At 39.5% G+C, this 130,298-nt stretch overlaps 18 protein-coding genes across 33 annotated transcripts; 7 read left to right on the forward strand and 11 right to left on the reverse strand.

Annotated features, from left to right (window-relative positions):
* Positions 1 to 12,922: 12,922 nt before the first annotated feature.
* Positions 12,923 to 15,270, reverse strand: CCT4 (chaperonin containing TCP1 subunit 4). Its single transcript, XM_064681250.1, has 4 exons — positions 15,035 to 15,270; positions 13,972 to 14,764; positions 13,234 to 13,918; positions 12,923 to 13,176 (listed from the first exon to the last, which is right to left on the reverse strand). Exons 1-4 carry the CDS (start codon positions 15,138 to 15,140, stop codon positions 13,159 to 13,161), a joined length of 1,602 nt encoding a protein of 533 aa, XP_064537320.1. The 5' UTR covers positions 15,141 to 15,270; the 3' UTR covers positions 12,923 to 13,158.
* Positions 15,271 to 15,384: 114 nt separating this feature from the next.
* IFT43 (intraflagellar transport 43) lies at positions 15,385 to 16,480 on the reverse strand. The gene is made up of 5 exons (XM_064681225.1): positions 16,343 to 16,480; positions 16,024 to 16,292; positions 15,941 to 15,964; positions 15,765 to 15,887; positions 15,385 to 15,708 (listed from the first exon to the last, which is right to left on the reverse strand). The coding sequence occupies exons 1-5, from the start codon at positions 16,382 to 16,384 to the stop codon at positions 15,435 to 15,437; spliced, it is 732 nt and encodes a 243-aa protein (XP_064537295.1). The 5' UTR covers positions 16,385 to 16,480; the 3' UTR covers positions 15,385 to 15,434.
* Positions 16,470 to 21,315, forward strand: PICK1 (protein interacting with PRKCA 1). 3 transcript variants are annotated; one of them, XM_064681222.1, is made up of 3 exons: positions 16,470 to 16,622; positions 18,113 to 18,224; positions 19,942 to 21,315. In XM_064681222.1, exons 1-3 carry the CDS (start codon positions 16,582 to 16,584, stop codon positions 21,283 to 21,285), a joined length of 1,497 nt encoding a protein of 498 aa, XP_064537292.1. In that variant the 5' UTR covers positions 16,470 to 16,581; the 3' UTR covers positions 21,286 to 21,315. The 3 variants fall into 3 exon arrangements, with proteins under 3 accessions (XP_064537292.1, XP_064537293.1, XP_064537291.1); XM_064681223.1 differs by lacking the exon at positions 16,470 to 16,622 and adding an exon at positions 16,862 to 16,880; XM_064681221.1 differs by lacking the exon at positions 16,470 to 16,622 and adding an exon at positions 17,072 to 17,090.
* LOC135427651 (uncharacterized) lies at positions 18,939 to 19,852 on the reverse strand. Its single transcript, XM_064681224.1, has one exon. It carries the CDS (start codon positions 19,755 to 19,757, stop codon positions 18,972 to 18,974), a length of 786 nt encoding a protein of 261 aa, XP_064537294.1. The 5' UTR covers positions 19,758 to 19,852; the 3' UTR covers positions 18,939 to 18,971.
* A 696-nt stretch (positions 21,316 to 22,011) lies between the features above and the next one.
* Positions 22,012 to 24,712, forward strand: LOC135427649 (ATPase family gene 2 protein homolog A). Its single transcript, XM_064681220.1, has 3 exons — positions 22,012 to 22,479; positions 22,536 to 23,027; positions 23,084 to 24,712. The coding sequence occupies exons 1-3, from the start codon at positions 22,071 to 22,073 to the stop codon at positions 24,583 to 24,585; spliced, it is 2,403 nt and encodes an 800-aa protein (XP_064537290.1). The 5' UTR covers positions 22,012 to 22,070; the 3' UTR covers positions 24,586 to 24,712.
* Positions 24,713 to 26,716: 2,004 nt separating this feature from the next.
* On the forward strand, positions 26,717 to 28,412 carry LOC135427688 (thiamine transporter 1). Its single transcript, XM_064681279.1, has 2 exons — positions 26,717 to 28,107; positions 28,161 to 28,412. The coding sequence occupies exons 1-2, from the start codon at positions 26,940 to 26,942 to the stop codon at positions 28,289 to 28,291; spliced, it is 1,299 nt and encodes a 432-aa protein (XP_064537349.1). The 5' UTR covers positions 26,717 to 26,939; the 3' UTR covers positions 28,292 to 28,412.
* Positions 28,413 to 28,846: 434 nt separating this feature from the next.
* spict (magnesium transporter spict) lies at positions 28,847 to 30,446 on the forward strand. Its single transcript, XM_064681278.1, has 3 exons — positions 28,847 to 28,863; positions 28,950 to 29,254; positions 29,328 to 30,446. The coding sequence occupies exons 2-3, from the start codon at positions 28,984 to 28,986 to the stop codon at positions 30,182 to 30,184; spliced, it is 1,128 nt and encodes a 375-aa protein (XP_064537348.1). The 5' UTR covers positions 28,847 to 28,863; positions 28,950 to 28,983; the 3' UTR covers positions 30,185 to 30,446.
* Positions 30,447 to 30,924: 478 nt separating this feature from the next.
* Positions 30,925 to 32,039, forward strand: LOC135427686 (protein D3). Its single transcript, XM_064681277.1, has one exon. It carries the CDS (start codon positions 31,114 to 31,116, stop codon positions 31,879 to 31,881), a length of 768 nt encoding a protein of 255 aa, XP_064537347.1. The 5' UTR covers positions 30,925 to 31,113; the 3' UTR covers positions 31,882 to 32,039.
* A 377-nt stretch (positions 32,040 to 32,416) lies between these two features.
* On the reverse strand, positions 32,417 to 35,197 carry LOC135427684 (putative uncharacterized protein DDB_G0286901). Its single transcript, XM_064681275.1, has 3 exons — positions 33,616 to 35,197; positions 32,681 to 33,510; positions 32,417 to 32,619 (listed from the first exon to the last, which is right to left on the reverse strand). Exons 1-3 carry the CDS (start codon positions 35,195 to 35,197, stop codon positions 32,545 to 32,547), a joined length of 2,487 nt encoding a protein of 828 aa, XP_064537345.1. The 3' UTR covers positions 32,417 to 32,544.
* Positions 35,198 to 36,164: 967 nt separating this feature from the next.
* Pih1D1 (PIH1 domain containing 1) lies at positions 36,165 to 45,352 on the reverse strand. The gene is made up of 5 exons (XM_064681276.1): positions 45,146 to 45,352; positions 44,963 to 45,077; positions 36,571 to 37,199; positions 36,367 to 36,510; positions 36,165 to 36,303 (listed from the first exon to the last, which is right to left on the reverse strand). Exons 1-5 carry the CDS (start codon positions 45,212 to 45,214, stop codon positions 36,268 to 36,270), a joined length of 993 nt encoding a protein of 330 aa, XP_064537346.1. The 5' UTR covers positions 45,215 to 45,352; the 3' UTR covers positions 36,165 to 36,267.
* Positions 37,678 to 44,008, reverse strand: LOC135427661 (homeobox protein 5-like). Its single transcript, XM_064681232.1, has 4 exons — positions 43,999 to 44,008; positions 39,535 to 41,301; positions 37,949 to 38,817; positions 37,678 to 37,880 (listed from the first exon to the last, which is right to left on the reverse strand). Exons 1-4 carry the CDS (start codon positions 44,006 to 44,008, stop codon positions 37,818 to 37,820), a joined length of 2,709 nt encoding a protein of 902 aa, XP_064537302.1. The 3' UTR covers positions 37,678 to 37,817.
* On the forward strand, positions 42,240 to 64,556 carry MRP (Multidrug-Resistance like Protein 1). Of its 13 annotated transcripts, none has more exons than XM_064681274.1 (14): positions 42,240 to 42,368; positions 46,011 to 46,136; positions 46,198 to 46,506; positions 46,562 to 47,767; positions 47,830 to 47,967; positions 48,137 to 48,283; positions 49,500 to 49,584; positions 49,646 to 50,465; positions 50,537 to 50,901; positions 59,477 to 59,697; positions 61,776 to 61,993; positions 62,078 to 62,584; positions 62,950 to 63,331; positions 63,608 to 64,556. In XM_064681274.1, exons 2-14 carry the CDS (start codon positions 46,080 to 46,082, stop codon positions 63,797 to 63,799), a joined length of 4,647 nt encoding a protein of 1,548 aa, XP_064537344.1. In that variant the 5' UTR covers positions 42,240 to 42,368; positions 46,011 to 46,079; the 3' UTR covers positions 63,800 to 64,556. The 13 variants fall into 13 exon arrangements, 12 of the variants coding, with proteins under 12 accessions (XP_064537344.1, XP_064537334.1, XP_064537335.1 ...); XM_064681264.1 differs by lacking the exons at positions 48,137 to 48,283; positions 59,477 to 59,697 and adding exons at positions 48,438 to 48,584; positions 52,568 to 52,788; XM_064681265.1 differs by lacking the exons at positions 48,137 to 48,283; positions 59,477 to 59,697 and adding exons at positions 48,438 to 48,584; positions 53,393 to 53,613.
* A 573-nt stretch (positions 64,557 to 65,129) lies between these two features.
* Brd7-9 (Bromodomain containing 7/9) lies at positions 65,130 to 68,249 on the reverse strand. Its single transcript, XM_064681217.1, has 4 exons — positions 68,107 to 68,249; positions 67,329 to 68,020; positions 65,577 to 67,263; positions 65,130 to 65,513 (listed from the first exon to the last, which is right to left on the reverse strand). The coding sequence occupies exons 1-4, from the start codon at positions 68,162 to 68,164 to the stop codon at positions 65,260 to 65,262; spliced, it is 2,691 nt and encodes an 896-aa protein (XP_064537287.1). The 5' UTR covers positions 68,165 to 68,249; the 3' UTR covers positions 65,130 to 65,259.
* A 6-nt stretch (positions 68,250 to 68,255) lies between these two features.
* Positions 68,256 to 69,621, reverse strand: LOC135427646 (uncharacterized). The gene is made up of 2 exons (XM_064681216.1): positions 69,231 to 69,621; positions 68,256 to 69,160 (listed from the first exon to the last, which is right to left on the reverse strand). The coding sequence occupies exons 1-2, from the start codon at positions 69,442 to 69,444 to the stop codon at positions 68,538 to 68,540; spliced, it is 837 nt and encodes a 278-aa protein (XP_064537286.1). The 5' UTR covers positions 69,445 to 69,621; the 3' UTR covers positions 68,256 to 68,537.
* Positions 69,622 to 72,488: 2,867 nt separating this feature from the next.
* On the forward strand, positions 72,489 to 74,873 carry LOC135427665 (uncharacterized). Its single transcript, XM_064681236.1, has 2 exons — positions 72,489 to 73,276; positions 73,307 to 74,873. The coding sequence occupies exons 1-2, from the start codon at positions 72,542 to 72,544 to the stop codon at positions 74,798 to 74,800; spliced, it is 2,229 nt and encodes a 742-aa protein (XP_064537306.1). The 5' UTR covers positions 72,489 to 72,541; the 3' UTR covers positions 74,801 to 74,873.
* A 3,254-nt stretch (positions 74,874 to 78,127) lies between these two features.
* LOC135427671 (uncharacterized) lies at positions 78,128 to 83,667 on the reverse strand. 2 transcript variants are annotated; one of them, XM_064681247.1, is made up of 4 exons: positions 83,265 to 83,667; positions 79,783 to 80,033; positions 79,535 to 79,722; positions 78,128 to 78,946 (listed from the first exon to the last, which is right to left on the reverse strand). In XM_064681247.1, exons 1-4 carry the CDS (start codon positions 83,569 to 83,571, stop codon positions 78,775 to 78,777), a joined length of 918 nt encoding a protein of 305 aa, XP_064537317.1. In that variant the 5' UTR covers positions 83,572 to 83,667; the 3' UTR covers positions 78,128 to 78,774. The 2 variants fall into 2 exon arrangements, with proteins under 2 accessions (XP_064537317.1, XP_064537316.1); XM_064681246.1 differs by having other exon boundaries at positions 78,128 to 78,970.
* An 11,405-nt stretch (positions 83,668 to 95,072) lies between these two features.
* Positions 95,073 to 100,712, reverse strand: LOC135427699 (probable DNA double-strand break repair Rad50 ATPase). Its single transcript, XM_064681295.1, has 6 exons — positions 100,561 to 100,712; positions 97,775 to 97,909; positions 97,515 to 97,705; positions 96,101 to 96,247; positions 95,640 to 96,033; positions 95,073 to 95,574 (listed from the first exon to the last, which is right to left on the reverse strand). Exons 1-6 carry the CDS (start codon positions 100,669 to 100,671, stop codon positions 95,446 to 95,448), a joined length of 1,107 nt encoding a protein of 368 aa, XP_064537365.1. The 5' UTR covers positions 100,672 to 100,712; the 3' UTR covers positions 95,073 to 95,445.
* Positions 100,713 to 111,096: 10,384 nt separating this feature from the next.
* LOC135427666 (uncharacterized) lies at positions 111,097 to 111,768 on the reverse strand. The gene has a single exon (XM_064681238.1). It carries the CDS (start codon positions 111,688 to 111,690, stop codon positions 111,097 to 111,099), a length of 594 nt encoding a protein of 197 aa, XP_064537308.1. The 5' UTR covers positions 111,691 to 111,768.
* Positions 111,769 to 130,298: the final 18,530 nt, after the last annotated feature.

The following is a 130,298-nucleotide window of genomic DNA, read 5'->3' on the forward strand; positions in this document are numbered from 1 at the left end:
ATGTATGTATGTATGTATGTATGTCTGTATGTATGTATATATGTATGTATGTATGTATGTATGTATGTATGTATGTATGTATGTATGTATGTATGTATGTATGTATGTATGTATGTATGTATGTATGTATGTATGTATGTATGTATGTATGTTTGCATGTATGTATGTATGTATGTATGTATGTATGTTTGCATGTATGTATGTATGTATGTATGTATGTATGTATGTATGTATGTATGTATGTATATATGTACGGTATAGTTATATTTATAAAGCGGGCACAAAATATATTTTCTGTTGACTGTGAAATTTAAATGAAAAAGTACTGCCCTACTATGCGGTTCTCAAGAATTCAAGTAAGTCCCACGGGTTATTGTGCTTTGCATATAAGTGTTATATTAACAAGTGACTTATTAACTTAATCTCTGCGTATAATCGTTACTGTGCACTTTCTCTCGCTCTCTCTCTCTCACACCTTCTCTTTCTCTCTTCCTCTCTTATTTTTAGTGCTATCTCTATAGACTGCTCTCTACTGCTTGCGTGCATATAAAAAGATGGTGAATGTATTAAGTTATGGGTAGGTACATTTATACATATGCACATATTTGTATGTTAACAAGAAGAGATATTCCGCTGTTCCTCGTGAGCGCATATCACAAGACAAAGCAGAGCTGGGCACAAGTGTTCTTCTGATATTCCCAGTATTAATACAAATATATTAATTCAAAATTTGTTGACTGTTTATAAACAGATATGCAAGCTCTTGAGCTTTTGTTTATTGAAAATTAAGTATATACGTTTTTGAGTATTCAGCTAGAAAGGATTATAAAACATTAAAAATTGTTTGCCAGAAAAGGTTTCTTATTGCAGATTAAAGCCACATTAATGAGAGGCCCTAAAAAACCATCAAAGCCTACCTCTTGGCACCATTCGAAACAAGCTAAGCCTTGGATTTGATTTATAATTCAATTAGGTGCCATTTCGCAGGGCAACCCTTGATCCTAAGTACACTTGAATCTCATTAGAAGCTCCCTAAATAAATATTTAACAACATATTTAGTTAACTGATTTCTGGGCCCAAGAAAAAAAAAAGAAGGGAATCCCATCCGCCAGGACACGCGCCAAGCGCAAACACACCATTTTTTAATAAACTTCCTTTAGACACACACATAAACACACACACACACACACACACAGCCAAACAAAGGGAGCGACCCGCACCAACCCCTTTACTTTTGTTGGAAACCTGGTGGCAAAATCTCGGGAGTGGATTTGTTGGATAAGAAATCACTTCATCTTTGCCGTGCGACACTCAATATGGAAGCGAACTGCGCCGCATGAAACCCTTATTTGTATATCGAGGCAAGCGTGTAAATCCCATTGACCATCCGCAACCCCAACCCCAACCCCAACCCTTGCCAAGGAAAAGTTTCAGACTTGGAGTGAGGGTGGGTTCGGCTTGGTGCCACTCGCTGATTCGTTTAGGGCAACAAAAAACAAAAAAAAAGGGTTTATGCCATAAATTCACACATAGTTATGTCATATGGTCTACTAGAAGGGCGGCGATTGTTGTCCTTCTTGTTGTTTTTTTTTCTATTGCTGAGAGTCCTTTGGCTACTGACAGTAAAGGCATTTACGGTTGAGGCCCAGTTGTGGCCCATTTTTAAATTGTTTTATTTAAGACATGAGTACTGCTGCTAGATTTATATGCCAAATCGAGCTAGAGGACAAGCCATGACGAAAACGCCAAACCTCGCGAAAGTCGGATGAGATTTGACCGAGTTATGGGGTTGGGAAATTTTGTCCTATGTCTATATAGGATATGTGAAGGTACCATTTTCACATGAATTTTGACCCGGAATGATGTTGTCAGATTAAGATGCCAAATTGATCTAGAGGCCAAACCATAAAGAAAAAGCCAAACCTCGCGAAAATCGGATGAGATTTGACCGAGTTATGGGGTTGGGAAATTTTGACCTATGTCTATATAGGATATTTGAGTGTACCATTTTCACATGAATTTTGACCCGGAATGATGTCAAATTTAGATGCCAAATTGATCAAGAGGCCAAGCCATGAAGAAAAAGCCAATCATTATGAAAATCTGATGAGATTTGACCGAGTTATGGGGTTGGGAAATTTTGTCCTATGTCTATATAGGATATTTGAGGGTCCCATTTTCACATGAATTTTGACCCGGAATGATGTTGTCAGATTTAGATTCCAAATTGATCTAGAGGCCAAGCCATGACGAAAAAGCCAAACCTCGCGAAAATCGGATGAGGTTTGGCTGAGTTATGAGGGTAAGAAATTTTACATATGTCTATATAGGATATTTGAGGGTACCATTTTCACATGAATTTTGACCCAGAAAGATGTTGTCAGATTTAGATGCCAAATTGATCTAGAGGCCAAGCCATGACGAAAACGCCAATCATTATGAAAATCTGATGAGATTTGACCGAGTTATGGGGTTGGGAAATTTTGTCCTATGTCTATATAGGATATTTGAGGGTACATTTTCACATGAATTTTGACCCGGAATGATGTTGTCAGAATTGGATGCAAAATTGTTCTAGAGGCCAAACCATGAACAAAAAGCCAAACATTATGAAAATCTGATGAGGTTTGACCGAGTTATGGGGGTGGGAAATTTTGTCCTATGTCTATATAGGATATTTGAGGGTACATTTTCACATGAATTTTGACCCGGAATGATGTTGTCAGATTAAGATGCCAAATTGATCAAGAGGCCAAACCATAAAGAAAAAGCCAAACCTCGCGAAAATCGTATGAGATTTGACCGAGTTATGGGGTTGGGATATTTTGACCTATGTCTATATACGATATTTGAGGGTACCATTTTCACATGAATTTTGACCCGGAATGATGTTGTCAGATTTAGATGCCAAATTGATCTAGAGGCCAAGCCATGAAGAAAATGCCAAACCTCGCGAAAATCGGATGATATTTGACCGAGTTATGGGGTTGGGAAATTTTGACCTATGTCTATATAGGATATTTGGGGGTACGATTTTCACATGAATTTTGACCCGGAATGATGTTGTCAGATTTAGATGCCAATTTGATCTAGAGGTCCAACCATGAACAAAAAGCCAATCAATATGAAAATCGGATGAGGTTTGGCTGAGTTATGAGGGTGGGAAATTTTGACATATGTCTATATACGATATTTGAGGGTACCATTTTGACATGAATTTTGACCCGGAATGATATTGTCATATTTAGATGCCAAATTGATCTAGAGGCCAAGCCATGAAGAAAAAGCCAAACCTCGCGAAAATCGGTTGAATTTTGACCGAGTTATGAGGGTGGGAAATTTTCACATGAATTTTGACCCGGAATGACGTTGTCAGATTTAGATGCCAATTGGATCTAGAGGGCAAGCCATGAAGAAAAAGCCAAACCTCGCGAAAATCGGATGAGAATTGACCGAGTTATGGGGGTGGGAAATGTTCAGCTATGTCTATATAGGATATTTGAGTGTACCATTTTCACATGAATTTCGACCCGGAATGATGTTGTAGATTTAGATGCCAAATTAATTTTGTATGTATGAATGTATAGATGTGTATATGTATGCCTGCATCTATGAATGTAGGAATAGATGATTGTATGAATGAATGAATGCATGCATGAATGAATGAGTGTTTGTAATTATGTATGTATGTGTGTGTGTAATTATGTATGTATGTGTGTTTGTGTGTTTGTGTGTATGTGTGTGCGTGTGTGTATGTATGTATGTGCGTACATATGTATGTAAGTTGTCTTCTATACCAATTGCAGACCAATTTGACTTTTTGTACGGCAAATTTTAATAAAAAAACGTACTTATTGAAGCAGCCCTCCTCCTCGATTCTCAAAAATTTAAGTAAGGCTGGCATGCTTCCCCTATGAATTAGGCGCAGGCGGCTTCACCGATGGAAGCTGAGGAGCCGGAGAAGCATGGCTGTGGAGCACCAAGGGGCGGAGCAGAAGGCGTAGGTATTTAAGTATGAAGGTATGTATGTTGGTATATAGGTATGTACGTATGTAGGTAAATAGGCGGCCTTAACGTGGGAGGAGACTTCGGCTTTGGAGGTGGCAACAGTTAGAGGTCAGTCAGTCAGTACAAACAGTTTTATATATAAAAATAAAAGATTTATTGAGATTAAGTTATCTAAATATATACATCAAGGCTATGAATCGGTTTTGATTGCGAACCTGAAATTCAAACTTTTAAAAATTGAACTTAACCTTCAACTAAAGTCAGAAACACAATCCAATCAAAACCAACAAGAATTGTTTGTTAACAGGCTTAAAAATCAAATTTCCTTAATTTTAAATTGATAATAATGCGTCGTATCACGCTAGAGAGCCAAGTTCACGAATCAAAGACCTTAGTTCGCACAGTGAATCGAACCACAGACAATATTTATTATGTTTGCAGCCCTGGTAAATAAATTAATATATGTATATGTATAAATAAGAAGCGCACGCTTACTTGTTACGTCATATTTCTTTCTCTCCTCTCTCTCGCTCTCTGAACATGGATGCAGCTCAAATGCGCGTCACTTTGTTGTTGGTAAAAAAGCTCTGCACCGAAAATTAAATGCATTTTAACTTTTACCAAAACGGTTGAATTACTGATATAAAACACATAAACAAGCAAAAAAAAAAGAGACACACACACAAGCGAACGAACTATTCGCGATTAACAGCCGTTAGCTAATTATTATTCGCAAAAAAAAAACACTTTTATACACACTCACGAGCACACGAACGAACAACAGGGCAGAAGCGCACGAACTAAATTTGCATACACATAGAGCGCGTGCCTACGCTAAGCCAGCCCTTGCACTAATACTACAACAAAGCTGCGCTCACACATGGCTCGCTCCTTGCCCACGCGAACCAACGGGATCAAAAGCCGCTGCTCATGCAGCAACAACAATTTTGGAGCTCTCTTGCCCGCAATCTGTTTTAGCTGCTGCTTTGCAGGCAAATATGTAACGGGATTAAAAGCAATGCCGCGGCAATAGTAAACGAATTAATTATTTCCCAACATATAGAATGTCGCAGCTCAAAACGCGCGCTAATTTATTGCTGTTGAAAAGGCTCAGCACAGAAAACTAAATGCATTTTAACAATTATCAAATGCACGGAAAACGGTCGAGTTACTGATATAAAACACATTAACAAACAGAAAAAAAAGGACACACACACACGCGAACGAACTATTCGCGTTTAAGATCCGCTATTTAAATATGATTCGCAAAAAAAAAACACTTTTATACACACACACGCTCATACAGGGCAGAAGCGCCCAAACTAAATTTGCATACACATAGAGCGCGCGCCTACGCCAAGCTAGCCTTTGCACTAATACCACGACAAAGCTGCGTTCACACAATGCTAGCTCCTTGCACATGCAACCAACGGGACCTCTCTCTCGCGGTCTCTGAATGTGAATGCAGCTCAAATGCGCGCCAATTTGTTGCTGGTGAAAAAGCTCTGCACCGAAAACTATATATATTTTAACATTTACCAAACGCGGGGAAAACGGTTGAACCACAGATATTAAACACCTTACAAACAAAACAAAAAACACACACACACATACACACGAGCGCACTAGTCGCGTTTAACAGCCGCTCGTCAATTATGATGCGCAAAAAAAAAACACTTACACACACTCACGAGCATACGACCGATCAACAGGGCAGAAGCGCACGAACTAAATTTGCATATAAGGCGCGCGCCTACGCTAAGTCAGCCTTTGCACTAATACAATAACAATGTTTCACACGCAACCAACGGGATCAAAAGCCGCTGCTCATGCAGCAACGAAAATGTTCGCGCTCCCTTGCTCGCTCGTTGCTTTAGCTGCTGCTGCGCAGGCAAATATGTAACGGGTTCAAAAGCAAAGTCAAAAAGGGCGACAATAATAAGAGAATAATTTATTTCTCTATATAGGTAAATTCCCCCCCCCCCTCCCCCACACTCTCTTCCACGCATGCAATTGCCGCCATGCTAAAAATGAACCTGAACTGGTACTTTTTTCATGCATTGGTACATTTTACTACTTTTATTACAAAAAGGTACTTATTATAACCTGCAACTATGGGAAATAGGGGTTTTTATGTTAATTTTATGCAAATATGCAAGCAAAAATTAGAAAACATCTTAAAATCATGAATAATTTCGAGCTAAAAGCTTCATTCTTGGGACTACATATATAAAAAATGGATAATAGCTTTTAATTGTTTATGCTGCTCCTTCAAAAAAAAAAGGGAAATTTGAGAGAGAAATTTAGCTGCTTGCTTTTTGTACAGATCAAAAGCGTTTTAATGGCGTCTTGAAGCACTCGCTTATCAACTGCAGGGTACAGCCCCCCCCCCGCCCCTCGGCTGGACAAGGGGTAATAGCTCCGGGCCTTTGCAGGGAGCAGCTCCAGAAACTGGGACTCGGCACTCACACGTAATTGGTACACTCGAGAGCATCGCTCTTTGAATGTTATCAGTCCGTTGCAGACGGTCGTTCAAAGGGAACCCAAAATCGCTTTCAGTTTTTCAGTCCATATTCAAAGTGCCGCAACCCCCTCCTGTCCCTGCCCCTGCCTCTGCCCTGTTCAGCCCTCTGGTCATTTAACTGGTCAAATAGAAAGTCGTGTGGGTCGATTGGAATTGGGATTAGGACTTGGCTACAGCTGGAGGCTATTATTTGTGTGTGTGCGTGTGTGTGTGTGCGTGTGTGTGTGTGTGTGTGTGTGGCATGTGGCATGCGGCATGTGTGGCCTACGCTCAGATCGGCTGCCTCAGATTTGATTTCGAGCTCTTTGATAGATTTCGCTTTGGCCGCTGCATTTGCAAATTGAATTCCCCATTTTGAGAAATGTTTCCTTTGGCCAACCCGCCGCCTCCATTTATAACAATTTAATGAAATTTTCGAATGCGTTTTCATAACATTTTTATGGACTATTTCGTTCCGTTGATATCATTAATCACTCGACTGCTCGACAGGACTAACGAAAATTAAGTTTTCTGCTGCAAATGAAAAAAAAAACTCTTCAAATTGTTTTCTCTTCAACTGAAATACTTTTATGCGCTCTCACTTAAGTGCCACGCCTTTTTTTGTGGGCTAAAAGATGTGTCGGCAACTCTGGTAAATATTTAGTCTATTTTATTTCGATTTACAAGTCGTAAAAGCTCAAATTTCCCTTTCGAAAAAACAAATCACATTTAAAAATACCACAAAAACGTAAATGTTTAAAGTCCAAATAAAAAATTTGATTAAAAACAACAAAGAAATGGCATTAAACATGAAAATTGCTTCAGTTTTTTAAATGTTATGGGAGTGTGAAGAAAAGGAAGCGCATCTTTTATGAAACTCGAGAACTTTTCATGTTATAAAATGTTCAATTTTTGAATTGTTAACATAATTTTTGACTGAATAATGTATATTATATTATTTTCTAAAGTAGCTTTTTATATTTATTTTTATGTAGATAATTTTATAAAATTAAAATTTAAAGTTTCTAAATTTTCAGAAAAAGGATTGAGAGTAAGGGGAAGAAAAGGATTTTTTCGTGTACATTTTTTTTTTTCAAAATTTCTTAAAATATAAATGCAAAAATAATCTAGAGATCGAACTCTGACCAAAATCATTAAAATCGCTTCAATTTTGACTAAGTTATGCGGAATTGAATTGTCTATGAAGAAGGAAGGTTATTTTCTAGGTACTTGGGAAATTTTCATTTCAACATTTTTGTCATTTTTCACGTTTCTTGACAAAAAAACTTGCCAAAATATTAAGACTTGGCGGGCGGGAGGGCATTTACCAGGGAATTGGAATATTAACAAGTTAAATTTTGGTGATTTTTTTACAACATTTTTGACAGAAAAATGAACCAAAAATTTAAGACTGCGGGAGGTAGGGCAAAATTCTATGGTCTTGGGAAATTTGCATTGTAATTTCTTACAATATTTAAACAAAATAATTAAACACCACAATATTGTTTTAGACTAATTTTGACACCCAAAAGCGATAGAATTTCAGATTTCGATAAAAGTTTGTTCAAAAATGAATAGGGAAGTTGTAGAGGAAAATATCCCAAAAATGTCAAAAATTCTTCAATTTAGCTCAGCTTTGACAAACGTTTGGAAAGGAAAAGGAATACGACAGAAAATTTGGAATGAAACTGGGAAGCTGAACAAGTCAATATTTGGAATGTTGAGAGCATGCAAGGCATACAAAAATATTTATAAAAATAAACTCAACATGTTTGAAATTGAAGAGAATTAACCACTGAAGCGATTGATTCTAATTTGTGGAGATGGATAAAAAGAAGAAGAAGAAGATGTCTTTGTCAACTGGGAAAGTGCTCGAAAATTATATGGATAGCATATGTTCAGTTTCTGGATGATTGCATGTCAATTTAATGCTTTGAATTTCAATTCGCAAATGTGTGTGTGTGTGTGTGTGTGTGGGTGTGTGGATGTGTGTGTGGGTGTGTGAGGGGGGCGGGGGCGGGGGACACACCCCTTTCATACCATCTCTCGAATATATGCTGCCTTTGTTGTCAAGTGAAGACAAACATTTAGCCAAAAGAAAAAAAAGCAAGAAAAACAAGAGTGCAAGAGACGGGAGTGCACGACTAGAAGATACCCTTTACACAGACGCACATTATGCTGCGGCTTTTCTATATCTTCTTCTTCCCTTTCTCATCACTAAGTGTGACAAAAAACTGCGTTATTTGGCGTTCGATTTTTTGGAAATTCTCAAATCCGGAATAGAGCATCAAAATGTCTGTACAAAATACCAAAGCACATGGTTTTAGTAAAATATTCCAGATCTGTATAAGCTCTCAAATGTCCCACATAACGAATTTGGTGTCTCCAGCTGTTATAAACTCTGAGATGTAAACAAAAAACCTAAAGTCGATATCAATTTGTTATCGATTACATGAGAAGCTATCGATAAGCTGATTTGAATAAAAGTATCAAGTCTTTAGGTTTTATAATCCCTGAGATCGAAGCTTTCGGATAGATAGACAGACAGACAGTCGAACTTGACTGGAAGATATATATATACGTAAAGGGAATGCTTTGCTCTTTCTCAAACCAACATACCCCATTTACCCATTTACAGGGCATACAACTAAGAAAAAGCTGCGAACACAATTGAATTACAATGAAAATATGAAATGAGCGACAAAAGCAAAGTTTTATCTCATTTTCTTTTTTTTCTTCTTTCATTTTTTGGTTTTTGTCCTTCGCGCAGCAAAAAATTAGGCAAACAAATGCGAGAAGCGACAAAGAAACAAAGGGAAAATAAGTGAAACACATGGAAAATTGAAAAAAACTCCAAAGTGTGAGCGCAGCAAACAAATATAACTAGTAGCTGGCCCCCCACCAAAAAAAAAAAAAAAAAATGGGAAAAAATCGCAAATTCAATATTTGCGCATACAAACAAATGCGAGTCCCTAGACGAGGTTCCCCCGCCCTGCCCCGCCCCGCCCCGCCCCGCCCCACCCCTCCTCATTCCTGATGAGGTCAGTGCAAACAAGCCAAGAAAATGTGGCAAAGTGCTCAACGCTGTGGGCTAAAGGAAAAGTAAGCAAAAGTCTGCACGACTAGCAGATACCCTGTCATAATCAATAATCGATCTTTCTTCGCACTTCGAACTTCCTTTGACAGATAAAAACACACACACACATTCGCACACATACACACACATTCACACACATTCATACACATACACACACAAACACGCACACGCCCTGGCTATGCTTCTTCTTTCCCTCAGCGATATACCATAAAAAAGCTAACCTTTAATAACTTTGCTGTTTGTATTCCGATTCTTATGAAATTTTCAGAGCTTAGAAATGACATTCAACTGTCTTTGCCTACCAAAAATCAGAGCTACAAATCATGCATTCCTCCAGTTATGCGGGGAGTGGTACAAAAGGTAAAGTGTGCATGATCTGCACTATATACAAAAGTTGGGAATTGCTATAAAATGACAGAAAATGCATACTTCCAGAAATTTGCTAAGTTTAGTTCTTAAAACCTAAGAGATTTGCTCATAAAACAGGATTTCGATATCGATTTTTATCGATTGCTTGGAAACGGGGCAAATTATGGCAAAATATATCGGAAATAAACTCATACTGTCCGGGAACTAGGAGGACTTACGTTCAAAATTTAAAGTCTCCAGCTCTTACAGGTTCTGAGATCCTTGCGTTCATACATACGGACGGACGGATAGACAGACGGACGGACAGACAAACATATATATCTAGATGCTGATCAAGAATATATATACTTTATGGGTTCGTAGACGCTTGCTTCCGCCTGTTACATAAATTTTGCACAAAAACATTATACCCTATTTAAACATTTTTAATGGGTATACAAAATGAGCTGTCTTTAACTTTTGTGAGCAAATATATATGCTCAAAAATTGATATATGCTAAGGTACTTCTATTTATCGATTTCACGGAAACGGGTGGAACTAACGATATATCAAATCTTTTTTTAAAGATTAAATGAATTTTATTAAGCGCTTTTAGCACCTTCTGATCCCTACCAAGACTGTGAAATAGGGGTATATATAGTTACAATTCTGTAGCTTATAGGAATGGAGGGATATTTACAACGGAGGCATATTTACAATTGGGGATATTTACATGGAGGGATATTTACAATGGAGGTAAATTTACAATGGAGGTAAATTTACAATGTAGGGATATTTACAATGTAGGAATGTTTACAATGGAGGGATATTTATAATGGGGAATATTAACAATGAAGGGAATTGAGTACTAAGGATTGAGGACATGGCCTAATACTGTAGGGAGTTAAGATGATTCGCCTCAAAGGTAAGTCGCAGGAGTAGAACCCTTGGAGGCGTCTCTCTGTGATGGAGTCAGCCAGAAACAGGAACAGCAAGCTTATGGGCGTAAAGGCTACTGAAAAATTTGATCTAAACTCCTACCTTAAATATGATATACAAAATTTGGCTCTAATAGCTTCTCATATCTCATAGACAGACGAATATCGTTAGATCTCATCATAAATATATATACTCTTTAAATTTCAGACCTCTATGAAATGATCATACCCACCTTTGCACATCTCTAAAGGGTATAAGAATGAAATGCCGCAAATTGAAGCTAAAATCTCGACTTCTCTCTCTTTTTCCCAGCAACCCGCAAGGTCCGCCCAAAAGTATGCCACAAAGTAGGCAAAGCCCATTCAAAAATGGTTGATTTTAAAACATGGCTGGACACGAAAATTTGCATGCAACCCCCTTGAATAAAAACGAGAAGGTATCCAACCCCCGCTGAAGCTCAAATCGCCAGCCAATTAGCTGGAAAAGTTGATGTGCTCAAAAATCAAAGCAACAGGAATTCCCATCCGGGATTGACCCACCCCCAACAATGGGACAATGGCATCTTTGATTTTTTCTGGGCGTGAACTGAAACTGAAATCAACACCAGGCCGAAAGTTCAGCCTTTCCTCTTTTTTCGACATGTTTACACATTTAATTAACTAACTAACGCGCCCAAAACTTCCGGGAATTCCAACGAAAAGTAAACGAAGGGAAAATGAGGCTCGGGCTCAAATTTTCCTCGTCCTCTTGTCTTTTTTCTTGACAATTTGAAACCATTTCAAGTGGTTTAATCATTTAACGCACATCATAAAAATCGCATCAAGTGATTTTTATTTACACGCACAACAAAAGGAATTTCAGCCCAAAAAAAAAAAAAAGGGCCGCCAAAATATATACGGGCATGGAGTTGGGGTGCGCGGACACCCAAAAGGATAGCAAATCCTTTGAAATTTTAGCAGTACCCAAAAAAGGGGCGTGAACTAATCTCACAGTCCACAGATGAGCCAAAGGTGATAGAAATATTGGCGCGAAATTGAACGAGAAGTCGCAGATCTAATAACAATCATGTTCTGAAGTCAAGTCAAGTTTGTTCGCAAATTAATCAAATTGCTAGCTAGTGTTAACCGGCGTTGCACGGCTAAAGTATTTGTAAACAAATTTAAAATGAATTTTGAACTTTTGGCTATGCAACTTGGGATGACCATTAAAAAACCCAATAACCAAAATTATTCATCGATTAGAGTCGATTTTGGGAATCGTGAGAAGCAGCTAAACAATTCCAACTAACTTTGTTCCGCACATTTTCCACTCTTGGAAAAGCATTATATAAAATTGATTGAAGTTTTTACGGAGTTTAGAAGGTGATCGGACGAAAATTTAACATTAGATCTTTATAAATGAGTTCTAAGCCCAACGGGAAACATATGTAAATATTTAAACATTTTTTTTCCAAATAAGTTTTTCAGTTTTGCAGCTAAAAATTCGAATACCTCGACTTAAACGAACAAAAGGTAATTATTGTAATAAATAGAATTTTCTAGCTCTAACAGATTAGTTGATCTTCAATCAGCGAACCAATTTAGCAGTCAATCAGCGAATCAGTCAATCAGCGAATCAATCAATACAAACAGTTTTATATATAATTGTTAATTATATATTCATATATATATATATATATATATATACATTTCTATGGCATACATATTATTTATGTACGTTAATTAAATGCCTTGCGTAATTGAAATAAATTCCTTTATTTATTCATACTTTTTAGTAACAAGAAAATGACATATTTCAATGTAGCGCCAACAAAATTTGAATTTGCCGCCAAATGCAAACTGTTTGACACAATTTCGCCAAACGTGGCAACGCCATGGCCAAAACGCGCGCACGCCTGTGAATGGCAAGTTTTCAAATGTGCGCCAATTTCAAAATTGCGCACAACTCAAAAAATGAAAATAAAATAAAAATTAAAATAAAAACGAAAATAAAAACGAAAATAAAAACAAAACATACTCGACAATATTCAGTTCCTTGTTAATACAAAGCGAAATACATAATTTTTTATTAAACGTTAAATAGTTATTACCTTGCGTGGTGTATTATAAGGTGAATTTAATTCAATTGGATGCGGCCGAAGCAGCCGCAATACGTTATGAGTGTGTGTTTGTGTGTGTGTTAAGGGTTTTTTTAGGTGTTTTATGAAAATGCAAATAAGTAAAGATCCTGCAGTACAGTAGGAGACCTGGAGGCGAACATGTTTAGCTCATGGTATTGATCTATAAGAAAAAACCAGAGATAAATAAAAGAATAAGAAAACTTTTCCAGCTACTCACAATATCATCGATCTTTAGAATGGAGCGTATGGTCTCTGTGGCCAGTGTGATGGCCGAGGTGCTGACCAGCAGCGGCTGGACAACGTTCTCCGCCAATATATCGGTAATGGCGCCCTTGCGCACATTGATGCCCGCTGTCTTCTCGCCCTGGGCATGACGATTGCGCAGCTCCGTGACGGTGGCAATCGGATTGAGGCCCGCATTCTCGGCCAGAGTTGATGGAATGACCTCCAGTGCATCGGCAAAGGCGCGATAACAATAGGCATCGACACCTTCGACAGTCTGAGCCAATGCGGCCAGCTGCAGTGACATCTCGATTTCCGGCGCACCGCCGCCCACAATCTGGGCGCGCTTCTTCACCAGACAACGGACCACGCAGAGCGCATCGTGCAGCGAACGGGCTGCCTCCTCGAGCACCAGCTTGTTGGAGCCGCGACAAATGATCGAAACGGTGCGTCCCTGATTCTGTATGCCCGTGATCTTGACAAACTTGTTAGTGCCGCTGGCCACCTCCTCGACGAGGTCAGCGCTGGACAAGTTCTCGGTTGTGAAATGATCCAGCGAGGCAATGGGACGGCAATGCAGAGACTTGCATACGAACTCAATGTCCTCGCGCTCCACATCCTTGACAACCAGACACTTGATCTTGTCCAGGAAATGCTGAGCCAGATCCGAAACGGCATCGCTAGAGAAATCTTTTAGTATTTTGTAATTCAGAATGAACTTTGATTAACTCACCGCAATATGGACTTCTGCACGAGCAGGACATTGCAGCCGGCCTTCTTGATTTGTTTGACAATATTGAGAATGTAGGAACGTTCCTCCTTGAGCACACGATCCATGGCCGCATAATCGCTGACAATCACATTGTGATCCATATCGGTTTTTGGTGCCGAAATGCAGAACTGAATCAGACCAATTTTGGCCTTCTCGATGCGCTTGGGCGCATTGGTGCCTGCCGAGCGGCTGGTGAAGACCAAGCCCTGCACCAGCTCCGTATCCTCCACGGTGCCGCCCAGACTCTGGATAACCTTGATGTTCTTAAGGTCCACAGATGATTCCCTGCCCGGCTCGGTGACCTTCAGCACGGCGTCGACAGCAATCGGAGCCAGCAGGCTGCTCTGCTGCGAGACGACCTTGGAGTTGAGTGATGTCGAGGCGCTCTTGATCAAAGTTTCGCGATCTTTGAGCTCAATGGGCGTGGACATTTGGGTGAGTATCTCGACCGCCTTGTTCGAGCAACGCTGGAACGAGTCCGAAATGGCAGTCGGGTGCAGACCCTTCTGCAGCAGCTTCTCGCAGGCCTCGAGCAGGGCGCCAGCAATAACCACCACAGATGTGGTGCCATCGCCGGCCTCCACGTCCTGGGCACGGGACAGCTCGACCAGCATCTTGGCAGCCGGATGCAAGACGTTCATCTGCTTCAAAATGGTGGCGCCATCGTTGGTTATGGACACCTCCCCATTGCCCGCCTGGATCATCTTGTCCATGCCGCGCGGACCCAGACTGGTGCGAATCGCATCGGAAACAGCTGCAAAAAGCATCGATTAATAAAATTCTCTAATTCGCACGCTTTGCCGCAGCACATGAGTCATATTTGCAGCAAGTGTCATCACTAAGAAGCTTCGAGACGGCGCAGCGCAGCCGGCAACTGCTTTTGTTTAATGCATTTTTTCACAGTAGTTCGCCTCAACAATAACTAATATGCAGCGCAATTTGTTGATTGCAACATAAATGCGCCTGTTGCATACACTTTTTGTGATAGCTTGCATATTTTCGCAAATATTATAAATTTTCTTACCCTTTGCCGCCTGTATGTTGGACAGCCGCACATCGGTTGGTTTCGACTTATCTTTGAAGGTCTGTGCTTTCGGTTTGATACCAACTGTTCTTGCTTTCGGCGCCATTGTTCTTTTAATGATGCAGTTTTTAACAATAGGTAATTTTTAAGCACAATTTTCAACGCGATTAACACAGATTAAAAAGTGTCTAAAACTATGCTTTTCGCTGCCCCGTGACGTATAGTGACGGGAAAAACTCTGATAGTACTATCGATTGTTTTCGATTGCTCAAACGATGTTTTTGGTATTATTTAGCACCATTTGTGGGTGTTTACTATTGAATGGCAATTTGAATTTAAAAACAAGTGCGTTAGCCTAAATATTGCATTTATTTTTGATTTTTTGATTACAAATGTATGCCTAATTATATTTTGCCGTAGGTGGTATTTCGTCGGGACCGATTTCAATCTTTTCCGGCATACCCTTCAATGTCTTATCCGAATTTATTTGAGCCGTGACCTCCGTGAAGAGTTTATCCCATTCCCAAACTTCGTCCGGTTCATCCAGAGTTTCTTGATCATACAAGCAACGCGTCAAAATAGACAAGTCGACGTCTTCAATAGCCGAGAAAGCATTCTGCGAGAGCAGATCGGAGCTCAACTCCTTGAATGTGGCTTCGTGGCTGTAAGGGGCACTGAAAAATTGAGACATTATTAACTTCTATAATATATATAAAGATAAAGATCTTACGGGGGAGGATCGGCTATTTCATTTAGCAAGAAGTCGTCCCTGACATCATCCAAGTCTGGTATAATGGGTATATCATCGGTGGGAATCGTGCTCGTGGCCGACTTTGTCACCTGAAAACGCTCGCTAAATATTTGGAATTCGTTATTAATGCTTTTATTGAAAGTGTTCCAGCTTACTCATCAAATGAATTCTTCTTCGATCTGTGAATGTTGAAATGTTTATTAATAACAAATAGAAACAGCTAGCAAATATAACTTACTTGTGGCCTTTTGATCCAGAGTCCGCCCAGCCACCCGAAACGCGTCTTATGGGCGGTCGACTTGATTCGAATTCATTATTATATGTTGTCGGCGTTGTGGCCGCTGTAGTCGTGGGACTACTGCTCTCATTGTGTATATCCAGGGTTATATCTATAGATATATCCTTGTTCAGCTTTTGTGTGGACGCGGCACTCGAGGATCCTCCCGCCTGCGGTTGCTCGTTGAGCACATCGCGACTCTTTGAACGGCGGCCCTTGCGCGCCGTAGTCTATAAATATGCATAAATTATGCACTTTTTTATTATATATTTGATTTTACCTTTCTTATAGTCATTTTCAGCTCTTCAGCCCAGTCCATCATTATGAAAATAATTGTTTATATTTGTCGCGTTGCCTAGGCAACAAGTTGTCGTGACAGTGCTGTAAAATACCCAACAGCACGATATCGATACTATTCGATAGCAGCTGTTATTGCGTCGCAGCCAACTTCACGTCACGCTTGAGGAGGGAGCTTCACAGACTGGTTGGTTCAAAACAAAAAATTAATAAGCTGCCAAAATGCTGACCGACGACGATGACTTCTTCTACGAGGACAAAATGTGAGTAAGATAAACGTAAACAGCGTGTACATTCGCATTTTCTTTCGATTTCATAAAACAACGCATCTCATTCGAGAGCCTTTGCCAAGTGGTTTGTCACAAATCAATAATTGGGTCAACATATTGTTTTGATTATTTTGATTTATTTTTTTGCGTTGCATTTAAATAACAAAATTAAAATTTGGTCAGACAACGAGCATGCGAGGCACCGCCAGTGCTCATACAGTTAAATGAGGATTCCATGGCCGACTTTGAGGCGTAAGTATCGGGGCATATGGGAAGTACTTCTTCGAGAAAAAAAAAAGTACTCTATGTACGTCACAAATTTCCGATTCCAAAAAGTGAAAAACCCAAAATGGAGGATTTGAAACCGTCTGACGCCGAAATTGCGGTGCTCTGCACTGGCCTCGACTTGGCGCCCGACAACTTTGGACTGTATAATAAACAGAAATATGAGTTAGATCGCCTGTAAGTCAATTTCTTGACTCAATTAGCTTGTTATAGATCGTTTATAACTCATGTACTTTCGTGTAGTGTCTCAAAAGCTACCCAAATAGACGGAGACTGAGCTACAATATTGTTGTACATCTAGTTTTTGTGTGGGAATTCGATTTTGAACACCAAATAGAGTATCATTTCGTAAAATCTTAAGTTATTATTAAGTTTTTATTGTATAACCTAAAAAGAAGAGATAATTAAAGAGATAATGCCCTATTTTAATGTTGAAGCACCGATCTAGACTGTAGGGCTTATATATAGTAGCTATATGATATTATTTTCGACTTTTTATTGTTTCTATAGCAGCTATAAGACTTGGTAGTGCGATATTAGAAGGCTAAAAAATCGAAGTTTTGTTAATTATTATTATAATTTAATTTATAAGTGATTGTGATATATATAAGATATAGTGTTCCGATCCAGCACAAAAAAGATTCTATGCGAAGTTTTTCAAAGATAGTTTCGAAACTAATCAAGAGATTTTATGAGATCGGACCTAACCTAGTTTATAGTACGCTCTTGAGGGATGTACAATAAATTCTATTTTTTTTTCCCTACTTAGACCTAGTATTATCCCAACTCATATTAAAAATATGTTATAAACTTAGTGATATAGACTTTTTCAGTTTATTCCGAATATATCAGAAGAAACAGAAAGAAGCCTCTTAAAGCTCAAGATTGTAAATACTCATAAGATAGAAGTTATTATTCGTATAATATTTAGTCTAGGCAATCTTATAGTTTATCAATATCTGAACAAGAGATCATGTACAAGTATATTTAATATAGGTTTTTATTAGCTAACTATAAAAATCGTATTGCTAAAGCCAAAAGATAAGATTGCTAGATTTAATTTCTTGGCTACTTAGAAAATTGCACCCATTAATGTGAGTATGGCACGCTTCAGTTTTCTTTCCAAAAGCTTCAACTTTGTTCTAGACTATACTCCAAATGAGTCCGAATTAAAATTAATGCGTTTAATCAATTTACAGGGGCATGACCGTGACGACCAGCTCAGTTGTGATAACCAAGGATCAGAGCAATCTAATTGGCATCAGCATCGGCGGCGGAGCCCCAATGTGTCCCTGTCTCTACATAGTCCAGGTGAGAAGGTCTAAGTGGTTAATAAGAGATCAAAATATGGGTTAAAGTCGGAGCTTGAAGCCTCTTTTAACGATAAACTTAAGTAGCTCATAAAAACAGCCGAGCCTTAACCAGAACCTGAAAAAAAGGTTTTCGTTAAAATAATATATTTTAGATAGACACAAGCTGCTCACCTTAGATGAACTATGCAGATTTATAGCTAGCTTCAAGATCCTTCTGGTTCCATCATCAACAGACTTTGCTTTCGATTTTACTTTTGCAAGTCTTTTGCCCTTTGTCATAACTTATTGAGAATTACAAGCGTCAAGTAATATTTGTTGGACATTTGCAACTATTTTTTAAAAAGAAACAATAAAACTTACAAAATTATTGTTAAACTAAAAAAGAAAAGACTAAACAATGATTCAAGCCATAAATCTAGGTAAATATAAAATAAGCAAAATTATTGATAAACTAAAAAAGAAAAGACGAAGAAATAATTCCAACTTAAATCTAGGTAAATAGAAAATTAACAAAACTATTGATAAACTAAGAAAGAAACGACGAAATAATAATCTGAGCCATAAATCTAGGTAAATATAAAATTAACGAAATTATTGATAAACTAAAAAAGAAAAGACGAAGCAATAAAACGAACCTTAAACCTAGGAAAAAGCGAGTAAACTCTGAGAATCTTAAAGCGATTCATTCGTGAATGATTAAACTCCAATCAAATATGAACTGTTTGCGAAGTATATTTGAAATTGGTTACAATTTGGCTTTGGTGCGCTTCCATGGATTCGGTCTGGCCTTGAAGTTGGTCAATTGGCGCGCCTGCTGGTACTCCTCCTGGCAACGACGCGACGCGGCGATCGCCTTCGCTTGGCAGCGCGCCTCCTGCTTGCGCTGGTTACACTCATCGAACTCCTTGCGGAGCTTGCCACGTTTCAAGCACTGCAACTTGAATGGCTTCGTCTTGACGGTGCTCGACCAGATGGATGGCACATACGGAGGCTTGCGCCATGAATCGGCCGATTTTGTCATCAGACTGGGCCGCAGCGTGAACTCCTTCATGTTGGACTCCTGTATGGACAGCATTTCGGATTCCCAGCGTTTGTTCGCCTTCATCGAGTTGATCAGCGTGCGCGGCGTTTGCGGTTCGGTGATCTTCTGCAGCGATTTTAATTGCCGCGTCCTGTTGCGATTCTCCCAGCGCTTGTGCAGCGCGTTGAAGTTCGGCACCGGAATACTGCGAAACTGCCGGAACTGCTGTTGCGACTGAATAACGCTGCGCGCCCTTTCCTTGCGATTGCTATCGTACCCCTGCTGAAATTTATAGACCATTGGCACCGCGGACGCCCTGCGGCACTTGCTCGCCTTCGATCTGGAGCCGTCCAGGCCCGCCTGCTGCCGCAGCGGCTTGTTGCTCGCGTAGCGCTCCAATAAAATGGATCTCATGCGTTGATCCAATTGACTGGCGCGCGACATGTTCTTCGCTTTGGCAGTCGGCTGCGGCGTGTCTGTCTGTTCCCTGTACCAATGCGAGAGCGTCATGGTGCTTGGCCAATTTGAAATCTAAAATATGTCCAGAAATAGAAACCGAAAATTTAAAATTTGTACAACTGAATTTTGAAGCTGCTTTGAAAGAGCCTAGACTTTACTTAGCAGCAGCTCGGCTCCAGGTATCCCAGACTTTGGTCCAGCATAGAATATATCCTATCCTCTCTTCTCTTTCCAGGTATTCGATGGCACTCCGGCCGCTCGGGAGGGCTCCCTGCAGTCGGGTGACGAGCTGCTGGCCGTCAATTCGGTGAGCGTGAAGGGCAAAACCAAGGTGGAGGTCGCCAAGATGATACAAACGGCCACCGAGGAGGTGACCGTGCACTATAACAAGCTGCACGCGGATCCGGAGCAGGGCAAAACCGTGGACATAATCCTCAAGAAACTAAAACATCGCATTGTCGACAATTTGTCGAGCAATACGGCGGATACGTTGGGCCTATCACGGGCCATACTCTGCAACGATTCGCTGGTGAAGCGACTCGAGGAGCTCGAGGGCACAGAACTGATGTACAAGGGCCTGGTGGAGCATGCCCGTCGCATGCTGAAGGCCTACTACGATCTGCTGCAAACGTACAAATCCTTTGGCGATTGCTTCACACAGATCTCGGCACATGAGCCGCAGCAGCGTGCCTCCGAGGCATTTCGCACCTTTGGCGAATTCCACCGATCGCTGGAGAAGGATGGCCTGGCCATCATCAAGCAGATCAAGCCCGTGCTGGCCGATCTGGGCACATATCTGAACAAGGCCATCCCGGACACCAAGCTGACCGTGCGACGCTATGCGGACGCGAAGTTCACGTATCTCTCCTACTGTCTGAAGGTCAAGGAAATGGATGATGAGGAGCATGGGTTTGCGGCGCTGCAGGAGCCGCTCTATCGCGTGGAGACGGGCAACTATGAGTACCGTCTGATCTTGCGCTGTCGCCAGGATGCGCGCAGCAAGTTTGCCAAGCTGCGCACGGATGTGCTCGAGAAAATGGAGCTGCTGGAGTGCAAGCATGCCATGGATCTGAACAAACAGCTGCGCAGCCTGCTCGAGAGTCTCGCGGAGCTGCACAAAAGTCTGGTGGAGCGTCTGGACACGCTGCCGCCGCTGTTCCCCATCGAGGTGGACTTCAAGGAAACTGATTTTCAGTACAAATCCAGCACACTCAAGCCCCAGGAGCTGGACGAGGAAGAGCTCGAAGCCAATGCGCAACGCCGCAGCCACAAAGTCATCTATGGCCGGGAGGCCGTGGAGCAGCCGGCGCCCATTGTCAATGTGGCGCCGTCCAGTTGTCCGGCGGCCGCCGCCGAGTCCAATGCCAGTGAGAATGAGACGCTGCTGAAGGAACTGGGCCTGCACGATGTGGATTTGCTGTCCAATCCGCAAACGATCAGCAATCAAAAGGATTCCATATCCGCGCAGAACGATGGCTACGATTTCGATTTGTTCCTGAATCAGGCAAATGCCACCACAAGCCTCGAGCGGGACCTGATGTCGGCAAATGCTAGCGAAACTGATTTGCTGCTGCAATAAACTTTTATTAGTATTTGTGTACAAATATAAGATGTGTTTAAAAACCAATTCATTTTTAAAGCTGCGCTTAACGGCTGAGGCTTGTATGCTGTTCAAGCCAATTGCTGGCAAATAGACTATGCAAATTGTGTGTATATATGTTATCCTGTAATTAAATCAATACTAATTAGTTAATTAAACTTGAGAAGAGAAAACAAACTATTTTTAAGCATCGATACTTTATTTTAAAAGTCAATTACCGCGTACTCTTCTAAATTAGACATTCACAATGCACGCTCACACATGCACAAATGCATGAACAATGCTTTGATTGCCGACATGCTGCCAAATTAAGCGACATAAATGTAAACTAGTTTGTCGCCCGTGGTTTCTATTCTATTCCATTGTGGCAGCTTCCTTGTTCTCATTTTCACAGTTTACTTATTTTTATCCTTTAAAAATACATACAATGTGCATTTTGCAAGCAATTGCACTTACCAGCTTTTGGCATTCACAATGGCCGCACACAGTTGACTGGGTAGTGCAACAGGCAAGCAATGAAAAGATGACCACATAAAACACAGAAGTTTGTTTTGTATAACATCCTATTCCTGGCACGACGACCTATTATCTCTATTTCAATAATCTTTTTGTGTCAGCTTCTTAATTCAATGCCAAAAAAAAATATATTTTGCGCATTCGGTTCAAATGTGCCTCTCCAGCCAATTTTTGCCATTCACAATGCACGCACACACACAGCTGATTGGCATTGCAAAAGGTAAACAAAACGTGGTTCGTTTGCCGACATGCCGCCAAAATCGAGCAATAAAAAGAACCAAGCAACTTGGTACCACTGCGACAAATGTGGCGTGCACATAACATCCAAATCCCGGGACACACACGAGCGAGTGTGTCCCATTGCCGATGATGAAAGTGCCTCAGTGGATGCCGAGTTTGTGCGGAATGGAGCGCTTTACACGAGCAGCGCGCAGCAGCGCAACTTTGAGGTGGAATCACTAAAGGATCTGCCGCCCAAATATGCCAACATGCTGATATTTGTATCCGAAGGCGCCATGCAGCTAGCTGAATTGCACATAGGACAACAGGTTGTCATAAGGCCGGCGAATCAAGACCAGGAGACGCAGCCAACGCTCGTGCGCCTGGTTTGGCCCGTTTCGGAGCAGTTTCTCACAACGGTGTTTGCCTCGGCAGAGGGTAGGTTTGTGTGTTCCCAAGTAGTGACAACTCCCTAATCGATTTCCCATTTTAAGATTATAAACAAAATTGGACGGCGCTGCGAGGCAAATTGCTGCGCATTTCGGCACTGGACAGCAGTCAGCTCTACGCCGCCGCGAGCGTCTCCTTGCGGCAGCTGAACAGCAGTGAATCCAGCCTGGAGCAGCAGCAGCTGCCGGATGTGGCTGCTGTGCTCAAGCAGGACATAGTCAATCACATCTACTGCAAGCACAGCGAGCTGCATTTGAATTTCTTCAACAAGCCTCTGTCGTTTCGCTTGGAGAGCTGGCAGGGCGTCGAGGAGTGCGCCGTGGAGGATGCCCTGGCGCGTCTGAGTTTGGCAAAGTCACAGCAATTTGTGCAGATAACAAGCGCCACGCGCCTGGAGCTGTTGCTCAGCGAGGGGCTGGCCAAACCGGAGCCGGAGCAACAACCGACTAAAGCCAAAATTGGCGGACTGGACAAGGAAATCCAATTGGTGGAGGAGAGCATGGACTATGCGCTGGGCTACAGGGCAATGCCCAAGGGTAAGCAGCGGAATTACTGAAGGAACATAAACCCCCTGAATATCTTCTCCCTGCAGGCATCAAGGTCTCGCGTGGACTGCTGCTGTACGGCGCCAGCGGCTGCGGCAAGTCCCTGATCTGCGAGGCCATGTGCGCAGCGGCCCGGACACGCGATAGCAAGGTGCAGCTCATCCACATCAACAGCGGCGAGATCTACAGCAAGTTTCTGGGCGAAACGGAGCAAAAGCTGGCGGCTTACTTCGAACGCGCCTATGCGCATTATCCGCATCCGACGCTGCTGCTGCTGGAGGATGTGCACACGCTGTGTCCCAAGCAGGACGCCGGCAGCGATCTGGTCAAGCGCGTATCGCTGGCATTTCTCACGCTCCTCGATCAGCTCAGCAGCGGCAGTCGGCCGGCGGCGAGTCGTACATTTTTGCTGGCGACCAGCTCGCAAATTGATGCACTGCATCCGAGCATACGGCGTGCCGGGCGTCTGGACTGCGAACTGGAGCTAAGCGCGCCCACGCCAGCCGCACGCCAAGAGATTCTGCACTGTCTGCTGCAGCCGCTGCAGCATAACATCCAGGAGTCGGAACTGGAGCAGATTGCGAGCATAACGCACGGCTATGTGGGCGCTGATCTGGCCAACTTGGTGTATACCGCGACGCTGGCCACACTCAAGACTGAGGCGCGCGCGCTGGAGCTGCGGGATTTGCAGTCGGCGCTGACACAGGTCAAGCCCTCGGCTATGCGCGAGGTGCTCATCGAAAATCCCAATGTCCGGTGGTCGGACATTGGCGGCCAGGCGGCGATCCGGCTGACGCTGCAGCAGGCCATCGAATGGCCGCTGCTGCATGCGGATAAGTTCCAGCGCTTGGGCATCAAGCCGCCGCGTGGCGTGCTCATGTTCGGTCCGCCCGGCTGTTCCAAGACAATGATTGCCAAGGCCCTCGCAACCGAAAGCAAATTGAACTTTCTGTCCATCAAGGGCCCCGAGCTGTTCTCCATGTGGGTGGGCGAATCGGAGCGTGCCGTTCGCGAGGTGTTCCGCAAGGCGCGTCAAGTGGCGCCCGCGATTGTCTTCTTCGACGAAATCGATGCCATTGGCGGCGAACGCTCGGAGGGATCGACCAGCGGCGCCTCCGTTAAGGAACGCGTGCTCACCCAGCTGCTGACCGAAATGGACGGCGTGGAGGCGCTGCATAATGTGACCATTGTTGCGGCCACCAATCGACCGGACATGATAGACAAGGCGCTGCTGCGTCCCGGCCGCATCGATCGCGTCTGCTACGTGGGCCTGCCCGAGCCGGAGGCACGCCTCGAAATCCTCCACATCAAGCTGCGCGCCATGCCCCTGGCCGAGGATGTCGACGTGGATCGCCTAGTCACGCTCACAGCGGGCTATTCGGGCGCCGAGATTCAGGCCGTCTGCCATGAGGCGGCGCTCAGCGCTCTGGAGCAGAGCTTTGAGGCCGAGTCCGTGCATTGGCGGCACTTCGAGGCCGCCCTCCAAATGGTCCAGCCACGCACAAGTCCCGAGCTGTTGCGTCTTTATCAGGAGTACATTAAAAAGTAGACAATAAGCTGTCCATTCGCATTTTGCGGGTGTGTTCCCGAAAACTCTTTCTGCGCAATTTCGCCTTGATTTACTTGAGGCGTGTTCCATAACGAAGTCAACAATTAAAACCAATTGTGACTTTTGAGAATAGGTATTTTTTGTTATTGGAATTTAATTTAAGACCTTTTTTTCGCCCGAAAGATTACGTTTCTCGGAATGGTAAAAAATGTCATTTCCAGTGCCCTAAAATCGTCAAAAAAAAATATCATAAATCTCCAATCTAAAATTAAATCAAAATAGTTGTGACTTTTTTTTATTCTTTCTTATATTTTCATTATTTCGCTGAGCATCGATTTTGTTTTTGTTAAATTTAAACCAATTTTCGCCCGTTACGTTCTTCGGAATGGTAAAAAATGTCATTTCCAGTGCCCTAAAATCGTCAAAAAATATCATAAATCTCTAATCTAACTGATATAGATAAGGGAAATGACAAGAGATGATAATATTAATAACAATCTTATCAGTCTGACAGATCATAAATCTACAAGAATTGAAATTGAGGAGCTTGCAGTCGAAACGACGGCGTAATGCTCTGTAACAGTGTTGTAAAATTAAGTAAAAATTTGGCTTGTGAATGTAAACTGTAATTATTGGGAATGTGAATTTAAAACTGTAAAAGATTTATAAATGGGAAAAGATATATATATTAAAGACATATATATTAAAGATATATATATATATATACGATATATATATAAAAGACAGTTATATAAAAGATATTTAGTGAGCGTAAAACTGTTATTTTGGGAATGTGAATTTAAAACTGTAAGAAATATAAATTAAATCGATTTGCTTGGGCTAAAATTGAATGAAACTTTGGAGTATTTCGCATTTTCTTTTTCAAATTTCAAATATTTAAACAATTAACAAACAGACAGTCAAAACCAATATGCCTTTTGATCACTTCGCGTACAGAGTATTAACTGTTACATGCCTAATGACAAAACTAGTTATGCCCGAAAAAAAACAAATAATCAATTCGATACCCAATTGAATCAGTTCAACAATGCGCTGACAACAGATTTGTACAATTTTTTTGTGTATAGACTAGAAAATACCCTGTGCGTCCGAGTGAAATTTGAAAATATTTGAAATATTTTCCTCATATTTACTGTTGGTTTTGACGAGCTTACCATTTTTAATTATTTTCTTAATATTCTATAAATAGTTTTTATTGAGTTTATTTGTTTTGGTATTTCGAAAATAAAGCTATAAAAAATCAAATGTAATATAAATAGAACAGTTTCAGTTAAATATACTCAATTTTTTTTTATAGCTCTTGGCTATTTATACTTTTTAGTGCTGCCGATTTCTAAAAAAATAAGCTGAATACATAGTAAAAAAATAGCTAAAATGGCTTAAAAAAAGTTTTTTAGGCCATAAATAGGTAAATTAGTTGCATTTTTCACATTTGACATCTTAAACTAGCTACATTTAGCTCTAAAATAGCTGTATTGGCAACACAGTTGTAAATTAGCTTTAAAAAACAGCGTTATTACCTATAAATTGTTGTATTAGTTTAAATTATTATTTTTTACCCTCTGCTGCTCTCTAAAACTAGCTATATTTAGCTATAAAATAGTTCTAATGGCAACATAGTTGCCTTAAAATTAGCTAAGATAGCTTTAAACAACAACTTTCCAGGCCATAAAAGACTGAATTAGTCTTGATTTTCAAATTTTTCTCTCTGCTGCTCTCTAAAAATAGCTAAATTTGGCTATTAAATGCCTCGAATGTCAGAACAGTTGCCAAAAAATAGCTAAACAAACTTTAAAAGAGAGCTTGATATGCCATAAAAAGCTGAATTAATTAACACTTTTACTTTTGCCCTCTAAAAATAGCTTCATTTAACTTTAAAATAGCTATTATGGCAACACAGTTACCTAAAACTAGCTTTAAACAACAACTTTCTTGGCCATAAATAGCTGAATTAGCTTCAATTTTCAGCTTTTGCCCTCTGCTGCCCTCCAAAAAGTTTACAACCATGTATACATAATATTTAAATGTGTTTAGTACAGGGTATAAGAAGAACACACATATACATATATGTACATATATATTTTAGGAGAAGTGTTTTCTCGTGCTTGAAATCTCACAAATTGTCAGACTTTTTGGGGGAGAGAAAGCAACAGGTTGCTTCAGAATTCGTGCGAGAGAGTCGCCGGGATCGGCTCGGCTGGGCTCAGGGAACAGTTGTTGTCGGACTGTCGCGACGATTACGACACACAATCAATTTAGCCGCACGCTGCTAAAAACTCGCGAGAGAGAGGGAACGTCTGTTCTGTTTAATTGCGAGAGAATTTCCAGTCAAGATGCAGTTGTGGCTGAGGATTTCCATGCTGCTCTGCTCGTTCGGTTTCCTGCGGGAGCTGCGACCCTCGGAGCCGTTCGTGACCGAATATTTGGCCGGCGATTGGCGCAATCTGACATCCGAACAGATCTACCAGGACGTCTATCCCTTTGGCACCTACTCCGTGCTGGCGCTGCTGGTGATCGTGTTCCTCATCACGGATCTGTTGCGCTACAAGCCAATCATTGTGCTGTCCTCCGTGGCGGGCATTGTGCTCTTTGTCATGCTGCTGTGGACGCGCAGCCTGCTGGAGCTGCAGATTGCCCAGGTGTTCTTCGGCTTCTTCATGGCCGCCGAGGTGGCCTACTATACGTACATCTATGCCAAGGTCGACCGGGAACGATATCAGATCGTCACCGGGCACACGCGAGCCGCAATTTTGGCTGGCAAATTTCTGGGCGGCGTCGTCGCCCAGGTGCTCGTCTCCACGGACTGCATGAACTTTCGCCAGCTGCACTACATCTCGCTGGCCACACAGATTATATCGCTGCCCATTGCCCTATCTTTGCCGACTGTTCCACGCAGCGTCTACTTCTATGCGGTCAAGTCGTACAAGGACAAGAATTCACCGGCGGAAGTGGAAAATGCAGATGCAAAAATGGCGGCGCCAAAGTTTTCATTGCGGAATGCCGGCAGCCTGCTCTGGTATCATCTGGTCTCCTCCTATACGAATCCCATTGTGCTCATGTGGAGCATCTGGTGGGCGTTGGCCATCTGCGGCCAGGTGCAGGTCATCTCGTACATACAGTTCCTGTGGAAGGAGCAGGCGCCGGAGCATCAGAGCAACTATAACGGCGGCGTCGAGGCGGTGGCCACGCTTCTGGGCGCCATTGGCGCCATTCTCGCCGGCATGCTGAACAGCAATAGTCGCCGTAGCTTCTATATGCTGCTCAATTCGGTTTGTGTGGCCATTCTGGGCGCGCTCCTGCTGCTGGCGGCCTGCTGCGAGTCCGTCTGGGTGGCGTACGCCGGCTATGCCCTCTTCTGCGCGATATTCTTCTTTATTATCACCGTGGCCGCGGCCATTGTGGCCGAGAATCTGGTGGACGACAGCTTCGGCCTGGTGTTTGGCATCAATACGCTGGTGGCGCTCGTCTTGCAGTCTATTTTAACTGTTGTTGTGCTGACGGGTAAGTCGAATATCCTTTTGATTATAAACGAAAGTCAATCCCTTCCGTTGCAGACACGGGCTTTGGCCTGCCGCCGAAGAAGCAATATATTGTTTATGGTAGCTACTTTTTGGTTTTATCGGCAGTCTACCTGCTGCTGCAGCTGATACTAAAGATCTTTGCAAGAAAGTCTCCTGTGGCGTGATGGAATAAAAAACCACTCGAATATCCTTAATACAATTTTTATTAATGTTTACCTTTTTTACAGCACATTTGTTTTAATTAAACAGAAACTTAACAGGTCTCCGGACTGTTAACAACAGCGAGCGGTTGTTTTACTTGAGAAAATTAGCTTGTGCGCTTACAAACTGGCCGGTGTTAAATTCTGCATAATGTAAATCATTAAAAAAAAATAGTTGTAGGTTTTTAGGAAAAAATAAACTCTTAATTGTGCGGCAATTAGCATTTAACAGTTGAAAAAATACACAACAGAGCACAGCTGTTATTTAACATTACCGATCGCGGCAAAGGTGTGCACAATAATCGGTACTTTCGATATATATTTATGCAGCCCTGGCAAAACGCAATCGAGCTGGAAATTGCAATCGCACAAACAAACAAAACAAAGTTTCTGTGCGTGCAGTTCTTATATTTGCATGGCTGCTAAATAAACAAGTAAGTTGATTAAAATTCTATAAATAATGCACGCAGCTCAAACAAAGTGCTTAGTTGTATGTGTTTATGTGTACGTATTAAGTGCAAGCCTCGAGGGCAAATGTGAGTCATGCAGACAACAACTTTCAGCTGATTACGAGGCGTGCGTGTGTGTGTGTGTGTATTTATTATTCTCAACTTTCTTTTAGAGTTGCGGTTACCAACAACACGAATAGCCGACAAATGAATAGCGAAGCCTCATTACTGCCGCCGGCCCAAGCTGTGTCCGTCGCATCTGTAGTCTCGGACACGCCCCCCTTGACTGAGCCCTATTCGGATACGGATTTTTACATTGGCGTCGGTTTGGCCATTTCATCATGTTTCTTCATCGGCTCCAGCTTCATCATAAAGAAGAAGGCCCTGCTGCGCCTGAGCCGTTATGGCGAGGTGCGCGCCGCGGCTGGCGGATTTGGCTATTTGCGTGAATGGATCTGGTGGGCGGGGCTGCTGACAAGTGAGTTTTTCTGTGTGACCGGAAGACCTTGTCAAATGGTGACTCATTCGTGATTGTTTTGGTGCCTTTGCAGTGGGTCTGGGCGAAGCGGCCAATTTTGCCGCGTATGCGTTTGCGCCCGCCTCCCTGGTCACGCCCCTGGGCGCGCTGAGTGTTATCATCTCGGCGGTGATGGCTTCCCGTTTCCTCAACGAGAAGCTCAATTTGTTGGGCAAAATTGGCTGCTTTCTGTGCATCTTGGGCTCGACAATTGTGGTCATACACTCGCCCAAGGAGAAGGAAATTGAGGATTTGCAAGTGCTCTTCGAAATGCTGCAGGATCCCGTCTTTATACTCTATGTCATCTGCATCTTTGGCTCGAGCGCATTTGTCGCCTGCTTTGTGGCGCCGCAACATGGACACACCAATGTCTGCGTGTACCTGTTCCTGTGCTCCGGCATTGGCTCCCTGACGGTGATGTCCTGCAAGGCCCTGGGCCTGGCCATACGCAGCACAATTGCCAATGGCTCGAATGTGTTCAGCACGTGGATGCCGTGGTTCCTGATCGTGGTGACGGTCACCTTTATTGCCATACAAATGAACTATTTGAACAAGGCGCTGGACATATTCAATACGAGCATTGTGACGCCCGTTTACTATGTGATGTTCACCACGTTGGTGATCACCGCATCCGCCATACTCCTCAAGGAGTTCCAGCACATGCGCTTCGAGAATATACTTGGCGATGTGTGCGGCTTTCTAATTGTCATCATTGCCGTCTTTCTGCTCAATGCCTTCAAGGATATCGACATCACGCTGATGGATGTGCGCGGCCTGATGCGGCCCAAGATGCAGCGCGTCTCCCAGTACGACGAGGAGGTGCTGGTCAGCACCAACCTGAAGGAGCGTCGCTACTCGTACGGCTCCAGCGACGTCTTCCGCAAGGCATGACACAAGCAGCGCTATCAAGTTTAGTTATTCCCCATGGCCCAAACTTGACTCCAACGAACAACATTCAAACTGCAATCCAAAAAAAACCATATCATACGCATCATACCATTGATTGTTCCTTCATTTTGTTTTTTGTTAATCACCTTCTTTAAGTCCTAGCAATTTAAGTGTATTGTAAAGCTAAAAGATCGACCAGTTATTATTTGCCTTAAGGATTACGTGAAAATTTGTATATAATATAAGCATAGCCCTTGCCAATTTAGGATGTGTTTAAATTAATTATTGTTTTAGCAAATGTGTAACACCTTCTACGAGATCCTGATCCAATCTTCTAGCCACACGAGGGACATATTTCAGAGTTGGTTGGATCGGAACAATCAGTTATAAATTAACTATTTGTTTAAAGATATCGAACAGAATGTTAAAAAACAGCTAAAAATAGCTATTGTATACTCATTAAGATGCCAAAAATAGCTAAGTCAGTTGATTTGAACTGTTTCCGGCTGTCTACCTCTAAAAACAGCTATATTTAGCTGGAAAATAGCTGAATTGTCAACGCTGTTAAAAAACCCACCAAATCTTATTGGCATCCATTATATCCAATTGGAACACTAAGTGGGAAATTAAGTAAGTCGCTATGAAACTTTGCTGACTAAGTAAACAAATAAATCTCATATTTGCTATTTGACTGCTAGGCTATTTAATCTTCGTCAAAGTTTATAAATCAACACAAATCAAAATTGTTACCATATTTAACAAAGTTAATTTTCCAGCTTTAAAATTTCGGAAAGCATCGATAACGATAACAAGCGAACGCGTTTACCTGTGATTGGCAGGGCTGCCAACTGTGAAATAATTGCAATTAACTAAATATTAAAAACTAATTAAACGATCGGTTTTGCTAAAGTGCACATTGAATTTGGCCAAAAATGAATATTGTACGCTTGGGCTGCACGCGTAGCATGCTGAAAAATCCATTGTCCACGCAATGGAATCACATAATCAGGGCTACCGCAATGACAGCTGTCAATTGGAATGCCCTCAACACCTTTAGAACGGCAACAGCGACGGGCACTCGAGAAAATTTCGCCATTTTGCAGCGTTTCATTCCAGTTACTAACTCGATACGCAACTATTCGTGCAAATCAATCGGCAGCAGCATGGAAGAGCATTGTATTGTGCCCGATGTAATAGCCAAGGCGCCCAAGGGCACGGCTTCCGTTGAATATGCCGGCGGCATTAGCGTGCAGGCCGGCAATGTGCTGACCCCCACCCAGGTCAAGGATCAGCCGTGTGTCAAATGGGAGGCGGATTCCTCGAAACTTTACACGCTCTGCATGACCGATCCGGATGCGCCCAGTCGCAAGGATCCCAAGTTCCGGGAATGGCATCACTGGCTGGTCGGCAACATACCCGGCAGCGATGTGGCCAAGGGCGAGGTGCTCTCCGCCTACGTTGGCTCCGGTCCGCCGCCAGACACCGGCCTGCATCGCTACATCTTTCTGGTCTTCGAGCAGAAATGCAAGCTGACCTTCGACGAGAAGCGTCTGCCCAACACCAGCGGCGACGGACGCGGCGGCTTCAAGACAGCCAAGTTCGCCGAGAAATATGATCTGGGCAATCCCGTGGCCGGCAACTTCTACCAGGCCGAGTACGATGACTATGTGCCCATCCTGTACAAGCAGCTGGGCGCCTAAGCGCAACAGATTCCCATTTCCGCGACTTTTGTATAGATTACATAATCTGAGGCGAGGAATTGATTGTTTTTTTTTTATTAATTTGTAATTGGAGAAATATTCGGATCATAAACAGAAGTCTGATTGGCAATAAAATTGCGGCAGCTGCATTTAAATAAGTTTATTGTTTATTTTTCCTGATTTTCAAGGTAAAACGAGTGCAGGTGCACCCAATTATTTTCCAATCGATATTTAAGGTATTTATTACCCCTCTAAAGTTTGTTATCTTTTGCTATGTAATGGGGAGGCATTTCCAGACCCAACTGGCGATTCATTATAGCCAAGTCATGCTTAAAGCTAATCAGTTTTAATGAAAGAACATTCTTCGGCACGAAGAATTTCAATCTTCACAATTCTCCCGAACCAAGTCTTGATGGGTTTGTGAGACTCCAAATTTCTAGCTTAAGTAACGAGAAGAATTTCTAGAAGATTTAGCCACAGTCTTCTCGAGAGTCTTCATCCTGGTATTGCCCCACAATAGATAAACCGTGCGTCCTTATGATGTATGCATTTATTTGTTTACTCGCAATCTACAATCTTGTGTGTTTTGTTTTTTAATGTATTTATCAATTTATAATAAAATTTGGGATGAAAATGCATACAGGACAAGCGCGCTGGGCTGCCTTAAGATGCTGGAGCAGATGATTCCAAGCTGGCGTACTTCTGTTTATGCTCCGGCCACTCCACCTCGCTGATAGCCTGTGCAAAGAAATTGGAATATAAATCAATAATTCAATTAAATCAAATAAATTATGCCTACCTTGAGTTCGTCGATGGCCTGCTTGGCTATCCAATGGAATACGGGGTTCTTCCAGTCGCGGGCAATGGCCTGCAGCTCCTTGACGCCAGTTTCCGTGGCCGGCGATGAGGTCTTTGAGATTTTTAGATACTGAGCCCACAAGAAGACCATGCTGCGCATTTTGTATGTCCAGAAATCGTTGGGCACGCTGCGTATCATGTCCTGAACCTTCTCGGTGTTCGGCATCTTAAGGTTCTCCAAAAAGGTTACATTCATCAATGTAAATATGGACTTCATGTTATTGTAATAATTATCGGAATTCTTCTCCAGCGCAAATTGGCCCTGACTGACAATCACATCGACCACCTGATCGGTGGTTAAACGTGGAAAGTCCGGTATAAAGCAATTGCGCAAATTGATGCTGCCAAATGGCTGCAGCTGCTCCTTAATGGCCGCCTCGCACCACTTGTAGTCCGTCCACCAGGCTGTCCAGGATGAGTACTTCTTCGACTCCTCCTTGATGGCCCACTCGTAGTGCAAGCGCTTGCGAATGCGCTTGACCAGTGTCCGTCCCGCATTCTTGCCGTCCTGCTCGACACTGGGCATCTCCTCCGCCAGGGCCTCATCGTCGAGTTCCTCGCCGCTTGTACTGTAATTCGGCGCCTGCTCAAAGAACATGATCGCATACGACTTGTCCTCCGGCTGCGGCAGAGCCACCTTCTGATTGTTGATATACGGCAGCTTGAAGCCGCCCAGCAAAAAGCCACGCTTGACCGCGAGCTTGCGACGCTTGATGTCGGCCTTGGTGAGCGGCACGGGAACTGCCTCGGCTACGCGTTTCTGGCCGGGAACTGGAAAAGGAAGGCGTTAATAAAATGTTTGACTGAATCATGCGAAGTTTCTGTTAGGTTTATCGAGATATCTATCAAGATAGTGTACTTAACCCTCGGCTTTACCTTTAGCATTAGTTTTGGGAGCTTCTTTCTTGACTTCCTGTGGCTTGTTGCTGTTGTTGTTGTTGCCGTTGTTGGCTTTGTTTTTCGCTTGAGTATTTGGAGCAGGTGCTGCGGCCGGATTCTTTTTGACCGGCACCTGAGCTGGCTTCGGCTTGCCGCCGTTAACGGCCACATTCTTGACCGCAGCTGGTTGATTTTTAGCGTTCAATGGATTTTTAATAATTTGCTTCTGTTGCTGATTTTGCGGCCTGTTGACAACAACTGGCGGCCTACGTGCGGCAACGGGCAGCTGCGGCTTGTTGCTGTTGTTGTTGTTGATAATTTGCCTGGGAGCTGGCGGTTTGCCTTGATTGGGCATCTGCGGTCTGTTGCCAACTGGCGTGGGATTGGGCTTGGGGCCAGCATTGTTGTCGAAATTCCATTTACTGTTGCGATTGCCGCCGACATTCGGTTTGCCCTGGCCGAAGCCAAAGTTGTTGTTGCCCACCTGCCAGTTGGATTGGTTCTTCATCAGAGCGTTCACCGTCTCCATCACTGCGTAAGCCTCGCCAGCGGGCCTAGCATTGTTCTGGCCGCGATAATTCTGGACATTCGAGTTGCCAGCCCCAATCGGTGCTTGGCTATTGTTGTTGTAAAATGGTTGATTATTGTTGTTGCCGTTGTTGTTGTTGTTGACCTTGTTGTCAAAGCCTATGGGGAAATCGTTGGGCTGCGGCCTGCGGAAGTCGTCATTGAAACCGCGATCGTTAAAGTTGCCAAAGTTGCCCGTATTAAAAGGCGCAGTGCGTTCATTGTTGAACTTAAAATTGGAGCCAGTGCGGCTCAAATTACTCGATTCCTGCCCGCGCAAATTGTCATTGAAATGATCGGCACGTCGATAAGTATCGATATTGCGATCGTTGTTGTAAAAGCGTTGATTGTCAGTGTTGTTAATGTTGCTGTTGTTGTTGTTGTTGTTGTTGTTGTAGCCAAGATCACTAACAGAGCGACTCATGCCCGAATTTGTTGGCAGCTGCTGTTGTTGTTGTTGTTGCTGCTGCTGAGAGCCACGGTAATTGTCGGAACTAGACATATAACCGTTATTGCTCGCATTTCGACTGTTGTCGCCGCTTATATTGAAGCGCTGGTCGAAAGTGCGTCCCAGAAAATTTGACTGCGGCTGCTGCGACGGTCCACGACGGTCGTCAAAGTTGCTTTTAATCGGCGCAGCACTCACATGGTCTGCTCCACGGCCGTTGTTGCCGAACCGTTGGTTGTTGTTGTTGTTCTGATTGTTGTTAAAGTTAGAGAAGCCAATGTCGCCGCCGGAGCGTCCATAATTGTTTGATTGCATACCGCCAAACTTGTTGTTATCAATATCTGCATATCGTTGATTGTTGTAACCGTTGTCAATATTGTTCATTGACCTGCGAAAATTATCTTCGAATGGACCACAACCACCACCACCGCCGCCGCTATTGCCACCACCGCCGCCGCCGCCGCCACCACCGCTGCCAACACCACTGCGAATTGGCGCAAAAGACGATGTATCATTGGGCTGTCGACGCTGCCCAATGCCGTAGGCGCTGAATCTATGGTCCATACTGCCCGACTAACTGCTCTCTAAATCGATTTAACTAATTATATGTGACGACAAGGTAAGATTTTAACGGCTTTTGCAGCGATTTCTTAAATTTTTTTTTACAATACGCTAGCTGCTTGATGCCGTTCTAAATTGTAATATTTTCACATTTGACAGACACGCACACACGCGCACACACACATACATGCAGAACAGTGCTGTAAAGCGTCAAAGTGAACAGCGGAGAACTGAACTGAACTGAACTAATTCAGAAACTGCTCCACAGATTTGAACAGGTAAATCATGTTTTTTCTTTTTTATTCCTTAGCCACAATTAAATATAATTGTAGAAAGTCTGTGAATTTCTTTAATTTAACTGCCATTTTTAATTTCGTAATTTTAGGTGTAACTTTACATTTGCTTGAATGGTTCTTGAGTGGAACTAAAATGGTGATTTAAGCCAAGTGTAACCAGGGCTACGCTATATTGACTGCCGGTTGCTGGACAAATATGTTATACAAACACACACCCAGTGTTATACAGCTATACATATGGTAAATAATTAAACGTATGTAACATTTCGCCTTCGAAAAAATGTAGTTTTAGTAGTCTAGGGTTGAGCAAAATAATAGCAATGCAATTAAGATATATAGGCCCATAAAAATATGTCCCTGACATCCGCTTTTTGCCGACAGTTTTGAACGATAACTCAATTCCTCATATCAGACCATTATTATCTCGGTTTCTGCATTCCCAGATGTCTCTGGGAATTGTGTACATATATGATCTCGCCTGTATTTAGCCCAATGCCAGATTTTCGCCTCTTCTCTCTAGCTAATCACCTGATTATATTTTGATGAGGTTTTAATTTTTGTAAAGATTTTTATTTTGCTTTCAAAAAAATGAACCCAAGCAAAATCCCACCAAAATAGCTCCTTAAAACAAAGATTTTTGCATAGACTATAATTAAAACAAATGCAATATAAAATATGTTCTATTCAGCATTTGATTATCAATGCTCTTTATTATTTTAGATTTAATATTTAAGAATTTGAAATTAAGCGTGTTTTATGTCCATGATTGAGATGCATTCACATGCTCAGAACCGGAATGCGAACTTGAAGCATCTGTAAAAGTTATCCAATAATTAATCAAGTTAAACTTGGAAGATGTATAAACTCGATATTAACCTTGCTGGTTTTATCGAAGAGCGCCTGGGCGCGTTCCTGGTTCAGGCGATAGTTGACGAATTTATCAAAGACATAGCCGTGTTTCGGGGACTCGATCAATATGCGATCCTCGCCAATGTCCAAGCTGAACTCCTGCGACGAGACCTGGTAGGAAAGAAATGTTAGGGTATTATCCATAAAGATATACAGATTAAATAGACTCACGCAATTGGGCAAATAGAGTTCGGCGTGGATTTCATCGACGATCTCATCGCGAACGCGGGCGCGTAGCTTGTAGATGGGCTCACGGTTCTTGGCCCAGTTAGTCCGGATACTGGCCGCATGCTCCTCGTCGATTTCCTGCACCAATGCGCCCGGTTTCGATGCGGATGGCTCGCCCAGCACCTGGGACTCGTTGTTGGGCTGCTTTGGGCCACCCGCCCGCTGCACATCATCGTTGCGGACACGATGCGGCGCCAGGGTTCCGATAAACTTGCGATTGCTCAGGATGATTGTCTTATCCATGCTGATTTGTATGTTGTACTTTTCGCTCAGCGCCTCGGCGACGATTTGTAGAAAGAAATTGTTGAACAGTTGCGACTTTTTGATTTTCAACAAAAACTTCGGATTGATCGCGATGTCGCACACTTCCACCGTATTATTGGAGCGATCCTTGGCGCTGCGCATCTCCGAGATGCTCATGGGCACGCGGAACGAGCCCGGTTCGCATGACTCCAATATGGAAATTAGCTCCGCATCGGTTATATCTTTGGGTCCTGGCACTTCCGGTGCCTGGCAAACGTTTATGAAGAACTTCTCATTGCTGTTGACCTTAAAGCTTTTCACGCAGAATCCTGATAAAATTGAGGAAAATCAAAAATAAATATAAATTGATGGAACTAGATTCTAATCTTAAATAATAAATTCCCCACTTCAAGGAACCGAACCTTAAACCAAACCAACTTAAAAAAAACCTCCGAAACGAACCTTAGCTTTTTCTTAAAATTTGATAAATTCTTAAAATATCCAAAGGACAAATCAAAGTTTGTTTTCATGAACGTAGAATATTAAGTTAACGAACTGAATCTTAGCTAAAACTGTGAACCGAACCAGCTACAATTGGTTTGGGCTTGCATCCCTGGACAACTTAATTGTAAAATTTATCCTGTGATTAAGTACAAAAGAAACTAGTTACGGCTTGTTAAGGGAACAATATTATTAATCATCGTTCATTTCAATATGTTTTCATTATTTCAATTAACTTCAAAGTGGCTAAAAATTAAAATAACTTTGGGCTTGCAGCCATAGACAACTTAATTGTAAAATTTAACCTGTGATTAAGTACAAAAGAAACTTGTTACTGCTTGTTAAGCGTACATTATTATTAATCATCATTGATTTCAATACGTTTTCATTATTTCAATTATGTTCAAAGTGGCTAAAAATTAAAATATCTTAGGTTTTATAGTTCTTTAAGCAGATTTTAGACGCGCATACTCCTTAGCGTGATCCGGCCACTCGATTGCACTGATAGCCTGCCAATACAGAAAGATTCGATTATAATACGAAATAGGGAAATATATAAATAAAAAAAGCTGCCCACCTTTAGCTCATCGAATGCCTGTTTGCACATCCAGTGGAACACGGGACTCTTCCATTTAGCCCGAATAGCCGCAAAATATGCCTTATCTATGGGACTAGCTGTAGCAATTTTATAGTATTCCGCCCAGAGATAAACCATGCTACGCATTTTGTATGCCCAAATATGATTCGGGGTGCCGCGTATCATTTCCTGCAGCTGTTCAATAACGGGCAACGAGAGATTCTCGAGAAATACCTCATTCATAAGCTTATATAGAGTTTTGTGGTTACGAAAATGCGAGCTCGTGTTCTCCTCGAGCGCGAAATGAGCCGATTTCATGACCAGATTTATCACCTGCTCCGTGGTTTTCTTCGGATAGTTGGGCAGAAAAGCCTGCCGGATATTCAAGGAACCGAACTTCTCCAGCTGCTTGTTCAACTCCGGCTCGCACCATTTGTACGCCTTCCACCAGTTGAGCCAGCATTTATAATTATTCGCCCGATACAGCCTCGTCCAGGCCGTACTGATCCGTTTGCGTATGGCACTGCGCTTTCTGGTACCCGGCGTGAAAACCATCTGGTTGGCAGCCGCTGGCGGAGCATCATCATCATCCGAATTCTCGTCCGATTCAATGTTCGCAATGTCGCCCTCATCATTGTCCGTCACATAGATGGCCGTATTATAGATGGGCTCTTGTTCGAAAAATGTAATCGCATAGGATTTATCCTCCGGCTGGGGCAGCTCCCGTGCACTGTTGTTTATATACGGCAGCTTGATGCCGCCAATCAAAAATCCACGCTTTACGGCCAGCTTGCGTCTCTTAATCTCGGCCTTGGTCAAAAATCCTGAACCTGTTGCGTCTGCTGCACGCTTGTTGGCTGTGAAGAGGTCTGACTATATATCTTTTCTACTCTCCTACAAAACACTTAAACATTTGGAGTAAGATTTATAGTCAAGGGGGTTTGAACCATGAACTTTACTTATATTTTTTTTAAAGTATTCCTGATTGGAACTGGATATTTTCTTACGTCATATTTAGTTCTCGAAATATGTTGAAGTAATCAGAAATTTGGCTGAGCTTTGAAGTGAAAGGGGTTTGAACCATGAACCTTACTTCTTTTTTTTTTTAGTATTTCTGGTTGGAACTGGAACTTTTCTTACGTTATAATTAGTTCTCGAAATATGGCAAACTAAATAATCAGGATTTGGGTAAGCTTTGAAGTCGAGGGGGTTTGAACCATGAACTTTACTTTTTTTTCTAAGCATTCTTAATTATTGGAACTTTTCTCGAAATATGTAAATTTATATAATTGGAACAAAGTTAAATTTTAAAACAAAATTCCATCATTTATAATGGAATAACATGTATAGAACCAAGGTTCGAATCCACTTCAGAGTTCATGAACTGGTTCAAATCGTGAAACGAACCAGCGAACTTTCTTTGCCTTTTATAGGTTTTATTGGGTCTAAAACTTAGCTATTGAGCTAAAATTTGAATTTGGTAGGTAAAAATTCACTAAAATATTTGTGTAAAAAATTTTAAAAGATCGAGCTCGATATGTTTAAGTGCCTTGAGGACTTTATAACGGAACTGTTATATAGCTTACCAGTTCGGGGAGCTGCTGTTGCCAGATTTAGCTGATTGCTGGCGGCTTGCGATGTGCTCGGCCTGTCTGGATTTTGGTTTGTATTCGTATTAATTTTGACTAAATTGTGGCGAACATCCTTTTTGCCAGCCGGAGCTGGCAGTAAGGGTTTTTTGGGCACAGCATTGACTGGATTTGGATTAGTTGTTTTGGTTGGCATGCCGACCGTTTGCCTGTTGCCCGGTGCATTGGCAATCAGGGGTTTTTTTGGGACATTGTTGCCAGTTCGAATCGGCGATGGCTTTTGTTGGTTTAATCTTTGGGCAACCTGCGCCGGACTTGGTCTACTGTTGAGGGAGCTGCTTCTTGGCTGCTGTTGGTTGTTTCTCATTTGGGCGGGCCCAACAAAGCTGGGCAGCATCATGTCCGGATTATCTCCCGAAAAGCCAAAGCTTCGGGGATTATTATTATTATTGTTCCAGTTGGGTTGGTTCATGGGATTATTAATATTCCAGTTAGATGGGTTCATTGGATTATTATTATTATTATTGTTATTCCAGTTCGATTGATTTCTGTTGTTGAACATTGTATCCGGCTGGAAATCGGGGCCCATGTTGGCTCTGTCCTGGAAATCGGGATCAAAGTTGCGTCGTTCGTCTGGCAAACTTCCATCAGAATTATATCGATTTATATTTAAAGCATATTCATTTCGGTCAATCAAATTATTTCCCACAAAATTCGATGGTTCGCTAACAAAATTGGGTCCCGGTCCAAAATCGTCTATAAATTCCGGACGTCGCTCCTCATTCCGAACATTCCTTGGGAAAGGTTCGTCCAGGACTGGCTGTCGACGAAAATTATCCTCCGGATAACTTTGATTGCGTTCATTGTAGAAACGTTGTTCGTCCGGTTCATTATCGAATCGTACATCAATCCGTCCCCGTCCGCGTTCCGGACTAGTTCCGCGATAGCTCTCCAGCTGTCGTGGTGCAGCCCTCAAATCATCATCGAAATCGTTCATATTGGAATTTTGAAAATTTCTTGGACGCTCGTCGCGAAAATCATCATAGTTTGATCGAAAATTTTCGGGACTTGGCGAACGACGATTTAAGCCGAAATTGGAATTAATTGGTTCACGATTTATATTATACATGCTGCGTTCTTCGTCCCTGAACTGATTTGGACCAAAATCGTCCAAATTTGAGTTACGAATTTTATCCATAAATCTTGGTGTATCATTAAAAGCATCTGCTTTACGAAAATTATCATTTCGTTCAAAATGCCGAGCACGAAAACTGTCTTCCCGATATCTATCATTTCGCTCACGAAAATCATCGTTCCGCTCACGATGGCTATCTTTTCGCTCACGAAAGTTGTCATTACGCTCACGGAATTGTTCATTTCGTTCATGGTCGTCGAACCGGCGAGTCAGTCCAAAATTTTCGGGGCTTGGTGCACGTTGCCGTGGAACGCCCCTATTTCCATGCCAGTCGATGTCTCTCGGCGGTGGCGGGGTACGCGGCCGCTGCTTGAGCCTCTCCTGGCGCGACTCAATCATAGTTGTAACTTCTTTGACAATAATGGCGTCCACCTCCGCCTGGCGCTCGTCGCCGGCCTCGACGCTCATGCGATATCTTTGCCGCTGAATGTTGCGCAAATTGAAATCGGGCACCTTCATGGAGCCAACGGCCAGGGCGTGAGCTCGGCTGCGATTGAGGCCCAACTGGCGAAAGTATTGCGAACGTTGATCCAGTTCAACGCTTCGGAACGGCTTCGCATCACCGTTGCCTGCTCAATTTTTGCATGAGAAAAAGAGACATGTAAAGAAAATTGAGACACTTTGATTAAAATCAACACACATGCACGCACGCACACACACGCACACACACACACACACACAAGCAACTCGCACTTGACTCTTTGGTTTATGTAAAGAGTGCCGTGTTGAGTGTGCATGAGTTCTGTTTTTGTTTTTTTTTTGTATTTTTTTTTTTGCCACCCGTTTATTTGGTTTTAAGTTGAGCATATGTTTATATGGGGTTTTTTATCTCTGTAAACAATACTCAACACTTTCGCTGTCAACATGTGCGTGATGTTCAAAAATTGTTCTCTGTTGTTTTTGACACATGTCATGAGTCAAACGTCGCTGTTATTTCCAGAACTGTTAACATTGTAAATTGCATACATTTGCTACGTACATATGTATATACATACATAGGTGTGTATATTGTATGCTTATTGTTTGCTTATTTCATCAGAAATATAATTTGTGTTGTTTTATCGCGCGCGCTCTTATCTCTCTCCCTCTCTTTTGCCCTCGCTCTTTGGGGGGCCTTAGCACTATCTTTAAGAGCGCGCGTTAAAATGCCGATGAGCAATGACTTGTCAATTAGGCACTCGTGTGTGTGTGCGCGCGCAAAACTTAAATTGCCAAAGGCTCAGCAAGCTTGGCAGTGTGACCAGCTTTGCTGTGTGTTTGACGAGCCCAAGTCTGGCTTAAGCTGCACAGCTTTTCATTGATCAAACAAAAGAGAACAGCGAGCCAAATCAGCAGAGAGAAAGAGAGCGAGAGAGTCGGTATGTACATATGTGTGGGAAAGGCAGCAAGTGTGCACGTTTTGACTACGGTGTGCTTTGCCAGCTCTTGATTAAACGGGTTGCATTGGTATTGGTGTGGGAGCGCTTCAAATAGAAACAAATAAGTGCCGCTGGGCTGTGCGTCTGGCATTCAGTTGGTTTTGTTAGCTCGACACGAGCCGGTCGAAGGAATATTAGAAAAAAAAAAATTGCCGGCAAATCACACAACCCAGCAACAATAGCAGCAGCATTTTGGTACGTCACTTTATTTCGCCGAGGTAATTATAAGTGGCTTTTATTGGTGTGGTGTTTGTTGTTTTCATTGTTGATGTTGTTGTTGTTGTCATTCGGGCGCCCGCAAGCGTAACAAGTGCGAACGAAAGTTATTTGACACACATTGTGAAATGCCCACGCACGTTCTAGAAGGGTTTCCACTGAGAAATTATTTCTAACGATTTTCTATGAATCATTAAAAAGATCTGGCAATAATTTTGATAATTGGCAAATTGTGTGTTTGTGTTCTGTTTGGTCATGCTCAGTGTGATTTTATAATTGATAACGCCAAACTGAATTAACACAGAACTATTATATGATTTATTTGCATAAAAGATATGTGTTTGTGTGTGTGTGCTACTATGTTGCGAACAGTTAGAACAATTTGTGGGCAAAACCTGATACGATGACGTCACAACTTAAGCCCAACTGTCGATTATTTCCCCAAAAAAGGGCCCTGAGAAGCGGCCTACAGAAATAGAGAGAGAGAGAGAGAGAGAGAGAGACACGCACGCACACACATGTGCAGGCACGCACACGCACGCACGTAGCTATTATAAACAAGCGCGATAAGCAAGAACAATAAAACTATAAAGTGCAATTCAAAACTAAAACAACAGTAAACAGAAATAATATATTTTTTGGTATGTATGTATGTGTATACAACAGTAGTTAAAAGTATGTGTGTGCGTGTGCGCGTACTTGGGCCTGTAAATGATAACAACGCGTTGCCGCGCGCACGTCTCAGAAACAACTTGGAAGATAATGATAACAAAGTTTGTGCAATCCTGTGAAAGGACACAGTAAACAAAGGGAACCGCGAAAACAAAAACCCCAAAAGAGAGCGGCCGATAAAGTCGAGCAAGTGATAGCTAATAAATGGCAAGTGCAGCGATAATGTCCAAAGACAATCAAGTCATAAATAACACTTGAATATGTTGCATCGACTGCAACCGACTGCGCAATGCTCTGCTTTTTGTTTATTCGCTATGTGGCTGGTTAACTGTGAACCGTTCGCTTATACTCAAACTGTGTAATATAGTCTGGAGAGATAGAAAAGCGTGTTAATGTGCTTAGTTACTCTGCAACTGTAAGCCAAAGACAGTGATCTTCAAACTGTAAAGTTAATTAAAATCGATTTTTGCGATTTGTGTGAGTGAGCAACATTATTTTATGGACTCTTTAAACGGTTTAAGATACACTTTCGCAATGACTTTCAAACTGTAAGGTTTCACAGTATTAAATCTTCACTTAGCTCTTAGTTTTAAAACTGAAACCGATTGTCTCAGTGACTTTCAAAGTGTGAAGAATAATAAATTTGTTGACTCCAAAACTGACTGTGGCACAATAAGACTTTTCCTAGCGAAGCTGGGACGAACCAATAAACTCTTTTTAATCTTACGAACAGAGTATAAAATTATTTATAATATGCTATATATATATACATCTATATATATACAATATATAATGTTTATTGTGCCCGAAAAGTGACAAGTTCAATATTGGACTTTTCTGACATTTTTTCTTTTTATCAGTGTGTTCCTCTGCCCTTTTCTGGAAATCAACAGCAGAGCAGCATCACGATGACTCGCAGAATATTCAACTAAAATGTGAATATTTCTGCATTCGTCGTACTTAACACCATCTTGTTTTTTTTTTTTTTCTTTCCGTTTGGCGCACAAAATTAGATATTTGATTCTATTACATAACTTTGAATAGTCGCCGGAACAGGTTTGCCATTAATTACAAATGTTTTATCCGAACGAAAAAAAAGACTCGTTTTTGTTTACTTTAACCTTGGTTAGAGTATAATTAATTCGTCAGCCGGCCTGCAACCGAGCTTATCTCGAATTCCAAATGAATTCGAATTCTAATTGCCTGGTTACAATTTGATATGTTTAATCTCGCTGTAAGTTGTAATTAGTTTGAATGGGGGATAATGTATATTATGGATTCAAGCCGAGTTTTAACTATTTTCGAAAAATATCTACTTGATACTTTTTCCCAAAAGTTCTCAGCATTATAGCCCAGATTCAAAGCGTCAAGGGAAAACGAGTTTGTAAATAATTCGAATTCCGGGAAACACTAATTGCAGTCACGCAATTCATTAGAGTATTTGGCCAGCGGTGCTTTAGCAATTATTAAAATTTAGTTTCTTATTTTAACATTTTATACTAAAACACAAACAAACTCGTTTTCGCATCAGGCATAGATCAATAAATATGGCATTGTTAAAGATCAAGTGTGGGCCAGACGCAAAACTGGTTTCATAAAACAGCTAGAAGTATAAATATTTATAAAAATTTATATACATGCAGGCACTAAGTAGTGAAGACTTTAATCAAACTGATTGTTTGCTGGGAATTCGTAATGACAGCGGTCAAATTAAATATACGCTTGGAAACACACTTCAAAACAAATTAAACGCACTCGACTGGTGGGGGAAACCATGTGTCAGCGATCGACATGGATCGTTTGTGACGCGTATCGCGCAGATAAGCAGTTATAGGTACTGATAAAATTAAAAAGACTTAACAAATAGCAATTGTGATGCACGGACCACAACAATTGCCAGATTAAGCCAAGTGGAGGCACTTACCGGGCGTCGGTTGTACAATAATAGAATCGCGCGGCGGTGCTCCTCCATTGCCAGTTGGAACTGTGCCGGCCGTGTCCGAGCCAAAGAATTGATTTATATTTTCTTCAAACTCGTTCTACAGTTATCAATTTGGAAACGCATGTTATTATTTATAATTGCGCTTTTTTGTGCTTTTTTACTCACCCTTACAAAGCGCAAATTCTGTTCGCGAAAGTTGTCGTTGCCCTCGATAAAGTTGCTGCGGCGCGACATTATTGCGCCTTTGTATTCAATTCAAATTCAAGTTTATAAAACAGTAAATAGACCTTTATTTCTATTTACTTGACTATTATTATATTTTCTGACAGGCAAAGTGTATTTTTTTATCATTCGGCACACGCAAAGTGCCATGCAGGGTTGCCAAACGATAAGTCGTAAATGCGATAACATTGGCAGTGCTGTTAATGCCGTTTTGCAAAACTATCGATGAAATGAGCATAAAGAGAGATGAACTGAGTATAAATAAAAATAGCTAAAAATAGCTGAAATTATAAAAACCAGCCAGTACAACATCTAACCTGTCGTGATATGAAAATTTTAAACCTACATATATATTAAAAGGTAAGCAGCATCGGAAATAACTCAATTTATATTGCTGTACAACATTCCATATACTTAGGGTTTAATATTCATTTTACTTTTATATGTTGAATATGATTTTCTTCAGTACGAGTACAACAAATCGATTTCATTTTTACCGAATTCCTTAAATGATTCACTTCGTTCCCAAATTAATGGACATAATTAACAATGATACGCATTTCGTATGCCGAACGAAGGCACCGCTAAAAAAGGAGTATCAACTAGTTGTTCCTCTGAATATGCCAGATCTGACGTATTTTCAGCTAAATTGGCAACACTGGTTATTCAATGTTGTGTCGTCTGGTAAATTTTATCGTTATCGTTTTTTTATTTTTTTTATTTTCTTGTTTTCAATGCTTCTTCTTGTGTTGTGAAATAAACCAGCTGTTTTTGCATAGTACAATTTTTTTTTTTACATGTTTCACAGTTTCGTTTTGCCCACAGACACGCACGTGGAGGAGTGCTTACACAAAAAGTTGAAGGCCAAAACTCGACCATGGGAGACGATACTGCCTTTTCGTCCATGGACGAGTTTTGCGGCTCCACATTCTGGGTGAGTGCGAGAGACAAATGCTTTATTTCACGCCCAATTAACGCACATTATTTTTTAACAGGATGCCAATGAGACGTGGTGGACAACAGATCCAGATTTTACACCCTGTTTCGAGCAAACAGTTCTAGTTTGGGCACCCTGTGCCTTCTTTTGGCTATTTATGCTATTCGATTTTTGGTATTTGAAGGCCAGCTTAGATAAGAACATACCATGGAACAGATTGAACATAAGCAAACTGCTCGTAAATGTGGGTCTCCTGGTGGTCACCGCCTTGGATCTGATCATGGCGTTTGTCAAGAAGGGCGGCGACTCCGAATTGCCGCTATATGGCGTGGACATTTGGACACCCGTCATCAAATTGCTCACCTTTGTAAGCCGCGCAATACTTGACTTGTTCCATAGACTATAAACTTTTCCAATTGCAGCTGATGGTACTGATGTTCATACCGCTGAATCGCAAGTATGGCGTTCAGACATCTGGCTGCCAGTTCATGTTCTGGTTTATATTGACACTGTTCTCCATACCACGCTGTCGGACCGAGGCACGCTTGCATCAGGAGCGCAATCAGATAATTGGCTCCCAACAGGCGGAGCCGCACGATTTCACCTGGGAGACATATCAGTTTGCCAGCTTCTTTATATTCTTTGCCTTTACCTGCTTGATGCTGATCCTCAACTGTTTTGCCGACCAGCTGCCCAGGCAGACCAAGTACAAGCGTGGACCCAAAGAGATACCCGAACTCTCGGCCAGTTTTCTGTCGCGCATCACGTACAGTTGGTTCGATCGGATGGCCCTGAAGGGCTATCGCAATCCGCTGGAGGAGAAGGATCTGTGGGATTTGCGGCCGCAGGATAGCTGCAAGGAGGTGATGCCCACCTTTGCGCATTATTGGAACAAGAATGTGCGCAAGAACTACAAGCGAGCCAGCGGCGGTCAGGAGCCGAAGGCGCAGTTTAGCAATGGCAAGGTCTCGTTTGAGAATCCTCAGACCAATGGCCGCAAGAAGGGCATGGCCAGCATTATGCCGCCCATTTACAGATCCTTTGGTGGAATTTTCCTATTCGGCTCGTTCTTCAAGCTGATCACCGATGTTTTGACCTTTGCCCAGCCGCAAGTGCTCAGCCTGATCATTGGCTATGTGGAGGACTTTGCGGGGGTACCGCAGCCGGAATGGAAGGGCATCATGTATTCGATACTATTGTTTGTGCTGGCCAGCGCACAGACCTTTATACTCGCTCAGTATTTCCATCGCATGTTTATTGTGGGCCTGCGCATCAGGACAGCGCTGATCAACTGCATCTACCGCAAGGCGATGCGCATTTCGAATGCCGCCCGCAAAGCGTCCACAGTCGGTGAAATTGTCAATCTAATGGCTGTCGACGCGCAACGTTTCATGGATCTGACCACCTATCTGAACATGTTGTGGTCGGCGCCACTGCAAATCGCACTGGCCCTCTACTTCCTCTGGCAGCAGCTGGGTCCATCCGTGCTGGCCGGTCTCGCCGTGATGATCATCATGATTCCGCTCAACGGCTTCATTGCCAGCCGCATCAAGACCTATCAAATACGCCAAATGAAGTACAAGGACGAGCGTGTCAAGCTCATGAACGAGGTCCTCAGTGGCATTAAGGTGAGTGTGAGCCCAGAGCCCTAGCAGCTACTTCCTTTTGACTTCATTAACTTCCATTGCAGGTGCTGAAATTGTACGCTTGGGAGCCCAGTTTCGAGAAGCAGGTGCTGGACATACGTGATAAGGAAATAGCCACACTGCGCGCGACCGCCTACTTGAATGCCAGCACATCCTTTCTGTGGTCCTGTGCGCCGTTTTTGGTAAGAATTGCCAGGCAATTGGCGCCGCTTTGAACTCTCTTTGCAGCACTTGACGTTTATGGGACGTGCTCTAATCCTGGAATCTGTGTCTATTATCTTGTCCAAAAAAAAAAAAAAAAAAATGTAAAAAAAACAAAATTACAAAAATCACAAAAAAAACAAAAATAAGGTATCCTTGGTGACATTTGCCACTTACCTGTTGTCCAACGAGGCGAATCAGCTGAGCGTCGAGAAGGTCTTTGTCAGTCTCGCACTGTTCGATATCATGAAACTGCCGTTGACCATAATACCCATGCTGACGGTTGACATAGCCGAGGTAAAGACCGCGGCAAACGGATCAAACGGCATCTAGATTATATATCGACACATTTACTTCGGCTATGGGCATCTATCGGCACACACCCGAAATTTCCAGAAAAACAATGCAAAAACAAAAAATAACCCAAATACGAATTACTATATTTTTCTAGGTATCATTAGTCACATTTGCCACATATGTTCTAATCGATGAAAACAATGTGCTCGATGCGAAAAAAACCTTTGTCTCATTATCATTATTCAACATACTTCGTTTTCCGTTAACCATGTTGCCCATGCTGATCACCAACTTGGTGCAAGTAAGTTTACCATATTGCAATTTCAATTCAAAATATCTTCCAGCTTTCAGCTCGATATCAGATCGTATCTGGCTGAAAGTGGGAGAACATTTTGGTACAGTTCACACTGTGAATTGTTCCCTTGTGCCGTATTGTGATTGTAATTTATGTTCAACTATTATTGATTATTATAATTATTATTTTATTTAGCTACAGCAACGAATGACAATTATATATATATCCAAATCTAACCCTACACTACAATTTTCCTAACTATCCTCAACTTCTTTAAAATAGTTTCACTTTTTTTTTAAATGGTTTTTTAATGGGTTTTCATACATCATCGAAATGTCCTGTGCTACAAATAGTTTTGACAATTTGATGGGGCATTTCTTTAGAAAGCGGCAGCAAAGGCTTTGGGCTACATTTTCTATTCGTTTCTTCAACATCCTTCATTCAGTTTAGTTTTACATTTGCATACCCTTGCAGAGGGTATTTTCAAAGATTTAATCCTAAATAAACTTTGGTGAATATTGTCCGATCGTTAAAATTTATTAATACTTTTCTTTCATTTTCTTACCTTCAGGATCATATATTATTAAAATTTAATATACAATTTTTGCCTTAATGTAGTTATCCAAAAATCTGATCAGTTTCTATCTGAGTATCTTATGTAATAAGGAGAATTGAGGGTTCGTCTTTTTATAGACATCATCCATTGAATACCCAAAGTTCTGCAAGGGTACAGAAGTTTCGGCAGGCCGAGTTTTTGTTCTAATCTTGGGAGACTACGAAATATTTAAAGTACCTAAGAGCTTATCGAATCCTTTCCGAACATCCCACCATACCAACAACTAATGCTAACTGTAACCTGTGTGTTGACAACAGTGTTGCATAACGATCAAAAGATTTCTAATCGATTTCCTCCTCGCATAGACGCAAGTTTCTGTCCAACGTATAAACAAATTCCTGAACAGTGAAGAGCTGGACCCTAACAATGTGCAACATGATTCCTCAAAGCGTGAGTAGATCCGACCGACAAAAAGGCCAAATCAAATAAAATAATTATGAAATATTTTTAGCGCATCCCATGAGCATTGAGAATGGCCACTTTTCGTGGGGCGATGAGGACGAGACGACGCTCAAGAATATAAACATGCAGGTGCCCAAAAATAATCTGGTTGCCATTGTTGGCACCGTCGGTTCCGGTAAGTCCTCGGTGATACAAGCACTCCTTGGCGAAATGGAGAAAATCTCGGGCACGGTCAACACGGTCGGCAAAATGGCATATGTGCCGCAACAGGCCTGGATCCAGAACGCGACCGTGCGGGACAATATATTGTTCGGCAAGCCGTACGATCGCAAGCGTTATAATAAGGTGATCGATGCCTGCGCTTTGCGCACCGATATCGAGATACTCTCCGCCGGCGATCTGACCGAAATCGGCGAGAAGGGCATCAATTTGTCCGGCGGCCAGAAGCAGCGCATCTCGTTGGCGCGCGCCGTTTATCACGATGCGGACCTGTATCTGCTGGACGATCCGCTGAGCGCGGTCGATGCGCATGTGGGCAAACACATCTTCGAGGAGGTGATCGGACCGAAGGGCATGCTGGCCAAAAAGACACGTGTCCTGGTTACACACGGCATCACGTTCCTGCCCCAGACCGATAAGATTTATGTGATGAAAATGGGCGAGATTAGCGAGAATGGCACGTACGCTGAGCTGCTAAAGAACCGGGGCGCCTTTGCCGACTTCCTGATGCAGCATCTGCAAGAGGGCGAGGAGGAGGAAGAGGAGCTTAATCAAATCAAACGTCAGCTATCGCAAACCGATCCCGCTCTGGTGGCACCCTTCGAGAAGGCCATTCTCCTGGCGCGCACCGAAAGTCTCTCGGACTCGATGTGAGTTGTGGCCCCCGACTAATCTCTGAGATCTTGACTAAAGTTGTTTGTTTTTGTATATTTTTCTGCAGCTCTGTCACCTCCGCCGACAGCTTGATGGGTGGCAGTCTGCGTCGCCGCGCCAAGCGCCAGAACTCGTACGATTCGAATGCATCCGCCGCCTCGCTGAAAAAGAAACAAGAGGTCGAAGGCAAACTGATCGAGACGGAGAAATCGCAAACGGGCGGCGTCGACTTTGCCGTCTACAAGCATTATATCAAAAGCGTTGGCATATTCTTATCGATTGCCACTTTGGTGCTGAACTTTGTGTTCCAAGCCTTCCAAATCGGTTCCAATCTGTGGCTCACACAATGGTCCAACGACAAGGCCGTCGAGCACGACACGGGCCTCAGGAATATGTACTTGGGTGTCTACGGCGCCTTCGGTTTCGGTCAAGGTGAGCTCATTGTGATTCAGTTCGTAATTATATTCATGTTCGTTTTGTCGCATTTATGTAGCTTTTATGTTGTCGTTTCATTTTCGTTTAATGTTTGCCTTTTCGTTTAATGTTATGCTTTTAGTTATAAGTTTTTAAATAATTTGCCGGAAAAGCAGATCAAATCGCTGAAAATTTCGTGTGGAACGAATGGAATGAAACACTAGTATACATGCCTATCATTTTATGCTGTGCCTTTCTGTGGAACATTTTAAATGAAACAGTGTTAAATTTCCTGGCGTTATTATCTGCTTTTCTGGCATTTTATCTTTTGTGTATTTTTTATGGTATTTGGTTGTATTTAATTTTATGTGTTGCTTTTTACGTTTGCCCGCCAAATCACGCCTCGAAAAGTCGCTGACAAACAAATAGTCTGCGCCTCAACCTCAACCTTCATCATCTTTCTGTCCGACCAACAACCAACTAACAAGATTGATATTGACAAACACACTAGATCTATGTACACAACTTATTATATGGCTAACAATTATATAGATAACACTTAGTAATTTGCTCAGCACACAAAATATGTTCAATTAGGCATGAAATGAATGGGAAAAATGCATGATTTCGATAGTTCGATAACTGTCAAGAGACAATCATATTTGAAACAGCGAAAAAAATGCTCGTCACGATTTCGATAGTTCGACAACTTTTCGATAACTGTCAAGAGAAAATCATTTTTGAAACAGCGATAATAATTTAAGCCATAAAAAATAAAATTTTTAATAAATAGTGGTCGCTTCTAAATGGGAACATCAAAAAATTTAAATCTTCCTTGCATTTAAAATTATTTTCTATATATTTTTATAGAATATTTAAACACTTTTGAATTCCCTTAAGATTTTTTTAAAATATTATTCTTCCTATTTCTTAATTTCTCCATTTTCTTTTTGACTATCAAAATTCAGCTTTCAATGAAGGGTTTCTTATATGCAAGTTAAACCTTTTTTATTTCAAAAGTACAATTCCAACTTCAATTCAGAGCATGCCTAATAATATTCCACAACTGTGTTAACAAGTTGCTTTCGTGTTATTGCAATTAATGCAATTTAATTATATCCAAATTATGTTTACAAAATTTTAAATCTGTGTGTGTTTTGTATTACCCCCTTTTCCCTTAAACCGCTATCCTACAAAAACGATGACCGACCGTACGAAAAAAATTTGTAGTCGGATCGACATTTTTCTCATCGCTCGCGGTCTCTTTGGGCGGCCTTCAGTGCTCGCGCATACTGCATAACAGTCTATTGCACTCGAATTTGCGCTGGCCGATGGAGCTGTTCGATACGACACCGCTGGGACGCATCGTTAATCGATTTTCGAAAGATATCGATACTATCGATAACGTGCTGCCATTCAATATACGCGTGGTCATGATGCAGGCATTCATGGTAAACAATTTCGATGACCGACCGTCTGATTGATCTCTACCCACGATTCTAACAACTTACTAACGTACTTAACCCCTCTGCACCACTCATAAGCTCTATCCGGAACATTCGATCTATCTATCATTCATAACGGTGACATTTTGCTAGGCTTAAGCACGCCTCTGTCTCTTTTTGTTTTTGTTTTTTTTTTTTTTTCGTAGTACTAACCGAACTTATCCCCCCCCCAACTACAGTTGCGACCAGTTTCTTTTCGACCCTTGCCCTGTCCCTGGGCTGCATATATAGCGCCGCATATTTGCACGAGACTGTACTGCATTCGGTTTTTCGCTGGCCCATGGAACTGTTTGACATGACGCCCCTGGGTCGCGTTGTCAACCGTTTCTCCAAGGATGTCGATACCTGTGATAATACACTGCCGCAAAATCTGCGCGCATCTGTTTCACAGTTCTTTGCGGTAAATCTCAATTTCCATTAAGGGGCGGGCTTTAAGGAAGCAACTGTACCTTGAGTTTAGGATAAGTTAAAATTCCTTTCCTTTTTTCCTTGTTTTTATACTTTGACTATATTTTTTCACTTGACATCTGAGGACCTTCAGCTAAAATATAGTTCTCAGATATGACAGGAGGGATTTACTTTACTTTAACTGTTACTTCTGATTAGGATTAAAGATCTTCGATAGACAATTTATCGATTTATTTTAAGGTGTGGAGAATTGATAAATTTAATATTTTTTTATTTTACCTGTTATAATCAGTTTCCAATTCCAAAATCAATTCAGTGCAAGTCCCATCCACATCAAAGGGTCGCATTGTTAATAGTCGATACCACAATTAATCGATACCATAGTTAATCGATACTATCGATAACGTAATTGTCATTCAATATACGTGACGTCCTGCAGGCATTTATGGTAAACCCATTCGATAACAGACCTACGTACTTAACCATTCATTCATAAGATCTCTCTGTGACCTAACATACATTAATATCTGTCTGTTTTCCGTTTCTTTTGTTGTATTACTAACTGTGAACCTTTTGAACCTCGTCCCCAACTGCAGTTGCTACCAGTTTCTTTTCGAACCTTGCCCTCTCCCTGGGCTGCATTTATAGCGCCGCATATTTGCACGAGACTCTTGTGCACTTTGTCCTGCGCTGGCCCATGGAGCTGTTTGATATCACGCCTCAAGGACGCGTTGTCAACCGCTTCTCCAAGGATGTCGACACCTGTGACAATACCCTGCCGCTCAATCTGCGCGTGGCTATTTCGCAACTCTTTGCGGTAATTCCCAATTTGTTACCATCCTTCATTTAAGGGGCGGGCTTTCAGCCGTGACTATTCTCCCAGGGTTTTAGCTGCACGTTCTCTTAGAGACTGCTCCTTTAATTTTTTATGTAGCTTCTTCCATATTCAGTAAATTTGTCCATACGAATTCCCGAATTCTCTGCTCTGCTCTGATCTGATCTGATCTAAAAGTTGACTCTTTATTTTGTCAGTTCATATCTCAGGAGAAGCTCCTCAATATAAAATTCTCAGACATTAGGGGTATTACCTTCTGACTTTGCATCGAGTTGAGCTGTTGTGGGCTCTCTTAGAGACTGCTTCTACATATTTTTTTGTAGTTTCTTCCATCCCACCTTATTAAAAGTTGGGATATTTTTGTAGATTAAAATATTGAGTAAATTTCTCCATAAGAATTCCAGTACAGAACCTTTTACTCTATATTTTGTCTCTTAAAATCTCCGGAGGTCCACCTAAAATACAATTTTACAGACATTAGGGGTATTACCTTCTGGCTTTGCATCGAGTTGAGCTGTTGTGGGCTCTCTTAGAGACTGCTTTTATAACGTCCGCGTTTTAGATTTGTAGTTAGTTCTATTTTGTATCCATGCACATATCCTATTTAAACCTACCTCCCTCACATAGTGCTCGCGTATATGGGCTCCTCCCTGGTGCTGGCGATCGGTTGCGTCAGGTGCGCGATCGCGATTCATGCGCAACTTCTGTCAAGTGTTTTACACTGGCCCATGGAACTGTTCGAGACGACGCCGCAGGGCAGAATTTTGAATCGTTTCTCGAAAGATATTCATGTTGTTGATGCCACATTGCCCATGCTACTGCGCGTTGTACTATTTTGCGCAATTGCGGTAAATTTCGCAACATTTTTTCACACCAAACACCAAAATACAAAACAAACACAACTGTACTTTTCGAGATTAGTTGGGAATTTTAGTGAGGGTTCCATATAACAGTTAAAATAGAAGACATTTATATTGAGAAATTTAGAAAGGGTTCTGTATAACAGCTTAAAGAGTAGACCTTTATATCAGTTCGTGTTTATTTCCCATTTCTCAGTCTCTTACCTTTATATACCTTACCTTAATGTCAACTAGAACTTATAGACTGTTCCACTGTACTTCAATGTTGAGACTGTCCCACCGTACTTTAAGTCATAAAAAAATATCTAGCCAAATTTTGTAAAGTATTCTCAAGATCTTTTATATAGTTCTTAAAACTTAACCGTAGCCTTAATAGCTTGGCTTTTTATTAATATAGTTTAACAATTATTTTAATTCGAATTTGAAGGCTTTAGCCCACTGTACTTTGAGATTAAGTGAGATTTTCCAGGGATACAGCATTTTGTATTACACTGTTTTTTTATATTGAATCAAAATTAGAGATATATAACATATTTACTTGAATTTTCTAGATTATAATAATCTCGGCAAACTTTGTCATAAGAAATATTAAAACTAACCCACTGTGTTTTGATGTTAGGAGTTCTTTACATATTTTTTGAGGTTAGAGTTTATTGATTAGTTGAGGCTATGAGTTCTATATAGATTTTTTGAGGTTAGCAGTTCCTTATAGATTTTTTGAGGCTAGGAATTCTTTATAGATTTTTAGAGGTTTGGAGTTCTTTATTGATTAGTTAAGGTAAGATGTGTTTTATAGATTTTTTGAGGTTAGGAGTTCTATATAGATTTTTTGATGTTAGCAGTTCCTTATAGATTTTTTGAGGTTAGGAGTGTTTTATAGATTTTTTGAGGTTAGGAGTTCTTTATAGATTGTTTGAGGCTAGGAATTCTTTAAAAATTTTGTAAGGTTAGGAGTTTTTAATAGATTTTTTGAGGTTAGGAGTTATTTATCGATTAGTTGAGGTAAGGAGTGTTTTATAGATTTTTTGAGGTTAGGGGTTCTATGTAGATTTTTTGATGTTAGCAGTTCCTTATAGATTTTTAGAGGTTAGGAGTTTATTGATTAATTGAGGTTAGGAGTTCTTTAAAGATTTTTTGAGGTTAGGAGTTCTTCATAAATTGTTTGAGGCTAGGAATTCTTTAAAAATTTTGTAAGGTTAGGAGTTTTTAACAGATTTTCTTATTTTCTTTTCTTTTCCGAATTGAATAGAATTTATTCTCATGATTGTCCTCTTCAGAGCCACTTAGTATTCCCAAGAAAGAGCCATTAATAAAACCCAGTCCTGTGTCCGCTGCAACTAATAAACTCTACGTACCTCGATCTTGTATATATATCTAACTATGTAATTATCGGCGGGCGCTGTTATCTAAACCTCTGTGTATATATAGTATTTAGATGCCCTTAACTACTTTAACTAGACGTAATGCTCGCATGCACAGCACGTTTGGGTCCTCCCCACTGTTAAGCTATAACCCCTCTGTGATATATATATATATAAATATAATAGATGTTAAGCAATTTTTGATGAGGTAGCTCAATAACTTTACGCTCGATGCAGTTGTGTCGCGTTATTTGTCGGGCCTAGCCCTGGCCATGGGCACCCTGCACTGCTCCCTGGACGTGTTCACCAAGCTGATACGCCTGGTTCTCAAATGGCCGATGGATTTGTTCGATACGACGCCTTTGGGTCGTATACTCAGTCGCTTTTCCAAGGATATTGACACGATGGACAATGTGCTGCCCCAAATATTGTCTCAGTTTCTGTCCACGTGCTATTCGGTAAACTTATTTTAAGAATAATCCCAACAACAAAAACAAAACCCAGCACAAGCACCAAAATTTCGAAAATCCCCCTTCGCTCCTTTTTTTGTTTGTACAACTTTTTCTAACCTCAAAAACAGCTGCACATCCACTAATAAAAGCTAGAACTAGACTTAGAACCAATCACATTATCATAATTTTCACATTTTGCAAACATCGGAAACTGAAACGCATTTACTTGATCTGAGTTCTAACCTCAAATATAATTGAGTTTTCTTTTCTTTTTGTGCTTTGCTTTAATTTTGTTATTATATTATTTTTATGCTCAACTAAAAAAACCCACTCTGAGAAGGCGCCTGTCTCAGAGCCCTAACGATTACGCCTATCGATTATTAAAGCCGATTAATATCGTTTAGAGTTTGACAGCCTTGGCTTGGGCAGGGTTCCTGGTTTAACGGGGGGTTTATTTGGATATACCTAAGTATACCTAGTGATAAAGGCGCGCCCATTTTTCGATTCGCATTACACTTATTAACTGTTAATGCCATTTAATATTTATCGATATATTCTTTTGCTCGCGCCTATCGGTTGCGCATTCCATTCCATGCCGTTCCGTTCCGTTTGCGTGCAGGTGTGTTTGCCTACATTGCGGTCGTGATTGTCTACTGCGGCGGCTTGAAGGCCGCAAAAACATTGCACAACCAGCTGCTCAACCAGGTGATCCGCGGCTCGGTTTGTCGCTTTTTCGATATAACGCCCCTCGGGCGCATCTTGAACAGTTTCAGCGCCGATATGGATGTTATCGACGAGGAACTGCCCGCCACCGTGGACTCCTTCATGACCTTTATATTTATGGTATTTTCTTATACATTTTATTTCTCTCTCTCTCTCTCTCCCCCTCTCTTTTGAGTTTTGTTTTGTTGTAGCCCACTTGAGTTACGGTTTGTACTTGGTTTTATTACCTAGTTTGTAGATCTCTTTGACACATCATGTACCAAAAAAAACTCCTGTCTCCATTTCTCAATTCCACCTAACGTTCTCTTTTTCACGCATTCACACATTTACGCTGCAGGTCTCGGCAATTACGGCGCCGCGATCACACTCTTCACATCCTCCCTTAACGCCTCATTCAAAGTGTTTCGACAGCTCTTTAACAATCTCATGCATTGCCCATCCGAGTTTTTCGATACGACGCCCAAGGGCCGCATCTTGGATCGCTGTTCCAACGACATCAACAGCCTGGACATGATCATGCCCCTAAATATACGCATGTGCCTGAGCACAGCGTTTCAGGTAACCAGACAGCCCCCCCTCCCCCCGAAAGGCTCAAGCCGGAAAGGCCATGAATTTGCACCTTACTTTTCAGTTGAATTAGAAGTGTATTTTTATTTCTGCATATTCACTTTGTTACGTTTCGCTTAATGTATAAGAAAAAGACAAACTCCGATTCTAAAAAAAAAAGCATCTGATGAAAATCGGAATCTAGCCCCAAGCCGTAAACCGGAAAGGCCATGAATTTGCACCTTACTTTTCAGTTGAATTGGAAGAGAAGTTTTTGATTTTGTAGTTTTGCACTTTTTCTGCATTATTATTTTGTCACGTTTTGTTTAACGCATGGAGAAAACACATCTCCGTTTCGACAACAAAAAAATCGACTCATATATATCGGAATATCTAGCCCTAAACCCCTGAACTTTTACCTTACTTTTCAGTTAGATTGGAAGTGTATTTTTGATTTCTGCGTATTCACTTTGTCACGTTTCGTTTAAAGTATAGAAAAAGATAACCTCCGATTCTACAACAAAAAAAGCTTCTCATAAATATCGGAATCTAGTCCCGAAAGCCGCAAACCGGAAAAGGCCATGAATTTGCACCTTACTTTTCAGTTGAATTGGCAGGGTATTTTTTTGCAGTTTTGTACATTTACTACACAATTACTTAGTTATGTTTCGTTTAAGGCATGGAAAAACAAATTTGCGATTCTCAAAAAAAAAATCACATATATATCGTAATTTTATAAAGGTTCTGTAAGAATTTTCGGCATATTATTATTCTACAGAATTATTGAATACTTGGGCTTTCTTTGAAGTACTTAATTTCTTACCATTATCTCAAAAAGTGAAATCTCTTTTAGATCGTACTACTATATCTTAAAGCTTTTATAGAAGATCTAAAATTAGGTTTTCGTCTGAACAAATATTTAGCTTTTAAAAATCATTTTATTTTTCTACAATTTACATAAAATGATTAACATAGAAATATATTTTCTATCTGCCTGTTAGGGTGTTTCCACTTCGGCCTTCCAAACATAATTGTTGTTTCTGTCACTTTTGTCTTTGTCCCTTTTACGGTACTGTACTTTCTAATTGGAGCTAGGTACAGCACCGTATTCATCATGTTCCGCTTCGGAACTGGTTCTTTTTTCCTATGTTAGTACGCTGTAAAATATGCTGTATTTCGTTATAGTTTGTGAACTAGGCCTTGTATGCCTCAATCAATTAACACACACTAAAATAGGCCTAAGCCTGTTCAAGCTCAAAGCGCAGTCTTTGTAAATAAACATTTGTTTTATTCATAACCTAACAAAAAGAAAGTTGATTCGTTCTTAACCTCACACCTGTTATGTCCCAATTGCCTAACGTTAACCTGAACTATTCCAGTTATTAGCAATATAGCCGCCGTGCTAATCGTGTATATTGGCGGTCTGATTGGGGCACAGAAATTGTTTTGCCTGCTATTTAGGCGCATTTTGGGCGCCCCACAGTCCTTTTTCGATATACAGCCCAGGGCACGCATACTCGATCGATTGGCCAACGATGTGTACAAATTGGATATGGTTTTGCCTGAATTATTACGTGTCTTTAACTCGCAAGCCTTTCGGGTACGTCTCCCACTGTGATCGTGACTAACCACCAAAAACTAATAACTAAAAAGAAATGTAGAACTAACCAAACTTTTTACTAAACCAATTTCCATACATCTAAGCGAAGCTTGTAGCAATTGAAGAAACCTTTTTAAAGAGAAACCCTCGAGTCGATGACTGTACCATACACAACCATATATACCATATCATAGTTTTCTGAGCGGGCATGCTTTGTACTCTTTCTATAACTAGTCTTTATATACTCTACAAACATAATTTCCAAACTCTGTTCGATCTGCTGATGAACCATTCAAATCGCAGGTATTGCCTCGTTCTTTGCGGATCTGGGCATACAGCTCGGTGGCTTGCATGCCGCCCAGGTGCTACATTCGCTGTTGCTGTTGCGTATGCTGCGGGTGCCCATGTGGTTCTACGATACCACGCCGGTGGGTCGCATAATGTCGCGTTTCTCCAAAGACATTGAAACGGTTGATCAGAAAATTGTGGAGGTCATGACCGACTGTCTTTGGTGTGCATTTGAGGTAATTTGATTTTCGAGCACTACCCAACACTGGCTACCAAAAATGTTCCAAAATTGCTACAAAAAATATGAATTGGCAAATAATTGTATAAATATCATATTAATTCCCCGCCCCGCCCTGAACTAATCCAAAAACTAATCAAATCTTTACCTGTCGCTTTGGTTTGAGACTCTAATGATTGCGCATGAAATCAGTGTTAATTAATTTCGTAGCAAATGCTCTCCAGTGTTAAAAAAAAAAACTAAATTTTTTTCAAATTCGTTCAATCTTCAGCTATTTTGTCCGTCGTTAAGTTTGTGGTGCCCACAATTGGCGGCCTGCGTGCGGCCCAATTGTTGCACGCCTTCCTCCTGCATCGTGTGGCGGCTGCTCCGCTGAATTTCTTTGATACCACGCCGCTGGGTCGCATAATATCGCGTTTCTCGAAAGATATTGATACGCTCGATCATTTGTTGCCGTCCCTAATACTCAGTTTTGTCTGGCTGCTCTTTGAGGTAACACACGAAGAGGAAGAATATGATAGAATATAAAATATTTCCATTTTGTAGTTTATGCTTCTTATAAATATCATAGCTCATTCTCCAATTCTTTTCTATTCCTTCTAACCAATCTTAAGTCCAAATTGTTAATAATCTCCATTTTACAATTTCACGTGTGTTGTGGAGCACTGCACAAGCATCTTTCAGTACTTTTGCAACACTGCTCCTTATTATAATCTCAATTGAATCTCCATTGTTAATCGACAGGTATTTTATCCTTGTAGGCCTCCAATGTGAATGGAATATTTCCATTATTTCCATTTTGTAGTTTATGCTTCTTATAAATATCATAGCTCATTCTCCAATTCTTTTCTATTCCTTCTAACCAATCTTAAGTCCAAATTGTTAATAATCTCCATTTTACAATTTCACGTGTGTTGTGGAGCACTGCACAAGCATCTTTCAGTACTTTTGCAACACTGCTCTTTTTATAATTTCAATTGAATTGTTAATCGCCAGGTATTTTATCGGGAATGATAACATTGTTCCCGGCACTTGGAGGCCTTCGCGCTGCCCAGTTATTGCATGAGCTTATCTTGCGACGTATGCTTTATGCGCCCTTACAGTTCTTTGATACGACGCCGGTGGGTCGTATTATATCCAGATTCTCGAAAGACATTCAAGTAGTTGAACTATATCTGCCGTTTATGATAATCAATTGTGTGTGTCTGGCATTTGAGGTAAAACCCAACTGTAATCAATTGCACAAATTAAATACCTGAGAATTGCTAACAGATCTGTTTCAGTTGGAAAAGGTTTTCCACCATATCTAAAAAATGATTTGAATGAACTCTGCTTCGTTTTCCAATTTCTTATAATTCTGAAAATATTCGAATTTAATTCATATACAAATGCTCAAGGATTAAAAAAAAATTATAAAAGTATATAATTTCAAAAATGAAAAATATATAATTTAAAAATATATATATATCCTTTCAAAAATAAGAAATATAATTTCAAAAATAAAATATATAGATATATTTTAAGCCAAAATATATATTAGGTACGTTTGTGTTTTTGGGTTCAGTTTCAGAACATGTACATATTCTGTTATCCATTTTCTGGATATCTCTAACCCCTCTTAAGATAAGTGATAAACTGTAACAGATCTGTTAACTTCTCTTTGAACCTTCTTCACTTCGACTTCATTCCGAGATTCGCTAAATCGAAAAGTTGACAATTGGAATTCTCTAGGAATCGCATTGCTTGGAAATTATTATTAACATGTTCCAATTTGAGTAACCATTCAATAACATTGTCCATGGAAACATTATGTTAACGTTAACAGCACTGTTAAGTTGAGTATCTTACAGTTAGGGAAATATGAATATTATTAGTTAGGATTTCAGGCTCAAATCAAGTAAAACGCGTTGCAATTGAATCGTATCGAACTCGAATCGATCATCAATTTAACAAGAACAATTTCAGTTTCCTATCATTTGATTTCCAACTAACTCCACACAACACTTGCACCCCCTACAACGAAAGACATATGCAATCAAAGATCTGGATAATAATGTTATGCTATATTTGGGTTAGGTTCTGGCCACAATTGTGGTTATTAGCATTTCGACGCCCATTTTCCTGGCCGTCATTGTCCCAATTGCGTTTATTTACTATTTCGCGCAACGCTTCTACGTGGCCACGTCGCGTCAGCTGATGCGTCTGGAGTCCGTTTCCCGATCGCCAATCTATTCGCATTTCGGCGAAACTGTGACTGGAGCTTCCACAATACGCGCCTACACGGTTCAGGATCGGTGAGAATTAATCGAAACAGCAACTGTTTCTGTTGATCGAATAGCTATCGATAATTATCGACATCTTTTGTTTGCCACGCACAGCTTCATCGACGAATCGGACAACAAGGTGGACAAGAATCAGGTGTGCAAGTATCCATCACTGATTGCGAATCGTTGGCTCGCCGTGCGCCTGGAGATGGTTGGAAATCTGATCATTCTGTTCGCCTCGCTCTTTGCGGTGTTGGGCGGCCAAACGAATCCCGGCCTGGTCGGTCTATCGGTCAGCTATGCGCTGCAGGTAACCCAAACGCTCAACTGGCTGGTGCGCATGTCCTCGGACATTGAGACGAACATTGTGTCCGTGGAGCGCATCAAGGAGTATGGCGAAACGAAGCAGGAGGCTGCCTGGGAGCTGGACGAGGATAAAAAGAAGCCCAAGAACTGGCCGGAAGATGGACGCGTCGAATTCAAAGATTTCCAAGTGCGCTACCGTGAGGGTCTCGAGCTGGTACTGCGCGGCGTTAGCTTCAACATCAACGGCGGCGAGAAGGTGGGCATTGTGGGACGCACCGGTGCCGGAAAATCCAGTTTGACTCTGGCTTTGTTCAGGTGAGTTAACAGAACTAATTTTAAAGTGAGTGCGGTGTTAAAGAGAATCTATAAAAAGTCTTCAAATGAATGTTAACATAACATTAGAATGGTATAAACATGTTAGTAACAATGACAGAACCTTAACATAACATATTTATGTTATCAACTATCAACAGTGACAGATATGCACATAACACAAGTCTCTAAAAAGTCTTCAAATTAACATTAACATTAAGATGTTAGTAAAAATCACAGAGCCTTAACATAACATAATTATGTTATCAACAATGTTATCTGCACATAACACAAATGTTAATATCCGCCTATTACTTTTCTTTTTCGTAAATTTGTATCCTGCATTTTACCAACAATTTTTCTTGCAGAATCATCGAGTCTGCTGGCGGCAAAATCCTGATTGATGGCATCGACATTGCCACCATGGGTCTGCATATGCTGCGCTCGCGCCTGACGATCATACCGCAGGATCCCGTGCTGTTCTCCGGCTCGTTGCGTTCCAATCTCGATCCGTTTGAGGTTAAGACCGATGATGAACTTTGGAAGGCGTTGGAATTGTCGCATCTGAAGGCATTCGCCAAGAGTCTGACAGCCGGCTTGAATCACGAAATCTCCGAAGGTGGCGAAAATCTGTCCGTGGGCCAGCGTCAATTGGTTTGCTTGGCGCGTGCGCTGCTGCGAAAGACCAAGGTCCTGGTGCTGGACGAGGCCACTGCGGCTGTGGATCTGGAAACGGATGACCTTATACAGGTATGTTTAGCTTGGCACTGTTAAAGAACATGGCAGCTACATGTTAACTTACATTTGAGACACATGTTCACTTACAGTTGAGCAACATGTTAACTTTCATTTGAGCCATATGTTAACTTACATTTGAGCCACATGTTAACTTACATTTTAGCCACATGTTAAATTACATTTGAGCCACATGTTAACTTACATTCGAGCCACATGTTCACTTAGAGCTGAGCAACATGTTAAAATACATTTAAGCCACATGTTAACTAACATTAACATTCCTTGCAGAAAACCATACGCAGTGAGTTCAGGGAGTGCACCGTGCTAACCATAGCCCATCGCTTGAATACCATCTTGGACTCGGACAAGGTCATTGTGCTGGATAAGGGTCAGATAACAGAGTTTGCCGCGCCGAATGCACTGCTGGCCGATCCGAAGTCGGCCTTCTACAGCATGGCCAAGGATGCCAATCTTGTTTAGTATTTTAGCATAAACATGGACGAAACTCATATAAAAAAGTGTGGCCAAAAAACAACAAAACAAAATGAACTAGAACTAGTTAGGCCGCAATTGAACGCTAGCTTTTAATCAATTTAGCAACACTGGAAAATAACTTAAAGAAACAAAAAAAAAAACGTTAAAGTGCTCTACCTCAGCGGAAGCAACAACTACAACAACTATGGCAAAAAAAAAACAACAAAAAGAACAACAATTTGTGTGTGCGTGCAATTAGTAAATACCATTAAAATGTTCATTAGCTTAAGTCAAAAAGTTGAATAATGCGCTCACAGGTTTTCTTTTGGTACATTTCATTTAAAATGTTCTTTTTTATGTATATATATATATATATATATATATATATGTACGTATGTGTATGTACTTACCTAGGTTCGTTTAATGTGTGTTTTTGTATAAATATGTGCATGACCATATATATAGATAGTGTATACTCTACATATATATGGATTCACATGCCCTGTTTATTTTTCTATGAAAGTTTACATGTTAAAAAAACAAACGAAAAGCGTTCGACTTAATCACGCAAACGTACTTAAAATATGAATATGAAAGAAAAAACCTCTTAAGAATTTGCCTTCAAATGATTAAATCACTAAGCTAATAAATGCCCAGTAGTTAATTAAATTTTGCAACAATTTGTAAAATGTGTACTTAACGAAACAATTGAAATTGTATTGATAAGAACAAATAAAACCCATCTAACTAATGTGAATTTAAAGTTCCGACTTTTTGCAATTTATTTTTGTATATTCATTTAACAAATATTACTTGAAGCTTGATCTTTTCTCTGTATGCAATAATATTCTATAACTTACACGATTTATATATTTTTATTTATTTGGAGTTGATATGATTTAGAACGAAAGCCAATTTAAATTTAAATATTAATTTCATTAAAAGTTTTTCGATATCTTCTGAGGTATTTTACATTTTGATAGCCCCAACGGAATAACTTAATCGATTATTGCTTATCGAATTATTAACTATGTGTTTTTCAAGTCTCTTGAGCTTTTCTCTGTATGCAATAATATTCTATAATTTATACAATTTATATATATATTTTTTTTTGCGTGTCGTATTCATTTGGAGTTAGAACGAAACCCAATTAAAATTTAAATATTATTTTCATTCAAAGTTTTTCGTTATCTTTTGAGGTATTTTTTGAAAATCCTAACGGAATAAATATCGATGATCGATTATTGCTTATCGAACTAGTTCACATTGAAGTGAGTTTCTAGCAATTAGTTCATGTTTAAAATTAAAGGGCCGTTTTGTTTTCACTTAGATTAGGTTTCTCCTTTTTTTTTTATTGAAAATGCCGTGCGATTCGAATATATATGAAAATAATTTAGCGTTGTTTGTTATCTAGTATTATTAACATTGCGCGCGGGGCAATCGTGCTGGATGGAGGATCGTGAATTCTAGTTTAGCAGCAGCTGGGCGACAATATTGTTATCGTCCGCCGGATTGGAGGAGGTGTGCATGCCGGAGCCGCTTTCGAGAAATTCACGCAGCTCGTTCTCCAGATCGCCGCCAGCGTGCACGTCTGGCTCATCAATGTCCATGGGCACATGGCCGACGGCAACGGGCTGGAGCAGAGGCAGCGCCACCGGCTGCTGCAGCAGCTCGGGCAGCTGGACGCGTGGCGATGCTGTCGGAGGCGGTGGCAAACCGGCTGTAAGATGGAAAGACAAGGCATTAGCAGGAAACGAAATTATTTTGATGGTCTGATACCTACCAAAGGACATGCCCATGGCCTTGCGCAGTGCGTATTGATCGGCAATGGCCGAGGGCGGCAGCTTTTTGGCCAAGTCGCTAAGCTGTTGGGTTAGTTGCTGTGCCGTTTGCGATTCCTCCTGCCCAGCGGGCGGCACCAGAGCCAAATGCGCCGGCAGCGGCTGGGACAGACGCTCCTGCTGCAACAAGCGCAACTTCTCGATGAGCGTCATATTGTTGTTCAGGTGCTCGTGCATGCGACGCGACAGCTCAAAGTTCTTCATATCGGTCTCCATGCCGTCGAGGAAGTCCACATCAATGCCCAAATCCTTGAGCGAGCGCAAACGCTTAAAGTCCATCCGTGTGTTCTTGTACTTCTCGTACTCCTGCTCGATTTGCGCGCTCGTCTCCGGCTGCTGCTCCAGCTCCTGCTTTCTATTGAAGCACTTCTCAATTTCGCGCTGCTCGTAGTTGTGCAGCTGCATGTTGTAGAGCTCGTCCAGGGATTTGCTGTGCTCCCCATTGGTGAGAATGTCGAGCAGGCCGTTGGCTATGTTCGTACCGTAGCTGGAGTCCTTTGTAAACTGCAATATGCTCTCGGCGTACTCGGCGCTGGAGGCATCGCCATAGGTGCGCAGCACTAGTTTCGTCTCCTCGGCGCTGAGCGTGGAGAAGCGCGAATCGAATGTCGGCGCAAAGCTGGCAAATGGGCCATAGCCCAGCGGCTTGACCGGTTTGACCGCGTTGCGCTGATCCGTGTGGATGCCATGCAACTGGGCGCTGCCCGCCGGCAGTTTGCCCACCAGATCACCAATGGTCACGACCTTTTCGGGACCCTCGTTCTCGTCCCGCATCAACAGATTGAGCGTGGTGGTGCCGTCCTTGCGTTGGCGCAGAAAGCCCATCTTGTGGGCACGTTGTTTGGCGCTGATGCGCTGTTTGGCCTGCTGTGCGGCGCCCTGCACCTGGGCGAGTATCTCCTCGCTGGTCAGATCATCCACGTAGGGTTCAAAGTGCGTTTTGGGGGCATTCTCCAAACGCAACGCCCGTTTACGCTCCTCCTCCTCCAGCTGGGCCGGCGTGGGCGGCTCCTCGGCGCCCGTCGATGCACCCTCGTCCGCCGAATCGTGCGCATCGTAGCCGGCCAGCTCATTGGAGCTCAGCTCAAAGCCCAGCTCTTTGGCAGTCAGTTCGCGTATATAGCCGGAAAGCGGTTTCAACGTGCGCATTAGATTCTCCGGCTGCAGCTGCTTCAGGCCCAACTGCAGCAATCGTTTGGCAGCCTTATGGTAAACGGTGTCCACATGATTATAGCGTATGGCATTTTCGCACATCAACCGGAAATCATCGCTGAAATCACTGAGCGCCGCGTACTCGTGATCATCGATCTTCTGGCGCATTGTCGAAAAGTCCATGGGCTTGCTGATGATCGACGAGTAGCCGGGCGCAATGTCATCGGTAACGGGCCATGCAAAGAACTGATGCGGATCCCGTTTCTCCAGGAAGCGGAGCAAATGCTCCAGCAGCTTATTCAGCGGCGACTTCTGTTGCTTCAGCTTAAGCACGCAGCTACGCGGCTCTCGTCCCGATTCACTGCTGCTACTCGGGGTTTTGGGCGCCTCCAAAGCTTTGGGCGTTAGCGCATTTAAGGAGCTGGCGCCGCCAGACGTGGAGGCAGCCGTCGAGCCGGAGGGTGAGGGTATCAGTAGCTGCAAGAACAATTTGTCAATATATATCAAACTAGTTGATATTTTTAAGTCGAAGGCACACTCACATCGGGCAGCGGTTTTGTTGGACTGCCGCTGGATGTCATGCCCAGCGACGAGGATGTGGGCGAGCCGAGCAGCATGTCGTCCAGTTTGCGCGGAGCTATGGGTTTTGTGACAGGACAATTGGAGGGTGAATTGTCGGTGGTAATGCCCGCATAGTACAAGATATTTTCGGGCAGTGGCTGTGACTGATCCGCATCGTCGTCCATAAAGCTAAATCCATCCTGACTACAATCGGCATCCACTGAAGCCGAGGCGGGCGCCTGGCTGCGCGGACTGCGCTGCTGTGTCGATGAGAAGCCGCTGCAAGCGGCATCGTCCGCTGCGCTGGGTGTCTCATCCAGGTGCCGATCCTCGGAGCACAGTTCGCGATGCCGGTCACGACTGCGATGTCGCTTCTCCTTGTGATGCTTGTGCTTCTTTTCGCGATCCTTCTTTTTCTTCTTCTTCTTGGACTTCTTGTGACGCTCCCGGTGGCCCAGCTCGCCGCCGCCGCCACCACACTGCAGCTCCTCGGGCACCGTGGGACTGTCCGGCGCAGCGGCCATCATTGCCTCCGCGGCGGTGGGCGGGCCGTGTCCATCCAGGGCTGTCAGCGGTGAATTGGCGCTGTACTCGGGCGTTGCATTTGAGCCCACCTTCAGTATCAGCTTTAGGCCGCGCTGCAATTGTGCTGGATCCTGGTGCTGACTATATTCTGTGAAAGAAATTTGGTTTAGAAACGCGCGCCGCTCGTCAAAAACAAAATGCACGCTTATATATATGAATTGTGCGACATTTTACCTTCATATTTTTCGCGCCGCTCCGATTTGTTCTTTTTGTGCTTTTTCGATGAGCCCATTTTTTATGCAGGCGGTTTTTTCTTATGCAAATTACGCCAACAATTGGGCAAAACAAAACGAGAATGTACGCAAATAAATGAAAAAACAAAATTATTGGCAACTGAAGGCGAGACAGACGCCATGATTTAGTGATGAGAAACCAGGTATCGATAAGTACAAGACAAAGTATCGATAGCCAAGTGCGGTCTATCGGCGCGCGCGCAATTCAATAACGAGGGCTACCACAATTTGACACTGTGTTTTTGTTAGTTTGCTTATAATAATATCTTGCCGCGCTATATTTCATACTGTTATTCTTAACTTTTGTGCTCGAAATAATACTATTAACTGAATTTGCCGCTTGTGCAACTATTAAATTGATTTTTGGCCACCTTAAAGACGACTGCGACGCTTCGCTGCTGCCGCATGCTGCCGTTTCATGGTTACATTACCCAATTTGGCGGCAGCGGACCGGGCTTTGCCGCCAGCTGACCGAGTCGATCCGGAGGCGTCTTTGATGACATGCGATGACAAGGCCACAATGGCCGAACCCTTTTTGCCCTTGCCCAGGCCAGTGTACAGGGTGCGCGTGGAGTTCAATGTTTGCAGTGATGTGTCCAGCTTATTTTTGATCCTGTCCAGATCCTGACGCATCCGCTGTATGTCCGAGGCAATCGTTTGCCTGTCGCGCTGCAATCTCTTGTGCTGTAACAACATGTTCTCTAGCACAGTTTTTTGCAGCATCACCTCTCGAATGCGTCGCTGATTGCTAAAGCTCTTTGGACCAATTTCCGAGTAGCCGCGCCTCATCACCTGCTGCGACTGCCGATTCATTCGGGCCTTTATCTGCGATATGGGCAACACCGGCGTTTTGCCGCTCGCCAGACCACCAACACCGCCGCCCCGGATCCGGCGTATCTTCTTCGAGCTGGTCGATTTGGTGAGACTCGGCGGCGACGAGATCTGCGCTATGGGACCGGGTATCGCCGGCACGGCCTTGCGCGGCGGCGTCGTGGCTGCGGAACACACACATTGCCCAGTTTTGGTAGGTACTCAGAATTTGTTTCAAGTCCAGCCGCTACTCACTTTTCATATGCTTGTGTATGTTGGCCATCATGGAGTTGACGCGGTTCTTCACGTCCGCCTTGTCGGGAAAGTAGCGCAGGGAACTATCATAGCCAATTCGCAGCTTGGCATTTTCTCTGGCGCCGGTCAGCGGCGCATCCGTATTATCGGACTCGCTCAGCGAGCTCCTGACTTGATTCTTCAGTATTGTGCCCAAATTCAGTCGCATTGTCATCTTGTCGCCTTCGAGCGAATTTCTTTATACGCCTTGCAAATTCCACAACGAATTTTGATAATCAAATTGTTAAAAAGCCGAAAAAATTTTGGCGAAAATCTTAGTCCGAAACTGTGTGCTCTGCCTCAATTTTGAAATTTACACGGAATTCCTATCATGACAGGCAGCCTTCTGCCTATTCCCTTGACTGAGAATTGTCAATTGTCAAAAAACATTTCCTACGAGTCGAGTAGCTGGAGTTCAGTTGGACTCCAGATACGGGAATATATCATAGTTAATTATCTAATATTCGTTTCTCTTTGCAGAAGTTGGACTCCTCCAGCCCATAAATAATTACTATATATTTTTCATCCAGTCACGTCCATCTTTATTAATGCCAGGATATTACAGGGTATAAACAAAAAAAAATTAAAAATATATACCTTAAACTAATGTATATTTATCTGATTGTTAGCTTCTTGCATTACTTCAATACGGTTGAATATCGTTTAGGATCTTCAGTTTTCTGGGATATTATACGATCTAGAAAATGTAAGTCGCACTCTGATTCATTTTAATATGTACTATATTTTCTCGATCTACAAATACCCATTACCTTTAATATTAATAAATCAAATGGGCCATTAAATACCTTTAATAAATTTATATATATTAAGTCTCCTCTACAAAACTGGACTCTTCCAGTCCATAAAGAATATATATATTCTTGATCTAGTCCATCTATATTAATGCAAAAATCTTAGTGACTTTAACTAAAAAATTAAATATATATATATTTTATTATATATATACTCCAAGCGAGTTTATATTTTTCTTATTGTTAGCTTCTTCCATTTCTTCAAAACGGATGAATATCGTTTCCGATCTTAAGGTTTTGGGAAAAATTTACGATCTTCTCGATCTACAAATACCCCTTAATTTTATTATTTATAAATCAAATAGGTCTTTTAATAACCTTAATAAGTTTAAATTTATTTAAATCTCCCATACAAAACTGAATTTTACAGCCCATAAAGAATATATATCCACTTTTGATCCAGTCGGTTTCATCTCTATTAATGCAAGGATTTCACAGGGTATAACTAAAAAAAATTTAGATATATACTCTAAACAAGTTTCTATATACATATGTCACAGTTAGTTTTGTCCATTTCTTAAAACCGGACGAATATCGTTTCCGATCTTCAGTTTTCTGGGAAGTTCTACGATATAGAAATCTTATCCATCTTCTGGTGTAAAAATTTTCTCGATCTACAAATACCCCTTACTTTTATTAGTAATAAATAAATTTAAATTTATTTAAGTCTCCTCTACAAAATATAATCTTTGGATAAGTAAGTTATGCTCCAGAAATGCTTTCCGAGTGAAAGATACTATTGTTTACAGCTTGACTACGTAATTCGTTGTTTTGTTTCGATAACCAAATTATTTGCTTGACTTTTCGGCAGGGGCGTGGTCCAGGTGCCGCATTCGCTCCCACGAGAAATATTTTGTGGGATTATGCAAGTTTGGTGCGATTGTAAATAGACACAGTTATTTGGCGTCGCATTTGCAATTTATTGTTGATTTTTCTTCATTTTCTTGTTTTTTGTTTTGTTAATTTTTATTTGTTATTGGTTTTATGACTGCGTTTTTTAACGGCACTTAACCCGTGTAGTTTAACGAGCACGCTTTAATTTATGAGAAAAGTGAAATGGGATGTGTAAAAAATAAATTGTTGCCCCTGAACTTCTCCATTAATTTGTGAAAATGCATTTCATCCCACGCATTTATTGGCGGGGCAACTCATATAGAAGAGGTAAGAGCGTGTTGGGAGTGCCCGACTAAGAGATACCTCTTCTTTCCTTTGACCCACACTGTGCATGAGAAATGTATTGTTGATTAACTTCGGTGCTTGTAGTCCGATCTTTATGAAATTTCTAAAACTTAAATATGATTTAAAAAGGTGTGTACATATCAAGGCATAAGGCTCCATATTATATATTCATAATCTGGGTATACTAAAGGAGAATCTACATATCAAGTTTGATGCATCTGGCTCTGATAATCTCCGAGCTAGGCCCAAAAAACCATGTCTCATAAACGATATTTATCGATATTAGAAAAATTGAATGAGTTATCGAACAAAAATGTTAGGGTCGATTTTGGTAGAATAAAGGAAATATCTAGCTTTGATAATCTTCGAGTTATGGCTAAAAAACCATGTTTAAAAATCGATATTTATCGATATACCAAGTATCGATATACCAAGTTTGGCATATCTAGCTTTGATAATCTTCGAGTTATGCCCAAAAAACCATGTCTCAAAATCGATATTTATCGATATACCAAGTATAGACATACCAAGTTTGGCATATCTAGCTTTGATAATCTTCGATTTATGCCTAGAAAGCCATGTCTTAAAATCGATATTTATCGATATACCAAGTATCGATATACCAAGTTTGGCATATCTAGCTCTGATAATCTTCGAGTTATGGCTAAGAAACCATGTTTCAAAATCGATATCCAAATTTATCGATAACTATGTTTTATATTAAATAATAATGAGTCAGATATTTGGCAAAGATTTTTGTTTCTTGAAAAATAAAAGACAGTTAAAAGAGTAGCTGCTATTGTAAATGCGAATAGAGTTTTGTTGTTTTCGAATGAAACCTTTTTGCACCACATTGTCAAGTATTTTCGTCAAGTGCGTAAAGTAGGAAGTATTTAGGGGAAAATATGCGAGATTTATTTACAAAATGTTTGCTCAGCTTGCCGCCAATTGGCAGTTATGAATGGAACAGGCCAGAAATGGAAAAGATGGAAGAGATGGAACAGCTTAAATTTTGTATACCAACTTTTGCTGTAAGCGGCGGCAAACAAGTAAACGCTTTTGTTGTGGCCCATAAACAAGAGTGCAAATTGTTTTCATGGAGTGGAGAGTGGAGGAGGGGCTGGGACGCGGGAGGAGGGGCTGAGAGGGTCGCCCAGTGCAAGTGAGACCGAAAAGTCGCACCTAATTTGTGGCCAAAGAGCGCTGCGAGTGACCCGCGACAATTTAGTTGCGTTTTGTCGCGCGTTTCTATAGGTAACAAAGCCGGAAAGCACGCGGAAAATGTGGCCAAAGGATTTGCCCGGCTTTGCCAGCTGGCTCGCATTACTCCTAATCCTGTCCAGCTCGCTGGGGTCGGTGCACGACGAGCTGCCGCAGTGCACGCTGCAGGGCGTCTATCGCCAGCGACAGAGCCTCATCGAATCGCCCAACTATCCGGACACGTATCCGCCCAACAGCTGTGTGGATTATGTGATACGGTCGCCGTATCGCTGCCCTACCAAATTCCATATACAGTTTCTGGACTTTCAGCTGGAGCTGTCCGTGAATTGCAGTCGCGACTATTTGGCCGTGGGCCTGCAGCACGATGATCACGATATGGATGTGCTCTGCGGCCAGGTGCTCGGCATCAAGAAGTATCAAACGCCGGATGGCATATTACGGCTGCGTTTCCTCAGCGATGATTCGCCTTGGACAACGGGCGGCGGCTTCCGGCTGCTCGTTACGCGTTTGGCCTGCGAACGGGAGGATTTGGCGGCGCGCGGTTTGCCCGCAACGGATGAGCCGGATGATGCGGATGATGCGGATGATACGGTGCAGGTGAATGCCCATCAACCTTATCATCATCAGCTGCAGGGTGCGGGGCACAACATAAGCACGCCGCAGTCTGTGCTGCCCGGCTGGCCAGGCGCTTATCCGGGCTATCCGGCACCCTGCCCCACCAACGAGCCACAGCAACAGCTTCAGCTGCAGCAGCAACAGCAGCAACAGTTGCAGCAGCTACAGCAGCAATTGCAACAGCAACAGCAACAATTTGGACAGCAGCAACAGTTGCTGCCACAACAGCAACAGCTGCTCCAACTGCAGCAACAGTTGCTGCAACAGCAACAATTCGGACAGCAGCAACAGTTGCTCCAACAGCTGCAACCACAGCAGCTACAGTTGCAGCCACAGCAGCAACAGTTGCAACCACAGCAGCAACAGTTGCTCCAACAGTTGCTCCAACAGTTGCTGCAACAGCAACAATTCGGACAGCAGCAACAGTTGCAGCCGCAGCAGCAACAGTTGCAGCCGCAGCAGCAACAGTTGCAGCCGGAGCAGCAACAGTTGCCCGCCATCTCGGAACAGTATCAGACGACCGCATTTCAAGCGCCCGCCGCCAATTTGCGGGATTACGATCCTCAGTTTGGCGGGCAGGTGGATTTGTGCTGTGTGAGCAGCTTTAGTCAGGCGCATTTCTATTTATCGAGTCCGGGTTTTCCGCGCACCGTGCTCAACGCTCTGCTGCCGAATCAGCAGCGGGATTGCGTCATCTATCTGGAGAAGAATTCACCCAATGTCGCCGGTTTGCGCATTCAATTCAAGTTCTTTGATTTCGGACAAGCCGCTGCGACTGGTAATTATCCAGCTGGTGGTGGATCCTCCGCTGCCTCCTCCTCCTCCGGCGGCTGCTCTGGTGATTTCATCGAGCTGGACGGACAGCGCTATTGTGGCTGTCGCTCGGGCCATGTGCACAAATCCTTTTGGCCCCAGGGCCAACGCAAGGCGTTGCGTCTGCGCATGGGTCAGTCGGGCGGCGCGGCCTCCAACGGTTTTCTGCTCGAGATCTTCCACGATCAGGACACCAGCAACTACAGGCTGGATGGCAACAGGCCACTGAATGGTCAAAGTGCGACGAGCTTGCCGGGTCTGGGCGGACTCCAGCCTCAGCTGGGCGGACTCCAACCTCAGCTGGGCGGAATCCAACCTCAACTCGGCGGGTTCCAACCTCAGCTGGGCGGGTTCCAGTCGCAGCTGGGCGGGTTCCAGTCACAGCTGGGTGGACTCCAACCACAGCTGGGCGGGTTCCAGTCCCAACTAGGCGGCCTACAGTCCCAACTGGGCTACCAGCCGCAGGCTACGCTCTGGCCCGGCTATCCGGCACGCCTGCCCAGCTATCCGCTCTCCCCCCTGTTGCCCATCACGCCGTATCGGCAGTCGAGGCAGGCGGCTCCTGGCTCCTGGGCCTATGCACGCGGTCTGGACGCACAGCAGCCGGCGCGCGTCGTGGAGACTAATTCGACGCGCAAGGAGTTCTACTATTTCGATGCGGATCAGGCTTTTGCGCGCGCCGCCCTCGACGTAGACGGCGACAATGAAGATGATCCCAAGGCGACGACCACGTCTCCAGCTCCGGTCCGGCCGGGCACAAAGGCCTTCGAGCAGAGCAGCTGCACCTTCGACTACATGGAGGTGCTGCGTCTGTCCGTGGACACGCTCTGGCTGACCAAGCCCATTTGCCTGGCGCCGCTGCGCAGCTGGTTTAGCAACATTTTTGGCTAGTTCCGATAGTTCTGTAAATCCATAAATAAATCCAGTTTTCTAGTTAAGGTTTCTTCAAATATATTTATTACCATTAACTAAGCGCCTGCTAAAGTTCATGATAAAATTTTTTCGCAATATGGCAACGTCAGCTCATTAGGTTGGCAACACCAAAAGGATCAGTTGGCAACGCTGTTTTTAACGGCCAATCACAAACAGTTTTCCAGTGCTGCCAGATGTGCAAATACATTGCTAAATGGCAACGCTGCCTTTCAGTGCTCATGTCAAATATTTGACAGCTAGTCAAATATTAAGCTCTATATATAAAACTGTGGTGCTAATGGCAATCCGATTGTTTTGCGAGCTTAGTAGGATATCTAATAAGTCGTTGACTATAAAAGGTCGGCCAATAATTAGACTCAGCTCATCCCGTTCAGCTGTGTTTGTGTATGTGTGTGTGTGTATGTGTGTATGTGTGTATGTGTGTGGGTGTCTGTGTGTGGGTGTCTGTGTGTGTTAGTGTATGCATGTATGTATGCATTTATGTATATATGCATGCATTCATATTCGTTTTATTATACCAAACGCAGACCAAGCTTAGTTGTCGCTACGCTGCAAATTTAAATAAAACGAATTGCTACCAAGTGCCCTTCTCCTCGATTCTCAAGAATTCAAGTAGGCCCTGCAGTTTTTAATGCATTTTTAGTAAGTGCCTGACAAGTGTGTTGGTGATGAAGTCAGGGGTGAGGAGGTATATAGGGATGTAGGTAAGTAGGGATGTAGGGATGTAGGGATGTAGGGATGTAGGGATGTAGGTATGTAGGTATGTAGGTATGTAGGTATGTAGGTATGTAGGTATGTAGGTATGTAGGTATGTAGGTATGTAGGTATGTAGGTATGTAGGTATGTAGGTGTGTAGGTGTGTAGGTATGTAGGTGTGTAGGTGTGTATGTATGTATGTATGTATGTATGTATGTATGTATGTATGTATGTATGTATGTATGTATGTATGTGTGTATGTATGTATGTATGTATGTATGTATGTATGTATGTATGTATGTATGTATGTGTGTATGTGTGTATGTGTGTATGTGTGTATATATGTATGTATGTATGTATGTATGTATGTATGTATGTATGTATGTAGGTATGTAGGTATGTAGGTATGTAGGTATGTTTGTAGGTATGTAGGTATGTAGGAATGTACATATGTATGTATGTATGTACGTATGTATGTTTGATCAATTTGCCATGTAAGTCTAGCAACATTATTCCTGGTCAAAATTCATGTGAATTGGTACCCTCAAATATTCTATATAGACATCAGATCAAAATTTCCCACCCCCATAACTGGGTGAAATCTCATCCGATTCTAACGAGATTTGGGTCTTTGTTCATGGTTCATGGTCTTTGTTCATGGTATCTCTCTCACTTGTTTTATAAAGCGTGTTGCTAATTTTAAAATGAATAAAAAACTGTCCCGACCTTAATCAGACCTCATTCCTCAAAATAATTTTTTTATGCGAAAATAAGTGCGTATTAAATTATAAAGTAGCTGATAAACAAGATACCCGTGACTATGACGAGCATGTGCTGACTTTCATTTTCCATACAAATGCGTCGCATTGTTTACAACATCGCATAAGTGCGGTGATTGTGGTTCCAGTACGTCCGTCCCGCACGCCCCCATCCTCAAAAGCGAGAATACCGCACTGACATTGAACGCCCGAGTCAGGCGTCGCCTCCTCTGCTATACCCACAGACTGGGCAGTTCTTGGATATGTTTACTTGGGCTTCAGCGTCGACACCTCCAGACGACAACTTAACATTAAGGTTAGCTATTTGAAGAGCTGCTGTGCCTGACAACAACGGAAACGTTACCCGCAACAGCAAAGAGAGGGCAGAGTGTCCGGCTAACAGATACCCTGTAAATAGAGCTGGAAGCTATTATATTGTGCAGTGGCTGTGCTTTTCCTTCTTTCCCCAATCATAAACAGATCTGCAAGCTATTATATTGGGCAGCGGATGTGCTTCTTCTACTTTTCCTACTATGGACAATTTTTGAATATTTTTCTGCATTTACTGTCCGATAGTTAAATAACTTGCAAGACCTTATGAGACTTAATCAACTGTGTCTTGATCCCGAAAATCATATTAATTCATATTCATTTCTCTGAACATTCATAACCAAACGACCTTTTTAGCAAGTTGTACAGGGTATATTCACAACAATGCGTGTGACTTACCAAAACGCTGCCCAATAGCAGCTCGAATACAGCTTTGAGCCCGGCGATGACTCAGCGTGAAACCTTTTTTGTCACACTTCGCCTACGACCAGTGTTGCCAAATGCCGAAAGTAGCTAAATCCATTGTTAAAAATAGCTTAAAACATGTGAGCACAATAGCTAAATCAGCTTTAAGTTGCAACTGTTTCCGGCTGACGAACTCTATTAATAATTAGCTATTTTAGCTAGAAAATAGCTGAATTGTCAACACTGTCGATGTCGACGTCAGCAAAGTCGAGCTGGTAGAGAGATCATAGAAGAACAATTGTTGCCCGTCAATAAATATATTTTTGCCAAATAAATAGGAAAAAAGTAGATAACATATTTAGACCGTTTTTTTTTGTTGTGTTTAGAGAAAAATAAAATGTGTTTATTTTTGTTTTTGAAGAATTTTCGCTAGAATTGAAACCTAGTTTAATTATGGAAGAGCTTAAGAGATAATCCTAAAATAAAGCTAAAATTAAGTCCTTAAGGGCAGCAAGAGAATATAAATTTTTGATGAGCTCTGTCTAGCTTTTTACTTTTGTTCTTTTCGGCTTTAAGGTTATGTATAAGAGATTGGCTTTTTATATTGTGAAAAAAACAGTTACATACTATTCAAAATATCTTAGTTTTTGTTTTTTATTTAAATGTTCCGTGAAGCCCAATCCTTTTTTCTATTATAAACAAATATTCAGATCTGTCTTCGTATATATATATATTTTTTTTTTAATGTTGATTTTGAGGTTAAGTAGCCTTGAGATAATAACTGTAATAACCTGGAAGAAAGCCTACATAGTGTTATCTGCCCCAAATTTACTTTTTGTCAAGGAATAAAAAGCTAAAAAAATATTTGAAAATTTATAGCTATATGGTATCATCTAGCCGTAATGCCAGGCTAAGCTGTACTGTTTTTTTTTTTTTAAATTAGTATTTCTTATTTTAAATTATTATAGCGTAACCCTCTCCCCATCTCATCTAAAACCAAAGAGAATAGAACAATTGTAAATATCATTGCGCACAAGAATAATATAGATATATTTATCATATGTTTATTAGCAATAAGATCTCCCGACTTTACATCGATTCGTACACATTATAATTATTATTATTAATATTTATTAAGAATTATTGGTTAAGTATAGATATATACACATTGATTTTTGATTTATACATACAATAGATAATATTTAGATATAATTAGGCTCAATCCATTTTTCTAGGTTACGTTAACATTATAATACTTTGACTACCAACACCGATTGACGCATTCTAATGATATGACACGCTTGAAACATTTACTGGCATGTGTATTAAATTGATATTTGCATAAACTAGTAAAACTTTAATTATACACATATGTACATACACATATATAAATATATAAGTATGTAGAGGTGTAAGTATATACAACACATTTAGAGATATCAAAAGTTGAAGTTGTTTAACACTAGAGTTGGGAAATGTTTTAAGTGTTGGCTAATTGGCTTGTAACAAACTCATTGCACGAAGTATGGCAGGGGGTAAAAGGTCAATAAAAATTTATCTAATTGTTGGTTAGTTTAGTTTAGTTAGTTTAATTAGTTAGCTAATTGTTAGTGCTTGTTGTTCTCCAGTTTCGCGCTTGACTTTGTCAGCAATATACAATTGATGCTTGGTATACATATGTGTGTGTGTGTCGTGTGCGTGTGTGTGTATTGCGTGTGTATTGTGTTTGTGTCCTGTCCGGATCTAGCCGAGGAATCGTATATTGGTGAATACGACCTTGGCTGGCCGCTTGCGATGACAAAAGTTAACCGTCTTGCTGTGATTGCCCTTGCGATTCTCATGCAAATTGACCAGAAGCTTGAATATATCCTCCTTGCTAGGCGTGCAGGCGAAACGCAGTTCCGGTTCATAATTGCTGTTGATAGAATTCATGTAAGAACTGATAACAGTAATATTTTGCAATTAGAATTTATGGTTAACATCACGCCCACTTTTCATATAGACATTTTTTTGGGCGTTGGCATTGATTAGTGGTATTCGGTAATTCGAGGGTTCTGTGTTCAGGCCTAGAGAGACTCTTGGAAATGCAGTTTAGTACAAATAATTGATTAAAAAACAGTTTTTCATTTTCAATTCTTCAAGTTGTGGGTTTGTTCCTGAAAAAGCCAGGCAGCTTCGAAACTTTTGTTTACATTTCGCCAAAATGTTTAGCTAATCGAGTTTAGTCTTCCGTTTTGGAATCTATATCTCATAAAATAATGACATTGTGTATAATTTTTTTATTTGTTTCAAACTAATTGATTTCACAAATTTGGCAAAGGCGAAATTGTAGCGAAAGCGATTTCAGGAACATTGCCCATTAAGTTTTTAACTGAAAAAAGCGAATTAATCAACACTACGACTACAAATCAAAACTGGGGTTTGGATATAACAAACATAGATTTTGTTGCAGTTGGTTTTTCTTGGTGTGTTTTTTTTGGCTACCAGAATAACAATAGCTTACCCGCGATTGCGATTGTGTCGCTTCCAGGGATAACGACGATAATAACGGGAACGCTTCGGCTTGTTGGGGCCAAGCACCAGGCTGCCAATGCTGTTGTCCAGCTCGGGGTAATCATCGCCGGCAATTGCCGCCGGCAACTGCTCCTCCTCCTCCACATAGACCAGCGGCAGCTTATCCAGCGAGGGATCCTGTCGGTAGGCAGTTTGTAAATAAATATGCACAATTTTTCCGCCCACTCCGCAACTTACCTCTAGCATTTTCATGAGCAAAGCGGATTTGTCGACCAGTTCCTGCTCGGCGCGCAAATCCTGCTCCAGCTTCTTGAGCATATCATATTTGCTGGCCACCTCGAGTTCATTGTAAACGGCATTCGCAAACTCTCGCTCCGTCTCCGGCTCCGGCTCTGGCTCTGGCTCCTGCTCTGGCTCCGGCTCTGGCTCCGTCTCCGGTGCCGTCTCCGGCTCCTGGCCCAACTCCGCGTTCAGCGCGTGCAGCAGCTCTGTGTACGGGCGAGAAAAGTGAAGCCACAATAACTTGTATTATTTGGCATTTTAATATTTTACGCGACTTTGCCGCTAATTCCAACGACAAGAAGGGGGCGGGGTTTCCGCCAACTGACATTTGAAAGTTGGCATCGTTTTGTAGCTCTCGCTTCCATTTGTTGCGGCTTAAAAATACTCATTCATATTCAAATACACGGACGGAATATTTGCTCAGACGTGCCGGAAATTGACCGGCGGCAATGGCCACGACAATAGCTCAGACAGCCGTCAGTCAGTCTCCCAGTCCCTCCGTCCGTCCCGCAGTCCGTCTCCCAGTTCGTCTCCCAGTTCGTCTCCCAGTTCGTCTCTCAGTTCGTCCCGCAGTCTGTCTCCCAGTACGTCTCCCAGTCTATCCTTCAGTCCGTCCCCCAGTCCGTCTCCCAGTCCCTCCCCCAGTCCCTCCTCCAGTCCGTCTCCCAGTCCGTCCGTCCGACCGTCCGTCCATCAGTCAGTCTTTCAATTTGGTCGTTCATTGTGTTTGACGTTTGCCCGTTTATCATGCGGTTGCCTTTGTCTCACTTGGCAGCTTCCTGCCAGCTCTTATGCTCGGCTTAAATGCCACGCCCCGCGCCCACATATTGCTTCCACTCGGATTACGGCTTACGATTCATTGGTTTAGCATTAAGAGTTGTCTGCCTTCGAACTCAAAGCTGATCAACTTGTAAGCATTTCTTTTTTTAAACATCATTTATTTGAGATTTTGTGCTTGTTTTTCTTGCATATTAGAAAATTGACCTGAAAATGAATGTTCTGAATGTTCCTGAATGTTCTGATTTAAGAAATACAAATATCCATTTAAGGCTTGTTTTTCTTAAGAGGAGATAGAGAAAACAATACTAAAACTCTTTTTCAGTCTTATTCAATTTCAAATAAAAAATTAAACCTAAATAATTGTTTTTGCATTTGTTTATAACGCTCCGAAAATAAGTTTTGCTATTTAACTTCTATTTTGAACATACGAAATTTGATTAAAAATATTTAATAAATTGGAAAAAAAAAACATTACTTTGCTAGACCTTGTACCTACTTATATTTTAGAAATCTATAGGATACTGAGTATGAATACAAGGGGAATTTGAAAAAATATTACCTTTTGCTTGAAGTAAAAAAAATGATTTGATTTAATTTAAATTATGGCTTAAAGGATTTTCATCATCTTCCGCGTAACAGTTTATTACTTTGTGCAGTGTTGAAAAACCCCAGGTTAAAAAAAAAACAAACATAATTTAAATAATGTTTTAAAAGTTTTTAAGTATCTTATGTGCAACATTTTATTACTTTGTGTAGTGTTGAAAAACATAAGCTTTAAAGAAAACATAAAAGTTTTTAAGTATCTTATTACATTGTGCAGTGTTGCAAAACATACGACATTGCTCCAACCCTGGTTTGAGCGCAACCTAACTTAAATCAATTGGAAACCCAAACGAATTTATTATACCAAATAAATGGTAATCAATTGTGTTCATATTTTAATTTTATGGCCACACTAGGAGAGTGCAAGTTCGTGTGTGTGTGTGAGTGTGCGTGTGTGTGAGTGTGCGTGTGTGTGAGTGTGTGTGTGTCCATTGATTGTAGACAAAACGTCGCGACTTCTGACGTAAAACCAAATTTCAAATGCGTCAAAAATTGTTAACATTTGATGGGCGTGTTAAGTGTTGTGCCTCTGTGTGTGTGTGTGTGTGTGTGTGTGTGTGTGAGTGTGTGTGTGTGTGTGTGTGTGTGTGTGTGTGTGTCTGGTGTGTTTGGTGTGTTGCCATAGATAAACGCACTCCAAAAATTGCGCACTGACCGTAAAGGCCCAGCGACCATTCAAATCAATTGCTGCGTTGGCGGGTTGAGTGGAGGGAGGGGGGTGGGGGGGGGGGGGGTTGTAGGGGGGGGGTTGTAGGGGGGTTGCACCCAAAAGCAGGCTACACCAAAATATGGGCACCTGTTGACTGTGCAGCCAAATGTGGTGGAAAAGCCATAAGCCAAAATGTTCTAATTGAATTCCATAAATATTTATGGGCTTAAATGCCAACAAAACAAGTCTGCTTTCATAAATTAATTTATTTGAGCTGCAAAATTTTGGGCTGCTGAAAATGGGGTTACTTTTTTTTTTTAGGGATTTTTTAAGTATATGCAGAATAAATGCATATTATCAGCCCAGTATCTATTTTAAGATATTAAAAGCTATTTATAGTACAAGCGAGAAAGTAGAAAACAATAGTTGAAGGCTTTCAAGTTACGAAGAAAAAAGTTAAACATGAGTCTGGATTGATATAAAAAGAAGTTACAAATAAGTCTGAAGAGACACCACACAAAAAGAAGTTAAATATGTCTAACTAATAAAACATATATATTTTTTCTATTATTTATATTTTTTTCTTAATCAATCAAAGAAAAGGGTTTTATATAGAAAATAATACATGAGGTTTGAAAGTCTGGAAAGCATTTAAAAAATGTAAAATGTTTTTTTTTATTTTTGGCATAAAGCTTGTCTAAAAAATATTCTATTAAAATAAGTTGCGACATAGCTTTAAATTAATTATCAAACATAAGTTTTTTTTTTAAATTATATTTAATTATATAAATATAAATATAGTTTATGTAAAGTTGAAAAGGTTAACAGATATATTTATATTTAATAATACAATTATAATTATAAATGTTATATAGATATATTTATTATAATATATTATATTATTATTATTATTATTATTATTATTATTATTATTATTATGATTTTTTTTTTATAATTATTTTTATTATTTTTATTTTTATTATTTTTATTTTTATTATTATTACATCATAATATATATATAATTATATATTTATATTTATTTATATTTAACTTTTTCAACTCAACTTAAAAGTTTGTGAAAATATTGACCGAATCTTTAGAGCTACTAAAAAATGTGTGAAAATATTTCGAGCCCAAGTTTTTCAAGTATTCAAAGGGAAGTCAAGAAGCACTGACCCAAAGGGTTTGCCGCCCAAAAATCGTTTCTAATCTTGGAAAACTATGAGCCCGTTTAACTGCTCGGACATAGTTTGCTCAATGTGAAATAAACTTTCATGGCGCACATTGTAGCTCGTTGCAGGAAGAAGAGGAAGATGGACAAAGCCTACAAACAGAAGTCAAATGTCAGGCGCCGTAATCCGTTCAAGAACAAGAACTCAGTGCCGTTATTTAATCAAGGACTCACCATCTCCAGGATCGTAAACGTTACGTTGCTGCGCATTCAAGTTGGGTTGTCGCTGCTCAAAGGCGGCGCCTTCGTCGTCCTCAGCTGCCCCAGCTCCAGCTCCGACTCCTCCAACTCCTCCGACTCCCAATCCAGCTAAGTAGGCACGTGAATGCTGGTGTTCCCCAGCAGCAGCAGCAGCAGCAGCAGCTGCTCCATTGCGAGACGCTGTCGCGTGGCCCGTAGCTGTCAGAAAGCCGAGGACATGACGCGTGCTGGCCAAGATCGTCAGGACCAGCAGGCAGGATGTTTGGATGTCGGACTTCATGGCCTCCTTCTCGCTTGTGTGTGTGTGTGTGTGTGTGTGTGCCTTGGCTGTTGTCCTCGGGATAAGCGAGCTGTTAGCGCCGTTTGTCGGTTTTTTTTTTGTCTGCAAGCACAAATGAAAATTCGTATGAGGGTAATTACCATCACAACCGTTCCGCCCACCATTTATACCCTCCTTAACCCCCCTCACACCTTTACCAACTGCGTGTGGGTGTTCGCACTTTTTTGTGCTTAACCAAACACACAGTTGCACACACACACCAACACTCGCTCGCACACACACCCGACGCAGGTTTAAATCAACAACTTGCGTCAAGGCGTCTCTTGGCCAACTTTGGCTGCTTGGGTTGTGCTTATGTAGTACAGCTAGTTAATACCCTTACAGAGGGTATTATAGGCCTGTCTTGAAATGTGTAACGCACTGCAGAAGACAGCTGCGAGCACATTTATCTATATTTAAGCTTAATTTAGTATCAATAGCCGAGTTGATATAGAAAAATTCGTCTGTCTGACCGTCAGTCCGTTCGTATAAACGCGTGTATCTCGAGAACTTTAAGAGTTGGAGAGAGTTGAAATTTTGAATATAGGCTCTTTTAGTGCACGAATAGATCTTTTTTATTTCAGAACTTCAATAACTCGCACAGCTTTCATGAAGTCCATAACAAACTATATAAACATCCCATTTCTTGAACATATCTCGTAGCCCTTAAGTTCTAGCCCTTATCTAGCTCTAAGTTGGTATATAGGACATCTTGAGTATACACAGATCTAAAGTATTTTTAAGGAATATCGGATTACTATATCATATTATTACTGTATCGAAAGAATCGGTCAATAATTGAGGTTCATATGGAAAAGTTTTCCTTTGGGGTAGACACAAATCCAAAATTTTCTTGACAATATTGGATTACTAACTTACTACTATAAAATAATGTTAGTGGAGAGAAAGAATCGGTCATATATTGAGGTTTAATATGGTAAATCTTCTCTTAGAGTAAACATTAATCCAGAACATTTTTCTTAAAAATATCGGATTACTGTATAATAATATTAGTGTATAGAAATTATCGGTCATATATTGAGGTTTCATATGGAAAACCTTTATTTCTTCAAGATATCTTCACCAAAAAAAAAAAAATTCAAAATTTCCTTTGCTCCACACAAATCGTAAGCCCCTTGTCTAGAAGGGTATTTAATCTTCGGCGTGTTGTGCATAGATTTTCTTGCTTGTTTTTATTCTAAGGCCGCCATTCGCATCGTTTCATTTAATTAGGTGCGTGGGCGTGGCATCAGGCATTGGCTTAACTCCTTCGCTACGCACAAGTTGAACGCCTCCCCCCGCTCCCCCACCTCCTCCTTCCCCTAACCATGTGCCTGTCTTAGGTTCCCATTAGCCTGGCCACAGCGCCTTCAGCTCTGCCCTTGGCGTTTCTTGCGCTTGTCTCTAAAATAACTTTTCGCTGGTGAACAATATAAATGAGATGGCTTCAAACTTTTGGCACTTTCGGTTGTGTCTAACTCCTGAAGATCTCTGATTTGGTTTAATTTCTCAAACCCAAACAATGGAACAACTTTTTTTGCTTAGGCTCAAACTGTACTAACGCAAATTAACAGCATGCAAAATTTGAAAATTTTTAATTTTTTTATTTAATATGAGTTGACAGAAATTTTATGAAAAATTTTTAAAGAAATGATCTAGCTTTTTTCTTATATTCATAAAATTTATAAGATATATGGCTATTTTCTTTAATCCTTATCTAGCTTTTATTTAATAAATAGATTTTTAAGATGTTCATAAAATGTATCATAAAATATTTGGCTGTTTTTTAAATGTCTTTTCTAGCTTTTATTTAATAAATAGACTTTTCAATATTCACAAAATGTATTATAAGATATTTTGCTATTTTTTAAGTCTTTTTTATCAAGAACTTTAGCTCTAAAGAACCAAGACACGTTCGTGGTTCCGACTCAATCCCTTCTAAAATTCCTTCATTTGCGAACCAGTTCAAAGGCAAATGAACTTCACGAACAGCATCCAATTGGAATATTTCCCTTTTGCACAAATTGCGGAATTACCAAATGAACCATGCGCAGAGCTCACAATAAATGAACCGCAAGACACGCCCCACAAATTGGCGAACGACAAGAAATAAAGAAATATTTTCAATTCGTCAACTCATTAAAAATTGTCTAAAAAAAACTTGGCTGCCAATTTTTTTGTTCGCTGCACGTTTTGATTGGACTGCAGTGCAAATTTTTGTGCGAGTTTTGATAAATCTCTCTCTCAAATTATCGACAAAATCAAGTTGTAAAGTAAATATTTAAACTTGGTTCCATTTTGTCATATTTCTGTAATCAATGGCAGATGACTTTGTTAACAAGCCGAAAATGTTTATTAAAATTTTGTGAAAGCCTTTAAAGGCTAAACAAAATGGCCATAAACTTTGCTTTTTGCTTTAAATATGATGTGCTTTTAGCTTAGAGCTAGCATATAATATTGATACTCCATATTTTATATCCATACTTAATAAAGACAGGTTAACACTTAGCACTTTGTGTTGCCATAAGGTATACAAGAGTAAGTACTCGCAAGAGAAGTTACAGGCGGGGTTTCGAAATTGAATACCCTTTAAATATATTTTCTTGTACTTATGAATATTCTATATTTCAATTATATTAATTTAACATATAGGGTGCTGCTTTTCGCCTAGATTTCGTTAGTTCACGTTAAGTAGTTGAATCTTACTGGCAAAAGTTGCAAGGTACTGTATCTATATTGTTAAGCTATACTTGCTGTGAACACTTTTCGCCTCCATTTCCTTAGCCCACGTTAATTAGTTGCAAGGTACTTTATCTTAATTGTAAAACTAGACTGACAGTGAACTCTTTTCGCCTCCATTTCGTTAGTTCATTTTATTAAGCTGAATCTAACTGGCAAAAGTTGCAAGGTACTTTATCTTGATTGAATAACTAGACTTTCAGTGAACCCTTTTCGCCTCCATTTCCTTAGGCCACGTTAATTAGTTGAATCTTACTGGCCAAACTTGCAAGGTATTTTATCTTGATTGTAAAACTAGACTTGCAGGGAACTCTTTTCGACTCCATTTTGTAAGCTTATGTTGATTAGTTATATTTTACTGGCAAAAGTTGCAAGGTACTTTATCTTCATTGTAAAACTAGACTTGCAGTGAACTCTTTTCGACTCCATTTCGTTAGCTCATGTTATTAAGCTGAATCTAGCTGGCAAAAGTTGCGAGGTACTTTATCTACATTGTAAAGTTTTATTGTATAAATATGCTTATATATGCATAATATAAATATATCAGCATACAATTAAAAGTATTTTCCTCGATTGACTTGCCATTAAGATGACAAAAAAAATGCAGCTCATCCATAGAACAATTATAAATTGCTGTCAACTAGCCTGAACTTTGCAATGAACATGAGTTAATTATCCAAATTATAAGATAACCTTTTTTGGCCTTTTACTCATAGGCTTTTCGACAAACTTATTGTTTATTGGGTATTAAAATGAAAGCAAACGCAGACAACTAAGGAAATATGTCTGCAAGAAATATAAACAAAATTGGCCTTGGCATTGAATAACATATGCAAAAGGAATTTTTGTTAAGCTGCTTCAAAGTCAACAGAACCTTTCGAGTTTTTATTTTTGGTTACAATTAGTGACAATATATTTTTTTATTTAATGCAAGTAATGTTCCCAGAAGTGAATTGGGCCCGAGTGGGCGTTCAACAGAAGTGTGGACAAACACAAGGCGAGCACGAATCGTTGTTAAACTGTTTTAATTAACTTGTTGACACTGGCAAACTGGCCCAAAAGTAGGGAAGGCAACTCCCTGTTAAATGTTATCCCGTGGGTAAAATGAAATTTACCACAAAAATGTAGGCGAACATTTATACCTGTCACCTGGCTGCCAGCTCACCTGTTTCGCAATAAACGCACAGTTAATTGTTTTAATGAGAAAATTGAGCTCAAATAAATGGCCCAAGTAGAACAAGGCGAAACAGTTAGCGCTTGTCATGTGTACTGTAAAAAAAAAGTGGCACTAAAGCACGTCAAAGATTAAATACTCTGGTAGACAAATGGGTCAAGGTTTTGGGAGAAGCAGAACTGAAGAGCTCAGGGTTTGGATAAGTTATCTAGAAATTGGCAAAAGTTTTCTTAGGTAAAAAACATGGTTAAAAGATTCCTCCTTAAGAATTATATATATATATATATATATATGTATAGAAGTCTGATGTATGTAAAAGATTTTCGAAACTTCCAATAAGAAAAAGACGGAAAATTTTATATAAACTCGTCTGTTGAAGCCGAACAAGATTATAAATGTATATTTTATTTTATTTTATTTTTCATATTGCACGACCAAGTTTTGATACCCTTCGTAAGTGTGTGAGAACTTGTTTAATTAGCGTTCGCCCAGCGCAAAGGGTCGCTGGGTTTTCCGGCTGGGAATTTTTGGCACGCTGCTGGCCAAAAGAAAAAAGTTGTTTCTGTTGCCCAAAACTAATGCACATGTTGCTGTCGGCCAATTAGGCAAACGAAATGTGTTTTCCTTTTACTGTTCCGTTTTTCCCTTTTCCCACTTTCTGCTCAATATTTCAATATAATATAATTGCGACACTTATGAGCCTGAAGCGCAGCTGTCAATGCTGGGAAGCCTTCTCAGTATTCCAAGCATTTCCATACAAATGAGTTTCGATTACTCAAAGAAACGAGAACTTTAATAAGAAACCATTTCTCAACGTGCAAGTCAAAGAAAAAGAAAGTATTTGAAAATCGTCAGCTATAATTTAAGCAGCAATTCCCACTTTGTTCAAGGATGAACTTCTGATGAACTCTTTTATCGTGTGTTTACACAACTCTTTGGAAGAGTTAAAGTCTTTGTAGATAAGACTTTTAGATAAAGTGATTTTTTCAGGGGCCACTTCCTCTGACTCCTCGCTTCAAGCTATTATTATATTATATTTTTCATTTGTGGTACAAATTGTTATACAATTTTTAGGCTTTTGAGATATAATTGTAAGGATTTATATGTTGATATATCATAACTTCAGGATACCTCTAAAAAGGGTTCTATAAGCTTGGGGTACATAGACAGGCAGCCGAAAAAGTACACGAACGATAAAATCTATTTGTTTATGCGGATCAAGCCCAAATTGCACGCCCTTTATTGATTTGGGCTTATTAAAGCCACCTCAAGTTGAAAAGGTTGCCATGCACTTAAGAAAAAAAACTTGAATATCAAATGTTGTTTTGCTCTGATAAGCCCGCTCCCAAAATGTTTATAAACCTAATATAAGTACTACATATTTTTGCTGTTGTTTACCCTTTGGCAATTCATGATTTTCACGAGCATTCACATTAGGAGGTCAAGAACTTGATAGCTCTGCTACAACTGAACTCTGCTTTCGGCTTTCAATATATAAACACAAACACACAAAGTAGCACTCAGACAACGATCATATTTTGCGGCAAGGGTGCTGCGGGGTGTGTGGGTGGGTAGGGGGTGGGGGGGTTGGCAGTTTCTTTGCCGGAGGGATGAAATTTGATCCATGTTCGATGACCATGTGGAATAACATGCGCCCACAGAGGCACAGAGTTGGGGGAGAGTGAGAGGGAGAGTGAGAGTGAGAGTGAGAGGGAGAGGGAGAGGGAGAGTGAGAGTGAGAGTGAGAGTGAGAGTGAGAGTGAGAGTGAGAGTGAGAGTGACAGTGAGAATGAGAGGGAGAGGGAGAGTGAGAGGGAGAGGGAGAGCGAGGCATTTATTATTTTTTATTTTAATACCCTTACCGAGGAGTATTTTAGTTGCATCAAAAATCTTGTTAAATATTCATTACCTTATGGAATACCCCTTGGGTAATATCTCATAAATAATGTAGGAAACTTGATCAAAGATTAGGGGTATGCAATATTTTGTTTTTTATAATTTGCTCCACAAAAAAAAATTATTTTCAATAAAAAAACTTTGCCCAATTTAAGCCACGTTCTCCATAAAAGTATTTCTGTATATTATGCCTATATAATAATTGGTAAGTGTATTAAATCTTCGTTATGCCACATCTGGCTTTTCATATATTGTTTGACTTTTCAACGGACTCTAATGCGTACGCGTATTGCATTTATGACCCCCGGGATTTGTGCTCTATTTATTATACAATTTTCAGAGTTTTGGAATAAGCAAAAGTCAAGCTTCCTCTAAGAAGGGGATGCAATATTTTATTGCTTATAATTAAATCCCTAATAAAAAGTAATTTTCAATTCTAAAAATTGTCCAACTTTAGGCACATTCTGCACTTAAACACACCTGCATTATATTATTTTTTTTTATAATAATCGGTTAGTGTATCAAATCTTCGTTATGTCGCATCTGGCCTTTCATATATTGTTTGACTTTCTATACGCGTACGCGTATTGCATTTATGACCTCCGGGATTTTTGTTCAAACAATTTTCTTGGGTTTTTTTTTTTGTTCGTTTCTTGCTGTTTGGATTTTTTTGCAGGTGACACTGAAGGGATTTCACTTGAGGTGTTTGCCTGGCAACATTTGCAGCAAGTATTTCTGTTTTTTTGCTTCTTCTTCTTGTTTTTAATTTCAAGCTGAGGGTTTATTTGCTTGACATTTACAGCAATCCGTCAAGTTATTGTTTGATTTTCTGATCAAGCTAAATTAAACTCTGGTTGGGTATTAAAGCAAGTAAAATTATATAGAAAATTGTTCTATGTCAGTTTGGGTTACGATTTAGAAGGTATTTCAGACTTGATTGGGTATTAAATTAAGTGAAAAATATGTCAGAAGAGCTACGGGTTTTTATTCTAGAAGCTTAAACTTTGAATAGATATGGATTCAAGTTAAATTTGTGTTTTTTTTTTAAATTGTTTTTTTGGTTATCCAAGAAAAGTTTATATTTAATATGTAACTAACAAAGAATTAACTTGTAAAAAACTACAATTTAAGCACTTTAATATTAAGTCCCAGCGACATTTTCCCATTTTCTAGTTTCACTTGCCCACCACCTGTGTTCACATTTTCTCAGGGATTACATTTAATTCCCGTTTGCCTTAATCAGTTTAAATGTGAAGCCATGAATACAGATTTTTACCCACATATGTATATATATATACCGTTATTCATGTAGCCAATAATCGGGTGCAGTGTGACCCACTTTTCCGTAGGTGTTTGTGCTCGGAAATTGGCCAAAAAGTGTTTCTGTGAAATTTTTGCAGATTTTGATTGATTTCTGGCATGCATTTTGCCTAAGTCGCAAGCTTGTTGCTTTTTTCGGGCTTAACTTTTGCTTTGTTTTACATTTTACTGAACCTTTTCACAAAATGATTGATATGCGTGAATTTGGTGGAATTGAGGCTATTTCTGGTATTTATGGTTTATATTAGATTTATTTATAGCTCAGTTTTCGGTGTCACAAACTATTTGGTTATTACACTGTGATTCATTAGTTTGATTAGTTAATTCCCCATAAATTAGTTTTTTCCTATAAACTTTGGCGTTTCTTTCCGCTTCAAAATATGCAATATTTTTCATTGTAAAACACGGAGAACATAACTTTTTAATTGTTGAAGCCTTTTGAAATATATCAAAAAACTGAGCAAACTTTAATTTTGAACAAAAGTTTTTTAAGTCTGATTAAGCCGATTAGCTATGATTCGTTTCTTAAGGAGAGTTAAAAGCTTAATTATTAATTTGGCTGGCTCGGAGGAGAACTTAATGCAGTGTAAAAAAAAAGTTCGGAAAAACACTTAATTACTTTAAAAGTAAGTCTTTCATAATATTTATTTTCTGTGCGTTTTTCGCCGAATTCATTTGTGATGCAACTAATAATTATTTTAGGAACCTTTTTGAAAAGAGGATGAGTTAAAAAAAGTTTAAACGTAACACTTTTATAGTATTTATTTTCTGTGTGGTTTTCGCCGACATCATTTTCGATTCAAATAATAATTACTTTAGGAAAAATTTTTAAACGTGGAAAAGTTAAGGTTTTGTTTTCGGCAAAAGATGAAATATATAAGCCTTTGCTTTATTTTAAAGAATCTTTTGGGAATCACCAAAAAAAAATATAAAATATAGTCTAGAATCAAATTCTAGCTGCTAGCTTTAATAGTTTTTTCATAGTTTTCCAAAATTTTCAAAATTTTCTAAAATTTCAACACAGCTCGAAGTACATAAGCTCTATTAATAGCTGCCTCAAGTCCCGTCGGCACTAACACATACACCCACAAATATATATAGTAATTTATTGTATTTGGTAATTTAAGCACACATTGTCTTTGGCGACGGCACTTCTAAGATTTCGCGACGGTTTCGGTTCGATAAGAAAAAGTCTCTCTCTGGTTCAGTTCACAATGAAAATTTCACATGCGTTTCTCGCTTAATTGTGCTCTTATTTAGTTTTTTTGGTAACTTTAATTCAAACTTTAAATATGAATTGATGGCGCGAGAACTCACTTGGTTAAGTTGCGTGCGTGCGTGCGACTAACTTTCCGGACTGTTGTAACTGTTGTAACTGTTGTAACTGTTGTAACTGTTGCAACTGTTGCTCCTGCTACTTGTTGAACACTGCGTAACCGACTCGCGGCGCCGACTTCTTTTATAAGGAGCGGGCGATGGCCGAATGGCCGCACGAGCGCGCGTTCGGCGCACGCACGCACGCATGCACGCGCGCACGAAGGCGACGCGCCAAAAATTGCGTAAAAGCTTCGCGAAGCTTTTACGATTCCATTTACAGTTAGTCGGCGCGTCACGCGACGACGCGCGTTCATTTTGCTTTTCCTCGTAATTTTCGGCGTCTTTATCAATGAAAAATTTCGTCACATTTGCGCAAAGTTGTTTTTGTTGTTGTTTGTTTTTTTTTGTGTCTGATATTGTTCTATGAAAAATTATAGGGAAATCGGGCAAAGTTGCCCAACGCCTGCGGAATAATAAAAAGTGGCCGCAATTATTTACGCCGCAAGATAGCCGCGCGCCGCTAACTAGGCAACAAGTCAGCACGAAAGGGGGGGCGGTAGGAGCTGGGCGGGGCTGGGAGGCGGTCTGGAAGGGGCTGGGTGGCGGGCTGGACACTTCCTGTAATTGTTGACATGGCGCGTCATTTGGTTCGCGGAACATTTGAGGCGTAGGCGAATGCGTTTTACTGGCGCAGTTTACTCGCAGCTGAAATTACGACGCGTAAATCCCTGCAATGCGGAAGCCGTATTTTAAAGGAGATATCCTCCTGCCTGCTTCCTGCACTTTACTTGGCCCCAGATACGCCTACACCTTATTTACACTTTTTGTTACCGCTTTTTCTCTCTTTTTTTCACAAAAATATCTTCTTCCAATGCATTTTTTTTCATTATTTTCCAGTATTTTTTTTATCACAAAAATATCTTCTAAAGTTTTTCCTACTTCTCATTATTTTCCGGTTTTCTTTTTTTTTTTTTATCGCATTTGTCATTACGCCCATATATTTAGCATTGACAGACATGTTAATCGCAGCAATTAGCTGGTGATTGTATCATATTTCATTTTTATACTCTTCCGTGGGGTATAATGATTTCATCGGTAATTTGATCAAAACTAAACAATTTCTCTTTTATTCCGAATTTATTCTCTATGCAACATTTCAATTTTCTTGAAATTAAAAGTAAAATAATATTTACTGCATTTTTTAAAAAATAAGGAAAATTATTTTGGAATATTGAGAACATATAAATTTCGAAATTTAATTTTAGTTTTGTAAATTAAAAAACTGGCTCCAAAGATGTGAAGAACCAGGTTCACGAACCGAACCTTAAGGCGAGACATTGGTTCGAAACGTGAACTGAACCGAATATTGATTCAAACCAATTTCTCGCCTTAAGGTTTAACAAACAAAGACTTCTTTGTTGCTTTTTAGACTAATAGTTGCATAAATCGGAATTAAAATAAAATAAAACTGAGCTGGTATTCTTAAGCCAGGTGCATACCTTACCCAAGATATATGCTTATTGAAGAGGTTCATTGACACTGTGATAGAATACCGTTAGCACCTCGCGCAGGAGGCGACACCTGCCAGTCACATAAACAACGTTAAGTCGCGCTGTCTAAAGTTTTCTTATTTTTTACCCAAGCACATCTAAGATAGGGAGGGTGTGGGAGGGTTGAGGGTGTTTGACTGGGTCATAATCTGCAGTCAGTTGGCAGGCCCCAGAGACGCCCACAAGCAACACTTTAAAGTCAATAGCTGGAAGGAAGCGAGTAAGTGAGGGGTCACATTTGCATGGGCTACTTTTTGCCAAGAGGAGTGTGGGCGTGGCCGTAGGGGGAGGAATCGGCCACAGCAAATAAGCAAACACATAAGATTGCCGAGTGGCAAGCGGATTGCCTGGGGCAACCAATGCCAAAGTGATATAACAATGCCTCCTTCCCCCTCAAAAGTAAAAACCAATAACAGACGCATTCAAATGTCCATGTTCAAGTCGTGAGCCCTAATGGAGGGAGGTAGGGGTGTGTTAAGTACGTCTTCGGGCTGACGTATATTTTTAGCTCAGAGCGAATACAAAAAAAGAATCTATTTTAAGATCTTTCAATACCAAAAATTGCAGTTTGCATTAATTACAAAATATCATAAAAGGAAGATTTAGTCGAAATCCGGAGTCGCTCATCAATGCCCACGCGCTTTGAATGCGTCACGGCTTTCGAGTGTCATATATTCTATATATCTATATATACATCTATATCTATAACTTTCTGTATAAATAAATAGATGTATTCATATGTAGATTACAGTGCGGGCGCCAACATTTCCGGCGTGCACTAGATAAACAAATTACCTCAGCTAATTGCGCTGAGATTTGTTACGGTCGCAATTCCAGTAAACTAAATCGCCACAATTTCGCCTCGATTTCGCCAAAAGAAAAATATTCCCGCACTACCTATATTTTAATTTGCATAAAAAAGTTTGCACCAACAAAAGTTAAAAAAAAAAATTCAATACAATTTTGTATTTTTAAAAATGTTTATTAACAATATTGATTTTTATAGATATTTGTTACGATAAATTAATGAAGAATTAAGTTTATAATTCTGTAAGCAATAATTTTTTTTTGTGAAACTAAAATCAATATTTTAAAAGTAAATCAAAACATGAAATCGTGTTTAAATTCAAAACCTAAAACTTATATGCAACTTTTCAAAGCTTTCCTAATTAATTCTATTTTTTTAAAAATAAATTGATTGGCGAAATGAAAGCGAATTCGGTTTTAAGAACGTTCATCTAATATATGTTATTTATATACATCCGGATTCATAGCTCAACACAGACAAAAATTGCCATAGCTTTGACTTTAAGGCAATTCATAAAAAAGTAAAGAGGCGAAATGGGAGAGATTTCAATTTCCGGAACACAGTTTTCCCGCTCGCCTTATCGCAGCTGGCGCATGCAAATGCAAATATTTGTAGCCTATTTAGCGGCTGGCCTCAGTAAAAACTCCTACGCATCGCATGGGATTAGAATTGGATTTTTATTTGTATATGGGTTTTATTATATTGAACTTGTTACAGGTTTAATTAAACTTGATGCATTGACACTTATTGACAGGTAAATATATTTCGCTGTGACTCTGACTGAGATTTCGTATTGGATGACAGCCAATTCCCTGTATTCTTTTTGATTAACTATAATTTCAATCTTTCACCCGCGCCTTCAACGGACATTTTGAAAATTTTTCACGTAATTTGTTTCAAATGTAATTTGGAAATTTTGGTCTAGAATTGGAGTAAAACCCATTTATGGGAAATAATTTGTCCCGTTGAAAGAGTTGACGGGAATGGATCGAAAGAAAATGTTATTCAACGATTATTAAAAACAGCATCTTTTATGCCTCCTCCGTGGCGTCAAAAATATCGTCGAAGCGGCCTTCCTCCTCGGCTGGCTCCTCCGGCTCATCCACAATCGAATCACCCATGATTATCTGCTCGGCCAACTGATACAGCTCGAGTATGTTCTGATCAAGAGGAAAAACATGGATGGATTTATAGGAAAACTTTTGGATGGGGGGCCGAAACTCACCTTGGCGTTGCGCAGAGCGACAATTTTCTCGTCCTCGAAGCGTAGTTGATCGTATTGCTGCTTGGATATGAGCAGGCCGCGATTGAACTCATCCTCCATCTCCTCCTGGAGCACCTCGGCGTATTGCTGCTTGGCCACCGTCAAGCTGATGAGGCTCTCGCTCTTTATCGACTCCTCAGAAACGTCGGAGGCATCGTCCATGTATTTGCTTTGTATGGCGCCCGGATAGTCACCAAAATCTTGGGATGTCTCACGCTGCATTTCAATGCTGCCGCCGGCAATGTCCTCCATGATGAAGGCCTCCAATTCGCTGGTCGGCGCCACCATGGCCACCTCCTTCTTCTCGTCCTCCAGCTGGTGCCGGATGCGCAGCTCCGTCTCCCTGAACTTTTGCCTGCAAGGAATACCCTCAGTCTCTCTCTCTCTCTTTCTGTCTCTCTCTCTCTCTCTCTTGCACTTACCGAGCGCGCACTATGTTCTGTATGTCCTGCGGATCGGAGGAGAAGGGCATGGGCACGCGGAGCGAACGCTCCTTCATCTTGGCCCGCTCGTTCTCGAGGAACTCCTTCAGATTCTGCTCACATTCGCGCCAGTCCTCGTTGTCGATGCTGAAAATGGAAGCAGCAGTCACATTTTCATATTTGATTAGCAAACAAATTTCTCAGGCATTTATTAATTACTTTCTACCCCTCACAATTTAAATAAGCCGCAACACGTTGCTGCTTACAAAAATTTCTATACCCTAACCAAGCAGCTTGGCTAAATGGGTCAATTGGTTGGAGGAGTCAATTGGCATCGATAATCTGAAGAACCCCTAGGAATATTCTATCCATATTGAGAATATAAGAATGCTACAGACAGACAATTATTTAAAATAGGTTAAAGTAGAAGAGTCTTATGTAAATATATAAAGATATACTCCATATATATATATATCATTTTTGTGTCATAGCCTTCAACCTTGGATTATAGTATAATCATTATAATATCATCATATGTAATACAATCATTATACACATATTTCTGCTCCATGTACAACTTCTTAAAATTTCATTTAGATCGGACAATAGACACCGAAGTTAATCAAGAATGCATATTTTTTATACATGGTGGAAGAAGAAGCACAGACTTGGTATGTAGATTTTCGTATAGTATAACCAGAATATGAATATATAGTTTTTTACATGCCTCCATTTCTAACAAAATTGTTAAGAAAATCATTTATAGAGCCCTATTCTTTAATGCCCTAAGAATTTCATAAAGATCGGACTTTAAGGACCGAAGTTAATCGAGGAAGTATTTTCCATTGATTAGGATTTAGGAAAGAAGCACTCCTGCTGCTTAATCAGATTATATGGTAACTATAGTCAAGTAAAATTAAACCAATAAAAAATAATTTCCATTTTTTTTAGCTTTTCTTTAAATGGAAAACGGAAGAACTTGGAACCTGAAAAGGAGACCTCCTACCTACTCCTCGTCCATCTCCAAAATGGCAACTTAGTAATACCCAGTTCTGGAAATTAATTCCGGATTCAAGGTAAGTTTGCAGATATTGGTAAATTTCGGGAAGGTATCTAAAATCAGAAGATACTCCTTTGTAAATATTTAGACTAGGGTATTTAAATGTACGCATATAAAACTCAATTTTCTCGACTTTATCTTTGGCTTAAGTAGTTGCATTTTTTCTTCGACCCAAGCCGTTGGCTTAAATGCCCAAAGGGGCGTGGCAATACGCCCCAAACTGGCCATAAAATGTGTTTTTAATGCGGTTGCATTATTATTTTTCTTGCTATCAGTTTGTTGTTTAAATAACTTTCAATTAGCCGCTGGCTTGCCTTGGCTCGTGGCTCGTGGAGTATTCCCGGTCTTACTTACCGTAATAGGTCCATGCCCCGCTCGGCATCCTCGAGGCGGTACTGCTCGACTAGGAGCTTCTGTTGGCGCTGGCGCTCGTGCTTCTTGGCCAGCATCTCGGCCTCCTTGGCCGCATGCTGCAGTCTCTCCCGCTCCCATTTGACGCCCTGCACCTTCAGACGTTCCGCGTTCTTTTCCCGGCTTGTTTTCAGCTGCAGTCAAATTTTTGGCAGAGATTTAATTTGATTTGCTTTATTGCCGTGGGCATAGGTTCAGGTTACCTTGGAGCGCTCCTTGAGTATCTCTGCATTGGCATCTTTGTTGACCATGAAGATGGGATCGTCGGCCAGCTCCTCGGGTATTATATCAGATTTTCCCTCGATAATCAGCATGCGCTCACGCTCCACCTCTTTTAACTGGAGAAGAGAGCTTTTCAATATATGTATAATATAAAGCAAAAAAAACTACAAAAACATATACAAATGTTGGGCTACTTCGTTCCTTTAAAGACCTTTTAGGCATAGCAAAGCAAGTTTTCTAATTTATTGCATTTAAATTGGGATAAACTTATTGAAGATAGTTCTATAAAGTTTTAAGTGTAAGCACTTCGATATTTGCTGGACTTTCCCTCAGCCTAATTACATAGGTTTGTATCTAAATAAAATCTTCAGAGACTAAAGAAAAGACACTTTGTATGGGAAATGCATTCTTAATTAACTTCGGTGCTTATAGTCCGATCTTAATAAAATTTGCAGAAGCTGAATATAGTATGTAAAAGTGTACATACCAAAGCGTAAGGCTCTACATCTTAAAAATAAGTTTCTTTTGCGATTCGAAGGGACTGGGACTACAAAAAGTGAGTTATTTCTAATTTTTGCATATCATACGAGAGCCTACATACTAAGTTTTCATTAACTAGCTCTTAAAATTATCGAGTTATTCTTAAAGAACAAAGGCTTTAAATAGATATAATGAAAATGAAATATTTAAAAATTTCATGTCTCTAGCCTTATTAGTTTCTGAAATCAACTCCTTCAATCAGGCCTAGTCAGCCCAGGATATTTAAAGGTAGCTCAGGCTCAGGTAGCTTCTAACTTCCTTGTAACTTTTTCAGTGTGACCAGGCTTATGAATCAGCTAAAAGAAATATCTTTGATTTAAAACAAAAGTCTGGCAACATCATAAGCCTCTCTTTTAAGTATCTAGCTCTTAAAATAGGTGATTTATCTATGAATAGACAAATTCGCTAAATAGATAAGTGAAATGAAGACATAATATCTTTCTGCGTATTATATTTAAGAGCTGAAGACCTGTACGCTAGTGCTCTTCTTTTTTATAAGTAACTATATTACTATTTATAATATAATATGAATATATTATAGTTAATCTTAATAATAATAATTCTATTCAAACTGTCAACTGTCTCTAGCTTTACTAGTCTACGAAATCAAGCCCTTAACAAAAACCCTAAAGGTAGCTCAGGGTATTTTATAGTTTTCTTAGAGTGACCAGGCTAATAAATCTGCTTAGATATGTCTTTTATTAATTAAACTTGAATCTGGCAACGTTATAAGCCTCTCTTATAAGCCTAAATGTCAAATCTGGCAACATTGAATAATCAAACTTGAATCTGGCAACGTTATAAGCCTCTCTTATAAGCTTATATGTCAAATCTGGCAACCTTTGACTCATGAAACTTCAATCTGGCAACGTCAAAAGCCTGTTAAATAAGTTCTTATCTCAAATCTAGCAGCCTTGAATAATTAAACGTCAATCTGGCCACGTCATAAGCCCGTTTTATAAGTTCATATCTCAAATCTGGCAACCTTTGACTCATGAAACTTCAATCTGGCAACTTCATAAGCCCGTTTTATAAGTTCATATCTCAAATCTGGCAACCTTTGACTCATGAAACTTCAATCTGGCAACTTCATAAGCCCGTTTTATAAGTTCATATCTCAAATCTGGCAACCTTGGATGCCCAAACGCCCCCGAATTGACACCTGAAAACTTCGCAGTGCGGCAAAGTAAAAATAATTCTTCTATAGCCGCGCCTCGTGCTCCGCAAATATCTGCAGCTCTCCGCGTAAATCAAAGACAAACAAATTTAAGTGGCCATATCCGGGCCTCTTGGAGCACTTTTCAGCTGTAGTTGGAATTGTTGCTGCCGCTGCTCGCATGTCTCGCATGTCTCGCAGGCATAAAGCCAAGTTGCGCGTTGGTCTAATTCTTTATGATTTTGACGGCTTGGATTTGCCAATTTCATGTCGAGGGCTCATTGAATTCAATTGTTCGCCGGCGCGACGTTTCTCATTGAAAACTTTTCGCTAACAATTTGTTGTATCTATCTTTCTTTCGTTTTTTTTTTGTCTCATTTGCCACGCCCACTCCAAGGGCAGGCCATGAAAATCCCTTTTTTTTTTTTTGAAAAGTTATCGCAGTCCATAAAGCTGACTACGTGACAAATTTTCGTGGGACGCCATTTTCATTTATTTTTTTGTGGTAACCCCTGAAAATTTAATTAGACGTCTTGCAAATTGGACACATTTGTGCGGTCGGCTTTTCGTATACCCTGTAATTTTGGGAAATGGGGTATAATTGTTTTGATATAATTGTTTTCCACATGATATGTGAAAGTGGAAGAACTTGTGGCGCTTTTTTTTCGTTTTTTTCCTACGTTTCCGCTGTATCGATAAATATCGATTTGAAGCCAAGGTTTTCACAGCATAACTCGAGGATAATAAAAGCTAGAGACATCAAATTTTGAGTGTGGCTTCTATTAGAGTGTATTCAGATACGGAATATTTCATATATTGACTACCCCTATCCATTCCACTTAAAATCGAAAAACAACGAGGTATATCCCTAATGTTTAAAATATGTACTACCATCTTGAAGTGCTCAAAACTGCGTAACAATCGGACTTAACAAACAAAAGTTAATCAGGAGAACTTAGACTGAAAGACCTGACTGCCCGGACTGAGGAAAAAAGAAGCAGCTTTGTAGGATATCTGCCAGTCGAACATGGACAATTATTCGCTTGGCATTCTCTTTTTTTTTGGGCTTACCTCACGCGCTCGAATCCTGGCCAGCAGCTGCTTGCGGTAATCCTCGTCGATCCGTTCGCGCAGCTCCTTCATGTAGGCGCGGTCGGTCAGCTTGACCACATTGGTGCCCATGAGCCGGTCCAGCCGGGCGCTGATGCGCGGCAAATTGAAACTGTGGGCCAGTTAAAAAGGCGCTCGGTTAATCAGCGTGTCAAATGTGACTCAGTTAATCGGTTAATTCCTCTGCAAAAAGCTGCACAGTTAATGCTCATAAAATATTTACAGCTTTCCTTTTTTTATTGTTGGGACTCTTTTTTAAAACGTGGGTCGCACGAATGCGCCGCGTTTTCGCGCTTGTAACTCTTGGTAACGAATGAGCTCGGCCACATATTTGGTTTCTATAGAGCTTCTAGTTCCTTGCCTTTTCTGGCCCTTGGCTTTGCTATTGCTTTATTTTGATTTCCAAACACCAAAAAAGAAAAAGCAGAAAAACCGGCAACACACAAGGACAGGAAGTCGCCCGCCGACCCGCTGCCTGTCACACTCGAGCCCAAGCTCATAAATGTGAAAATTTCTCGAAGCTAAAGTTGTTATTGGCAACTTTTTAATGCTCTAACTATGGCCAGAGATTGAGCAAATTGTTGGTGTAAATAGAAAACTCTATGCCTGCGTCTGATTCGTTGCGAAGTTAAAACTGAATTCGAAAGATTCCTTTAGAAATGAAGCAACGATTTTGGAAGTTTCGAGTGTGGATCATTTATCAAAGAATTATTGTCATATTTCTATTTTTCATCAAACTTCAAATTGAATATGTGAAAAATCCTTTTAAGCTATATCAGCAAGTAATTTACACTCGATGAAGTGCTATTAATTTTTTTTTCAGTTTATCCAAAGTTAAAAAAATCCAATATATTTTTTTTCAATTTTCATATAATCGCTACTCTATAAAGTGTAAGGACTTATTTTAATATTCTAAATTTTCATATCATAAAAATAGTGAAAAATGTAAAAGCACAATCAAACAGAGATATAATTGTATTGTCTTTTCAATATATTATACGAACTTTTGGGGAGTCCGATGTAAATTGTACGAAATCAGAACACGGAATACTCTAAAAGCGCAAGTTGTCAATTTCTCTGAATACAAACTAGTTTAATCCTTATGTCATATTCTAACCATCAAGATTAATTGTGCACTAATTTTCTTTAAAGATTCATAGCGTTCTGTTCTATTTTCAATCAAGCAATATTTTAAAAAAGTTATGAGGAAAGTCCTTAGCGGTATCTCCAAAAATATATGTGAATATTAAATCTCAAATAATTTCGATAGTTAGAAAAAAATATTTAAAAATTCGAACCGAGAGTTGAAATTCGAACCTCCAACTGGTTCCATAGATGTGGTTGCAGGCTCACGAACCGAACCACAGGCTGAGTCACTGGTTCAAACCATGAACATTTAAGTTTAGTTGGAATTTTTCTTGATATAATATATTATGATAAACTGAACATAAAACATAAAAACATGACTCGAGTTCCTTCTCGAGTGTATTAAGAATTCGACTTGAACTTAAGCCCTCATTCTAATACTCTCATATTACTTTTTTTTAACTTTGAACAATAGAAATCCCCCCTGCAATTGAGGCAAAGAGGGGGGGGGGCAGGTGTATATTTATGGGTGTATATAGTATGGATAGTTTTTTATGTGATTTATTCAGTAGACTTTTTAGCAGACAGCAGACATACATGTTATACGATTTTGACAGAGCTCCATTTGATATGTGCTCCACATTCCCATATGGCAATACATATTGGGCCCATACATGCGATATATATATCTGTATATATATCTAGCATTAAATGGAGCTAGTCATGATATGCATTGTCTGAGCTAGTTATTATTTTTGAAGGGTTTGAGTTCTCTATGCTTACAGCAACTGCAATTAGTCTGGCTTTTTTATGGGCTTATCCGCCATTTCGCCATGTTTATCATAGACATATATTCTATATGCCACATGAGGCACATAAATACATGTATGTATTTACCACGCCGCCAACTTTGTCTCATTTGCGGCACGAAACAAATTTGACAGCAGTATGAATATGCGGGGGGCGGTAGGGGGGCGGGGCAGAAGAGAAATCGGACCAACTTTGTGGCGAAATAATGTTAAATTACCTGAATGATATGGCCTGACTGAATGACTGACAATAATCAGAGGCCACACAAAATGCCAGACTCGGGGTTAAGTCTCCGATTTCGACTTTGGTTTCACGTTTCGGTTTGGGACGGAGCCAAGAAACAAACAAAAAATTGGCTGTTAAACGGTTTTTTTGGCCTGCTATTAAGTTAAATGTGGCTTGGGCCAAAGTTAAATGAACTTTTAATAGTTGTACTTACAAAAGGAAGAAGAAGAGACAGGTGCACATTTGAAGGTTATGTTTGACATATATGGGAAATTATATGACTAACTATAATATTTAATTTGATTTGCATATAATCTTGGAGAATTTGTCATATTTGGGAAAATTAATGGCTAATGCACATTTTGAGGTTATGTTTGATTAAAAAACAAATTAATTTGGTACACAATATTTTAAGGTTATGTATGATTAAAAAAAAAATTAAATTTGATAGATATACTATCTATATATATATTAATTTATTCGATATAGGATTTATCAATTTTAGGCAATTCAATAACTAATAAATATTAGCTGGACATTTTGAGGTTATGTTAACCTTTTAAGGTTATGTTTTGTTTAACAAACATTTATATGAGAATTTAAATGACTCAAATATAATATTCAATTTGATTTGAGGATTTGAGGATATGTCATATGTATAGCTAATAAACACATTTCTTAGCTGCACATTGAGGTTATGTTAACATTTTAAGGTTATGTATGATTAAAAAACAAAATTAAATTTGATAAAAAATAAAACTATAATATATTTATATTAATTGGCTTGATTTGAATATAATCGTATATCGGATTTGTCAAATTTAAAAGATCTAATAACTAATACATACATTATTAGCTGCACATTTTAAGGTTATGTTAACATTTTAAGGTTATGTTATATTTAATCCCCAATTCAGTAAATAATTTTGATTACTAAATTATATTATTTTAATAATTATACAGTAATTCTAGACTAGTTCCCATTGAATCTGAACTGCAACATACTTTACATTCTTCATCGCCCGCTTTATCTGTTCCTCCATAATTAACATTTTATAGACATAGACCCAGTTTTTTTTTATGAACAGTTCGCGGAGTTATGGCTTACATGTGCGTGGGCATTTATCGCGCGATGCTCTCAGCCCGTTCCCAGCTCCAAACACATCCCCATTCCGATTCCCACACACGCCCACAGACAATGCCTTGCCACAATCATGTCTGACCTCCATCCTCTGCACATGGCATTAAAGTCGCCGTTACGTACGGCTATACAAGGTAATTACCGGTACCGAAGCATTTATAAATCACGGCCCACCTGTACATGCGTGACAGAAACGGATGCAGCCAATGCCTGAAATGTCATAGACAGGGGGGGGACAGGGGGGGAGGGGGGAGGGGGTGGCGATAATAAAAAAAAGTTGTCGACATCCGAAACTCATTCCAGCCAGGAAATTCGACTAACATAGAAGTAATTCCCTTTTCCTTTCCGTACAATTCTTTGTCTTAGTTTCTATACCCTGGGACTATGTGAAAATGGGCTATAAGAGGGTATAATACTTTGTTTTGGCAAATTTGCAAATAGAAGGCAGAAGCAGGCCCTTACGATATCATCAAGAATATGTATATATATATGTACATATATCTGTGTGAACGATTTTAAATTTGGAATTTAGCTAACTCATATAACATATTTATTATACGTTCTTTTTATGACTTCGACCCCTATTTTCCAACATCGATTAATATCGATTCAGCTCAAATTATTTTGGGCATATCTTAAGAGAGTATAAAAACAGGCTTTAGGGACACAAAAGCTGACAGATAGTTGCTCATATATCATACACAAATCAATTTTATTTTATAGCATTGTTCTCTCAAGATCGATAAATATCGATTTTCGTCTGTTCGTCTCAAATCTCAACGATTATTTAAGCTAGAGCTATCTAATTTGACGTGCTGCTTGACTTTTTTAGAGCATGCAGTTGATAAATATTTCATTTTGGTGATAACTTTCTCCAGGATAAACAAAATTCGAACATTTCGAGGAATATCCCTAATTTTTTGCATATGCACGAAAGAAAAATAATCGAAAAATATAAAAATCCAAAAAAAAAAATTGAAAAAAATCAAAAAAATCGAAAAAAATCAAAATCCAAAAAAAAGAAAAATAAATAAAAATCGAAAAAAAAAATAAAAAGCTGGGCGCATTGTAATAATGTATTTAGATCTATGTACAGGGTATATGCCAGCTGGAGCGCTCGTAACATGCTTTCTTATTGCAATTATTTAGTACACATATCGCAATTGCAGCACATGACATGACAGATTGCCATAGATAGGTTGGAGGTTGTCGGTTCCACAGGGTCTCTGGCACAATTTATGCACGTTGGGGTTGACTTATTGATACCCAAAACAACAACAACAACGGCAAGTTTCGATTGGAATTTCATTATCAATGTCAATGCTGATGTAACACGTCGAAGGCAGGCGACGAACGTCAATCGACAGGTGAAAAACTAGGTGCAGAGAGCACGCAGCTAACACTTAACCCTGGCTGAGAGCTTTCTTTGGATATATTGAAAATTGATTGAATTGAACTTTGATAGACTTTGAACTACGTGCGTTGAGGAGCGCGAAAGTGGGCGGAGGGGCGGACATCAAAGCCAGGACACATTGTTGTTGCCACAAATATACGAGACAATGTTGTATCTATTTCGATTCCGCGTAGCTTGTCCCAGTCTCCCACACACACAGAGTCCACAACCCACACACACACGGATAACCACAAGGCCACAGAAGATGAAATTTCCAGATCTAATTCAATAATTCTAACTAAATTTCGGAATAGCAATAAAATAGTTGACATCTGATTGTGAGTTGATGTGAACTTTATCAGCTTTCATAATTGATAAAAACTCTAGAATGTTCTAGTTGTTAGCAAAAAGTAAGGGTCTAGTCGGGAGTGCTCGCTTTGGAGATACCCTATAGAATTAGCTTCCTTTCTTCCTCTAGCTAGCTTCCTTTTACTCATACATACATAGACTCACAATTGCACACATACACACACGAACGCACACACTCTTTAAAAGTGAAAGTCTTTCTGTTCTTTCCGTAACTCCACCTTATAAGAAATGCATTCTTGAGTAACTTCGGTCTTTATATTCCGATCCTTATGAAATTTTTAGGGCATACATATGGCACACAAATGTGTTTGCATACCAAAGCACATGACTCAACTTTTTCAAATGGGATTTTTATTTATTATTATTTTGGGGGATTGGGAAAGTTATCGAAATGGAGAAATAATCTTAATTCTTTAGCTGTATACCATACGAGAGCCTATGCGCCAAATTGGTTGCATCTAGCTCTTAAAAAATGTGTCTCAAAATCGATATTTATCGATATCATAAAAATAGGAAAAGGTGTCGACAGAATGGATAAAATCGTTCGGCTTTTAGTATAAAGGATAAAATATATCACAAATTTCAATGTCCAGCTTATGTAGTTTCTGAGATCGATGCATTCATTTCTTTCTTTATTTTATCTGAAAATCAACTTGCACATTTTCACTTCAAGGCCAAGCTCATTAATATTCCAAATACGTAAAGGTCCTGCATATGATATCGCATGCTTCCCACCATATGCAGCAGGCTCTCCGCATAATTTGCCATTGATTTTATTTATGACTCAATTAGCGTCCTACTCAGCGAAATGTCAAGCTATATTAGTTTACAGCGAAAGTCTTGCTGCTTCAGCTAATTGAAAGACGAAAGTCGAACTAATATAAAACAGAGAGCTGTGAGCTGGAAGCTGCGACGCCTCGAAGTATGCAGCGTAAATTAATGCGAGGGACGTGCATAAATTGCCGAGCACTTGACTTTTATGCGTTCGCCGCGGCCTCGACTCGTTTGCAGCGCATTAAAATTGATAAGTGCAACACGTAGCCAAAGGGCAATGAAAGCCACAAATTTGAAACGCAATTTAACTAAACAAAACTCTAAGCCCTGACTGACTGATTGACCGCCAGACTGATTGATTGACTGACTGAGGGTCGGCCCAGAGCCTAGTGGGTAACCTTTGTGCAATACGTGGAAATTCCACTCACATGGGTGGAAAATTAGTGAGAAATATAATTAAATATGATGTAACTAAGATTATTATATATAAATATTATTACTGCTTGATGGATGACTCCTAAAGATCTAATATTTAATATAATTTATATTTAATAATATTTATATTAATTCACATATATTGTATATTTAAATATTATTAAATATATATTATTATTATATATTATTATTATATATAAATATTATTACTGTTTGGTGGAAAGGGTTGTTACATATTTTGTAGTTAAAGTTTTCAGGCTCAAACTGAATTCTAAAGATCTTTATGAATATTTATATCAATTCACACTTTTTGAAAATTTCACGCACTTAAGTGGAAATGTAGGTCAAATAGTATTTTAACTCATTTTGGAAATTCTAGTCAGTAAACTGGTTACAAACTCATTTAAAATTTAGTGATAACTTCCTTGCACGCGCTAAGCCGGGTAATATGTACATAAATTTCATATCTACATATTAAGAGCTATTTAGCGTAGAGTTTACCTCTCGGGCGGCTCCAGCGTGCATTGCACAAAATCGACTAGAAAATCCTCCTCCAGCTCCATGTCCTCGGCACTTTTGGGCTTTAGACGCTTTAGCTTGGCGCTGCCCATGTTGACATGGGTCCTATGCTTACGACTGGGAACAGGTGAATATTCGCGTTGCTTTGCTCAAATTTAAACGACTTGCGGCACTGTCGACGCTCGAATGTGGCGCCCAACGTCTGAGGATTCTTGTTTTGTTTCGCTAACGTTTTTTTCTTCCTTTTTGTTTTTTCCTTTTTTTGCTGAGACACATGTGTGCACACACCTGTGCACACACCCACGCACACACATGTGACAAGAGAAGGGTCGAGTGCCATGTGCTGCGGCTGCGATTCACTTTAATGTGGCAGCGTGTCGTGTTACAGCCCGCCTGATACGGCCAGGTCGAGCACAGGCACAGAGTTCCAGCTACAGCTACAGCTACAGCTCCCGGCCGAGTGGGCGGGTCTCGCGGCATCGCATGTTCGCGCTAAGCGTTTAATGTTTGGTTTAATGACATGACACCAATGTCAATATTATGACAAATACACAACGTTCTGTGTCAACAAGTTCGCATTTTGCACAGCCGAAAAACGTGAAAATAAACTATTCGCGAAATTGTTTCAAGATTGTCAGTAAAATGTTTACGAATGTGCACGCAAAGCGGAATTGAAGAAATAAAACATTCGCGAATAAGCTGTAAAAGTGAATTGAAGAGAGAGAGATCAAATGTGGGAACAGTAAGAGAACTGAGAACAGTTAGCGCAACTCTTCTCTCTATCTCAATGCAAGCAGTAAATACGTTTGCGAATAAGCTACAAAGTTAAATTAGGAAGTAAGGTAAACGAAGCGCCATTCAATGCATATTTATATAGAAATCTATCTACTATTGATAAAAAGCTTACGAATAGCACGCAAAGCTAAATTGAAGAAGTAAAACGTTCGCGAATAAGCTGTAAAAGGGAATTGAAAACCTGTACGAGCTTAAGAGAAAGAGAGAGTGAGAGAGAGCAAATGTGGGAACAGTAAAAGCACTGAGAACACTTAAAGCATTTCATCTCTCCATTTCATTGAATGCATTGAATTCATTTTGGAATACAAGCAGCCAAACGTTTGCGAACAAGCTGCAAAAGGAAATTAAGAAGAAAAGTAGACGACGCGCCATTTAAACCATTTTTTTTTATAGAAATCAACTATTGATAAATTCTTGTGCTCCTTTCCCGTTAAATGTTTACGAAACCGGGAGGAAGTCAACAAATTGCAAAGTTCTCAAGAGAAATACACTTGCTCCTTACATTCTTTTAGTTTTTAGGAATTCTTGATTTTCTCAAATTAAACAATAATTTTGCCAGTGTATCGATTGGCAATGCTTGAAGGTTGTTCAGGTGACAACTCTATTTTTATAATCGTCGTCCAACTAAATATTGTACATGAAACTAGTTTCTCGAGTTTCTATTTTCATTTACTCGTTGCCAGATTTTATGGCTGTCAGCGTCGTGTTCCAACGAAATGTTTCACATGTTGGACTACTCATAACGGGACTGTCAGTGGCAGGGTTGCCACCAGCACACAGAGGTGCTCGAATGTGCTGAAACCAGATAACTATTTGGGTTGATGGCCAGGTGGTTTCATGCTAGGCAGTCATACAATAATTCCCTCTAATCGACATTGAGCGCAGAAATTGAGCAAACACTTGGCGTTCCATGCAAACTTGTTGGCCACATTCTCGGCCAAATGCCAGGAATGCGGGGGGGGAGGGGGACTATTTACATTTCTTTTCGCGTGGCAATTTATCGTGCACCACGTGCTTGCCTAGCTCGCAACTTTAAGAATCACACGGCTGCCATTTTAAATTACAGCCTCAAGAAATACCCTCAAGCCGCCGAGCACAAGGTTGCATTTGCAATGGGCAAAATCCCGTCCGTTGACACCTTGACAACAACAAATAATTCAAGTTCCCATTTTTATAGACTGTTGCTTAAAGGAGAACAGGGTATATTAGAATACTTGGAACTTTTTTAACTATAAGTATTAATTTAAGTCTCACACAAATAAGTATTATATTTAGTTATTACACAATTTTCAAGCTAAATGCATTAGATTAAATGTTGGGCACACTTTTGTAATTTAATAAGGCTCAAACTGGGAACACTTATTGTGAACTGTTCTAACCAGGGCTGCAAAACGTATTTGAAACTGGAACTGAACTAGTAGTTCGAAAGCATATGCATAGGAACCAGGTTCACGCCGTGAACCGAAAGGCGAACTACAACAATTTTTTCTGGAGCTTGCAGTTGGAACAACTTTTAACAAACGGAACTAGACTCTGTTCTAGCTGTTAACCAACACTGGCCACAGAGCAGCTCGCAGTTGGGTTTCTGTCCATTGCAATAGTTTTTCTGGTTTAATTTTTCTTTTTAATTTTGTTGGACTTTGCTTTGTGCGTCTTTTCAATTCCTTTGTGGCAATAATATGCAGCGTCGAGTCCGTCGTCGACTCGAGTTTATGTTTATTCTGCGGTGCAAATGCATCTGGCAGCTTAGAGCCGCGCCTTGAAGGCGGAAAACAAAACAAAGACAGCCAAGTCGACGACATTTCTGAGTTGACTGAGCTCTGGTCATGGTCAAGTTGTCGGAACGAATTCAGGATTGTCGGAATGTTCCTAATGTAATTGCTCGCAACGGGCAAAAAGCAGTTGGCTTAAATCCGTGGAATAAAATATTTTCTGCGAAATCTATGCAGGTTTTCGCTCTGAATTCCTTATGATAAATTCAATTTTTATCCATCACGATTTTAAGTTTATTTTTTTCTATATTCCCTACTTGGCTTGTAACGTCTTGTGAAGTGCATCAAAAGCTTTTTGGCTGTCGGTTTGTGTAGCTGCTAAGCTTTTTGGAAAGCTTTTTTCCAACTGTATACACTGAAAGTTATTTAAGTTACGGTTAAGTTTATTTTTACTGTTCGGTTGATAAGCTTTTAGAGATCTATTTCATAGGATATGCTGTCCAAAATATTTAGGTTAATTTAATATCCTATAATATATTTTCGAATAAATAAACATTTTATATCTATAAAAATCTAAAATCTAGCTAGCATAGTTTTGTATCCATTATCTTAATTGTATATTTGAAGAACGAATATATATATTTTTTTATAGCTTTGAAAATCAAATATTGAGCAAGTAGTTTGTTTAGATTTAGAACAAACTTTAACTTGTTGAGAATTTTAAGCAATTCGGAAAATTTAAATTAAATTGTCATCAACTCAGGGTCTGCCGATTTTTTATAGAGCCATCTTCTGACAATCGAACAACACGAAGCAGGAGTATTATAATAATAATACTAATACAAATAATGACAATAATAACACGAATCAGTGTTGCCAAATTTTTTAAAATTAGCTGAGCTCGACTTTAATAAAACCAGAATAAGATTTCCGAGCATTTATTAGTTAGATGCCCAGAAAAAAGATAAATCAGTTTAACATATCAACAGCTGCCACTAAAAGAAATATCTGAATTTAGCTAGAAAAAAGTTGTGTTGGGAATATTTGTATAGAAAAAGATCTGAATTTAGCTAGAAAAAAGCTAAAAAGGCAGCACTGAACTTTCAAAGATATGATGAGATTAGGATTCCGGAGCGGAAGGATTCCGTTTCGAATTTTCATGGTGTAAGGTATTCTAAAGATATTCTCGTGATATGTTAAGTCTATTAAATTTCTTGAACTGGGGGATTCGTTAGATCTTACGTGCACTTGACCAGATCCTGTAAATCGTCCTGGCTGAGCGCGTACTCTGCATCCAGCACGGGCGATTTGCGTCGACTGTGACGCTTGCGTCTTGGAGCAGCTGCAATGGACGCGACGCCCTGCAGACTCAAGGCCAGATTATCGTTGGACTGGAAACTGGGTATGCACCTGGCCATGGTGGCGGAGACGACATCGGCAACGCTGCCGATGCCGCGCTCATCCACGTACTTGGCATTGCCGGCGCCGCTGGCCGCAGCTGCGGCCGCATCCTCCGCCTTCGACCGCTCCGCAAAGCTGTCCCGGCGCCAGGACGGCGTCAGTGTGCGTATCAGATGCTGCGTATCCGCGAATCCCTCATAGTTGTAACGCTTGCGCAGACCCAGGCCGGACAGATACTCCAACGTCTGCCAGACGTTCATCTTGTTCGCACGGTAGCGCGGCTCGGCGTCGACTGACCAACAATCGCTGCCGCGTGCTATCCGGCGGGCGAGCAGCATCGTTACCGTCGCACACCTGCCGCCCGCGGGCAGAGCGGGCGGCAGCCATTCGCACGAGTCGGAGCGCGCAACAGTGCCAGCTGTGAGTGGCATATGGATGGAACAGTTTGTTTACGCCGTAGTCGTTGTCCGTACCACACGTCAGTTGCTTTTCTTGTTTTTTTTTTTGGACGAGCGTAAATTGAAATGCAATTAAGTTTCCTTTAAAAACGCGAAAAGTTTGCCAGGCCTCTCGCGTGCTGCGCCGCTGACGGCCAAACTTCATTTGAGACCGGAGCCAGCTGCTGCCGGAGAAGTCGCCCAGGGTCGGGCCCAGGGATGAGCACCAACAGTTGCCCCTCCCCCCCCTCCATAGTTGCGTGGCGCGTATCGTGTTTATTGCAGCTGAAGGGGGGGGTGAGTGGGTTGCCGGTTCAATTCGGCACCATTAAAAATAATATCTTTGTGATTGAGTGACGCGCCGCTTAAGTACTTTCTCTGTCCCGTACTGGGTACTGACACCATTTTGCGCTTGATTTCCATTTCCCTTTTTATTGAACACGCAAAGTGTTCAGGCCAACAATTGCACATCTGTAGTATTTTTTTTTTATATTTATTATATTGTATTATATTATATTATATAATAACATAAATCAATTCCAGCTTGAAGTCGTATATTGTTTATAGATTTTATGATAAAAGTCTGAAGTATTTCTTTATCATTTATATATTAACATTATTATAATAGAAATCAAAGATTTTATGTTAAGAGTCTGAAGTATTTCTCTATATATTTATATACTACATTATTATAATAGAAATCAATTCCAGCTTGAACTCGTATATTATTCACAGATTTTATGATAAGAATCTGAAGTCTTTTTTTTTATATATTTATTTATTATATTATATACTATATTTATTATATATTATATATATATATATATTATGTATATATTGTATTATATTATCTTATATTATAATGGAAATCAATTCCAGCTTAGAGTCGTATATTGCTAACAGATTTTATGATAAAAGTCTGACGTATTTCTCTATATATTTATATATTGACATACCTATTGAAAACTAAATAATATAAATTCATATTCATATATTGTTGAACTAGCCTAGCAGAAATCTTAGGAGCTTTTTATCCTCAAAAGTAATCTAGTCAAGAGTTTTGTTCTCCTCTAAGGTAATCTAGTCAAAGGTGCGATATAATGCATCTAATAATCTGAGATATTCTCTGCATTTATACGCCGATCATTTTAGACATCAAGAAAGACATTTCAATTTCTATTCATGCCAAATATAGGGACTGTACCCCAGAGAGGTTCAAATTTATTTAGAACATTTTTATAATTCAAATATCTCGGGTATCTCAGGACCCGTACAGATTACGACATCACAGCTATAACAAATAGGTCGAATCTGATATTTTAAAATGTTTGATTCCATTTTATTCTACAGACTTTCAACAGACCAACAAGACATATTTTCTTAAAATCAGACTTTAACTACTTAAGTTAGATATCAAAAATATTAAAAATGTGGTTCAGATGGAATATCTCGCGTAATTTAATACTATTTAATAGATTTTCATAAGACGTAAAAGACAAGATTTTTTCAAGATTAATTTATTTACAATCAGAAACTTTGATATTTCTTGGCCATATCCTAGCCCATTCCCACAATTGTTCCTCAAGAAGCCAACCTTGAGAGCAGACACCACAATGGCACTTCAGACTGTCCACATGGTACGGCAAGTGGTAATCGACCCAGTAACCGCCATCACAATTTTGCCAATTACATGGCAAACTTTTGCTGACAGGCTGTCCAAAAGGGCTGCGCCCTCGCCGATGCCAAGCTGAGCCCATCCATCAAAACGCTTCGTTAGCATCGCGTGACTGTGACTGGAACATGGATCCATCCCATGTACGAACTATATGGCACAGAAATTAGCGGCTCTCACTTCGAGGAAATATATGAAGATTTGTTGGCAAAAACTTGAAACGTAAGTCTTATCAATCGAGTGATGCAATTTTTATTATTGGCTAACAATGCATTCAAGACAAGCTCTCAACCTTCCAAGTGAAGTAAAAAATAGTTCTGGGCGCGATTTAATATAATTGAAAGTTGTCTGATTTTGATATGTTATGCCTTTTTTAATTCGTATGGATCCCTACTATTAATCTGCATTCAAATCTTGTAAAAATCGATGGGTTAAAAAAAAGTGGTTGACCAAAAACCGATTCGTTTGTAAAGTCAACCTTTTTTGATGATTTTTTGAATATCTCGGCCAAATAGTGTTCGATTTGAGAATTTTATACCATTTTCGACTCGTAAGGATCAGTACTATCGATTGGCATCAAAAAAATAAAAATCTTATTTTTGACCAAAATCATCAAAATGGCAAGGGGTTACAACACGTTTTTTCTCAAATTCGAGGTCGGTTCGAAAATCGAAACTTTTTTGAAGATTTTTATTGAATATCTCGGGTAAATGCTGTCCGATTTTAAAATGTTATACCTTTTTGAATTCGTAGGGATCCCTACTATCAATCTGCATTCAAACATTTCAAAAATCGATGGGTTGAAAAAAGTGGTTGACCAAAAACAGATTCTTTTGTAAAGTCAACCTTTTTTAAAGATATTTTTGAATATCTCGGCCAAATAGTGTTCGATTTGAGAATTTTATACCATTTTCGACTCGTAAGGATCAGTACTATCGATTGGCATCAAAAAAATAAAAATCTAATTTTTGACCAAAATCATCAAAATGGCAAGGGGTTACATCACGTTTTTTCTCAAATTCGGGGTCGGTTCGAAAATCGAAACTTTTTTGATGATTTTTATTGAATATCTCGGGTAAATGCTGTCAGATTTTGAAATGTTATACCTTTTTGAATTTACCTTTTGGGAATTTTATACCATTTTCGACTCGTAAGGATCAGTACTATCGATTAGCATCAAAAAAAATAAAAATCTAATTTTTGACCAAAATCATCAAAATGGCAAGGGGTTACATCAGGTTTTTTCTCAAATTCGGGGTCGGTTCGAAAATCGAAACTTTTTTGATGAATTTTATTGAATATCTCGGGTAAATGCTGTCCGATTTTGAAATGTTATACCTTTTTGAATTCGTAGGGATCCCTACTATCAATCTGCATTCAAACATTTTAAAACTCGATGGGTTAAAAAAAGTGGTTGACCAAAAACAGATTCTTTTGTAAAGTCAACCTTTTTTAAAGATATTTTTGAATATCTCGGCCAAATAGTGTTCGATTTGAGAATTTTATACCATTTTCGACTCGTAAGGATCAGTACTATCGATTGGCATCAAAAAAATAAAAATCTAATTTTTGACCAAAATCATCAAAATGGCAAGGGGTTACATCACGTTTTTTCTCAAATTCGGGGTCAGTTCGAAAATCGAAACTTTTTTGATGATTTTTATTGAATATCTCGGGTAAATGCTGTCCGATTTTGAAATGTTATACCTTTTTGAATTCCCAGGGATCCCTACTATCAATCTGCATTCAAACATTTTAAAACTCGATGGGTTAAAAAAAGTGGTTGACCAAAAACCAAATGGTTTGTAAAGTCAACCTTTTTTGAAGATTTTTTTGAATATCTCGGCCAAATAGTGTTCGATTTGGGAATTTTATACCATTTTCGACTCGTAAGGATCAGTACTATCGATTGGCATCAAAAAAATAAAAATCGAATTTTTGACCAAAATCATCAAAATGGCAAGGGGTTACATCACGTTTTTTCTCAAATTCGGGGTCGGTTCGAAAATCGAAACTTTTTTGATGATTTTTATTGAATATCTCGGGTAAATGCTGTCCGATTTTGAAATGTTATACCTTTTTGTTTTCGTAGGGATCCCTACTATCAATCTGCATTCAAACATTTCAAAAATCGATGGGTTGAAAAAAGTGGTTGACCAAAAACAGATTCTTTTGTAAAGTCAACCTTTTTTAAAGATATTTTTGAATATCTCGGCCAAATAGTGTTCGATTTGAGAATTTTATACCATTTTCGACTCGTAAGGATCAGTACTATCGATTGGCATCAAAAAAATAAAAATCTAATTTTTGACCAAAATCATCAAAATGGCAAGGGGTTACATCACGTTTTTTATCAAATTCGGGGTCGGTTCGAAAGTCGAAACTTTTTTGATGATTTTTATTGAATATCTCGGGTAAATGCTGTCCGATTTTGAAATGTTATACCTTTTTGAATTCGTAGGGATCCCTACTATCAATCTGCATTCAAACATTTTAAAACTCGATGGGTTAAAAAAAGTGGTTGACCAAAAACCAAATGGTTTGTAAAGTCAACCTTTTTTGAAGATATTTTTGAATATCTCGGCCAAATAGTGTTCGATTTGGGAATTTTATACCATTTTCGACTCGTAAGGATCAGTACTATCGATTAGCATCAAAAAAATAAAAATCTAATTTTTGACCAAAATCATCAAAATGGCAAGGGGTTACATCACGTTTTTTCTCAAATTCGGGGTCGGTTCGAAAATCGAAACTTTTTTGATGATTTTTATTGAATATCTCGGGTAAATGCTGTCCGATTTTGAAATGTTATACCTTTTTGTTTTCGTAGGGATCCCTACTATCAATCTGCATTCAAACATTTTAAAACTCGATGGGTTAAAAAAAGTGGTTGACCAAAAACCAAATGGTTTGTAAAGTCAACCTTTTTTGAAGATTTTTTTGAATATCTCGGCCAAATAGTGTTCGATTTGGGAATTTTATACCATTTTCGACTCGTAAGGATCAGTACTATCGATTGGCATCAAAAAAATAAAAATCATCAAAATGGCAAGGGGTTACATCACGTTTTTTCTCAAATTCGGGGTCGGTTCGAAAATCGAAACTTTTTTGATGATTTTTATTGAATATCTCGGGTAAATGCTGTCCGATTTTGAAATGTTATACCTTTTTGTTTTCGTAGGGATCCCTACTATCAATCTGCATTCAAACATTTTAAAACTCGATGGGTTAAAAAAAGTGGTTGACCAAAAACCAAATGGTTTGTAAAGTCAACCTTTTTTGAAGATTTTTTTGAATATCTCGGCCAAATAGTGTTCGATTTGGGAATTTTATACCATTTTCGACTCGTAAGGATCAGTACTATCGATTGGCATCAAAAAAATAAAAATCTAATTTTTGACCAAAATCATCAAAATGGCAAGGGGTTACATCACGTTTTTTCTCAAATTCGGGGTCGGTTCGAAAATCGAAACTTTTTTGATGATTTTTATTGAATATCTCGGGTAAATGCTGTCCGATTTTGAAATGTTATACCTTTTTGTTTTCGTAGGGATCCCTACTATCAATCTGCATTCAAACATTTCAAAAATCGATGGGTTGAAAAAAGTGGTTGACCAAAAACAGATTCTTTTGTAAAGTCAACCTTTTTTAAAGATATTTTTGAATATCTCGGCCAAATAGTGTTCGATATGAGAATTTTATACCATTTTCGACACGTAAGGATCAGTACTATCGATTGGCATCAAAAAAATAAAAATCTAATTTTTGACCAAAATCATCAAAATGGCAAGGGGTTACATCACGTTTTTTATCAAATTCGGGGTCGGTTCGAAAGTCGAACCTTTTTTGATGATTTTTATTGAATATCTCGGGTAAATGCTGTCCGATTTTGAAATGTTATACCTTTTTGAATTCGTAGGGATCCCTACTATCAATCTGCATTCAAACATTTTAAAACTCGATGGGTTAAAAAAAGTGGTTGACCAAAAACCAAATGGTTTGTAAAGTCAACCTTTTTTGAAGATATTTTTGAATATCTCGGCCAAATAGTGTTCGATTTGGGAATTTTATACCATTTTCGACTCGTAAGGATCAGTACTATCGATTAGCATCAAAAAAATAAAAATCTAATTTTTGACCAAAATCATCAAAATGGCAAGGGGTTACATCACGTTTTTTCTCAAATTCGGGGTCAGTTCGAAAATCGAAACTTTTTTGATGATTTTTATTGAATATCTCGGGTAAATGCTGTCCGATTTTGAAATGTTATACCTTTTTGAATTCCTAGGGATCCCTACTATCAATCTGCATTCAAACATTTTAAAACTCGATGGGTTAAAAAAAGTGGGTGACCAAAAACAGATTCTTTTGTAATGTCAACCTTTTTTGAAGATATTTTTGAATATCTCGGCCAAATAGTGTTCGATTTGGGAATTTTATACCATTTTCGACTCGTAAGGATCAGTACTATCGATTGGCATCAAAAAAATAAAAATCTAATTTTTGACCAAAATCATCAAAATGGCAAGGGGTTACGTCACGTTTTTTCTCAAATTCGGGGTCGGTTCGAAAATCGAAACTTTTTTGATGATTTTTATTGAATATCTCGGGTAAATGCTGTCCGATTTTGAAATGTTATACCTTTTTGTTTTCGTAGGGATCCCTACTATCAATCTGCATTCAAACATTTTAAAACTCGATGGGTTAAAAAAAGTGGTTGACCAAAAACCAAATGGTTTGTAAAGTCAACCTTTTTTGAAGATTTTTTTGAATATCTCGGCCAAATAGTGTTCGATTTGGGAATTTTATACCATTTTCGACTCGTAAGGATCAGTACTATCGATTGGCATCAAAAAAATAAAAATCTAATTTTTGACCAAAATCATCAAAATGGCAAGGGGTTACGTCACGTTTTTTCTCAAATTCGGGGTCGGTTCGAAAATCGAAACTTTTTTGATGATTTTTATTGAATATCTCGGGTAAATGCTGTCCGATTTTGAAATGTTATACCTTTTTGTTTTCGTAGGGATCCCTACTATCAATCTGCATTCAAACATTTCAAAAATCGATGGGTTGAAAAAAGTGGTTGACCAAAAACAGATTCTTTTGTAAAGTCAACCTTTTTTAAAGATATTTTTGAATATCTCGGCCAAATAGTGTTCGATTTGAGAATTTTATACCATTTTCGACACGTAAGGATCAGTACTATCGATTGGCATCAAAAAAATAAAAATCTAATTTTTGACCAAAATCATCAAAATGGCAAGGGGTTACATCACGTTTTTTCTCAAATTCGGGGTCGTTTCGAAAATCGAACCTTTTTTGATGATTTTTATTGAATATCTCGGGTAAATGCTGTCCGATTTTGAAATGTTATACCTTTTTGAATTCGTAGGGATCCCTACTATCAATCTGCATTCAAACATTTTAAAACTCGATGGGTTAAAAAAAGTGGTTGACCAAAAACCAAATGGTTTGTAAAGTCAACCTTTTTTGAAGATTTTTTTGAATATCTCGGCCAAATAGTGTTCGATTTGGGAATTTTATACCATTTTCGACTCGTAAGGATCAGTACTATCGAATGGCATCAAAAAAATAAAAATCTAATTTTTGACCAAAATCATCAAAATGGCAAGGGGTTACATCACGTTTTTTCTCAAATTCGGGGTCGGTTCGAAAATCGAAACTTTTTTGAAGATTTTTATTGAATATCTCGGGTAAATGCTGTCCGATTTTGAAATGTTATACCTTTTTGAATTCGTATGGATCCCTACTATCAATCTGCATTCAAACATTTTAAAACTCGATGGGTTAAAAAAAGTGGGTGACCAAAAACCGATTCGTTTGTAAAGTCAACCTTTTTTGAAGATATTTTTGAATATCTCGGCCAAATAGTGTTCGATTTGGGAATTTTATACCATTTTCGACTCGCAAGGATCAGTACTATCGATTAGCATCAAAAAAATAAAAATCTTATTTTTGACCAAAATCATCAAAATGGCAAGGGGTTACATCACGTTTTTTCTCAAATTCGGGGTCGGTTCGAAAATCGAAACTTTTTTGATGATTTTTATTGAATATCTCGGGTAAATGCTGTCCGATTTTGAAATGTTATACCTTTTTGTTTTCGTAGGGATCCCTACTATCAATCTGCATTCAAACATTTCAAAAATCGATGGGTTAAAAAAAGTGGTTGACCAAAAACCGATTCGTTTGTAAAGTCAACCATTTTTGATGATTTTTTTGAATATCTCGGCCAAATAGTGTTCGATTTGAGAATTTTATACCATTTTCGACTCGTAAGGATCAGTACTATCGATTGGCATCAAAAAAATAAAAATCTAATTTTTGACCAAAATCATCAAAATGGCAAGGGGTTACATCACGTTTTTTCTCGAATTCGGGGTCGGTTCGAAAATCGAAACTTTTTTGATGATTTTTATTGAATTTCTCGGGTAAATGCTGTCCGATTTTGAAATGTTATACCTTTTTAAATTCGTAGGGATCCCTACGATCAATCTGCATTCAAACATTTTAAAACTCGATGGGTTAAAAAAAGTGGTTGACCAAAAACCAAATGGTTTGTAAAGTCAACCTTTTTTGAAGATATTTTTGAATATCTCGGCCAAATAGTGTTCGATTTGGGAATTTTATACCATTTTCGACTCGTAAGGATCAGTACTATCGATTGGCATCAAAAAAATAAAAATCTAATTTTTGACCAAAATCATCAAAATGGCAAGGGGTTACATCACGTTTTTTCTCAAATTCGGGGTCGGTTCGAAAATCGAAACTTTTTTGATGATTTTTATTGAATATCTCGGGTAAATGCTGTCCGATTTTGAAATGTTATACCTTTTTGTTTTCGTAGGGATCCCTACTATCAATCTGCATTCAAACATTTCAAAAATCGATGGGTTAAAAAAAGTGGTTGACCAAAAACCGATTCGTTTGTAAAGTCAACCATTTTTGATGATTTTTTTGAATATCTCGGCCAAATAGTGTTCGATTTGGGAATTTTATACCATTTCGACTCGTAAGGATCAGTACTATCGATTGTCATCAAAAAAATAAAAATCTAATTTTGACCAAAATCATCAAAATGGCAAGGGGTTACATCACGTTTTTTCTCAAATTACTATCATTCATCAAAAACGGATTCTTTTGTAAAGTCAACCTTTTTTGAAGATTTTTTTGAATATCTCGGCCAAATAGTGTTCGATTTGAGAATTTTATACCATTTTCGACTCGTAAGGATCAGTACTATCGATTGGCATCAACAAAATAAAAATCTAATTTTTGACCAAAATCAGCAAAATGGCAAATGGGTCGGTTCGAAAATGGAAACTTTTTTGATGATTTTTATTGAATATCTCGGGTAAATGCTATTCGATTTTAAAATGTTATACCTTTTTAAATTCGTAGGGATCCCTACTATCAATCTGCATTCAAACATTTTAAAACTCGATGGGTTGAAAAAAGTGGTTGACCAAAAACCAAATGGTTTGTAAAGTCAACCATTTTTGATGATTTTTTTGAATATCTCGGCCAAATAGTGTTCGATTTGAGAATTTTATACCATTTTCGACTCGTAAGGATCAGTACTATCGATTGGCATCAACAAAGTAAAAATCTAATTTTTGACCAAAATCAGCAAAATGGCAAATGGGTCGGTTCGAAAATGGAAACTTTTTTGGAGATTTTTATTGAATATCTCGGGTAAATGCTGTCCAATTTTAAAATGTTATACCTTTTTGAATTCGTAGGGATCCCTACTATCAATCTGCATTCAAACATTTTAAAAATCGATGGGTTAAAAAAAGTGGGTGACCAAAAACAGATTCTTTTGTAAAGTCAACCTTGTTTGAAGATATTTTTGAATATCTCGGCCAAATAGTGTTCGATTTGGGAATTTTATACCATTTTCGACTCGTAAGGATCAGTACTATCGATTAGCATCAAAAAAATAAAAATCTAATTTTTGACCAAAATCATCAAAATGGCAAGGGGTTACATCACGTTTTTTCTCAAATTCGGGGTCAGTTCGAAAATCGAAACTTTTTTTATGATTTTTATTGAATATCTCGGGTAAATGCAGTCCGATTTTAAAATGTTATACCTTTTTGAATTCGTATGGATCCCTACTATCAATCTGCATTCAAACATTTTAAAAATCGATGCGTTAAAAAAAGTGGTTGACCAAAAACCGATTCGTTTGTAAAGTCAACCATTTTGATGATTTTTTTGAATATCTCGGCCAAATAGTGTTCGATTTGGGAATTTTATACCATTTCGACTCGTACGGATCAGTACTATCGATTGGCATCAAAAAAATAAAAATCTTATTTTTGACCAAAATCATCAAAATGGCAAGGGGTTACATCACGTTTTTTCTCAAATTACTATCATTCATCAAAAACAGATTCTTTTGTAAAGTCAACCTTTTTTGAAGATTTTTTTGAATATCTCGGCCAAATAGTGTTCGATTTGGGAATTTTATACCATTTTCGACTCGTAAGGATCTGTACTATCAATTGGCATCAAAAAAATAAAAATCTAATTTTTGACCACAATCATCAAAATGGAAAGGGGTTACATCACGTTTTTTCTCAAATTCGGGGTCGGTTCGAAAATCGAACCTTTTTTGATGATTTTTATTGAATATCTCGGGTAAATGCTGTCCGATTTTGAAATGTTATACCTTTTTGAATTCGTATGGATCCCTACTATCAATCTGCATTCAAACATTTTAAAACTCGATGGGTTAAAAAAAGTGGTTGACCAAAAACCAAATGGTTTGTAAAGTCAACCTTTTTTGAAGATTTTTTGAATATCTCGGCCAAATAGTGTTCGATTTGAGAATTTTATACCATTTTCGACTCGTAAGGATCAGTACTATCGATTGGCATCAAAAAAATAAAAATCGAATTTTTGACCAAAATCATCAAAATGGCAAGGGGTTACATCACGTTTTTTCTCGAATTCGGGGTCGGTTCGAAAATCGAAACTTTTTTGAAGATTTTTATTGAATATCTCGGGTAAATGCTGTCCGATTTTGAAATGTTATACCTTTTTGAATTCGTATGGATCCCTACTATCAATCTGCATTCAAACATTTTAAAACTCGATGGGTTAAAAAAAGTGGTTGACCAAAAACCGATTCGTTTGTAAAGTCAACCATTTTTGATGATTTTTTTTGAATATCTCGGCCAAATAGTGTTCGATTTGAGAATTTTATACCATTTTCGACTCGTAAGGATCAGTACTATCGATTGGCATCAAAAAAATAAAAATCTAATTTTTGACCAAAATCATCAAAATGGCAAGGGGTTACATCACGTTTTTTCTCGAATTCGGGGTCGGTTCGAAAATCGAACCTTTTTTGATGATTGTTATTGAATATCTCGGGTAAATGCTGTCCGATTTTGAAATGTTATACCTTTTTGAATTCGTAGGGATCCCTACTATCAATCTGCATTCAAACATTTTAAAAATCGATGGGTTAAAAAAAGTGGTTGACCAAAAACCGATTCGTTTGTAAAGTCAACCTTTTTTGAAGATTTTTTTGAATATCTCGGCCAAATAGTGTTCGATTTGGGAATTTTATACCATTTTCGACTCGTAAGGATCAGTACTATCGATTGGCATCAAAAAAATAAAAATCTAATTTTTGACCAAAATCATCAAAATGGCAAGGGGTTACATCACGTTTTTTCTCAAATTCGGGGTCGGTTCGAAAATCTAAACTTTTTTGATGATTTTTATTGAATTTCTCGGGTAAATGCTGTCCGATTTTGAAATGTTATACCTTTTTGAATTCGTAGGGATCCCTACTATCAATCTGCATTCAAACATTTTAAAAATCGATGGGTTAAAAAAAGTGGTTGACCAAAAACAGATTCGTTTGCAAAGTCAACCATTTTTGATGTTTTTTTTGAATATCTCGGCCAAATAGTGTTCGATTTGGGAATTTTATACCATTTTCGACTCGTAAGGATCAGTACTATCGATTGGCATCAAAAAAATAAAAATCTAATTTTTGACCAAAATCATCAAAATGGCAAGGGGTTACATCACGTTTTTTTCTCAAATTCGGGGTCGGTTCGAAAATCGAAACTTTTTTGATGATTTTTATTGAAGATCTCGGGTAAATGCTGTCCGATTTTGAAATGTTATACCTTTTTGAATTCGTATGGATCCCTACTATCAATCTGCATTCAAACATTTTAAAACTCGATGGGTTAAAAAAAGTGGTTGACCCAAAACCAAATGGTTTGTAAAGTCAACCTTTTTTGAAGATTTTTTGAATATCTCGGCCAAATAGTGTTCGATTTGAGAATTTTATACCATTTTCGACTCGTAAGGATCAGTACTATCGATTGGCATCAAAAAAATAAAAATCGAATTTTTGACCAAAATCATCAAAATGGCAAGGGGTTACATCACGTTTTTTCTCGAATTCGGGGTCGGTTCGAAAATCGAAACTTTTTTGAAGATTTTTATTGAATATCTCGGGTAAATGCTGTCCGATTTTGAAATGTTATACCTTTTTGAATTCGTATGGATCCCTACTATCAATCTGCATTCAAACATTTTAAAACTCGATGGGTTAAAAAAAGTGGTTGACCAAAAACCGATTCGTTTGTAAAGTCAACCATTTTTGATGATTTTTTTTGAATATCTCGGCCAAATAGTGTTCGATTTGAGAATTTTATACCATTTTCGACTCGTAAGGATCAGTACTATCGATTGGCATCAAAAAAATAAAAATCTAATTTTTGACCAAAATCATCAAAATGGCAAGGGGTTACATCACGTTTTTTCTCGAATTCGGGGTCGGTTCGAAAATCGAACCTTTTTTGATGATTGTTATTGAATATCTCGGGTAAATGCTGTCCGATTTTGAAATGTTATACCTTTTTGAATTCGTAGGGATCCCTACTATCAATCTGCATTCAAACATTTTAAAAATCGATGGGTTAAAAAAAGTGGTTGACCAAAAACCGATTCGTTTGTAAAGTCAACCTTTTTTGAAGATTTTTTTGAATATCTCGGCCAAATAGTGTTCGATTTGGGAATTTTATACCATTTTCGACTCGTAAGGATCAGTACTATCGATTGGCATCAAAAAAATAAAAATCTAATTTTTGACCAAAATCATCAAAATGGCAAGGGGTTACATCACGTTTTTTCTCAAATTCGGGGTCGGTTCGAAAATCTAAACTTTTTTGATGATTTTTATTGAATTTCTCGGGTAAATGCTGTCCGATTTTGAAATGTTATACCTTTTTGAATTCGTAGGGATCCCTACTATCAATCTGCATTCAAACATTTTAAAAATCGATGGGTTAAAAAAAGTGGTTGACCAAAAACAGATTCGTTTGCAAAGTCAACCATTTTTGATGTTTTTTTTGAATATCTCGGCCAAATAGTGTTCGATTTGGGAATTTTATACAATTTTCGACTCGCAAGGATCAGTACTATCGATTGGCATCAAAAAAATAAAAATCTAATTTTTGACCAAAATCATCAAAATGGCAAGGGGTTACATCACGTTTTTTTCTCAAATTCGGGGTCGGTTCGAAAATCGAAACTTTTTTGATGATTTTTATTGAATATCTCGGGTAAATGCTGTCCGATTTTGAAATGTTATACCTTTTTGAATTCGTATGGATCCCTACTATCAATCTGCATTCAAACATTTTAAAACTCGATGGGTTAAAAAAAGTGGTTGACCAAAAACCAAATGGTTTGTAAAGTCAACCTTTTTTTAAGATTTTTTTGAATATCTCGGCCAAATAGTGTTCGATTTGGGAATTTTATACCATTTTCCACTCGTAAGGATCAGTACTATCGATTGGCATCAAAAAAATAAAAATCTAATTTTTGACCAAAATCATCAAAATGACAAGGGGTTACATTCAAACATTTTAAAAATCGATGGGTTAAAAAAAGTGGTTGACCAAAAACCGATTCGTTTGTAAAGTCAACCATTTTTGATGATTTTTTTGAATATCTCGGCCAAATAGTGTTCGCTTTGAGAATTTTATACCATTTTCGACTCGTAAGGATCAGTACTATCGATTGGCATCAAAAAAATAAAAATCTAATTTTTGACCAAAATCATCAAAATGGCAAGGGGTTACATCTCGTTTTTTCTCGAATTCGGGGTCGGTTCGAAAATCGAACCTTTTTTGATGATTTTTATTGAATATCTCGGGTAAATGCTGTCCGATTTTGAAATGTTATACCTTTTTGAATTCGTAGGGATCCCTACTATCAATCTGCATTCAAACATTTTAAAAATCGATGGGTTAAAAAAAGTGGTTGACCAAAAACCGATTCGTTTGTAAAGTCAACCTTTTTTGAAGATTTTTTTGAATATCTCGGCCAAATAGTGTTCGATTTGGGAATTTTATACCATTTTCGACTCGTAAGGATCAGTACTATCGATTGGCATCAAAAAAATAAAAATCTAATTTTTGACCAAAATCATCAAAATGGCAAGGGGTTACATCACGTTTTTTCTCAAATTCGGGGTCGGTTCGAAAATCTAAACTTTTTTGATGATTTTTATTGAATTTCTCGGGTAAATGCTGTCCGATTTTGAAATGTTATACCTTTTTGAATTCGTAGGGATCCCTACTATCAATCTGCATTCAAACATTTTAAAAATCGATGGGTTAAAAAAAGTGGTTGACCAAAAACAGATTCGTTTGCAAAGTCAACCATTTTTGATGTTTTTTTTGAATATCTCGGCCAAATAGTGTTCGATTTGGGAATTTTATACCATTTTCGACTCGTAAGGATCAGTACTATCGATTGGCATCAAAAAAATAAAAATCTAATTTTTGACCAAAATCATCAAAATGGCAAGGGGTTACATCACGTTTTTTTCTCAAATTCGGGGTCGGTTCGAAAATCGAAACTTTTTTGATGATTTTTATTGAAGATCTCGGGTAAATGCTGTCCGATTTTGAAATGTTATACCTTTTTGAATTCGTATGGATCCCTACTATCAATCTGCATTCAAACATTTTAAAACTCGATGGGTTAAAAAAAGTGGTTGACCCAAAACCAAATGGTTTGTAAAGTCAACCTTTTTTGAAGATTTTTTGAATATCTCGGCCAAATAGTGTTCGATTTGAGAATTTTATACCATTTTCGACTCGTAAGGATCAGTACTATCGATTGGCATCAAAAAAATAAAAATCGAATTTTTGACCAAAATCATCAAAATGGCAAGGGGTTACATCACGTTTTTTCTCGAATTCGGGGTCGGTTCGAAAATCGAAACTTTTTTGAAGATTTTTATTGAATATCTCGGGTAAATGCTGTCCGATTTTGAAATGTTATACCTTTTTGAATTCGTATGGATCCCTACTATCAATCTGCATTCAAACATTTTAAAACTCGATGGGTTAAAAAAAGTGGTTGACCAAAAACCGATTCGTTTGTAAAGTCAACCATTTTTGATGATTTTTTTTGAATATCTCGGCCAAATAGTGTTCGATTTGAGAATTTTATACCATTTTCGACTCGTAAGGATCAGTACTATCGATTGGCATCAAAAAAATAAAAATCTAATTTTTGACCAAAATCATCAAAATGGCAAGGGGTTACATCACGTTTTTTCTCGAATTCGGGGTCGGTTCGAAAATCGAACCTTTTTTGATGATTGTTATTGAATATCTCGGGTAAATGCTGTCCGATTTTGAAATGTTATACCTTTTTGAATTCGTAGGGATCCCTACTATCAATCTGCATTCAAACATTTTAAAAATCGATGGGTTAAAAAAAGTGGTTGACCAAAAACCGATTCGTTTGTAAAGTCAACCTTTTTTGAAGATTTTTTTGAATATCTCGGCCAAATAGTGTTCGATTTGGGAATTTTATACCATTTTCGACTCGTAAGGATCAGTACTATCGATTGGCATCAAAAAAATAAAAATCTAATTTTTGACCAAAATCATCAAAATGGCAAGGGGTTACATCACGTTTTTTCTCAAATTCGGGGTCGGTTCGAAAATCTAAACTTTTTTGATGATTTTTATTGAATTTCTCGGGTAAATGCTGTCCGATTTTGAAATGTTATACCTTTTTGAATTCGTAGGGATCCCTACTATCAATCTGCATTCAAACATTTTAAAAATCGATGGGTTAAAAAAAGTGGTTGACCAAAAACAGATTCGTTTGCAAAGTCAACCATTTTTGATGTTTTTTTTGAATATCTCGGCCAAATAGTGTTCGATTTGGGAATTTTATACAATTTTCGACTCGCAAGGATCAGTACTATCGATTGGCATCAAAAAAATAAAAATCTAATTTTTGACCAAAATCATCAAAATGGCAAGGGGTTACATCACGTTTTTTTCTCAAATTCGGGGTCGGTTCGAAAATCGAAACTTTTTTGATGATTTTTATTGAATATCTCGGGTAAATGCTGTCCGATTTTGAAATGTTATACCTTTTTGAATTCGTATGGATCCCTACTATCAATCTGCATTCAAACATTTTAAAACTCGATGGGTTAAAAAAAGTGGTTGACCAAAAACCAAATGGTTTGTAAAGTCAACCTTTTTTTAAGATTTTTTTGAATATCTCGGCCAAATAGTGTTCGATTTGGGAATTTTATACCATTTTCCACTCGTAAGGATCAGTACTATCGATTGGCATCAAAAAAATAAAAATCTAATTTTTGACCAAAATCATCAAAATGACAAGGGGTTACATTCAAACATTTTAAAAATCGATGGGTTAAAAAAAGTGGTTGACCAAAAACCGATTCGTTTGTAAAGTCAACCATTTTTGATGATTTTTTTGAATATCTCGGCCAAATAGTGTTCGCTTTGAGAATTTTATACCATTTTCGACTCGTAAGGATCAGTACTATCGATTGGCATCAAAAAAATAAAAATCTAATTTTTGACCAAAATCATCAAAATGGCAAGGGGTTACATCTCGTTTTTTCTCGAATTCGGGGTCGGTTCGAAAATCGAACCTTTTTTGATGATTTTTATTGAATATCTCGGGTAAATGCTGTCCGATTTTGAAATGTTATACCTTTTTGAATTCGTAGGGATCCCTACTATCAATCTGCATTCAAACATTTTAAAACTCGATGGGTTAAAAAAAGTGGTTGACCAATGCTGTCCGATTTTGAAATGTTATACCTTTTTGAATTCGTAGGGATCCCTACTATCAATCTGCATTCAAACATTTTAAAAATCGATGGGTTAAAAAAAGTGGTTGACCAAAAACCGATTCGTTTGTAAAGTCAACCTTTTTTGAAGATTTTTTTGAATATCTCGGCCAAATAGTGTTCGATTTGGGAATTTTATACCATTTTCGACTCGTAAGGATCAGTACTATCGATTGGCATCAAAAAAATAAAAATCTAATTTTTGACCAAAATCATCAAAATGGCAAGGGGTTACATCACGTTTTTTCTCAAATTCGGGGTCGGTTCGAAAATCTAAACTTTTTTGATGATTTTTATTGAATTTCTCGGGTAAATGCTGTCCGATTTTGAAATGTTATACCTTTTTGAATTCGTAGGGATCCCTACTATCAATCTGCATTCAAACATTTTAAAAATCGATGGGTTAAAAAAAGTGGTTGACCAAAAACAGATTCGTTTGCAAAGTCAACCATTTTTGATGTTTTTTTTGAATATCTCGGCCAAATAGTGTTCGATTTGGGAATTTTATACCATTTTCGACTCGCAAGGATCAGTACTATCGATTGGCATCAAAAAAATAAAAATCTAATTTTTGACCAAAATCATCAAAATGGCAAGGGGTTACATCACGTTTTTTTCTCAAATTCGGGGTCGGTTCGAAAATCGAAACTTTTTTGATGATTTTTATTGAATATCTCGGGTAAATGCTGTCCGATTTTGAAATGTTATACCTTTTTGAATTCGTATGGATCCCTACTATCAATCTGCATTCAAACATTTTAAAACTCGATGGGTTAAAAAAAGTGGTTGACCAAAAACCAAATGGTTTGTAAAGTCAACCTTTTTTTAAGATTTTTTTGAATATCTCGGCCAAATAGTGTTCGATTTGGGAATTTTATACCATTTTCCACTCGTAAGGATCAGTACTATCGATTGGCATCAAAAAAATAAAAATCTAATTTTTGACCAAAATCATCAAAATGACAAGGGGTTACATTCAAACATTTTAAAAATCGATGGGTTAAAAAAAGTGGTTGACCAAAAACCGATTCGTTTGTAAAGTCAACCATTTTTGATGATTTTTTTGAATATCTCGGCCAAATAGTGTTCGCTTTGAGAATTTTATACCATTTTCGACTCGTAAGGATCAGTACTATCGATTGGCATCAAAAAAATAAAAATCTAATTTTTGACCAAAATCATCAAAATGGCAAGGGGTTACATCTCGTTTTTTCTCGAATTCGGGGTCGGTTCGAAAATCGAACCTTTTTTGATGATTTTTATTGAATATCTCGGGTAAATGCTGTCCGATTTTGAAATGTTATACCTTTTTGAATTCGTAGGGATCCCTACTATCAATCTGCATTCAAACATTTTAAAACTCGATGGGTTAAAAAAAGTGGTTGACCAATGCTGTCCGATTTTGAAATGTTATACCTTTTTGAATTCGTAGGGATCCCTACTATCAATCTGAATTCAAACATTTTAAAACTCGATGGGTTAAAAAAAGTGGGTGACCAAAAACCGATTCGTTTGTAAAGTCAACCATTTTTGATGATTTTTTTGAATATCTCGGCCAAATAGTGTTCGATTTGAGAATTTTATACCATTTTCGACTCGTAAGGATCAGTACTATCGATTGGCATCAAAAAAATAAAAATCTAATTTTTGACCAAAATCATCAAAATGGCAAGGGGTTACATCACGTTTTTTCTCGAATTCGGGGTCGGTTCGAAAATCGAACCTTTT

Source organism: Drosophila montana, unplaced genomic scaffold, assembly GCF_035044405.1.
Source record: "Drosophila montana isolate Dmon_TW-CO22-7 unplaced genomic scaffold, ASM3504440v1 contig_2192_1, whole genome shotgun sequence".
Taxonomy (NCBI): Eukaryota; Metazoa; Arthropoda; class Insecta; order Diptera; family Drosophilidae; genus Drosophila; species Drosophila montana.

What these genes read in the sequence shown, in the direction of transcription:
- CCT4 (XM_064681250.1), bottom strand. Translation starts at nt 15,140, where the DNA reads ATGGCGCCGAAAGCAAGAACAGTTGGTATCAAACCGAAAGCACAGACC. An exon ending in CAACATACAGGCGGCAAAGG is followed by an intron (nt 14,765 to 15,034) that starts GTAAGAAAATTT and finishes TGCTTTTTGCAG; the next exon opens with CTGTTTCCGATGCGATTCGC. An exon ending in GTGCAGAAGTCCATATTGCG is followed by an intron (nt 13,919 to 13,971) that starts GTGAGTTAATCA and finishes AGATTTCTCTAG; the next exon opens with CGATGCCGTTTCGGATCTGG.
- IFT43 (XM_064681225.1), bottom strand. Translation starts at nt 16,384, where the DNA reads ATGATGGACTGGGCTGAAGAGCTGAAAATGACTATAAGAAAG. An exon ending in TGAAAATGACTATAAGAAAG is followed by an intron (nt 16,293 to 16,342) that starts GTAAAATCAAAT and finishes GCATATTTATAG; the next exon opens with ACTACGGCGCGCAAGGGCCG. An exon ending in GAAATAGCCGATCCTCCCCC is followed by an intron (nt 15,709 to 15,764) that starts GTAAGATCTTTA and finishes TCAATTTTTCAG; the next exon opens with TGCCCCTTACAGCCACGAAG.
- PICK1 (XM_064681222.1), top strand. Translation starts at nt 16,582, where the DNA reads ATGCTGACCGACGACGATGACTTCTTCTACGAGGACAAAAT. An exon ending in TTCTTCTACGAGGACAAAAT is followed by an intron (nt 16,623 to 18,112) that starts GTGAGTAAGATA and finishes ATCAATTTACAG; the next exon opens with GGGCATGACCGTGACGACCA. An exon ending in CCTGTCTCTACATAGTCCAG is followed by an intron (nt 18,225 to 19,941) that starts GTGAGAAGGTCT and finishes TTCTCTTTCCAG; the next exon opens with GTATTCGATGGCACTCCGGC.
- LOC135427651 (XM_064681224.1), bottom strand. Translation starts at nt 19,757, where the DNA reads ATGACGCTCTCGCATTGGTACAGGGAACAGACAGACACGCCGCAGCCG.
- LOC135427649 (XM_064681220.1), top strand. Translation starts at nt 22,071, where the DNA reads ATGCCGCCAAAATCGAGCAATAAAAAGAACCAAGCAACTTGGTACCAC. An exon ending in GGTGTTTGCCTCGGCAGAGG is followed by an intron (nt 22,480 to 22,535) that starts GTAGGTTTGTGT and finishes TCCCATTTTAAG; the next exon opens with ATTATAAACAAAATTGGACG. An exon ending in CTACAGGGCAATGCCCAAGG is followed by an intron (nt 23,028 to 23,083) that starts GTAAGCAGCGGA and finishes TTCTCCCTGCAG; the next exon opens with GCATCAAGGTCTCGCGTGGA.
- LOC135427688 (XM_064681279.1), top strand. Translation starts at nt 26,940, where the DNA reads ATGCAGTTGTGGCTGAGGATTTCCATGCTGCTCTGCTCGTTCGGTTTC. An exon ending in AACTGTTGTTGTGCTGACGG is followed by an intron (nt 28,108 to 28,160) that starts GTAAGTCGAATA and finishes CTTCCGTTGCAG; the next exon opens with ACACGGGCTTTGGCCTGCCG.
- spict (XM_064681278.1), top strand. Translation starts at nt 28,984, where the DNA reads ATGAATAGCGAAGCCTCATTACTGCCGCCGGCCCAAGCTGTGTCCGTC. An exon ending in GTGGGCGGGGCTGCTGACAA is followed by an intron (nt 29,255 to 29,327) that starts GTGAGTTTTTCT and finishes GTGCCTTTGCAG; the next exon opens with TGGGTCTGGGCGAAGCGGCC.
- LOC135427686 (XM_064681277.1), top strand. Translation starts at nt 31,114, where the DNA reads ATGAATATTGTACGCTTGGGCTGCACGCGTAGCATGCTGAAAAATCCA.
- LOC135427684 (XM_064681275.1), bottom strand. Translation starts at nt 35,197, where the DNA reads ATGGACCATAGATTCAGCGCCTACGGCATTGGGCAGCGTCGACAGCCC. An exon ending in TCCCAAAACTAATGCTAAAG is followed by an intron (nt 33,511 to 33,615) that starts GTAAAGCCGAGG and finishes TTCCTTTTCCAG; the next exon opens with TTCCCGGCCAGAAACGCGTA. An exon ending in AGGCCATCGACGAACTCAAG is followed by an intron (nt 32,620 to 32,680) that starts GTAGGCATAATT and finishes TTCTTTGCACAG; the next exon opens with GCTATCAGCGAGGTGGAGTG.
- LOC135427661 (XM_064681232.1), bottom strand. An exon ending in AACAGCAGCTCCCCGAACTG is followed by an intron (nt 38,818 to 39,534) that starts GTAAGCTATATA and finishes ATATATAGTCAG; the next exon opens with ACCTCTTCACAGCCAACAAG. An exon ending in AGGCATTCGATGAGCTAAAG is followed by an intron (nt 37,881 to 37,948) that starts GTGGGCAGCTTT and finishes CTGTATTGGCAG; the next exon opens with GCTATCAGTGCAATCGAGTG.
- Pih1D1 (XM_064681276.1), bottom strand. Translation starts at nt 45,214, where the DNA reads ATGTCGCGCCGCAGCAACTTTATCGAGGGCAACGACAACTTTCGCGAA. An exon ending in AGAATTTGCGCTTTGTAAGG is followed by an intron (nt 45,078 to 45,145) that starts GTGAGTAAAAAA and finishes TGATAACTGTAG; the next exon opens with AACGAGTTTGAAGAAAATAT. An exon ending in TCTTCGATAAAACCAGCAAG is followed by an intron (nt 36,304 to 36,366) that starts GTTAATATCGAG and finishes TAACTTTTACAG; the next exon opens with ATGCTTCAAGTTCGCATTCC.
- MRP (XM_064681274.1), top strand. Translation starts at nt 46,080, where the DNA reads ATGGGAGACGATACTGCCTTTTCGTCCATGGACGAGTTTTGCGGCTCC. An exon ending in TCATCAAATTGCTCACCTTT is followed by an intron (nt 46,507 to 46,561) that starts GTAAGCCGCGCA and finishes TTCCAATTGCAG; the next exon opens with CTGATGGTACTGATGTTCAT. An exon ending in GTCTTTGGTGTGCATTTGAG is followed by an intron (nt 59,698 to 61,775) that starts GTAATTTGATTT and finishes TATTTGGGTTAG; the next exon opens with GTTCTGGCCACAATTGTGGT.
- Brd7-9 (XM_064681217.1), bottom strand. Translation starts at nt 68,164, where the DNA reads ATGGGCTCATCGAAAAAGCACAAAAAGAACAAATCGGAGCGGCGCGAA. An exon ending in GCGGCGCGAAAAATATGAAG is followed by an intron (nt 68,021 to 68,106) that starts GTAAAATGTCGC and finishes TTTCTTTCACAG; the next exon opens with AATATAGTCAGCACCAGGAT. An exon ending in GGCCATGGGCATGTCCTTTG is followed by an intron (nt 65,514 to 65,576) that starts GTAGGTATCAGA and finishes TCCATCTTACAG; the next exon opens with CCGGTTTGCCACCGCCTCCG.
- LOC135427646 (XM_064681216.1), bottom strand. Translation starts at nt 69,444, where the DNA reads ATGACAATGCGACTGAATTTGGGCACAATACTGAAGAATCAAGTCAGG. An exon ending in CATACACAAGCATATGAAAA is followed by an intron (nt 69,161 to 69,230) that starts GTGAGTAGCGGC and finishes TGTGTTCCGCAG; the next exon opens with CCACGACGCCGCCGCGCAAG.
- LOC135427665 (XM_064681236.1), top strand. Translation starts at nt 72,542, where the DNA reads ATGTGGCCAAAGGATTTGCCCGGCTTTGCCAGCTGGCTCGCATTACTC. An exon ending in AGCTACAGCAGCAATTGCAA is followed by an intron (nt 73,277 to 73,306) that starts CAGCAACAGCAA and finishes GGACAGCAGCAA; the next exon opens with CAGTTGCTGCCACAACAGCA.
- LOC135427671 (XM_064681246.1), bottom strand. Translation starts at nt 83,571, where the DNA reads ATGAAGTCCGACATCCAAACATCCTGCCTGCTGGTCCTGACGATCTTG. An exon ending in CGTTTACGATCCTGGAGATG is followed by an intron (nt 80,034 to 83,264) that starts GTGAGTCCTTGA and finishes GCCCGTACACAG; the next exon opens with AGCTGCTGCACGCGCTGAAC. An exon ending in TGCTCATGAAAATGCTAGAG is followed by an intron (nt 79,723 to 79,782) that starts GTAAGTTGCGGA and finishes GCCTACCGACAG; the next exon opens with GATCCCTCGCTGGATAAGCT.
- LOC135427699 (XM_064681295.1), bottom strand. Translation starts at nt 100,671, where the DNA reads ATGGGCACCAATGTGGTCAAGCTGACCGACCGCGCCTACATGAAGGAG. An exon ending in CCAGGATTCGAGCGCGTGAG is followed by an intron (nt 97,910 to 100,560) that starts GTAAGCCCAAAA and finishes TCTCTTCTCCAG; the next exon opens with TTAAAAGAGGTGGAGCGTGA. An exon ending in TCGCTCTGCGCAACGCCAAG is followed by an intron (nt 95,575 to 95,639) that starts GTGAGTTTCGGC and finishes CCTCTTGATCAG; the next exon opens with AACATACTCGAGCTGTATCA.
- LOC135427666 (XM_064681238.1), bottom strand. Translation starts at nt 111,690, where the DNA reads ATGCCACTCACAGCTGGCACTGTTGCGCGCTCCGACTCGTGCGAATGG.